Genomic DNA, 140,824 nt, shown 5'->3' with positions numbered 1-140,824 from the left:
TTTGGATTCTGGCTTGTTCCGTCGCAGTCATGTCAGGTCAGCGATGATGGCAAATCGTGATATACTGACCTTTACTGACAGCTTGTGACCAAATGACAACGGTACCATGTTAATACTGGGTGATTTTGTGGGTCTGCTTTGCATTCATTTAAGCGTTGCTTGTTCTTTCACAAGTTGAGATTTATGACCTCTGAGATAAGCCGTGTGTGATTTTTAAAGAGCCTCAAGTAATAGAAAGAGCTAGGTGGTCTCAGCAGAGTGTGTCATCCTCTGTCTGCAGCAGTTGAAAAGCTTAAGGCAGGGTGCGTTGAGTCGGGAGGGTAAGGAGTGTGAGGGTCAGGCTAAGACGATACTTGATCTCTGGAGTTCATTTATTAACCATCAACAGACAAGATTCATTCCCCAGTTCAGACCTGAAGTTCATCCCCCTCCCCTGCTCAAGCGGAAGCAGCCGTAGGTGGTATCTTGATCGGATGAGTCTGAAATCCTGACGTCCCCGTAATTTACCCTGTACACACCTGGGAGCTGCGGTTACTAAACACCAAAGATCTAGACAGCAGTCTAGCCTCGCACGTTCGACAAATATCCTGGGTTCCATAGACAACACTGGGGTCAAATGCCATACAAGTGAGGTATTTGGGGCTTGAAGTGCATGACTCTTTGAGACGACCTTTAATCGCCAAATTTGGAACATGGATGGGGAAATGAATATAGAATTCTTTTAATTAAATTCAATGGATTTAGAAATATTATTTCATTTGAGATACTTGGCACCATTTCAAGAAGCAGGAGTTGAAACATGTTACTCAAATAGTCAGGGAGATCTTGGTTTGGGTTTAAACTCTGGTCACCCCTTCACTTTGTACAGAATTTTTATTAAGTTGTTCTTAACGTAACTGCAACACATAAAGAAAAAGTTTTGCTTTGTGGCATTAAAGAACGTTCACAGTACTTTTCCCCCACTTATGTGCACAGCGCAGACACCACAAAAAAAATGCTGGGCGTATCCGTCGTATTTTAGCTTTTTCGTGTGCCGTACATATTTGTCACCTTAAACCAGATGAACCAGATGGAGTGAAATGGATGCGATAGTTGCAGCCTTTAACCGCCACAATCCAATTCTCCAGCTCTGCTGCTTGTCTCAACTAAAGCCGCAGTTTTCAGAGGTGATAACTTCAGCAAGGTGAAATCTTCTTTAATTGCTGCCAGTCTCCCGTTTCCTGCCCAAACCAGCTGCTCCCCGTGTGCCGACTGCGTGTTCACAATTACGGGAAGGTTTTGTTTCAAACGTGCCGAAATTAATAAAGCTTTTATTCATTCCTGAGGTGTCGGATGCTGCTGTAACACAAGCCACGCTGCATCCAGGCTGTGAGCAGACAGGCTCTGCAACGGTAAACCACAGGCGTCCGCTTTGATTCCCCCCTTCACTGTAGCTTAGAAACCGTATCCCTAAATTGAAGGACAGCAAAAGCGTACGTCTGGCCTCGTTTGCAGGTAATTAGCTGACTCTGCGCGGGTGTCAGGAATGCACAGCACCACACGGATCAGTCACCCTTCTATGAATATCATTTAAATTTCATTCTGTGTGGAGGAGGGGAGCAGAGCATTAGAATCTCTTGTGATCTGGAGGGCCCACCAAGCTCTTTTACCACGTTGAGACGGGCGTACTGAGCAAACGCACAAAAAGGAGCAGCCAGGCTCAGTCCCGCACAGGGTATTTTTCCCCACCTCCGATGCTTATCTGGCTTTTGATGTTGCGCTAATAAAAGGCCCATTGGTCCTCTACAATGACCTGGACAATGGACAAGAGCCAGCACACTGAACTCCGGCCGTCCATGCCATTAACAGATAGGCCCAGACAATTTGTGTTGTGCTGGAGATGAAAGAATAGGAAAGGTGGTGAGAGGGGAAAAAAAATCATAATTGAAAAATTGTCTACGGCCAAAATGAAAGAAAATAGAAACGTGTAAAAGGCATCATAATGTACTTTAATCCTCTGCTATAGCTGTGAAGTAAAAGAATAATACAAATCCTTTAAAATTATTCCTTTGAAATGGATCATGCTGAATGATATGACTATTTAAATCTTATTAAAGGAGCTGAGAACAATAAACCAGGAAAGGCAATTTGACAAAAGTGGCTAGTGGACAGATTTATTTAGGAGTAAATGGTCAATTTTAAGCTTGGGATTCTTCTCTTTCTGTGGTTCTGGAGTACCTGCTAGAGTCCAGGAACATTAATATCATGCAGATTCTGCATTTTCAACACACCAGTAGCAATGGGTCATCATTTTGAAAAGGGTTTTTGTAACATTTCGACATCTCTTCAGATTTTGTGTGGCAAAGACAGTATTAGTCGAAGTGAAGTGATGAATGAATTAGTGAATGAACAGCTTGTGATTCAAAAGGGCAGAGGTGAAGGCCATGAGTGTGTGAGGAGATCTAGACAGGCCAGAAGGACAGTGACCCCCTGACCCATAGGGTCACTGGTAGGACCCTCACCTTAACCTCTACCATGCCACTATATGCACCACCAGTCTGGTCAACACTGACACCTCCCACAGATTTCATGGTGCCTTTATCACTGCATGGCTTTGCCGATACGGCTTCCAACAGAAACAACACATATCGGGGCTGTCCGAATGAACATTTTAATTGCTGCCATTAACACAGCTGCATTTTGTTTACTTCCTGTGAAGGATCTGACCTATGACACAGACATAGATCCCTACATAGAGCTGGAGATGGACAGTGGAAAACAGTTTTAGGGCCGATGTGGCATCTTTTGCATGCACATATACATTTTTTATATTTTTAAGTGGAGAAGTGACTGCAGGGGTGTGTAAAAATGGGAACAACATGCACACAGGTTGTGTCCACAATGCACCTGCATCTGGATGTGTGCAGACAGTAAGAATTAGGTGCAAATAGATTAAAACACACACATTATTCACAGCCATTAGGCATAAATTTGTTTTAATTAAAAAGTCACTGCGCAAAGGTTTGGCAAAAGGATGCTCTTCCCAATGCATGGGACCCGCACCGAGAAATACACTGTCACATTCAGAAAGTAATTTGCATTCAATTTTATTTACTGTCAGCATTGTTACTCTTTCTTTTTCATAACTTTAAGTATGCATCATAGCAAACTTTAGAGAAACTTTAAGAATTGATTAAAATTAATTTACTGCAAAATGTGTGGTTTTAGTTTGAGAACTTTTTCATATAAATATAAACCAATTCCAATACAAACAAAATACCTTTTTGTGCCTTTGCTTCTGTGCCATCTGAGATAACTTCTCAACATTTGCTGCGCAGATCACGGTGAAGATGTACAAGCGAGGCGGACAAGGCTGGCTGGGTAAAGCCCTCAGCGGGAGTGCCACCATTCCCTCCAACACGCACGTGGTGTTCAGGATCAGCGGTGAGGACACCGATGCCAAGATCCCTGCCAACGCCATCCACACAATCACCCTCAGCATATGAGAAAGGCACAGGACGCTCACTGTACCCACATTCTGAGTTCTTAAATTTGTTCCAAAGCAATGCATTTTATGCCCTGAAATATACTGTACAATAACAATAGTTTAAGTATTTAGTTGTGTTTTTTTTATGTTTTTTTTATGTATTTATCAGGATGGGAGGGGGGTTCTTTAAATCAGTGTCTCTCAGGGTAGAGGTTATGCATGCAAAGTTACGACACGTATTCTGGCACTTGCGGTGATTTGCAGGGAACTGCAGAAGTTTTAACAGTTTAATTAGGAGACAATGAGCTTTATGTTAAACCTGTTTGCATTTGAGGTGAAATTAGCATTAGCTTCATACACCCTGTGTAATTAACTGCGTAATTGACTGCGCTGCCTCTCCTCGTCTGGCAATATTATATTTTTGCAAATTCATTGCACAGCACTCAGTGTGGAATTATTTTTTTTTTTTTTTTTACTGCTGCAATTATGCACTCAACCGGTCATTTAACTTGACACATTTTTAAACATAAAATCCATTTGCTGCACCGCTGTCAAGTTGGGGGCTGGCTGTCGCTTTAAAATCCCCATTCGCTTGTTGCAGGTCCGATTCCACTGTTGCATCTGTCCCCATACACGCACAGTGTTGTGGTAATGAATTAGCAACACTAATCTCCTATCGATGACCGTAGTGTCAGCCCCCCTGTTAAAGTAGCCGTTAATTGCTTTTTGTGTCACCACAGCCTGAAGTGTGGTGCCGATCTAAATCAGGAACGCCCCTGTGTTGTGGATAGAGTTGTGGGAAGGTGGCCTGTTTGTGTTCCCATTGACCGTTAAGAGACGAGTAACCAATGAAGCGGCTGCATACTCCCAGAAGCATCGTCGTTTTCATACAGGCCATATAACCTCCCACTTCCCACCAAGCAGACACTCGCAGGAGTCCATTAACAGCTGGCAATCCCATTTACGGTGTCTGGCACTGAGCTAAATTAAGTTACGCGCATCGAAAACATCAGTGCCTTGAGCAAGTTCAAGAAAAATGGCTTCTTTCTACACTATCCATCGCTCTGAATGGAATATCTGTACCTTTTAACTATATTTTGTATGAAAAAACTGCACTCACAGACAAATGTACTTTTACAGATTTGCACACAGAAGAGGTTTTGTTGCAACATAACCTGCATGTATACTGTCCTTGTATTCACTCAGTATAATAGGATGCCTCGAGGCGGCTGTAACTCAACCGTTTTTTATTGTCTTTCTTAAAGTGCAGCACAGCTCTGCTAAAAGCTGTTTTTTTTTTTTTTTTTTTGTTACAGAGATTACTCCTCAGCGATTACCTCGTTCCCAACCTCAAGGCTTCATGTTACTGTGACATTTGCCTTGTTGGTCAGGCCTTAAACTTTGGAATTATTATGAATGTGTATCAAATGTGTTTCTGTTTTGCAATGTTTTAGGTCAACGGCGCCGGTAGTTTGACCTGACTTACAGATGTACTGTACCAGATTTTCAGTTCAATGTGCTTACTGAAGGTTAACACATTTTGCGGTTTTCTTAAATAAAGTAATAAAAAAAATCTATTTCCAGTTAGTCACAGTTTTCTATGGAATTGCGGTTGCATTTTAACAATGTTTACGTGCATGTTTGCATTCGTATCCAAAATAAATTTTCATTCAACAATCGTGTGTTTGTTGTTTTTTTTTTTGTCCTTTTTTTCACCTGGATTTCCTGGAAGTTGCATGTAATAAAAAAATACATACATGCACTACACTACAAGCTATTAATGTGCTTTCATACATGTTTTTATTTTTTAAGTAGTCATTGAAGTAGTCATGGCCCAATTGTAGCGTTGAGCGTTAACGCATCTCTTCCATAATTTTGAGCCTTTGTCCTTCCTAGCTTTTTTTATTTTATTTTATTTAGCCATGCCTAGTCTGCAGTCAATCACCCAGTCAGTCATGCCATCGACGAATGCCACTGGGCAATGGTCGATTTCAGCTCCAGCCTTCATTAGCAGCTTAGCGGGCAAAATGGAGGCTGTCCGTCAGCATCTCTTGCTGGCCTCCTGAAGCCATGCATGATGTCTCAAGCATGACAAAGGGACAGGAGTGCAGGGATTGGTGGGTGTACAGATGACTGACCAGGGACACAAAAGCGGCTCTGTCCAGCAGGGTGGCGGCCAACAGGGGGGTGGGGACGGCCACGTGAAATCTAGCCGGAGATCAGAACAGAACACACCGCTAACACAAGGTAACAAGGTAACCTGAGCTGCTCTGGAATGCCACGGGAAGACAGATCAAGGTGGACTGTTGAAGGTAAATCCTTCAGGATATTGGGCCCATCAAATTAACGTTTCTTCTTCATTTTTGCAATTTTTTTCCCCCTCAACATCCTGTTACACCCTCTAATGGGCCTGTGCAGACAACGTTGAGCTGACAGATGATGACATGTACTTTCTTCATTGTTGAACCTGGATTCTTTAAACCAGTTTAATGATGTGCCACAGGTTAAAGATGAGCATTTTGGTTGTGCCGCTGTACCAGACAAAGCAAAGAATATCTGCTCAAACATCACAGCAACAGGTCCTAAGACTACTCAATTGAGAAAGTGTCCTCTGTCAGGGACATAACGTGACCCTAGGTGACTTGACCCTGACCTTTGGATGTGTAGATGACCACTCTCCATCAGCCCCTAGGGGCAGCTGAATAGGTGTTCATCTTTGACCTGGCTGATGTCAGGCACTTGAACCAAGAAAGCTAGGACAGAAGGGCGAAAGCCATGACACTGCCAACTCTCACTGCCATATGTGACACAGTGGCTTGACTGTCAGACCTTAGGCCATTGGTCACTCTGGCACACAATGGTCACCAACCTGGCCCAGCATATGTCACGCAGAATTATTGACATGGAGGGGTCATAGGACCTCAGCGCATCTGAAAATCACAAAATATCATATTTTGCCATCTACAAGTGTTTCGTTTTTTTTTCAAGTGTGCAAAATGTGTACACAGTTACGTTTTTCCTAATGCTCATCATTATCAAGAACAATCAGGAAAATGTGCTAATAAATTAAAGGCTTCCATCTAGTTGTATTTTCTGTTGGATTAAAACGTACACACATGACAACTTGTTGAACAGCTTTAGTGGAAAACAGAACTTTAGAGGAAAAATACACACACACAAACAGCACTTATGGTACTTCCACACTTACTGTGTGGACTTTTAACCACAGATTTCAAATAGGACTTTCTTTTAAACATATATTTCATATAGATTAAATGCAATTCATACAATAATGGGTCCTGTGGTAAAATATACTACTGTGTTTAAAATGTGAATTATTCAGATATGTACAAGCTTTCAGAATCTGTAAATAAGAGTGGAGACACCAGCCATATTCATCCAAAATGGATTTATTGAAAGGTTAAGGGCACTTTTGCTCGAAAAAGTAATGTATTATTACATATTTTTTTACACCCAAAGTGAATTATCTTTTGATGTATTTTCCTTGATAACAGAAGTGGTATTGTTGCAAAAATGTAATAATTTTCGGCCCTATTTCACAAGCTTTTACATGATCCTCCCCGCCACATCCATGGAGCCTGATGAAAGCCCCGCTTTTTTTACACGCGGCCAAAACTCTCTTCGAGATGACTGCCATTTCATTAAAAGGCAACAAAGCATTCTCTTTTTTGGATACAGATGCCAAATGAATACCTCTTACTCTTTCTCACCTCCACCTTTTTCCATTTTCTACCAGGAGTAATTGAATACGGGAGATGGCTTTGCTTGGTGCGAACCTTACCCAGGAATGATTAAAGGTACTTTTTTCCCTCCCCTCCCCTGTGGGAGAGGAGTGTTTACAAAAAGGACACAAAGAGTGAATCCGGTTAATGCTACATTAAAAAATAAGAGGGGACACAGGCAGGAGAACAAGAACCGGTACTTAGAGAATAGCCAGTACTCAAACCCCTATTAAAAGCATCAGACTTGTTAAATAAAAAAAAAAAATGGGAGGCAGGAAATCAGTCGGGCTTCAGAGTGAAAGCGGCCACTGTGGATCCCTTTGTGTCCCGCATCACCCGTCCCTCCACTCCTCCACCCACCAGGGCTATTGAGCAGGGATGCATTAGCAATCAGGGTGGGAAGGCGGGTGGGGCCTGACGTTTTTTTTTTTTTTTTTTTTTTTTTGCAAAGCTTATTTTGCGCCCCCCGTTGTTGAAGGTCCCCTTTCACAGTCTCATTCAGAGGCTACCTTTAAAACGACTCCCCCCTCACCCGCCCCTTCGTCCTTTTGTTCTTTTTTTTTTAAGGCGTTCGTCATTTTATTTCTGATCAGATGTATTCGCTGTGTAAGAGGTATTCATTTGGCAATGTGGTTATAAAACGATCCAGGCTTCCCAGCTCTCTTATGCCTCAGAGATCATCCACCTGTTAGAAATACAGCCCCCTCAAGCAAAAGCCATATTTCACACATATATTATCACGTATGCCTGAATCCATCAGCTCATTATTAGGTCTATAGATATAGAAACTAGTATCTGGCATCTAAATGTGAGCTAATTCTCAGCCGAAGTGTATTAATAATATGGATGATAATAATACATAATGGTGTCATTTTTACTCTTTAATCTGTTAATTAAATTAATATGTACATTTGGCCATTACTGGAACTGCTTGGATTTGTTCTTTCTGATTTCTTGGAGCCTTGGTGCCCAGACACTTGACTCTTGAGTTTTAGATCAGCTCATACAAGTTGGAGTGGTTGGAAGACCGCCCAAAGCAAGATTATACTCCTTTTGTCTTCATATTTGGGGTGAGGTCTGTGGGCTCTATTTTGGCAAACAAATGTGTGTGGGGGTTTTCCACCTTGCCTTACGCCAACGATTTTGCAAATTTATAGAGGCGTGTTGCTCATTTTCTCGCCATGCAGCCACATATTTAAAATAACAAATGATTTTGTGAGTGTTTTCCACTTATAGGAGTGCTGTTCTTTAAGGTATGGCCTGGGTTTTTTTGGCACTTTGTTGTTTTAAAGCAGTAAAAAAGGCAAATTTTACCAACGCAAACATGCCTTAAGTCAATGGCGAATTATTGTGCACTGTTTAACCAATGTGTATGTTGGACACAGCAGTGGAAGGAATTCTGTTCTCTCATATCTGTTCTGCTGCTTTGTTGCTGCTGAAAGTTAAAAGCTTTGCTTTTGGTATTATATCTTCTATGTTCTGTTTGACATCTCATAAAGTGGATATGGAAAGTATTCCGACCCCACTGAAATCTTTCACTCTTTGTTATATTGCAGCCATTGGCTAAAATCCTTTATATTAACTTTTTTCCTCATCAATGTACACACAGCACCCCAAATTGACAGAAAAACACAGAATTGTTGACATTTTTGCAGATTTTTTAGCAAAGAAAAACTGATATATCACATGGTCCTAAGTATTCAGACCCTTTGCTGTGACACTCATATATTTTTCCTAAGAGTACAGGACCTTAGGTGCAGGCAAAATGTTTTTGTAGCCTTGGTCAGATCTGTGCCTCGCCACAGTTCTGTCTTTGAGCTCTTCAGGCAGTTCCTTTGACCTCATGATTCTCATTTGCTCTGACAGCAGGGACAGTGGAGGCTTAAGGAAACGGCCCCGTAATCAGAAGGTTGCTGGTTCGAATCCTGATCCGCCAAGGTGCCACTGAGGTGCCACTGAGCAAAGCACCGTCCCCGCACACTGCTCCCCGGGTGCCTGTCATGGCTGCCTACTGCTCACTCAGGGTGGTGGTTAAAAGCAGAGGACTTTCATAATCCTCAAATGGAAGACATTTGGATGACCAGAACCCTTCCTAGAGATGACCATCCAGCCAAACTGAGCTAGAAGAGCCTTGGTGAGAGAGGTAAAGAAGAACAGAAAGATGTGGCTGAGCTCTAGAGATGCAGTCAGGAGATGGGAGAAAGTTGTAGAAAGTCAACCATCACTACAGCCATCCTCAGTGCAAGGCACATTAAAGCCCGCATGGTGTTTGCTAAAAACCACCCGAAGGACTCCAAGATGGTGAGAAATAATATTCTCGGGTCCGATTAAACCAACATTTTGACCTTAATTCTAAGCTGCAAGGGGGGAATCCAGGTATGAAAATGCTTCAACTAAATACTGAGCAAAGGGTCTGAATACTTGTGTTATTTCAGTTTTTCTTTGCTAATAAATCTGCCAAAATGTCCACAATTCTGTCTTTTTCTGTCAATATGGGGTGCTGTGTGTACATTAATGAGGAAAAAATGATTTTAGCAAATGGCTGCAATATAACAAATTTAAGGGGGTCTGAATACTTTCCATACCCACTGTATATGGGGCAGTGGTGGCCAAGCGGGCCCCGTAATCAGAAGGTTGCCGGTTCGGATCCCGATCCGCCAAGGTGCTACTGAGGTGCCACTGAGCAAAGCACGTCCCCACACACTGCTCCCCGGGCGCTTGTCATGGCTGCCCACTGCTCACTCAGGGTGATGGGTTAAATGCAGAGGACAAATTTCACTGTGTGCACCGTGTGCTGTTCACTTCACTTCATATCTTGTCTGTAGAGATGGTACTCAAGTATTGTGCTTGATACATTGCACTCTGTACATATGACAATGTTTTCAATTCTGTACATATTCATGTATATGATTTATTGCATGTTATGCCCAAATCATACCTTTGAATAATCACAAACCTTTTACAAAACCATAAAAGTTAACTCTGTTTTCAGCTTTGCCAAAGCTGCTTCTTTTTTTAATCAGTATGCCCATAAAGCATTGGACGTCCAGGCTTCTGAAACCACTTTATATTCTTCAGTTTCACATGTTATACTTGCAGACAGTTCAAAGATCAGGAAAAAATAAATGTGCTTCTGTACAAGGAAAGGTTCGATAATGTTTACAAATGGCCACAAGGGTTACAAGATAAGAATGACTAATTTGCTTTTATTGTTTGATCTCACGATTCTGTCATTTCAGATGGTCTTTTCAGGTCTTTAAGACATCTAAGAAAGGTATTAAGTGCAATAACCCTTGACTGCATAATTAGATGTAATAGTTTAATCTTCAAAAAGACTACATTCATTATTATAATTCAATTATGATGGCAGTTGTGCATTTCTGCAGCGATAGCCGTACCTGTGAATAAGGTACACTATATATAGCCCTGGAGAAAACAATGCACCTCGGCCCTTTCCCCTTTTGCGTGTGGGACTCAGACTGGTGGGATAATTGAGAAGCATGAGGTTATCAGTGCAGCGGTGAGGAGTCATTTTTGGGTGGTCTTTCGCACCTAGTTGTGGGCCAGACGACAGTTCCATCCCGTGCTTTGCGCCTCTGCAAAGGCCCCAATCCATCAATACTGTTTTTTTGGCATGCCAGGCCATTTGTGCATCATGATTTTTGCCACAAGCAGTGTACAAAAGCACAATTTTCCCTCTTGGGATTTTTGGCCCGCACGCAAGGTTTCATCACAGAGCTTTGCTTTGGGTGTCAGTTTATTGTTAGCGCCAAAAAGTCATGACGTGGGACCTTGTTTTGTTTTTGCCTAACTCATATAAGATAGTATGTTTAAAAGTTTTTTTTTTTTTTTTTTTTTTTGTGGGTAATGTTTGCGCTGCCCCTGACAGCCATTTGCAAGGTTAATGCTGTGGAAAACATCATCCATCTTTCCAACAGCTTCATTAAACGGGGCCACGCTGACCCACTCCACATAATGTTGTCAAAATGTGACACGCGTCAGATTATCGGGAGGTATGAAGATCAATATCGAAACAACAGTGGCAGCGCGGAACACTCCTGCCGAGCCTGCGGACAAACAAGCACGAGCTTCCCACTGCCGTCTATCACAAATCGGCTAATAAATGGACGAGCCCTGGGCACTGGCTATCAATAATAATAGAAATGTTGGAGCGGTGATGAATTAGGGCCGGGTTCTTATATAGGCCAGGGTCTTGATGCATGGCCATTTTAAATGAGCAGACGCTGGATAAACGCGCCAAGGCCCCAGATCCACATTAGTTAAACAGTCCTGGGCCTGGATCAATGGAACGACGCACACTTTTACAGTCTCACCAAATCACTTTTGCGGTCTGCGTGACCTCTAACAGCAAAGCAACGGATGAGATCAAGCACGGTCCATTGAATCCAGAAATGTTCATAATGACCAGGAAATATCTCTCCCACATGAAAAATTACCATTGATTTAAACCAGACTGAAATAAATGCAAAAATGTGACCATATGTAAACACATACATATGACAAGCCTATAGGCCCTTTTAGGTTATGGATAAAAGGGCCTTTCGTACCATAGGAACTATTTCCCAGTTCCTAGATCTATTGCCAGAAGTACCTCCTTTTGCGCCACAGGAGCAAGGAATGATCATAGTTCTGGGAACGGCTGTTTTGTGGGACTTATTTAGTTTTCACTTCTAAACTGTTAAGCTGGAGACTAACAGTGATGTGGTCATAACTGGTTTTAAAAAAGCAGTGTAAACGTACCGTGTTACCTGTTTACACACACTCCAAATGACGTCCCGAGGGGAAATTGCTTCTTTGTGGTGCTCCCCTGGTGGACAGTTCCTAAAACTGCTCAGTCTTAAATGTTGCTTGTAAATGCGCTAACAAGATATTCCTAGTTCTGTAGCCAAAGTCTATGTTCTGTAACGCCATGATATATTGTACAAAAGTCCAGGAGGACTTTTTTGTCTCGCTGTGTATTATGTATATGGATAGGATGACAATAAAGGTCTTACTTACTTGCCTGTTCAATATCACAACTAATGAAAATATGAGAGATGAAATATCAAGAGATGATGAAAAAGAAGATGTTATCCTAGTCATTTTCCCCAAGAGGAAAATCTCAGATGTTTATTTATTTCTTTGTTTTAAATTGGCTGCTGCAAATAGAGCTTTATCAAGCTTTCAGCTGTAAAGGTCCCTTCGTCCTGACCACCCCCCCAACTACTACCTCTGCGCCCCCTTCCCGCAAAACTCTTCCAATTGCCTTCTCGCGAGGAAAAAGGTGCTCCAACGCTGGCTTCAAAAGGACACAAGCCCATAATTCAGAGATGGAGGTGTATGGAGTGGCCCTGGCGCACTGTCGATAAAAGCCACCTTGTTCGCCAAACACCTCTTCTCCACCGCACAACAAGCCAGTTAGGCTAATAGCCTGGAACAAGAAAAAAAAGCATAATTGTGGGTAATCATTTGCAGAGAAAGAGCCGCTGATCATTACAGTAGGGCAGATTGTACTGTTCCTTGCTGAAAATCCCAGTTGCCGCAGAACCAAAAATGATGGAGATTATTTTTGCCAGCATAAAGTTTCTATTTTTGACTCAGTTCCTGTACCTACCGAAAAAAGCTCTTGCCTCTAAGGGAAGTTAATTTTAGTGTTCTTCTTGGTGCACAAAAGGTCCAGGAAAATCATGAAAGTCTTCAATTTCAAAACTCTTCAATTCCAACATATCTGATAAAAAGTCATTTGTTGTGATTCAGTGGTCAGCAAAACGGAACTGGAATGACATATGGATCCATAAAGAAACCGTATTGATAAGATGAAAATGAAGGTAAATGATGGTGATTATGATGTTTCTGTAGAAAATAAATGACCTCCTAACAATATCGAATCCATTTACAATGAAAATCTTTTTCCTAAACAGCCCTATTATATCCACCTCGAACCAAGGAATTTGACCAAATGAATCAATTTACAGCAAACGCAGCAACTTCATCCTGTCATTTTCAGAATGAAGGACTAGCAATGAGTGGGTGCATTGTTATTTCACCCTGTTGTAAGCACAGGATAAAACTGTACATGGCATGTATATGTACTACATGCCATCATCCACTTATTATTGATTTTTTTTTCCTTTTTTTTTCTAACACATGAATTTTTTTTCTGTCAAATTGTGGGAGATGGTAAAACTGCTTCATATTTTAGGCTCTTCAAAGCAGCAAAACATTTACGGTGATGACAGGATTTTACACTCTTAGACAATGAAGCCCATGTGCTGATTTGTCCTCTGCATTTAACCCATCACCCTTTTGTTGGCGCCTGGGCAGCGACTGTGTGGGGACAGTACCTTGTTCAAGGGGACCTTTGTGACATCTTGGTGGTTTGTGATAGCCACTAGCCCACCGCTGCCCCAATAGTAGTCATGAATCAGGAAATATGCTGTACATTCTTCTGCTAAAAAAAGTTGCTCCTACTATCCCTAGCCTCCATCAAGTATGTGTGTTGAAACTTTTAACTGGAGGTGCATGCTGCGTTAATTAACTTCAATTGGCCTGTTTCTCAGAATGGTGCTTTGAGATCATACAGTCATAAGCTAAATGTCCTGGCATTTTGTCTCTGTGCACTAATAACGTGCTTCACGTGCATTGTTTGCAGGTATGTATCTGTTTACATTTCTGCACTCCAGGCCAAGAGTGGCTTTTACAGTGACGCCATTGACACTGAATTAAGGCATTAATCGCTTGCTTTGGGTGGCTTTCTAAAGGGGATTTACCAATAACTGCTCATAATGCCTTTGGTAATGGATATGCAGGTTTGGTTTATTCTTGCCCGAAGCCTCAGAGCAGAAGCAACATGAGACTCAAAGATCTGGTGCATTAGTTCTGCTAAGCTAACCATGAAAACTAATTGCAGGAAGGACAAACTGCAACCCTTGCCCTGTGGTCATGAACCCATTGAACAACGCTGGGAGTTCCATAGTCGTGGACGGCTAACAAAAGACGTTCTGAAAGGCCTGCAATCCGATTACAGCTTAAAAGAGGATAACAAGTCAGCGTTTTACACTGTTTCTTGTGGTGACTGTCCCCTCACACTATGCGACATTAGAGGACAGTATATAGGGGACTGCCTGTCAATCTCAGGCTTGACATGAATTGCAGAACACAATGCGATAGTTTCCCATTGGAGTTGGTTTTCCCAAGCGCAGGAACTGCCTCCAGTTGTTCTCATGTACACGGTGGTCTCATGACGTGTGGCCTTCTCTGGCCCAAGCCACCTTCCCATCCCGAGGTTTCTGTCCTCACGATCCTCACTGCAAATATTTAATATGCACATTGGCTCCTCTTTACTTTTCCAAGGTTGGACATGGAAGAAAAGGGCTGGAAAGAAAAGTCATGTGATCTCTCTGACCCCAGTAAGGACCAGGTCATGAGAATTTGCACATCGGCTTGTCTTCCCGAGCTACCATACCTCTATTTCGTCTCTGTCCACTGGAATACTTCAGTGAGGACAAGGCCATTGACCATTACCTTCCTGCAGGCCTGACTCTAAATAGTGACCCTTGACCCCTTTCTCTCAAATTAGTCTGAATCTGAGAGGCAACTTCCTAATTGGTCAATTGATCACTGGTGTGTGTTTTGTAGCTCTGGCTTGGCCTTAACATATGTACCTGTCCCTCACAGCTAATAGACAGCTGGTTATCTCATCCTCTTTGAGTAACTCAAGATGTGTTCTCGACCCTTTCACCTGCACCAACACTTTCTGAAGAACTAAAAAAAAAAAAAAGGAGGCCAATTACTTTGGCCCTCTTTGATTTGGGTCACAATTTCAGGTTAGAGGAGCATTGAGGATATCCGCTCAGCATGTTCATATAACCTGAAAAAACTGCTGGAGTGCTTTATCCATTATGATCCGTATGTGGTAATATTCTTCAGTAACATCTTTTGGTGTCAGGTCAGACCTTTATTGAAAGTTTGAATAAGTGAACAACATTCTGAAGATTGGTCAGGGTGATATTTTGGCCATGCTATATAAGACTTGGTGCAGTGGATGTGTTTCTTGAATGTCACATTTACTAGTTTCTCAATCAGGCTCCTCAAATCAGAGTGCAAAAGACCAGTCTGCATGTTTGGTCATTTATATGGTATGAGCAGATTTGTGTGTATTTTTGTGTGTATTTAAAGGTATCTGTCAATTCCGCTTGTGCACACTTGAACATGTGACATATGTGACATCATCACAGTGACGATGTTGAATGTCGTCGGTCAATGCTATGAGCTTCTCCCATTTTTTAATAAAAGCATAACTCATTCTGTTCTTTTGTATAGATCCTGATATAACGGTAACATTACCGATATATCAGGTATGTCTGTTGTAGCTCTTTGAAAAATTGGGCCATGAATTCTAGAGCTGCTTCCTATTGTGCAGCATAGAGAGGGTTTGGAATTGTGTTTACTTAGCTGAAGACCCCCAAGCTGAAGACCCAGATGACCTCTGATCCTGTGCCCTGACTGAAGCTGGTGGCACGTGTCTGTGTGCTCTGGCCTAAGGGCTTCTGGCACATGCACCCGTCAAGGCGTCCCAACGTGTCTTAATCCTGAAAACCTTTATTTAAAAAAAAACAACATCCACAAAATATATCCCACAATGTTGTTTGTTCCATTTGTGGTTAAATTCTGAAATAGCGGTAAAATGAAAATTATATTGAGTAACTAGCGTTTAAAATCATATTTGAAAGGGCCAGTAAGTATTCCTCATCTTTCATGGCCATAGTAGGCACTCATAATCATTAACTAGAAGCGAAGCCCTCTGGGAAGTCCCACAGTGGAGCTCCCGGGTCCTGGCTCCCTGACCTGCTGTCACTTTCAGCCTGATTTATGTTCCCAGGTGTGGGTACATGGCGCAGCTCCTCCTTGCGGCCAGCCCCTGCGCTGAGATTGATGGCTGTGGGTGTTAAATACAGCACAGGGTAGTGGGGGGTTCATGGCCTCCAGCCCCTGCCACCTAATTACTTTCTAATGTAACTACAATTCTTGTGAAGAGATGTTGTCTCGCTGGTCAAATCCCTTTAAAAGCATCCAGAGGGCTGCGTCAGGTTGGAGAGGGGTGCTGTGGTCAGCCTCGGGCGGTGAGGCGAGGAGGCTTGGTTTTCTCCCATCCTGCTCCGGTGCACAGACCGCGGGACAGTGTGGCTCCAGCGCTTCCCTCCATGCCCTGCCCTGGACACTTGTCTCTGGGGTAGTGTCATTTCAACCCGTACAGCTCTTAACCACAGGTTATTGACTGCAATGTTAAAGGCTTCAAATAAGGCTTGCATTTCTTTTTGGCTTTACGGCACTATGGTAACAGCAGGAAAACGATACGCTTTGTGATGCATTCACTCAAACATGCTGGCTAAGTCCGAGCTTTGTGATGGCAGAATCATTTCTACTTTTATTAACCTAGGTCTTCTATGTCCTGGTCATTAGTAATCTATAAATTTCCTTTTTCACTTATTTAGTCCATTTAAAAAACACCAAATTGAGAATCCTGCCCAGACATTAATGTTGTAAATGACTATGGTAATAGGAAATATAAATGTAGAGAACCTTTATTAGGCAACCGTGTCGGTGCCAGTGGAATTCAGTGTTCACTAATGCAAGTCATTTTTAAGTTTGCTGATTTTTAAACCACCCCTCCACTAGATTCTACTAAAAAAACTATAAAACTGGCCTTCTTTACATTAGTTGAGTATCTGGTGCATCAGCAAATATGGATTCAACTAAATTATTATTTCCAAATTTGTACAATTTATTTCCCAAGAAAATTACTAAATGACACAATAGATTTGGAAAGTGTGTTCTGTATTCATTTCACATTACATTTTACAAGGCAGGATTTAGATGACAGTTTATGATGATGATTTTTAACAAATTATATTCTTGTTGTTTTTTTTTAATGCTGATGCTAATATGCACATGCTGATGCTAATAAGCCACATACCAGCTGTAAGGTTTAACCAGGGTGTCCCACATGACATGAATATATATATACACACACACCTATATATGCAGTCTCGGACTTTTGGGTGACAACATATATATATATATACATATATTATATGCAGTCAGAGGAAGGATTTAAATATTTATTGTTGAAGCCAAACAAGTTACTTTATTGTATTCTAAGAAACCTAATGCCAGAGTAATGTGTTGGTATTATTTTACAAAATTAGACCACAGAACCTTATATTTTATTATGGATGTTAATCTCATTATTTATCCTAATTGTCACATATTAGGGATTATGAAAGTGCAGAAGCCTGTGAAATCACCTTAAAGCCTGATCAGTCCTGAAATGGCAGCTGAAGAGCTGCTGTGGAGGGTGTGAGATGGTGCACTTCCTCCCCGAGGGGCATCAGAAGCCGACTGAAATGCCAGACTATCATTACCATTCTTACAGGTCGTATATTACTTTCAATCAGAGAAATCACAGATCCCTAATGAGCTGTCAGGCAATAGAGCTGGTGCCCCTCTCGCAGTGAGACAGATAGCTGAGGGGGGCGCACCCGGCAGAGACCGAAACCTGATCCTTTCCAGGAGCCCCGCCCCAGGGAGAGGAGCACTTGATCACCACAAAGAGCTATTAAACTCAGCCATCAAAAAGAGCTGGCTGTCATTCAAACAGCACTGTGTGTGTGTGTGTGTGTGTGTGTGTGTGTGTGTGTGTGTGTGTCTAGTTCATAGCTAAACCTGAATCACACACAACCTGATGCTAGCAAAGCAGCTTGGGAAAGAATAAACTGACCTTTTATTTGTCCAATAACTCAGCTCTAAAACCTGAAATTAATAGAACATTCTTTTTTACAATCTTTTTGTATAAAATTGGAGGTCACCTGTTCAATGTGTGAAACAAAATTGCTCCTTATTCTAATAAATTGGTGTAGCTGAATTGGTCTAATGTAGGTGAGCTCAGTTCTGTATGTTATAATGAACCATATTCTATGTATCATTTGTGCATGAAAGCATATTGACATGAAGCTAATGCATGGCCTGTTCAGGCTGAACATTCAGTGACTGGACCTCCACATATGCCAGTAATGGACATAAATAAGCTGGATATAAATAAGCTTTTATCACGGGCTATCAATATTTACTCATACATCATGTGATTTCCCCACTCTAGGTCGGATTATGTTGAGCGGTTTCATCAGTGCGATATAATATTAGAAACCACAGCGACCAGGCAACGTGTCCAGCTGAAGGTCATCTGTGCAGGGTGGTTAAATACAAGACCTTTTTGTGGTCGGGAGAGAAGTGCACGACAGCTAGCGGAAACACGTCCTGTCCCGTCATCTAACCCGGCCCGCTCCCTCAACCGTTTTTAATTGCCGTGTAATGGTTTCATGTAGTGCCAAGCTGTCTGCAACACTTCAGCCTGGGAAATACAAACCCTGGCCGCAGAACCACACTCAGTTGGCAGTGGCCCTGCGCTTAAAGGGGCATAAAATTCTGCAGTCTGCAAACTCACCAGCATTTCAGAATTACACGAATACATCAGAACACTGAGGACATTCACAGAAATATGCTGAATAATGGCCGAATCATTAAAACGACTATGAAGATGTGTGATTTTCAGAAATGCGCAAGTAGTGCGTGCTTGCAAATCTTTATTTCATACATCACTTTTAAAATGATTTGTATTTAGAATATGTACTGAGAAGAGCACCTTAAAGCAAATCATGCTGATGTGCCAGTGTTTTGGTTTGAACCAGTTTGTTCCTCCACAACTAGTTTGATGAAGTAGTTTTTACTTGTCCGACTTGCAGTGCGCGACACAGGATTAGTTTGAGCAATTGGCGCAGATGCATGATTGTTTTTACACAGAAAACAGTACCCTTTGCTGAAATATTCAAGACTGCCCAATCTGGCAACACTGAGTGAAATAGACATACAAGATAAATGGGTTCCTCAGTACCTGTTTTTGACAAGCAGTTTTTCCAGAAATATCGAATTCAAAACACCCAGTTTGGCAATTGATGTTTCTGGTTATATGTTTTGCTGGGTTTAAAACACAGACTTGGTATACATTTTACATTTAGAATTATGCCATTTTTCAAATGCCCTTATCGAGAGCAATTTACAATCATTAGTTACAGGGACAGTCCCCCTGGAGACATTCAGGGTTAAGTGACTTGCTCATGGACACAATGGTAGTTATTGGGAATTGAAACTGTAACTTTGTGGTCTTCTTCATAGGCGAGTGTCTTACTCACTAGGCTATAAGACTGTCACACCTATTAAAACTTAGTTAATAATTACAAATATGAATATAATTGTACAAATAGTACAATTAGTACAATAGTGTGTCTCTGCACATTCCTAAGACCGATAGGACGTTGCATCTCTGCAGAACGGCTTTATGTTGATAAAGCAAATAAATGACTTACTGTGTCACAGGGTAGGAAACTGGCAAATATTTGGAAGAAATGATTGTTCCATTCCTTTAAATACATGAGGATTATGAGCATAACCCTTCAGGTAGTGTATTTATTGTTAAAAACAGGTAAAAATGGCAGGCCGCAGTGCATTTTAGTCTGCTAGATTTGGTTTGTCCTACGTGTCCTCGTGTGTAATTAAATGGTTAGTGCATTCGATTTTTTCCTTCGCCTCGAACAGTCAGCGAAAAACCGCGGCAATCGCTGGCTTTTTCAGGCTATTGCCATTCACAGGGGCCTCGGGAAAAAAAAGACAAACCATTATGTGCGTGAACTGCTACAGAGCCCTGATGAATTACCAGGCCCGACGCAAGCAGAAGGGGGCAAGCCCAGCGCTGAAGAGCTCAGCCAAGGAACTCAATTTTCTAATTTGGTGGAGGCAAAGATGACAGGAAACAAGGCAATTTGCCGTGGTCTGCAGAACAGACCCCGGCCCGCTGAGCTGCCCAGGTTTATAAAGGGTAATTATCCTCAGAATGAATGCCATTTCATATTAAGCTGAAGTCACAACAAAACAAGAAAAACGAGGGCCTCATTAGGAGTAATCACGGGAATTAGTAGCATCGTTTAACCAAACGCACAAATAATTTCCAGGATATTGAAGAAGCAGCCAGCACTTCATCCGTGGCCATTAGAAAAAAGAAAAAAAAAAAACTCTTTAATAAAATAATTACAGTCTTTATCTTTTCTACTATAATTCTCAAGGGCCAAAGTGGGTTTCAGAGATGGGGAGAGATGTTCTGGGAAGCGGCCGATGTGCAATTGCTCCTGCGCTAATGCTCCGCTCGCACACATACAAAAGAAAATCCATCACTTTCGCACTTTAATGCCACAGTGCCGTTAAAAAGAGGCAATCTCATTACAGTCCATTAGCACACAGTTGTATTTTTTTTTATTAATTACTCAATTTCTAAACCCAAATAGAACAATGAGCGACGCATACATGGCAACACAAAAAAAGGAGGCAAATGTCTGTTCTCATTAAGGAGCTTTCATTGTTCGTGCATCCAACATGGACGAAACAGAGGACAGTGCTCGTTTATGCCATTGATGATAAAAAATAATCCATTGTTATTTTCTGTTCCGTTTGTCACCTTAGGTGTTTCCCTCTTTGTTCATTATTTGGAAAGCCCTTGGAATGACCCGTCTCTGTGAAATGTGCTTTATATTTACACAGTGAAATGGCAGCTTACACAGAGATGGCCGGTAGCCAAACCCTGGCATTAGACAGTGGTAACAGGTGGTTTATGTATGGAAATGGAAGAATCTTCACTTACCTTTTAATGCAAAAAACAAATGCATGGGAAAAATTATATACAGATGCATCAGGCCCAGTCATAACAATTTCTTGTTTTATTTTTTGGCACAAAATGAAGGGGAAATGACAGGCGAGTTAACACACTGTTTTGACCACTCTTTTCTGCAAATGTTCTGCATTGTTTTAAATATGCATTAAAATGTAACATTACTTCATTAACATTCTAGCTTTTACATACGGACAGATAAAGTTTTTTGTGAGTTGCAACCGATTGTTTTTGACTCGTGCACGGGCCTGTATCACACTTTTGGGGTGTTTTGGGAAGGGCCACGCAAAATGCCATAAATGGCTCTGGTGAACGATTTGTTTGTAATGGAGGCAAGATGTAGTGACTCACTACAAGATGCATTTACAAGGGCAAATATATCATATTCATGATACTCAATCCAAATTTGTCGATGCAAAATTAATGAAATCCTATTAAAATGTCTCATATCCATTAGACATAGTTTGCCTCTATTTCAGGCTATTGTCATAACCAGACCACATGACCTTCCACATTTAAAATTAAATGCAATGTTTGATCGTTCCTAAGTTGCGTTTAACCACCACATACCAGTCACATAAATCACATAATAATTTTCCTCACTTCTGATGACAGACAATATTTGGGAGTGGCGGTTGGCACACTAGTTGCTTTAATACTAATATCAAAGCTTTCACTCACAGCCTAGCTTTTCTGAGGCATATCAGTGCTGGTCATAGTGTAGGGCAAGTGGAACTCCGAGAAAGTGTGTGTGTCACTATAATGCTTTATTTAAATGTAATTTTTTTAAAAGGCCAACTACCTTTATTTCCTCAGTCATTGCAGAGCACCAACCAAAAACCATACAGAGGAAATTTCAGATTAAATGACAAACATTTATTTCTATTGTGACTGATGAACTGGGGACAAAAATAATACTGCAGTGCTCACTAATACATGCTGCAGATATGACACAGGCACCAGTAATTAAAAAGTTATTAAAACACACTAAATACAAATATTACATGGATCATGTATGGTCTTACAAAAATGGGTGCTGGATGGAACAGATATAAAAACACATCAAAACCACGACAGAGAACAGAACAGAACAGAACATAGGGCGATTAGTTCCAGTAAAAAGGGGAAAGATTTGGGTTAAACTGGATGCCAGCTGATATTCTGGGGGGGGGGGGGGGGGGGGGGTGAATGCTGCAGTCTGGATAATCATTCCCTGAAGGCACTTCACGTTCCTGGTGCATTTATGTTGACCTGTTAACCGTAAAAACACAACAATAACACTGAAAAACCGCAGAGAGCAACCGAACGTCCTCAATGGAGTCGCAGGCAACCGGCTCACAATTTATTTACTTTCCATGCAATACATCTTGAATGCAATAATCTCATTGACTTCAATTAAATGCCGACGACCAGCGGTTCACAGAAAACAGGCGCACAGGGGGCAGGACTTCTCCTTCCCCTAAATGGTCGACAGTGACGGAAAACAGAGAGACAAAGGAAAAGCTCCCCGTCTCAATTCAGCTACTTAATAAGCCAACGAAGGAGCTGCATCTGGAACGACATGGCGAGACGGAGGAGAAACCTCGTTACGGCCTTTCCGTGATTCGGTTAAAGGGCACAAACAGGTCCAGGGAGTTGCCTGTCTTTATGCTTTACAATTGTCTTTGCAAATGCAGGCTGAAGTCGCCTCACAGAAGAGTAGGGTCTTCATCCGGGATCAACCTGCATTCATTTCAATTCATCAATATTGACCAGTGGAGACTGGCAGACATCAAAATAGCTTAGTGGATCTGTGGGTTGCCAGGCCAAGGGGAGCCAAAGTTTTGGATTTTTACATATCGCGTGTTCGTTTTTTTTTTTTTTTTTTTTTTTGTGGTAGGAAAAGGAATAAGGTTAATGGTTGAAACACACACAAAAAAAATGTATTAAAATCACTTGTCCATCAACCAGGCAATATTGGAAAGTTCTCAAAAGGCAGATAAAGATCAGCAGTAGACTGCAGCTGCACACTTCACTTTCAATGGCACCTTTCAGACAGTCCCAGAGGGCACATTAAATGCGTAATTGTAAAAAGCGTGGGTACTTTTTAAACTGTGGGGTGCACTTTGTAAGGGTGGTATTAGCCTAGTGGGTAACACACTCACCTATGAACCAGAAGACCCAGGTTCAAATCCCACTTACTACCATTGTGTCCCTGAGCAAGACAATTAACCCTGAGTGTCTCCGGGGGGGACTGTCCCTGTAACTACTGATTGTAAGGCGCTCTGGATAAGGGAGTCTGATAAATGCCGTAAATGTAAAATGTAATGTAATTGTAGTTCTGTTTGTTATCTAACCAGTTGCCTACTAAAGGTCACTTATACTGACTACACTTCATATCATGACTAACTTGCCGTTCCCAAATAAACACAACACACCGTACGTTAGTAAAGTTTCATTTATTAACAGTGAGGTACACACTACTTCAGTTCCATTTTTAATCCGGAATTTCACCCAAACATGCATACACACCATTCACGTTTTCACCATGGCTTTTTTTGTCCAACGGTATAAAAGTTCCCTGTGGAAACACGCAACCTGGGAGAATGGTGACTTTATAGGCCAGCTTGGGATCGAGGAAAATGTGTGTGTGTGTGCGTCTGCAGTTTTCATTTTGTTAATGTTTTCTCTATGTGGGTGACAATATGTGTATTGATGGGGGGAATTATGAATATTTACATTTATATTGCTGGATTCATTCCTTCCACAATGGGCTCACCCAATGATTAGATGATGGTGGGGTATATTTAAAAGGTGAAGAATAGTAAGGAGAGCGGCTTCGAGGATTAAGGTCAGGTTAGGCGTGTCTCTGTAGCATTAGTGCAGCTTAATTATTTTAGTAAATATGTATATTTATTGATTCCTAATCGGCGGTTTTGTGGGGTTTTTTTGTTTGCATTTTGAGCACATTCCCTCACTGTAAATAAACCTGCACCGTGTTTTTACATTTTTTTCCCCCCATAACAACTGGAATTGGATTGCCTTACTTTGGTGGAAGCTCCAGTGAAGACTGTGCAGTTCTGTCCCTGCTTCACAGTACTCTAAGGGGAATTGTTTATTTGCAGGGGGTGGGGACAAGGACTCACTTAGGCTTAGTCTCCGCATCTGTGACCTGCCGGATGAAGATGGCGTCCTCGGGGTGCGAGATGTCACCCTGCTCCTGCATGTAGGAAGAGGCGATGGCCAGCAGGGTGCCGTCGTTGCTGAAGGCCAGAGAGGCAATGCTGGTGGGGTAGCGATGGAACTGGCACAGTCGCTTCTTGTTGAAGGGGTCCCAGATGTTCACAAAGCCGTCTGAGCCGCCTGTCAGCGCGAATGGACATCACATTTCACCTCGGCATGAACAGTGGCGTCTTTTCATAATAAGAGACAGGAAAACCTTATTTTACCTGTTGCGAATGTGTTGTGAATACTGTGGAAGGAGATGGCGTTGACTGGGTACACCTGCTCAATCCCGTTTTCTTTCAAGCGGTGGCATTTAAATGCATATTTCTTCTTCTGCACCTCCAGGCTGGGGTCCAGGTACTCGACAGCAACACGGCCCTCGATGGAGCTCAGAACGTAGCCCTGCAATACCACGAAAAAAAAAATAAAATAAAAAAAATAAAAAAAAAAAAGCTTTCTCTCAGCATTTTAGAGAATACTGGCCTCTAGTACAACTTAGTATAGAGTAGGGGTGTTGAAATTAATCGTATAATTGGTGCATCGCAATGTAGACGTGGACGATATTGCATCGATGCAGTGCAGAACACAATAGATTACATCCAAATGCCGTTGTTTGGTGGGTTTCGGGTGGAGGCCAAAAAAAATTCTGGTTTAAAAGTGCTGCCTGTGTAGTAGTAGTAGTAGTAGTAGTGACTGTGGCTGCCTGATCAGAGTACAGCGCCGCTCCCGGTAGGAGATTCACACCAGGCTGTGCAGCACCCGGCAGCCTTGTTCTCGCAACCAATGTACAGCTTTATTGTTATACAGTATCTGGCTTCAGACAGAGCAGGCAAATTCAAAAATGCAGTGATTTACAATACATTACATGCCTGTAAGAATCTGTCAATATTTCTTCAGTTTTCTACAAGTAGTATATTCGGTAATATATTAAGTATTGCCTGATTGTAATCAATTTTATAAAGGGCGCGACAAATTAATCGATATGGAAATATAGTTAAACCATGACATTAAATTACAGGTCGAACACACCAACACTGTTTTTAGAGCAGAAAACAAAAGGCAGGCAATGTTTACCATGCAATACTTAAATCATAAAAAAATCTCATTTTAGAACAGAAAAGTTTTTTGTTTTTTTTTTTTAGACCGATGCTATAACTGAAGAATTCCAATCTGTCATCATAGCACTGAAACAGCACTTTGAAGGGTTTTTAATGACTTTTTTTAAAGCTACTTATTTAGATGTGTCCACTGCCTTTGATACTGCTGGTCACTATTTTTTATTGTACAGATTGGAGCACATTGTTCAGCTAAAAGGTACGACCCTGTCGTAGTTTAAGTCTTATCGGTCAGAGTGTTCTTTTTCAGTTTCCATGGGGAACTATTCTTCCTCCTCAGCTTTCATGTCCTGTGGTGTACCTCAAGGATCTATTTTATTTTCATTATTCATGCTGGCCTTGACTTGGATTTTTAGGAAATTTCACTGCTATGCAAATGGAATCCAAATTAATTTTGCCATAAAACTGGATTGCCCTGTCTTCAGGAAGTGACAGGCTGGTTAATGCAGAACTTTCTCACTCTTAATGAGGATAAAACTGAAATAGTGATGTTTGGAAACTGCCCAACTCATGAGAAGCCAGTAGATACCCTTGGCCCCCTTTCTGCTCAACCAAAGCTAAAAATGTGGGTATTTTTTTTTTAGATCATGCTTTTATATCTGATAAGAAAATATCTTTGTTTTTACTTTTTTGCAAAAGCTTATTTTTAAGTAACGAACTAAGTAACTAACTTAGTTACTTAAATTATCTGCTTAAACAACAAAGGGCACTTAGATTTGAAGAGTCACATGCTTTTAGTGCAGCCCAGGTCTCGCTTAAAGCGCACTGGTGATCAGGCAACATCCGAAAATGCAGATTCACTAGAGACTTTTAAGACTCACTTAAAAACCAACTTATCTGATTTGGCTTTTAATTTGAGCTCTGCTTAGGCTCAATTGGGTTCAAGTGGAATATGCGGTCAGGGTCTTATCTGTGCCTACTTTTTCTTTTATTTATTTTTCAGTCTTTTACTGCATCTATATTGTGGGGGATTGTTTTTGCCTGTTCATTTAGAACCATTTTTTGGTCTTGTGTTTATTTTCTTAAAATTTTACCATATTGTAAAAGCACATTGATTAACTGTTCTTTATGCACAGTATCCTAAGTTATATAAAAGACAACTGAATCCACCCATTATTATTATCATCATGGGGTGTATTGTGATTATCATATACCAGGACATTCTGTCATTCTCATTCCTAATTGATAATGTAGTTTACTTTTTTTTTTAAATAAACATTTAGCATTTGAGATTGGTTTACCTGTTTGTTGGGGAAGGCACGAATACATCGTGTCTGGTATTTCAGACTAGACTCTCTCCTCTGCTGTACGTAACCCATGTTCCTCAGATCCCACACCAGCACCCTCCTACTCGCTGTGCCCACAATGAGCCGATCCCCTGCCACTGACAGCGTGTATACCTGTTAACAAAGCCCCAAGAGAGAAAGAAGAAAAGAAAAAAAAAAAAACAAAAAAAAAAAACACACACACACACACACACCATTCTTTAAATGGACCAAATGAATCCTAAATCTCCTCCAAAAGTGTGTAGCTGATATACCCTTTCAGGCTGACTGAAAGTGCCAGCATTGCATGGTGTCCGTGGGTCCCAAAGCCGAACTGATCTGTCCCAGCTTCCTGTCACCATCACATTGACCTCTGGGCAGTACTCAACACATCGAATTGGGGCGTCGTGTGTTCCAACAATGGTATCTCCAGGAAATAAAAAACCAAGACACATTAAAGTAACAGCAATGTTCTGAAATAGCATAAAATTAAACCATAAAAAATAAATACCTTGATCAGTATTCAAATCATGGGTTTTTAACTGTGTATCTAAACCACCACTCCAGGCATGTGTTGGGTCCTGCAACAGAAGAACAAAAATGCAGTCAGCAGAAGTCTGGCACTAGCAGTTGAACAAACATGAGGTCTGATTCCACTTACATAAAATGCACAATCCAGCACTGGTGCCGTGTGCTGGTACTTCATCCTCATGGAGTTACCGCTGACATCGTACAGGCGCACGGTGGAATCCCATGAAGACACCAGCAGGAACTGGGACGTGTTTGGACTGAACTTGACCGCAGAAATGCTGTCCTCTGGGCCCTGGTTCATCTTAAATTCATTGGAGCTCGTCATCTAGAACAACAAATAGACACAGAGTACCAACGATAATGAGCATGATCTAAGCAGAAAAAAAATTATACAGTATATGTTTACCAGGCGATGCATGCATTTCATTTAATAAAGTAGTAGTGATGATTAAGGGTTAGTTTCCCATTCATGGATTAAGCCTAGACCTAGACTGAAAGAGTTTCTGTCTAGTTGCAGGCCTCATCCATGTGTAAAAAATATATTAGTATATACTTTTAATAGTGTTTTGGACATTCGACACACTCAAACAATAGATTACTTGGAATGTGTTAATTTAACACTGGCATGTCTAATTTATGAAATATGCTGGATCAAATGATTATGATGTCAATACACTGAATACATTTTACTCAAATTTATATCACTGAGAGTACTTGTGAGTATATCACTGAGAATCTGTGTGTGTGTGTGTGTGTGTGTGTAATTTATACAGTACAGGCCTAAAGTTTGGACACACCTTCTCATTCAATGTCTTTTCTTTATTTTCATGACCAATTACATTGGTAGATTCTCACTGAAGGCATCAAAACTATGAATGAACACATGTGGAGTTATGTACTTAACAAAAAAGACGAAATAACTGAAAACATGTTTTATATTGTAGTTTCTTCAAAATAGCCACCCTATTCTCTGATCATTGCTTTGCACACTCTTTGCCTTCTCTCGATGAGCTTCAAGAGGTCGTCACCTGAAATGGTTTTCCCACAGTCTTGAAGGAGTTCCCAGAGGTGCTTGCCTTCACTCTGCGGTCCAGCTCACCCCAAACCATCTCCATTGGGTTCAGGTCCGGTGACTGTGGAGCCCAGGTCATCTACCGCAGCACTCAATCACTCTCCTTCTTGGTCAAATAGCCCTTACACAGCCTGGAGGTGTGTTCGGGGTCATTTACTGTTGAAAAATAAATGATTGTCCAACTAAACGCAAACCGGATGGGATGGCATGTCGCTGCAGGATGCTGTGGTAGCCATGCTGGTTCAGGGTGCCTTCAATTTTAAATAAATCCCCCAACAGTGTCACCAGCAAAACATCCCCACACTATCACACCTCCTCCTCCATACTTCACAGTGGGAACCAGGCATGTGGAATCCGTCTGTTCACCTTTTCTGTGTCTCACAAAGGCACCGCAGTTGGAACCAAAGATCTCAAATTTGGACTCATCAGACCAAAGCACAGGTTTCCACTGGTCTAATGTCCATTCCTTGTGTTTCTTGGCCCAAATAAACTCTTCTGCTTGTTTCCTCTCCTTAGCAGTAGTTTCCTGGAAGCTATTTGACCATGAAGGCCTGATTCATGCAGTCTCCTCTTAACAGTTGTTCTAGGGATGGTTGATGCTTGAACTCTGTGTGGCATTTATCTGGTCGGTCTCTGATCTGACCTGCTGATAATTTGCAAATTCTGATGCTGGTCACTCGGATCAACTTGTCTTCAAGTTTACTCTTGGTCTTCCTTTCCTGGGTCGGTCATCATGTGTCCCAGTTTCAATGTAGCGCATGATGGTTTTTGCGAGTTGGGGACACAATTAAAGTTTTGCAATTTTCCAGACTGATTTACTTTCATTTCTTAAAGTAATGAAGGCCACTCTTTTCTTTAGTTAGCTGATTGGTTATTGCCATGAATTAACCGTAGTCCAATAGGGTTGTCGGCTGTGTAGTAACCTGACCTCTGCCTAACACAACTGATGGTCCCAACCCCATTGATAAAGCAAGACTACTAATAACTAGAATATAAATCATGTTTTCAGTTATTTCACCTTTTTTGTTAAGTACATAACTCAGCATGTGTTCATTCATAGTTTTGATGCCTTCCGTGAGAATCTACCAATGTATATGGTCATGAAAATAAAGAAAATACATTGAATGAGAAGGTGTGTCCAAACTTTTGGCCTGTACTGTGTGTGTGTGTGTGTGTGTGTCGAACGATCATTATAAAAAATAGTGTTATTTTGCTAGCCAATGCACAAGCGATGCTAACGGTATTACTTCACTGTGTGCAACTCTCTTCACCAGCTAATGCTAAGCCAGCGAAATCAGACTCAGTAAATAAGCAAACAAATACACCCATAATGTCTTGAGCTAGTAAATTGCAGTAATTTCTGGGTATGTTGGCTGGTTATGATCGCGTCCTCCCGCCCAATTACGCAGGTTCGATTAGCCAGCTAGACAGCCTGTTAGCAACTAAGCATCTGACCGCGTAGGAGCACGTGTCAACAGATGTGTTAGGAGAAAGCGGTGCGGTAAAGATCTAGCGGGTTAACGTAGTTTTAACTTAGAGAAGAACGGTCTTAAGCACCCACCTTATATAGACAATTTGTTTAATCGCCCAGCGCTCTTTTCAGAACCAAAATGCCGCTACCAGTATCCGAATTTGCGAATCGGCGCTACTTCCGGGTGAGCCGTGCTGGTTGAACCACTTGATTGGTCCGTTTAAAGGTTGTCATCAGCCGCGGTCCTTTATTATTGGCTGAAGTTTTGTGGATTCGAATGCGCTTTTATACTTCCGTTTTCAGCACCGTGAATGGGCGAATGAGAGAATATATATCAATCATGATGAATAGCATTATTTATGAATCGACGTGTTATTTCGTGTTGTAATTCCCTCCAGAATGTTTCGCTGTTGACGCACTACATCGTTTTCTGAACGAATGCGGTTGCAGCGCATCGACCGTCAGGATTTAATACGTCAGAAGAGCACTGCGATGTAAAACAACTTTAAATGAACCTTTTGGTTTCAAGAAGTTAATCAGTAAATGTGATCGCATATGTATTTTATTTAAATCTTGTAATTTAATAAATCTTTATTAAACCAAAAGCGCGATCCTGTTTAAATCATTCACAGTAGATTAATAAATGGTGTGTAATATGGGGGCATGTTGGCACATAATTAAGATTATTAAACCATCACACGAGCTCTATGGTGGTTTCTTCAAATATGGTTTAATCTGGATGATTAAAAAAAAGTTTACTAGGCATTTTACAAAGTATACATAGAGCAATATATTGTGATATTTTACATGGTGATATTGTATTGATACAGGGACATCAAATATCAATGTTTCTATACACAAATCTAGCCCAAAAATCAGTTGTAATTTATGATGATTTGGCTACATGATTAATGTTATGTGATCCACACAGGCCGATCACTGCTCGGTTTTTACATTTTCAGTGAACCATAGAATGCTGCAATATGTACAGTATTTTGCCAATACACACCCCTACTGTTTACAGTAACATACAGTGAGAGTTACTGTATGGGGGGTTTAGAGAAAATCTTTGGATTTTTACTGTCAGATGCACTTCCCCACAGAATACACACATTTATACTGCAGATAAACATAATGGTCTGGGAATTAGAAATAAACAATATGAAAAAAGGCCATATAGAGAATCACTGATGCTGATTATCTCAATCATTACCATGCACTTGGTAGCTTGTTCTGCTAATTGTCTTATACAAGCTGTGATGTATGCTGCTGACGCTGACAGTATCTGGATAGAGAGAAAAACCAAAGTACAGGCACATTTTCCCAATTGGCGAAGAGTGTAGCGTGTTTTGAGAATAATATTAATGCAATCACAAAAAAGTATAAAAAGCTAAAGCAGGTTACACCAACAACACTGACATAAAACTCACAGCTCAATTTTGGTATTCATTGGAATGTATACAGTACATTCAGTATAAATAATCCTTATTCTTAGCAAAATGTGGCACTTGGCAAAAGAAGGATTGACTTGAGTCTAGGTCAGCTGCAGGCTGGAGGCAAAGCAGGCGTGCTCAGAGCTGCTCAGGTAGCACTTGACGTCGAACGTGGACTTGAACTGGAACACCTGGCTCCGGGAGAACACTGTGCGCATCTTCTTCTTGCCAGACGCGCTGAGTTTGTCCTCGGTGTTCTTGTGCCAGTCGCCTCAAAGGGGGGATGCCGGGATGAGTGCGCCACCAGGATAGAATCTCTGCACTAGGTGCGACCTCCTCTCCCATTCTTGCGGCCCTTTCGCGCGTTTCTTCGCATCTGGGAAGATATTTGACCACGAAGGCGTGATTCGCGCAGTCTCCTCTTAACAGTTGTTCTAGAGATGGGTCTGCTGTTAGAACTCTGTGTGGCATTTATCTGGTCTCTGATCTGACCTGCTGATAACTTGCGATTTCTGACGCTGGTGACTCGGATGAACTTGTCTTCAGAAGCAGAGGTTACTCTTGGTCTTCCTGTCCTGGGTCGGTCCTCAAGTGTGCCAGTTTCGTTGTAGCGCTTGATGGTTTTTGCGACTCCACTTGGGGACAGATTTAAAGTTTTTGCAATTTTCCGGACTGACTGACCTTCATTTTTTAAAGTAATGATGGCCACTCTTTTCTCTTTAGTTAACTGACTGGTTCTTGCCATAATATGAATTTTAACAGTTGTCCAATAGGGCTGTCGGGCACACCTGTGAAGTGAAAACCATTTCAGGTGACGACCTCTTTAAGCTCATCAAGAGAATGCCAAAAGTGTGCAAAGCAGTAATCAGAGCAAAGGGTGGCTATTTTGAAGAAACTATTTTCAGTTATTTCACCTTTTTTTGTTAAGTACATAACTACACGTGTTCATTTATAGTTTTGACGCCTTCAGTGAGAATCTACCAATATAAATGGTAATGAAAATAAAGAAAATACATTGAATGAGAAGGTGTGTCAAACTTTTGGCCTGTACTGTGTGTATGTATATAATTATGAAATATAATGTAAATATGTTCTTTATGTTAGTAGTTTACATATTTGGGGGAAAAATTCATGTAATATTTGTCCATTCTAAACACAACGATCATTATGAAAAATTAGTTTTTTTTATGACTAATAGTGTTATTATGCTAGCCAATGCACAAGCGATGCTAACGCTATTACTTCACTGTGTGCAACTCTTCACCAGCTAATGCTAAGCCAGCGAAATCAGACTCAGTAAATAAGCACACAAATACACCCATAATATCCTGAGCTAGTAAATTGCAGTAATTTCTGGGTATGTTGGCTGGTTATGATCGCGTCCACCCGCCCAATTACGCAGGTTCGATTAGCCAGCTAGACAGCCTGTTATCAACTAAGCATCTGACCGCGTAGGAGCACGTGTCAACAGATGTGTTAGGAGAAAGCGGTGCGGTAAAGATCTAGCGAGTTAACGTAGTTTTAACTTAGAGAAGAACGGTCTTAAACACCCACCTTATATAGACAATTTGTTTAATCACCCAGCGCTCTTTTCAGAACCACAATTCCGCTACCAGTATCCGAATTTGCGAATCGGCGCTACTTCCGGGTGAGCCGTGCTGGTTGAACAACTTGATTGGTCCGTTTAAAGGTTGTCATCAGCCGCGGTCCTTTATTATTGGCTGAAGTTTTGTGGATTCGAATGCGCTTTTATACTTCCGTTTTCAGCACCGTGAGTTGGCGAAGGAGAGAATATATATCAATTGAGATTAATAGCATTATTTATGAATCGACGTGTTATTTCGTGTTGTAATTCCCTCCAGAATGTTTCGCTGTTGACGCACTACATCGTTTTCTGAACGAATGCGGTTGCAGCGCATCGACCGTCAGGATTTAAAACGTCAGAAGAGCACTGCAGAAAAGGCTTTAAATGAACCTTTTTGGCTTCAAGGAGTTAATCAGTATGTGAAATGTGATCGCATATGTATTTTATTTAAATCTGCCAAACCAAAAGTGCGATCCTGTTTAAATCATTCGCAGTAGATTAATAAATGGTGTGTAATATGGGGGCATGATTATTAAACCATCACACGAGGTCTATGGTGGTTTCTTCAAATGCTTTTAAATCTGGGTGATGAAAAAAATGTTTAATAGGGATGTTAGAAAAAATGTTTACTAGGGATGTTAGAAAATATCCATAGAGCAATATATCGTGATATATTACATGGTGATATTGTATCGATAGAGGGACATCAAATACCGATGTTTCTGTACACAAATTTAGCCCAAAAATCAGTTGTGATTTACGTTGTTTTGGCTGAATTATTAATGTTATGTGATCCACACAGGCCGATCACAGCTCAGTTTTTACATTTTCAGTGAACCATAGAATATGTACAGTATCACAATATATCGTGAAATAATCATATTGCGACCCATGTGTCGTGATACATATCGTATCGTGAGCTCTTTGCCAATACACACCCCTACTGTTTACAGTAACATACAGTGGGAGTTACATTTCTTAATACTACTGATGTGCATACAGTCTCTTGGTTCAGTTCCACCAACACAAGGCCCATTCGCCTGAAGTAGGCTTACAGTTGAACCATTGATGAAAGAAGACTTGAGAGAAAAACGAAGAAAAGCCTGTTGCAAAGATAACAGAGATTGAAATAGAGAGAAATATTTTGGATTTTTACTGTCAGATGCACTTCCCCACAAAATACACACATTTATACTGCAGATAAACCCAATGCTCTGGGAATTGGAAATAAACAATATGAGAAAAAAATGCTGCTTATCTCATAATCATTATCATGCACTTGGTAGCCTGTTCTAATAATTCTCTTATACAAGCTGTGATGTATGCTGCTGACGCTGACAGTGTCTGGTTAAAGACATTTATTGACCAAACAAAAGGGATTGAAATGACCGAAAAACCAAAGTACAGGCAGATTTTCCCAATTGGGGAAGGGTGTAGCGAGTTTTGACAATAATATGAATGCAATCACAAAAAAGAATGAAAAGCCGAAGCGGGATACATCAACAACACTGACATACAATTTTGGTATTCATTGGAATGTATATAGTATATGCAGTATAAATAATCCTTATTCTTAGCAAAATGTGCCACTTGGCAAAAGAAGGACACATCAACGAAATCGTATAGTGTATATAGTTTATAGTGGTGGAACTATGGTATCATATGTATATATAATTTTTTTTTTAATTAAAAAGTTACTGTACAATTGGTGAAAGTTTGTACTACAATGAAAGAAACGGAATCATTTCCACACACAATATCAGCTCACCATCATAATATTTGCATCTGTCCTAGATAATGTGTTTGCTATTGTCATTTTAATTCATATTAATGTTTTTGCATACGTGTGTATCTCCCTCCTTTGAAAAATAACATAATAACATAAGTGACCAAAAAAAAAAAGTACATGCGCAGTAATATTATTATTACAAATGGTTTAGATGGTTGGGTGAAAGTCAATAGTCAATTTTGTTGTAGAGGTTGTATAAAGGAAGCCCGGGGATGCCGTTCCCGGGGTAGTAGAGCGGCGTGGGAAAGGCTATGGACCTGGGAACCGGAACCCGCAGCCGGGAGTTCTCGCGGAACACCAGCGGCATCCCGACCAGAGTCTGCGCCGACGCGTGCGCCACGTTGGCCGCCTCCAGCTCGGCGGACAGCTGCCGCTTCCACTTGTTCCGGCGGTTCTGGAACCACGTCTTGACCTGCGTCTCGGTCAGCTGCAGGCTGGAGGCCAGGCAGGCGCGCTCCGAGCTGCTCAGGTAGCGCTTGACGTCGAACGTGGACTCGAGCTGGAACACCTGGCTCCGGGAGAACACGGTGCGCGTCTTCTTCTTGCCCGACGCGCCGAGCTTGTCCTCGGTGTCCTTGTGGGGCGACGCCGGGACGCGCGCTCCGCCGGGATAGAAGCTCTGCGCCAGGTGCGACCTCCTCTCCAACTCCGGCGGCCCTTTCGCGCGTTTCTTCGCGCCTGGGAAACAGAATGGGAGACGATTCTCCAAGGTTACCGAGACGCACGGGGACGTAAACCTGTTTAACCTCCTTAACGACCTTTCCACCTTTAACTGGCGTCACGTGTACCCACATTCTCGAACCCTCCACCCCACCGCAAAAATAAAGAAGGTGGATGGCTTACTTTGGCACGTGAAGCCGCCGTGGTCTCCCGCCTCCGACCCTTCCTCGCCGCCGCTGCACTCCTCCGACGACACGGAGAGCGTGCGCTTCCTCCGCGCGCCGCCGGCGTCGTTGCGCGCGGCCCCGGTGGCGGTGCCCAGGATGGACTGGATGGTGAAGCTGGAAATCGGCACGGGCGCGCTCTTGCTGACGCCGTCGCCTTCCGCGCGACTCATCCTGGAGGCATTACCGGTCAAAACACCGGGCGCATGGTCCTCGCCTGCGCGCCCGCGCGCTCGGGATCGGGGGAGGGTAAGGGGGTGGGGGTGGCGACGGAGTTAGGACGAGAGCCGCGTTCCTTCACTGTCGACGCCGTGGGTCCGGACGCGCTTGGATCTACGAATCCCGAGTTATGGACTCGCGGCGGCGCCGCGCGTGCCTCCGGTTTTGCGTGGAAGGAGGGTTTGACTTGCGTGGTCCAATCACACGCGGGAAGCAAAACCCCGGACATTTTAAACGGCAGTGGGCACTGGGTGTGTGTGACTGTGTGTGTACATAAATATACATTTTAATAGAAAGACTACAATTTTAATAATAATATATAAATAATACTTCATAAATTGGTATAATATTCAAAACAATAACACGACGTGCAAAAAGCGGTAAGTTTTTCCATGGATACTTGAACCGACGTCCAGGTTTACGTGGACAGAACAGAATCCGTTATCCACATTAACTGGAAACGAAATATCATTTGGGCATGAGAGGAAATAGAAAATAAATCTCTCTTCTCTCTGTTTTCTCTCTGCCTCTCTTTTCTAATACATCCCACGTTCATCCCAGTCAGGTCTTTCATGGAATGGAACGGTTATCCCTGGTTATCGTGCCATTTGGGATAAATAAGACCGTCGGACAAATATGTTCAAATAAAACAACAAATCTGCTGTAATAATTAGAGAGGAAGGGGGGAGGGTGAAGCTATTTAACATTTTGCTGTTTTAAGAACGCACGAGATCTGTCCTCTGGCCCACGAAACAGACGAAGGTCGTGTGCGTGAACATCGACTTTCATTTTCACTCAGCTTAAGCAAATCGATGTTCTGCCATAATGTGTCTCCTAATGGCCTGAAATGGACTTGCGTTGATCAGTCAATAACGCGAGTGGCTGGCACGGAATTATTGTAATGATAATAATAACAATCATCCTCGTCATAATGCACGTTTTAAGGATGGAACTGTGTAGAATTCCAATGGAATGGGGATGACATGCAGTTACTGTAGGCTGATTATCACGAAATTATGCCCGGTGCACAATGACCCCCTGGCGCACAAGCAGCCACTCTAGTTCTCGTTTAGCTTTTTAATACCTTTTTTTTTACAATATATAATGAAACAAATTTAATGAACATATAAATTCCGCAAATAAAAGTACGTTCTGAATAATTTTTATTTTAAATTTCAGATTTGACTGATACGAGCATAAATGATTCAATATGAATAACTGGAAACACTACATTGTTAATACTTGTGTAATAATGTGTTTATAATGTATAATAAAATTGACGAGACTCCTATGCATCAGCTCTTAAATGATAAATGTCCATATCAGGTTTAAAATCGTATGCATGAAATCAATTAACAATGCATTATCTCACACTTTATGAAAGAATTTAAACTGTTGCCGACATGCATCTTATTCTTGGGGTTTAAAAATGATTTTCATTGCTGAGGATAAAAAAAAATTTGGAAAATGAGACAGACGAGTGAAGTACCTTTAAATGTTTTCTTTCACAATTTATTTCAGCAATACAATATCAAAATGTCTAACCATGTACAAAGAAGAAACCTGTTCATTTTAGTGGTCTGCACAAATATTTGCACACACAAAAAAAAGAGTAATTAATAACAAAATCAGCAGCATTGGTTCAAAGCAGGTCTATATATATTTAAGTTTATATATATGACGTGCGTAAGAAAATCGAAATATGAAACTATTATTTTCACTGATTGTCCTCAGACATTAACACGTAAAAAAAGAAGGGAAAACGAGCAGCGCATCCGACAATATTGCACATGAAAATTGTTAAATTATATACCCCTCCTTAAAAAAAAAAAAAAAAACAATATAAAAGTAAGGAAAATCTGCACGGAGCGTCTGTTTCTGTAAGCGCGTGCGCTTCAGTGTTTTACCAAAAATGAGAAGTAAAAACGACGTATTTTGAACGTATGGAAAAACGTAAAGGAAATAAATGTAGATTTCGTAATTTTTCAACAAATTAAAGATTTTTTTGTGTGACAGACAGAAGATGTCTAGTTTGTAACATATCTACACTTTTAATATAGACGCATGTTGCAAACCATGTTAGTTTCCGCCCCAACCAGCAGCCCAGACCCCCACACCGACCCCGGCACAGTGTTGCAGGTCACATTTCCTCTTAATTGCTGTACAAACCCAATTTGCAGAAGAAGCGCTTAACCGTTGTGGAATATAATCCGGATTATGTTGTCTGAAATGAGGAAACCCCATCAACAGTGTCCGAGACTAATACAGGTAATAATAACCGCGTTCAACAACAACAATGAAATTAAATAGTGATGTTTCCATAACGCTTCCCAATACAATCCCCAGTTCACCGCATTCCTGACAGAGCAAGAATATAACAGCTGTCATTCTGGACGTTTTTTTTAGCTCTTCGCACCAACATGAATAGAGTCTTTCGATAAAGTTTATCGATAAAGTTCGTTTTATCACGTTAGACCACCGTTGGAGATTTCACTTCCGGTTGTATTCCCGTCACAGTGCTGCACCTTCTTCAATGCTATCTATCTATCTATCTATCTATCTATCTATCTATCTATCTATCTATCTATCTATCTATCTATCTATCTATCTATCTATACGGAACTAAATCACTATATTATGAAGGATTTGTTATTTTGGCCAATTTGCGGCGAAAACTCGTCCAGTTAGTGTCCAGTGGAGCTCCGTCGACAGTATCGGTGCGTGTTATTGGTCGATGACGGTGAGGAACGACAGATTTTATTGGTCAGTCGTGTCCAGGGCGCGAAAAAAAAGAACGAGCAGAACGCGCAGCAGTTCTCGCGCGCAACGAACACGGCGCAAAGTGTTCGTTTTTGAACGAAAATGGCGTCGTTAGACCGGTCTTAAGAGGGGCACCGACGTGACTATGGGGTGGGAGTAGTAGACCGGGTGGGGAAAGGTCAGCAGGGCCTGGTTGGCGGCCACGCCGCCCTGCGCGCCGCCGCCAGCGTCCGCGCCGCCGGAGTTCTCGTGGTACAGGATGGGCACGCGCACGACGCGCTGCGCCGCCGCGGCCGCGTGGCTCAGGTTGGCCGCCTCCAGCTCGGCGGCGAGCTGCCGCTTCCACTTGTTCCGGCGGTTCTGGAACCAGATCTTGACCTGCGTCTCGGTCAGGTGCAGGGAGGCGGCCAGGCCGGCGCGCTCCGAGCTGCTCAGGTAGCGCTTGACGTCGAACGTGGACTCGAGCTGGAACACCTGGCTCCGGGAGAACACGGTGCGCGTCTTCTTCTTCCGGCACGGCCGCTTGTCCGGGCTGTCCGCGCCCTTTCTCCACTCGTCCTCCCGCCTGGGCTCGTCCAGGTCGCTCTCCTCCATGACGAGCTCGTCGTCGCCGCTTTTGTTGTCGTCGTCGTCTTTGGCATCCGGCTCGGATTTGAGCAGCAGCTCCGGGGAGTCTCTGTCGGTGACGGACGCTGGCGAGGAGTCGCGCGCCTTTTCTAGAACTACAGGTAAAAAAAAAAAAAAAAACTATTTACATTTATTGTAAAACGAATAAAAAATTCTAAATGGAGTTCAGAAACGTAGTTGAACTCGACTCGTAAACGAGTTGTAAATAGAATAAGTAATAAGCTCACCCCCGGTTCGGTGCGCGTACCCCGATGAGCTGAGCGCGTACGGGTACCACCAGGCGGACGCGCGCTCCAGGTACTGCGCAGGTAATCCGAATCTGTGCGCGGGGACGTCCAGCCGAGGCAAACTCAAGTCGGCCACCCTGGAGAGCGACAAGCTGCCCTCCGGACGCCCCTTGGCAGAGGCGACCAGCGCCCTGGGCTTGGCCGGCTTGTCGAAGTTCAGCAGGTTCTTGATGGAGAACGGGGACTCTTTGGCAGGCGCCGTCTCCGCCATCGCTAAGCACCGGCGTGCGGCACCATACAAACGAACGGAACCTTCCGCGGGACGTAGCGGTCCAGCCTCCAGGGAGCGCGGAGAGCGGGACGGGGGACCGGGGACGCTACGGGACGGGACGGGACGAGTGATCGATGCCGCCGCCTCGTGCCGGATTATAACCGCGATGAAATAAAAATGTCACCCGAGTTAAATGCGGCGGCGCGCGGCGATTGCGCAAACGGGGGCGAGTGAGATAGAGAGAGAGAGAGAGAAGTGGGCGTGGCGCCACGCCCCGCGTTTCGTCTGCCAATGGGCAGGAAGGCGTCGCGAGTCTCTGGTGTCGATGGCCAATTACTCGCCAGAACGAAATTGTCGCAATTAAGAGGCGCTCTTGGATCCGGTCGAGACACTTTCAATTAAAACAAATAAGACATTAATTCCAATGAAATTCACACGTGTTTTTTTAACCGCTAGAATTAGCCAGTGACGCCGACTTGTTTCGGTACACCGTATAGCTTACGCCGTGCCAGAGCAGAGGAAGACACGAGCCGTTCCACGTATTCATTTACAGCATTTATCAAACGCCCTTATCCTTACAATCAGTAGTTACAGGGACACAATGGCAGTAAGTGGGATTCGAACCCGGGTCTTCTGGTTCATAGGCGAGTGTGTTACCCACTAGGCTACTACCACACTATTCTGCATTCCCACTGAAAAGATGAAGAATTGCGCGTGCTGTCGCTGTCAACGTCATCTCAGGGATATTTTCTTTCTAGCTTTATTGCATTTCTCGTTCAATCGGGGGAGAACGCAGGTTAAAATTTGGCGAAAATGGGCGTTTTAAGAATTATCGATGCATAGTGCAACAGCAACCACTACGCGTACAAATCACGCCACCTAGTGTCTGGAAAACAAAAGGGCCCCAACAGGGACGTAAAAAAAAACGCGGAATAACAACAATTCACAGATGTGCAGCGATGGGACTTACATTTGTATATGACGAGGACTGTGTTATATGGTCAATCATTATATTATGAAACGAATCTCTGCCACAACAGAATGAAAGAAAGCAGGAGGGACTTGCCACTGTCATATTATTTATTTCCAAAGCATGTTATTGATTATTTTACCCTGAAGATGACAAATAGAGGGCCCCAAAAGACAGGGTCAGCAGGTTCCATTAAAGGCATGATAGCCTGCCTCTGGTTTGTTAAAAGGTCCAGTTTAGGTAGTTTATAGGCCTACATCCATCATGGGCTAATGATGGAGGATGATGAAAAATCTGACACCAGATAACAGCGGCCCTGTAGACGCTCGCGATCAGGCTTGTAAATTGCTTTTGAGCAAGAATGGATTTTGGGTGTACGCTTTGGATACGAGGCTCTCAAGGGTGATAGAAGTGGATTATAGGTCGACGTAACGTTATGCGATTGTACCAAATCGCGGCATTGAACAACACGGCATAGGGGATAAAAAAAACAAGAAGAAAAAATAATGTCAGGAGAGGGTGTGAAAACGACTGTGTTGCATGGCACTAACAGCCAGCCAGCTGCGGGATCATTTCGCGGCCCATTTGAAGGCGGTCGGGGTGTCATCCCACCTCGCTGCCCCCCGAGCCAGGTTTCATCAGCCTGTTTGCGTGATTGACGTTTGTCGCACCCGCAAGTCTTACTCTGCGGGCAGCGATTTCCTTTCCTCCTGTCTACTTGGAGGAAGTTACGATGGGGCTTCCCATTTATCCATGCAGAAACAAGCACGTTCAACAACGTGCCCTGTCTCAGTGGCCATTGTGGTCCTGCCCGGTGTTACGGGCAGGGCCCAACAGCCTGTTTTGTCACTGGCAGGGACAGGATATAGATATGGCCAACTTACAAATGGAAGAATGCGCAGGCGGCCGAGCCAGCCATCAATAAAGCAATTTCTAGTGTCATAACAGCTAGGCTTTTCTGGCATGGCTACCTCCTCTGAAAACTTTCTCCCGGCCACATTCCCGTTCGCTTTCCCTACCCTTCACATTCCACATAAATAATATTCCAGCTTGCAGGGAAACCTGGCTGGAATTGTGGAAGACAGATGAAGCCATAAACACGTATAATTGAGAATCAAAGGCCAATAAATTTTAAACTGCTCTCCATTTTGACTGGTGAGATGATGATCTATGTCCCCGGCACCAGAAGAAAATGGGAGAGATTTTGCCGAGATATTACAACAATACATTTTCTTAACGCACACCTTGATTAAGCTTCGATTTTTTTGCAAGAAGGGGAGGGGATTGCAGTCACTGCCTGCAGGAATATCTTGAAGCTGGCAGGGTTGGTGTGTGTGTGTGTGTGTGTGTTATCATGAAATGTTATCACGGTTGTGATGTTTTGAGATATTTTGACTGCCCAGGATACCAGGATACCAAGGAAATAATTTGATTCAAATGTGAGAATTCTCTACAGTTGGCAGATTTACTCTCTTATGTGCTGCTCTTCAGGGTACGAAATGCAAATATTGAAATTTCCTTTTCTGAAGAAAGAAATCACAATATAAAAATAGCATAATACATTTTTCTTGATAAGGTAAATATTTCTTAAAAATAATGCACAGAGGAAGTTGGGGACAGTGGTGGACTAGTGGGTAAGGGAATGTACCCGTAATCGGAAGGTTGGGTTCAAGTCCCGAACCCACAAGGTGCCGCTCAGCAAAGCTCCGTCCCCACACACTGCTCCCCGGGCGCCCACTGCTCACCAAGGGTGATGGTTAAAAGCAAAGGACACATTTCGTTGTGTGCACTGTGTGCTCTGTTTACTGTGTATCACAATGACAATCACTGTGTGTGTGTGTGTGTGTGTGTGTGTGTGTTACTCAGGCCATGGTCATGGAGCACAAGACATGCAAACATTATTGCAAATACTTGAGCCAGAATTGCCGCTTGTTTAACGCTCTCTCTTTCCCTCTACAAGGTGAAGAGTGTCATTACGTCCTGCAGATTATTATGCATCGTTTTTATTGTCACGGGTGAAGCCGGCCCTTGTGTGCGCAAGAATCACTTACACATCCTGTCAGGTAGGATTTGTTGTAGAATGTTACAATACCTGAATTGTTGGATTACTGCAATCAAATATGTTCTGTAAATGTAACAAAATGCTCATACATTTGTTATATGTAGAGTTTTATGAGGTCTAATATACATTTTAACATTTTTAAACTTCAGAAGTTTCAGAAATGCAACAACATTTCCTTTTCCAACACGGGTTGCATTTCCACTATGTGCAGCCTTGGGAAAAGAAAAGTAATGAATCCTTCTGTGATGAGGGAACACGGAGGAGGAGAAACTCGGGATTTGAAACTGAGAAGCAGTCTCTGAGGTGTCCCTATCTGTCAAAGCCGAACACCCTGTTCACGCCTGACGAATGTGAGGCTGCCAGACGTCAATACGGTGACATTAGTGTTCGTTGCCATGTTCAAACAATGACAAACAGGGGCTGTGGAGTCATTTCTCAAACGCTGGTTCTTTTTTTCTTTTCTTCGAGAGTATGAACGGTACATGTAAAGCATTGTCGGCATTAGAGTCTGGGCATTTTTGGTTCATTTCTTTTTATGAATTTGAAACAAAAGTTGACGTTTTGCTGGTGTAATAGCAGAAAAAAAAAACATTACATTCAGGATGAAAGAACCGCTGACTCGATTTGGGTTTGGGCCTCCACCCTCGTACGGAGGTAGTAATAACCTCAGACGCAGCACACAAGGTCTATTAGTGTCACCGGTCAAAGTTATTGATAATGTCGGCCAGGCTGCATGTGGTTTTGTGGCCAGGGTCCAAATGGCCCCATTCGTGGGAGGCTGGTCGATGCGGTCAGAGGTCAGCCCGCGCATTCCTTCCTCATGCAGGCCCTGGCATGCATCATTGCTGGGGTAACCCTGCTCGTTGGAGTGCTGGTGACTGTGCCAGGCTGGTGCTGCTATTAACCCGATTTGCCCTGAATTTCCTGTTTACATTCACACTTACTGTTTGGCTGTGCAACTTTCTATCCAAGTTTGCAGTTCAGTTTGCTTCATCGGTTATCGTTTGCGAGAAGTCTTTTTAAAAAATGGCGGCTTCAGCCACTGGGTTTATCAAGCATCAAATGTCATCAGTGCCACCATCATGTTTAGTCACACACTGAGCTTCTGTGAAAACGGTCAGTGCACTTGTTAGCCCCATTGCTGTATTTTTTCATAGTCTGTTTTCAATAGGTTACAATCTAGTGAGTGCCATGCAGGAATAAGGACTGGAATCTGAAATAAACAGTAGTTTGCATTTAATGGGCACTGGCTTCATAGATCCGCCACTGAAATTGGACCACAGTAGAGGAGAGCGTCCAGCAAATCACCTCAGATGGACACAAGATCCATGGATTTGTTCAGTCGCGTGAGTGAAACCCCTGGCACCAGGAATCTGTTCTTTAAAACCCGACAACAAGTGCCACAGAAGTACACACAATTTTACATACAGTCCTTCAAATCACCCCGTAATCTTCACTGTTTATTGGCCATGATCCCAATGTTGGTCTAGTACAAATAAATCAGAAAAGGTTCCACCAGTTGTTGGGATGATATAGTGGAGAAAACAAAGCTGAAACATCTTTTTTATGTTACAGTTTAACCGGGCAGTTATTAGAATACAGTTCATTAAAAGAGGATAATTCTGCTGGCATTTAAATCTGCTATGTGCATTCAAATATGGATGTGCATGACAGTCAATAAAGAATATGTTGATATTTTATTCATGATAATTGACAGATTAATCACTCAGATAACCAAATGATGGTTAATGGCTGTTTTATACCTGCATTTTCACAAATGTATTCTAAAAATGATTCTGAATACATGACTGACTATATTACACAATACATTATTGATTACACGTATGATAGTGTGTTCAGAATTCAGCCATCACAACATTCTCAAAGCATTTTGACCTTTAATGACTATTACTCGCACTGATTTCATGGGGACACAATTCTAAGGAAATTGCAAAATAGATGAAATAATCTCCAAAACCTGTTAGAAACAGGGAGTTAATGGGCGTCTTTGTGCACCCGCAATGTTTTGTAAACTGCAACAACCTGTGCATAAAAGTAACGAAGAGCTAACGTGACCACAAAGGAAACAACGGTCCGGAGCTCACAGCAGGTCCTTGCTTAAACACATTTTTCATCCCTCCACATTGTCCGCCGGCAGGAGGAAGCGTTTAAGTGTATGCATAAACCTCATTGGACAAATGGGATTTTGTGCAACACACAGCCGGCTGCAGCCTGTCCCCCCTTTGAGCGTGAAAGGGGGGGGGGCTCAAGGATAGCATGTGCTGTTTTGAACAGTTCTTGTTCTCATGCATAATTAGAGGGGGGGCTCATGGTCCTCCCAGTAAAGGACCAGGGAGGGTAGGGTTGGGCGGGGAGCGGGGGCCCAGTTTGCCAGTGTAAAGTGTGATCCAGATAATAGCATTTTCATCAAAGGCACCAATTACATTCATTAGGCGTGAGCTAGGAGATGGAGTGGCGGCGGGGTGAATGAAAAGCCCTAATCTGTTCGTTCTTTATTCTAATCTTCTGTTCTCCGCCTCGCTCTCTTTTCAGAAGCCTCACACGGATCTGGGGGCAGATATAGACCGGCGCTGGATGAATTATGCATCCCCAGTGCTCCTTCATTTCTCCTGAGTAATGATGTTTCGCTTACGGCCTGTGTTGCCAGGTCAGCAGGACAAAAACGCAGCTTAATGGACAATAAAACCAAGGCAAAAACTCAAACAGCCAACAGGACACTTTTGGAAGTTCACATTAATGTTTATTACCTAAAATGTTTACTCAATTTATTTACATAGAGAGACTAAGTCTGTGGACATTTTAGAAACTTCCTCATTTAGAATACAGGCGATTCTTATAATGTTATTTTAAACATATCGTGTCTTCATTTCTCACAAAGGAGTTGCAGGCAGAATTAGAACTACAGTGTTGCTGAATTAGCATATTTTCCACTTTGTTAGGATAGCCATTGAAACTGTCCTACTATTAATGTCTTAAATATAAAAATATTTAGAAAAAACAGGCAATTTACTGAAACATATTTCATAGATGTGATTCATATGATGTGATAATACAACATTGCAATGGGACTGGGTTTAAGACACCACTTTTCTGTAAACCTCTGGAATTAGAATTTTTCTATACAGATAAATGCATTTTTTTGCAGGAAAAGAAGTCAGATTGTAGGAATAGTTCAAAAGCAGCTCAAATTCACAGAAAAAAAAAGAGGTCTGGCAACCTCAGAGTGGAGACTGTTACTATAGTGATGCTTCCTAAGAAATTATATCACCTCACACTTAAGGGCAGAAAAAAGCATGTGAGGTTAGAAAGAACTCAGAATTTTTTTTCCTTGTGAAATGTAATTCCCACATTCCCTTTCAGATGGTAATAAATTTATGATTTTGTGTCTTGGGGGGGAGTGCAAACAAAACAGAAATCATCCAATTTAGCGCCGCAGACAGGCTGCTTAATTGGTCTTTGTTAACCCTGAATTAAGAGGAGAGGATCATTTTTTCGGAAGGAGACAGGTGCAGCTTTGCTTGGAGTGTGCAAATAGGCGGCCTGGTGTTGTCTGTGTGCCTAAAACATGCAGAGTGTCTGCTTCAAACACAGGCAAGCGATTTTTAACGGCGAGAAGACCAGTTTGAGTGCTAATCCCCTCCCTTTCATTATTTAAATTTTGTGCAATATGAGCCGAATGTGAAGAAAACAAAAGAAGGAGCACAAACAAATATGGCACATCTATGAGTGGAAACAGACTCTATAATTTTCTTAATTAAACCAAGACAAGCATGTCTAGTTTTACAAAATCCTTGGTCCCTGTAGTAGCCTGGTGTCAACTGATCCAGGCTGAGAACATATGTAGAAGGATAAAGGGCCCTTGATGTGTTTCGCAGCGCACGGAAAATCCAATTTATCTTCACCCACTGACAAATCGCTCTTCAGGGGGTAAATTATTTAAGACGAGTTCCCCTCAGTCTGAAACTTGAGCGTAATTAAATTGCAAAAAAATAACATTAGCACTGACAGGCCATTAGAAGGTGTTGTAATTGACTGCTCCTTTTCCGGCTTGGTTATGTTTTCCTGCATCTCTGTGCTTATTCACTAGATATTGTAATCTTAACTCCACCATCCGTATGGTGATACAAAGACACAATTCTGGCAGTGTATGGATCACACCCCCTTTTTTTTTTTTTTTTAGGCAGCACATGAGTCAGTAGATGTTTGCTAGTTTTATTTGTCATGACAAAGACAGAAATGGTTAGAACCATGTCGCTTAAATAAAGAACACTCAAAGGCGATCACTTGACACACTGTATCTAATGTCTAACAGGTCCACTCTAATGATTTAAGGCACTCTCTGATTCATTCATTAGAGATGGCCCTGGCGTGCCACCCCCTCCCCGCAATGATATGTTCATTCAAGCCTCTCCCAATCTCCATGAAATACATAAACGTTGTGCTAAAGGAAGTGTAACATTAATGTGCATGGACAGAAGAGACAATAGTTTTTTGTTTTTTTACAAAAAGCAGCCAAGTGTGCCAAATAGTGTTTTTGTGTAGGTCACTGCATGATTGCTACATCTACAGTAGTAACTATCAGACAGATAGGATGAACGCTAGTGGAACACTAAAGGCACTATTTTCAAAATGGAAGGAAGCACAATGCTCAGAATTTACACACCTAAATATATAAACACAGAAAAAGAAACACTGTCTTTAATGCTGCTAAAGTGTTGGTTTTTGTACTCCAGAATGAGTAAGTAGCATGCATGAGAGCTATCAATCATTGGAACTCCTCCCATTTAAACTCATTTTATAAATAAACCATTAAAGATCATGTTTCCTTCTCATTAACTACCAAGAGATTTATTTCTTGTTTTATTTATGTAAATCCTCTGAACGCATTTCAGCCTACACTAACAGAAAAATCCCACGCTTATTGAGTAGCGTTAGTTTGGAAATAGAGCTCTTGGCTTGAAGGGAAAAAGGTTTTAAAAGGAAAAATTCACAGCAGTGATTTGCTTAAATGAACAGGCAACAGCAGAGGGCACTACAGTAAAAATAATTTTCATACACAGACAACAGTAACAGATGGAGTCCAACACCCCTGACTTATCCGGATGGGTCTCAGTTGTCGTATTGTTTATCCAAGTGCTTGGCTATTGTGGATAGCTGGATATTTGTTGTTCCCTCATAGATGGTACCTGGTCAGGAAGCAGAGATATATTGTTACAAACAAAACACACAATGCTACTGCTTTAAGTAGCTACAATTCATCATTTGCATCAGCCTTGAATAATTTGCTAAAAAAGTTCCAATTTAAAAAAAAAATCATTGTGACATTAAGACTGTAATCGTACATGTCTATAGCTACATTCTTACAGAATCCCCAAATGGACGTTTCTGAACCCTGAAAAACGTCACCAGCTCCAGCAGTAACTAACACTCCGTCAAACCCTGTTAAAAATAAAAGCGCAACCCAATCCTCTGGGGCTGCAAGGAGCCTGCGGAGCCACCACTAATGAAAGGAAAAGTCGCATTCAGTCCAGGCCTCAGATCTGGGCCAGGCCCTCATTTAAATCCACCCTTCCTGAGCAGACAAGGTCAAGCTGCCAAACTTCAGAGGGATCGAGTGGCCAGCGACTCATCTGTATTTGAACCCCTGTGCCCTTGCGCATGTTAGCGTGTAGCCCCGACAGCTCACCTATTTTGCAGTCCCTGTAGAACTTCTCAATGGGATAGTCTTTGGTGAAGCCAACCCCTCCCATCCACTCAATGCATTTGGATGTTGCCAGTGTTGCAACCTGGAAACAAACAAAAAAAAGTTTCTGGTTTCGTATAAAATTTGCTTAATTGTTTTTTATACATGTAGCTTTGTTAACTAACCTTGAATCATCATCTTAGACTTAGTTACAACAACAACAACATTTATTTCTAATATAGCCCAAAATCACATACAGTATGTCTCAATGGGCTTTGACAGGCCCTACAGTTGACACCCCCCACTTGACCCTTCTGTACATGTACAGTTACCCTTTATACTCTCATGTGGAAAGCTAGTGTAGCTTTACGTAGTCTCTGTCCAATTTCATTTGCAGAGTAAGACTAACAAGAGCATTTTAGTCTCAGACAACAGATCAAAGTCATGCAAACTGTAGCGGCTCTTAATTAAAAATACACCCATCAATAACAAGACATGTAGATGAATGTAGTCTTTTTACACGAATTCCTGCAGGCATATTTTATCATTATAGCAGTCACATGGAAGGAAAAGCGCTGTGCTAAGCCTGGGGCTTGACAGCTAGTGTAAGTTTTCCTTGGGATTTAAATAAATAGATAAAACAAGAACATTTTTGCGCCTTGTCACGGATTAACAGGGGCGGGTTTAAATCATCCAGAATGTGCAAGTAGCCTCCTTGCTTATTTCGAACTCCTTTATAGTAAACCACAGTTTGTCTGAGAGCAGCCCCCCCACTCATCCATTAGATCCTTGTTACAAATTTGATTCACCAATCGAGAAAACCTGAGCGGGGTGACGTAACGTAATATCGCTGCATTATTTACCAGCCGATCAGCGGGCCTTGCACAAAATCCGAGGCCAATCCGAGTCTTGAGATAGCGAACGGATCCAGGGCAGACTGACTGGGCTCTGACAGAGGAGCTGGGTAGAAAACACCCAGCCTGGCCCTGCAATCAGTCTACTACCACAACCTGATGCACCTAATCAAGGGCTTGATGATTAATTGATCAAGTGCAGGGATAAAACTGTGAATCGAGAGACACTGGAGGTTTATGCAGTTTTAAAGAAACGGGTCCGATGAAGTGTTGACTACACGGGGGCGGGGGTAGTCTCAGAGAAACAAATCATAATAAAATTCCATTCACCTAACTTAGTGTATACACTCGCATAATAATTAACTGGGCGGACACCTGGCCAAAGCAGCATAAGATCAGGTGTTTTTAAGATTTAATTATCGAATAATCATTTGAAAATAATAAAATCACATAATGTGACCCATCAGCCAATTCCAATGAGAGGAGACTGCGGAACAAACCTCTGCTGCAAAATACTTGGCCATGCAGGCTTCTTTGATGAAGGGCCTTCCAGCTTCCTTCAGCCGGGCAGCGTTGTACGTCAGCAGCCGAGCCGCCTCCAGTTGTGTGGCAACATGGGAGATCTGATGCTGCATGCCCTGCAATCAGCCAATCAGGTCTTGTTTAACTGATTTAGATTAGAAGGGCAGTAAATGAAAGTAAAAAGCGGGATTTTTTTCTTGCACTTTGTATGGCACTATACGTGTATTAGTGCTTTTTTACATTTTCAGTGAACTTTAGAATATTGCAATATGTGCAGTATCACAATATACAGTACAGCCCAAAGGTTTGGACACACCTTCTCATTTAATGTGTTTTTTTATTTCGATGACCATTTATATTGGTAAATTCTCACTGAATACCTCCTGACCTGGCCTCCTCAGTCAACAGACCTGAACCCGGTTGAGATGGTTTGGGGTGAGCTGGACCACAGAGTGAAGGCAAAGGGGCCAACAAGTGCTAAACACCTCTGGGAACTCCTTCAGGACTGTTGGAAAACCATTTCAGGTGACGACCTCTTGAAGCTCATCGAGAGAATGCCAAGAGTGTGCAAAGCAGTAATCAGAGCAAAGGGTGGCTAGTTTGAAGAAACTAGAAAATAACACATTTTCAGTTATTTAACCTTTTTTGTTAAGTACATAACTCCACTTGTGTTCATTCATAATTTTGATGTCTTCACCAATGTAAATGGTCATGAAAATAAAGAAAACACATTGAATGAGAAGGTGTGTCCAGACTTTTGGCCTTTACTGTATAATGATATATTCATGATATATATATTGTGATACATATCGTATCCTGAGATCCTTGCCAATACACGCCCCTACATAAGACTATTACAAAGGATGGTGGGCGAGAAGAAAAATGTAGCATATATAATATTTACACACTCAATAGAAAACAGAGTTTACCTGGAAGTCAAATATGCGTTTGCCAAACTGTATCCTCTGTCTGGTGTAGGGCACTGTCTGATCGAAGCAGCCCTGAGCCAGTCCCAGCATCTGAAATCAAGGCTCTTGGGTTTAGTTTGAAGCATAACATCAAGTTTAAAAGTATGTAGCTCAGAGATCAGAGTTTTTATTTATTTATTTTTAAGATCCCCCTGATTGGGTTGGAAAAGTGTGTTTTAGAGTATTGGTTTAACTGGCCCTCTAGATGCTCAATTTTATTGTAACATAATTTTAAAACAATGTTTCATGCATAAACTTTACAATCAGAATTGGTCATTTAAACAGAAAAATATCTTTATACAACAAAATACAATACCAAGTAAAAAGCCATTAAAATAGTAATAATGATTTATATCAACAAATTAGGGGAAAATATTACAATGATTGTATATTACAATTATTGTTTATTTTAGATTCAATAATGAAATCAGCCAAGATAAGTCAAAAGTTGAATAACACAAAGTAAGTATAAATAAGCATATTGATCTTTTAAACGATAAATAGAGGACCTTTTGGAAACTACATCGCGGACAGTCATGTACCTGAGCAGCAATGCCAATCCTTCCCTCGTTCAGCATCCCGATGGCGTACTTGTACCCATGCCCCACCTTCCCCAAGATATTCTTTTCAGGAACCTGAGGGGGAAAAAAAGCTGAGCTGTCATTTGACACTGCAATACACAGAACATCATACAGTGCACACAACAAAATGTGTTCTATATGTTTAACCAATCACCCTTGGTAAGCATTGGGCAGACGGGGAGCAGCATGTGGGGACAGTACCTTGCTCAAGGTGGCCTCAGTGGCACCTTAGTGGTTGGGCATTCAAACCCGCGACACCTCACTTACGAGACCACTTCCTTAGCCGCTAGGGCACCACCGCCCGCCCATTATTTACACTAACAGGAAGTACCATGAGGGAGTTCCACACTCAAAATAGAGTTGAGGTGACCCACCTTCAGGTTATCGAAGTTCAGAGGACAGGTGGAGGAGGCTCTCAGGCCGAGCTTGTTCTCTTTTCGGCCAATATGGAGACCCTCTGTCTCTCGGTCCACTATGAAGCAGGTTATCCCTCTGTAGCCCTGCACATCAAAATTTGGGGATAGGAAATGGAAAAAAAGGAAATTAAAAGACGAAACAGGGAAATATGCACGAGTGTTAGCAATGACCGTAACAATACTAACAGCAGAGTGATCAGCGTTGGCCATCACCAGGAACACTCCAGCTTGCTCCGCGTTGCTGATCCACATTTTGGAACCGTTGATGATGTAATAGTCTTGGTGTTTGTCTGCACGGGTCTTCATGGCGAACGCATCACTCCCCGATTCAGCTTCTGATAGGCAGAAACTTCCCACCTAGTGTAAAGGATTTTTTTTTTTTTTATTACATTACATTTACAGCATTTATCAGACGCTCTTATCCAGAGCAACTTACAATCAGTAGTTACAGGGACAGTCCCCCTGGAGCAACTTAGGGTTAAGTGTCTTGCTCAGGGACACAATGGTAGTAAGTGGGATTTGAACCTGGGTCTTCTGGTTCACAGGCAAGTGTGTTACCCACTAGGCTACTACCACCCATTATTAATCTATCTGATCAAAATTAAATTGATAAATTCTAATCCTCTGTTATAAATTTACCACTACAGCTTTCAGTAGAGACACTTTCCTCCTTAGTGACTTAAGAGGCTAACAAGGACCACAGGGCTTTGGGGGAAAAGGAAAAGAAAAATGTTCTTGGGCTTGGAGCCCCACCTGCTGGCAACAGTGTGTCACTTCCACTGAGAAAACCTGTACTACTTTACATTACTTTACTTTACATTTACATTTACAGCATTTAGCAGACGCCCTTGTCCAGAGCGACTTACAATCAGTAGTTACAGGGACAGTCCCCCCCCCCCCAGAGCAATTTAGGGTTAAGTGTCTTGCTCAGGAACACAATGGTAGTAAGTGGGATTTGAACCTGGGTCTTCTGGTTCATAGGCGAGTGTGTTACCCACTAGGCTACTACCACCACTTTACTTTATTTAGCAGATGCTTTTATCCAAAGCGACTTACAAGAGGAAGACACCAGCAATTCTCGTTCGATTTTTATAGAATATTGAGTTTACAAACTAAGAGCCCTGATAAGGCTCAACTTGTCAATGAAGAGCATGCTCAGAGATTGTTAGGTGCTAGACGAAGAAAAATTATAATGTATTTATACATTTTTGTATTGTTTGTGCAATGTGTACGCATGTGCGTGTGTAAGTGTTAGATTTGTCTGTAATATTTTTTGAACAAGAGGGTTTTCACCTGCTTCTTAAAAGTGGTGATAGTCTCGGCTAGTCGTGTGGAGGAGGGCAGGTTGTTCCACCAGCCAGGGACAACAACGGAGAACAGAGATGATTGGAATCGGAGACCCCGTGAAGAAGGAATTTTTAGTCTCCTTTCATTTGCTGATCTGAGAGAGCGTGCAGGAGTGTAGCTAGGTAGTATTGTATTGATGTAGGAGGGCGCAGTTCCATTTACAGCCCTGTAGGCAAGCATGGATTTGAACTCAATGCGAGCAGCTACCGGGAGCCAGTGGAGGGAGGTAAGAAGAGGTGTAACATGGGTGTTTTTTGTACTACTAACAGTGAAAGTGTGAAGTGATTGTCACTTGTGATACACAGCAGCACAGCACACGATGCACACAGTGAAATTTGTCCTCTGCATTTAACCCATCACCCTGAGTTAGCAGTGAGCAGCCATGACAGGCGCCCGGGGAACAGTGTGTGGGCACGGTGGTTAGCTCAGTGGCACTTCAGTGGTACCTTGGCAGATCGGGATTAAAACTGGCAACCTTCTGATTATGGGGCCGATTCCTTAACCTCTAGGCCACCTCTGCCATGAGTAGCTAATCAGGACACTTCCCGATGGACTGGTCTGATGGGGAAGGCTCGAATTTAAAAGAGGAAAGCTCTGGAAACAGATATAGCTAAGGAAACCCCGTAATCGGAAGGATGCCGGTTCAAATCCCGACACACCAAGGTGCTGCTGTGCAAACCTGCTAAGATTTACCGTCCCCACACACTGCTCCCCGGGTGCCTCTCATTGCCTTTCTGGGTGATGGGTTAAATGCAGAGGACACACTTCATTGTGTGCACCGTGTGTTGTGCTTCACAATGGCAATCACTTTGCTTTCACTTTCAGAAAGCTTTGGAAAAAAAAGTGCTGAGAACTATGACCATTTTTATAATGTGATTTAGTGTCTGAAGCAGAGCCAGGAGTGATGATGAGCTTGCGTGTGTAAGCATTAGTGCTAATAAAACCACTTTCTATGGCCCGTTATAAATACACAAAGACCACAACTGAAAGAAAAGAGGATTAAAGAAATGTGTGTGATCGAAAGAGGGCTGACTACACAGATACTACAGCTCTTACACCGGGCCTTGTTATTCCACTAGGTAAAATTATGCAGGTGATCAACTAACCCCGGTCACCACCCAGTTCTGAAAGCCCTTGGAACTTTTACTATCCTATTAAAGTGACACGCTATTGAGCAGAAGACTGATATTTAGTGCATTCAAACTACTTATATTAGTTAAACACTAATTTTTCTGGCCAGTATCGATCTCACCGTATCAGTAGAGAGGCGGGTGAGGTACTTCTCCTTCTGTTCTTCTGTTCCAAGCTTTGTCACCAGGGTGTTGATCAGCGTGTTCTGAATGTCACACAGCACCGACACGGACGGATCCACCTTCGCCAGCTCCTCAATCACCAAAATGGAGGAGAAGAAAGAGGAGCCGGTGCCGCCGTACGCCGGGTCAATCTCAATCCCCATCAGCTGTAGCATTCATTCAACCGATCAATCAATCATACAACTTCTGGCAATATAATATTTTTGGTCACGCGTGTAAGGGTGACGGGACCATACCCCTTGTTCAAAGAGGCCACGGATCACTTCATCATCCATCTTGGAATTTTCATCCATTTTGGACACAAATGGTGCAATCCTTTCTTGGGCAAATTTCTTGACTGTTTCCGAGCGTTGACAACAGTGGATACACGAAGACAGACACGTGAAACCCTCTAACGTCCGGCCACCACAAATAAAGAAAAAGCGGTTCATCACACAAAACTCACCAGCATCCATCATCATGCCTTCCTCCTCAGAGAAGGTCTGCAGCGGCGGGAACGGCATCCCAAGGCCGGACGCCTGCTCTGCAGCCGCATCGCGTGCCGACTGCGACGCCGCGTTCCGCAGGCCCACCTGGCATACGCTCCAGGAGCGGGACAGCTGCCTGCCGACCTGCAGGCGGAAGCAGAGTTCAGAGAAGAGCTCACAGGCTTCGGTGTAAAAGGGGGGCGCGCCCGGCCCGATTTTATTCCACAGGGTCGGAACATGGAGAAAACAAAATGAAAAGATCTTGTTTTTGGTATTCTAGCAGACTGAACTATTGTTATGAAACATATCAAAAGAAAATATATAAGCTGTTGTTATTATAGGCACTTCGTGTGAGTTACTCAATCAGAATAGACAATATTGATTTTACAAACCAAACTGCCTCATGTTTAAACTATGTCATTAAATACTACACTTTGTGCAGCACGTATCTAACACACACACACACACACACACAAGCCGCTTCCAGTGATGCAGAAACACTTTCTTCTTAAATGGTTGCAATAATTCTTCAGAAGCGACCCAGAGAGGAGAGTCCCGCTCGGGCTGTTCTGCGTGTGTCTCCGTTACGTAACGCGTGAAGTAGGGGCGACACCGCGGGCTTTAAACGCGGCTTGCGGCCACGGGGGTGGGCAGCGACAGCAGCGACAGCCGCCGCAGAAGCAGCAGCAGCAGCACTCGGTCCTCGCTGCACGACCAGAACCGCCCGTTCAGGCTCACCTTCCCACCGATCCGCATCAAGGATGCGGCCATGGCTTCCTCGGCTGACGTAGGCAGCACGTGGTCCGCCGCGCGGAAACAGGACGGCGGAGCGGGGACGTGTCACTGGAAAGTCTGGCTTGACTCCATAGGACACAGATGTCCTGTTTCATGCTAAATTTAGTAGAAAGTTAATGTATTAACTAGTTTCAAGTTTGCTATGCAATGCAACATCACTAGTAGAATAAATGATTGAGTAAATGGACAAGTAGACAAGTAGAATGGCCAATCTGCTGTGGCGAGCCCAACAGGAGCATCCAAAGGAGGAAGAAGAAGGTGTTCAACTGGAATACAGGTCGGTATGTCATCACGGAAGGACCCATTTCTTGTGCCTTCACGGTCCACTGCAGGGTGCTTACACACACACACACACACACACACACACACACACACACACACACACACACACACACCATTCCTTCTAATCAGAGGCCAGACTCGAGCCTACAATGCTGGAGACGTGTGACCACAATGAATTCATGGACTGTTTGCATATTATTCCTAGTGACAGGAGTATTGTAATAATAAGAAGGGTTTTTACCAGGTACCTGTCATCCCACCATTGTCGCACACAATTAGTCTACAGTCAAGAGTTTTTGAAAATGACACAAATACTTTCACAAAGTTTGCTGCTTTAGTTTTGTTGGTTGTTTCTTTTGTGTATTTTACACGCATTATTACAAGTACAATTACAAGCATTTTATACATTTTAAAGTATTTTATTGACAATTACAACTTCCGGGCCAAATCGTGACTGATGGCCACCCATTCCTTCATAATCAGTGCTCGGAGATCGTCAGAATATTTGTTTGTCCGCCCGCCTCTTTGAGGATCAACCTCAAGTTCTCATTTGGATTGATGACGATTGGCTAAAACGTCCTTTCAACATGGCGACCACATTCAACTGGATTGACGCCTAGGCCCAATCCTGTGGACTATTTCTATGGTCCCACTCATAACAGGAAGAAGGGGAACTTCAGTCTTTTTTTTTTTTACTCCTCCGCCAAGAACACACTGTTTCGTCATTATATCGTTATATAGTACGTAAATAGTACGTTTACACTTAAACCCAACATTTACATTGAAGAACATGTTTTATGGGACGTGGACAATTACTTAGAATTCTTGTTGCTTTTGATGCAAAACGCTACGTTTTAAGACGCAGAGCAACAGTCTAAAGGCATTTCATTGCACGGGAACGTTGACGGACGCCGTGTCGCCGGTGGGAAGCATTTGAGCGCCGCGCCGCGTCCCCCCCACGGCGACACCACGGCGACACCACGCCAGCGATGTCGGTGGACGAGCGACGCGGCCACGCGTGGCGCCGCGGTTATTAAAGGTCGGCGGCGTTGCACTAATCGGTCGTTCGGATTGCCGATACCGTTCTGGGTGTTTATCGATACGTGGCAGGGCGCATCATGAGAAAAATGCTGCCCTTTAATTTGACGCGATGTAGCGCATGCGTCCTGTAGCATACGTTCATGCACGGCGCTGGCATGTTCGCCACACTAATATTGGATGATTAGTACCGAAGCAAACACACAATGCAATTTTGAGGGATGATTTGGTTTAAGGGAATGGCACCATTCAAACCTAATCGCTGGTTGTGTCCAGCCTCAGCAGCCGAATCTGCAGTCAGGAGGAATTTCGGCCCGCACTTCTTTGCAGAATCGATGGTGCGTTTTGGATCATAGTCCTGTCATGCAGAGCCCAAGGTGCGCCTCATCTTGCGGTCACCAACTGAGGCCGGAACGTTTTTCTGCAGGATTTCTCGGTAAAAAAATGAATGGGTTCGTCCAGGTCCTGAAGCAGCAAAGCAGCCCCAGACCTTTTACATTGACACCCCCATGCTCGATGTTCGTTTTCTGAAATGCATGTTTTTTAAAGCCTTAAAGTTTTTTAAATATGACGGGAACCTTTCCAAAAGCCTTGGGGATCATCAATGTGTTTTTTGACCAAAAAAAGCCAGGCCTGCAATTCTTTAGGTGTTCCTCTGGGTACATTTTTGTAGCTTTACAAAAACTGCTTTGTGGCCTTTTCAAGTTACTGTCAGTTACTTTATTACTCATCTGTTCCAGAATTTCTCTGCATCATGGCATGCCGTCTTCCTTTTTAGGAAGTTTAACCATCACCCTGAGTGAGTAGTGGGCAGCCATGACAGGCGCCCGGGGAGCAGTGTGTGGGGACGGTGCTTTGATCAGTGGCACCTCAGTAGCACCTTGGCAGATCGGGATTTGATCTGATTTTGGGGCCTTTTTTTTTTACCCGCTAGGCCACCACTGACCCAGGAAATCAGTCAGAAGTGGGATTTTCACACATCACACTTTGTGTGATTGTCGGCAGTAATAGAAATCTAACTCAGCTCTTCAAACAATGTGATAAACAGTTAATTCATGCATTTTGTTTTTACTTTGTCTATATTTGTTGAGGATTTAAATTTGTTTGAATATCTTAAACAATTAATTTTGATAAGTGGTGGCCTAGCGTGTAAGGAAATAGACATGGCTGCCCTCTGCTCAACAAGGGGGATGGTTAAAAGCAGTGTAACCGTGTCCTGTGCTTGCTGTGCATCATAATGACAATCTCTTCACTTTCACGAATATGCAAAAAAAAAAAAAAAAGCACTCGGGAAGGGGGCAAAAACGTTTTCAGTGGCATAGATTCATTCTTATGTTTTTCTAATAACTCCAGTGGTTCTGTTGTCTTGTGAGTTTCAGAAATAGCTCAGATATATCTTCTTATTTTCATATAAATGTATTGGGACAGGAGGTCGTCAAGGAGCCGAAGTTCATCAGGACTGCACTATGGGAGAGAAACATCCGGAGCCTCTGGACTTTGTGAAGGATTTCCAGGAATACCTCACACAGCAAACACAGCACGTGAACATGATCTCTGGGTCTGTGGGGGTTGAGAGAGACACCGCCGCTCACAGCCGTAAGAAAAAAACAGTTCCCAGTACCTTTGCAGTAGCTTATGGGAATTTTTATTTCCTGCACTAACAAGACTTTTTAATACATATCAACTAAAATTGTGCCACATTTTTAAGATAATATGTTTACGACTGTTGGCTTGGAAAAGATAAGTTTTTGGCACTAATACAATTGTTTTTTGTTATTGGCTGCCAACTGTGTTTAGTGTATTTAGCGCGTGTGCGTTATTGTGCGTCGGTGATGAGGATGTATGAGTATTTTCATGTGTGAGACCCGGCTTGTGCATCTAAGAACAGCTAGAAGTTATTCAGTTATTCATATCAGCAAATGTTGTCAGGGCAACCAAAGTGGGTACTTCATTTTTTTCCATTTAAGTCGAAAGATTATACATGGATTGTTTGTAGCATTTCTTTGTCCCTCATTTTTAACACTTTCTTTTTTTTTTTTTTTAACACTTAATTTTATGCATCTTAAATTGATTAGTGATCCAACCCAACTGGGATTAATTGCAATTATGACTGAAATGAGTATTCAAGTAACTCGAATGATTTGAATACACAAAATATTCAATATAAATTCTTTGACTCAAGGTTTAGTCCATCTATTATTGTATTGTATCCAGGCATTAATATGGTCTTGATTGATGATCATGAAAAAATTCAGCTCGATCTCAGTAACTTCTCAGGGAGGTTATGATAACTTCAAAAACCAATAGCTGTTATTAGTACAGTGGAGCATTTCACGAGTTGAATTTGAGCAAGCTGAATAATATTATTTGAATTTTGTTGCTTATTGGCATTGGAAATAATAGACTGAAATTATTTACAGAAACATTGTTTTTCTTTTGGTATTGAAACAGTGTTCAAAATCTGATTGAAATTTGATACAGTTGGAAATGGAACTGTTTAAATTGGATTGATACTTGAAATGCTCATTTATATATTCTTTTTACTATGTTGTACCTTTGTATAGCAGGGAGTACACCACTTTTTCTGTTTTTATTAAAATAAAACTAAGGACAAAAATTTCTTTTTTTTTCATATTTTTGTACATCATAAAATGTTTCACAGAAAGGTTAATTAAATGGACTTAGTTCTGGAGCCAATAAGCCAATCTTTAAACTTTGATCTAATTAATATTGTTGATGAAAGTGTTGAGTTTTGCTTGCTCAAGAGGCCTTTCATGTTCTGAAACACACTATTGATGTAGCTGTTTAAAGTGTATTCGAATACAAAAATATTCGTTAGTTGCAGCCCTAATTGCAATGATTGATCATAATACGAAGGTCTTGATGTATTGGTGCTGATTATCAGTAGCTTCTGTATTAGGTGGTCATGATACAGGAGTCATAATTCAATAACCATGTTGAAAATAACAGATTTCATTCCATTGCCAGAAAGCGAGCGGGATGGACAGGAGCAGCCTTCTGTGGAGTCGTCACTGGCCGACAGTGCAGCGATGCTGGTGGGAGGCTTTGAAAGGACATACGATGGCAAGCTGAAATGTCGCTACTGCAACTATGCTAGCAAAGGCACATCCCGCATCATCGAGCACATACGTATTCATACAGGTAGGAATTCGAACCTCAGCCATCTGTTACAATTATGGGTTAACAGAGATGGAGGTCCGCTTTTTAAACTTATTGTAATACTCCAGTCCTGCACAGCTTAGATCTTTTCATGTTCCACCACACCTCATTCAACCAAAGAACTGAGTGGTAATGGGTACAGAGGTTGAATCAGGTAAATGGAGGTACAAACAAAAATGTGCAGGACAAGTGCCCTCGGTGACCAGAACTGGTGACCCCTGAGAAATGGACAATGTGATATGAATTTTTGTTGTGTCTCACAAGTTTCATGGTAATGGGAGATTAGTTGCCAGTGCTTACACAGATTTTTGTGAAAGCAATGCAGCCAGACCCTATATGACCCCTTAGCTCAATTTTTAAAACCTACTTATCCAAAAACGTTTGGGTGACAAAGGGCGCTAAACATAAAGCAGCCATAGAGGGCGCTAAACCTGAGCTGTGGAAACAGTGTTGTGTCCCAGTTGATGTTTATATATTAAATCACATTTCATTTCATTTACAGCATTTATCAGACGCCCTTATCCAGAGCGACTTACAATCAGTAATTACAGGGACAGTCTCCCTGGAGCAACTTAGGGTTAAGTGTCTTGCTCAGGGACACAATGGTAGTAAGTGGGATTTGAACCCGGGTCTTCTGGTTCATAGACGAGTGTGTTACCCACTAGGCTACTACCACCCTATTATTGTGCAGTCAGGTCGTGACTTGTTATATGTTTTTGCTGTGTCATTGTTTGGACGGAGAAGGTGAGAAACCACACCGGTGCCATCTGTGTCCTTTTGCGTCTGCTTATGAACGCCACCTGGAGGCCCACATGCGCTCCCACACCGGGGAGAAGCCATACAAGTGTGAACTGTGCTCGTTCCGATGCAGCGACCGCAGCAACCTCTCCCACCACCGCCGCCGACGTCACAAGCTGCTGCCCATGAAGGCGGCCTGCTCCCCCATCTCCAAGAAGAAGATCCTCAGCGTGCTGCAAAAGAAATCCACTTCGCTGGCGTACGGCCGCCGTCTGTTGGTCAACTTCAGTCCCCCTTCTATGGTGGTCCAGAAGCCTGACTACCTGAGTGACTTTGCCCACGAGCTGCCCCACCTGCAGGCAGCAGAGGAGTATGAGAGTCTTGCCAAGATGGAGGGAGGACATGAACTGATGGCAGAGGAGATGAACCCACTGACCCACTTGTCAACCTTGGCTGGACAGCTGGCCAGTCTGCCTCCTGATTGTCCAGTCCCGTGCTCCCCTGATGACCTTTCTTGCCGGGATGAGAAACCCCTTTTCACCCCCCGGCCGCCTGCTGTTCCAGCTGCAGTTTCATCTGGCGACCTAGTCAACCTTCCGGCCTCACCGTCCAACTCTGAGCCACGGGCCTTTCGACACCAAACCTTCAGCCCAGTGCCAGGCGGGCCTGGACCCAGCAGCGAGCACAGCATCCGGACCAGCACCCCCAGCATCACCAACAGCCAACCCAGCACCCCGGTGCCCCAGCTGCTCCACAACTGCCCGCACTGCGACACCTACTTCGCGGACAACATCCTCTACACCATCCACATGGGCTGCCATGGCTACAAGAATCCTTTCCAGTGCAATATCTGTGGCTGCAAGTGCAGGGATAAGTACGATTTTGCATGCCATTTCGCACGAGGGCAGCACAAACAGTAACTTTCAAAGTAAAGTGTTTCATTTGGCTTGCAGTAATTGCTATTTTCATTTGCCTTTGAAGTTTTAGAAGCAGGAAACCCCTCAAGGTCATGTTGGTACAGTCTGAGACTGGAATTACCGGATGGAAGTCTGAGGATTTCCACAGTTGGAAGTAGACGACTTTGACAATGAATAAGCACAGAGAGGAATTAAACCAGCTTTTTAATACCCCTGTAAATACCTACCAGAAAACAATCAGACAAATTAACGTGTGCTAATTGGAATATGTACAACTCAAAATATTTAACTCAAAAAAAATGTAAAATTCATATATGCCTAATTTTTGTCATTGTCAAACACTGAAACATAGCACACGGTGACACAACGAAATGTGTCCTCTGCATTTAACCATCACCCTTAGTGAGCAGTGGGCAGCTGTGAAAGGCTGGAACAATCGAAAGGAACAGTGTGTGGCTCCTCTCGTGGCACCTCAATGCCACCTTTGGTTAAGTGTCCCATTCTCTACACAGTAGACCACCACTGCCCCTGAATTACACAGAGCGTGAAAATATTTTGTATTATGTTGACAACCATGGTTGATCATTTGAGACAACCATAGTGTCATATGATTGATAAGAAAAGCAAATATCTCTTAGTTTGTACAGTCAGTTCTGGTTTGGGGCTGAAGGGTTGAAGGTTCACCTAATTTTGTAAAATGTAATTACAAAAACAAATGATCTTTTTCTACCCTTATTCTGATTTTTGCAGATGCACTTGCAGAATCAGGCCGCTTTAGCATCTTACATTCAGTCTCATGGATCCAGCCATGGAAGTCCTAATGTAACAATTATGTTTTAGGGAATTTTAGCCCAGCACAGCTACTGTAGAGAGTAATGGAGAGGGTTGTATTGGTTGTGTATGATTTGCAGTTTGATAAATGAGTACTAGAACTCAAGAGTGAAGGGTGATTGATTGGTTAGGTGAATTAAGAATTCCCTCGGTTGCTCCCGTTAGGGGTTGCCACAGCGGATCAGATAGTCTGGCTGTCCACACAACTGCTTTGACAAAAGATGCACTCCCTGACGCAGCCCTCTCCATTTGCCCAGACTTGGCACCGGCACCAAGAAACACACTAACTAGGTTTAAGCATTCCTTGCAGCATTAACCAATATGACCATAATAAGGGAGCGTAATTAAAAAGTCTAAATGATCTTAATGATAGGCTTGAGCACTGGCTGATACTAGGGCTGAGCAGGAGATCAGTATTATCTTTTTTTTCAGTGGACCACAGTCACTATGTTTACATTAGCGACGTAAGAGGAAATCAAACTCCTCAAAATTAGACTGACACACCCAGATACATCTGTCAATACGTTAAGACGGACCTGAATTGTTGCTCTATAGAATGACCCCTCTAGTTTATTTTTTAAGTAAAAAAAATTATATCATCCCATCCTTACTCATATGGTTCTTTTTTCTTGTCTTTGTTTTATACTGTTGGTCTGCAGGGTCAGAAGATGCTGTTATCTTTACATTTACGTCATTTCTTACAGAAATTATGATTTACTGTAATGGAGCAGCTTCAGTTACTCCAGAGAAAATTATTATTTACACAGTTATCAGGTTGTGAAGACACAACATGGGACAGAATGTCAGTGACAAAACCTTATTCATTATCAAGTGAAGAGCTCAATATTGCTCTGTGGTGCTGTTTTCCTACTCATTTTATCTACTATGGATTTTGGACACTTAAAATAGAAAATTGGAGGCTGAGGTGCAATTCCTGTGGCCTTTATTTTCACTAATGATGTTCCACTGAATTCTGATTTCAGTATTTCTGTCAAAACATATGGAAATTTCACTGTGCTTTCAGTAGACATTTGGACATATTGTGGTTCTTACATTTTTTTTTACTGACAGTTTAGCTAAGATCCTGACATTCTCATTCTTATCTCAAACTTTTAAAGGTTTTTTAGATTTTGTATTTGATGCAACTTTAAGACTTTTTTTTTTTTACTGAGGAACCTTCCAGAAGGATTAATAAAGTTTCTACCTATCTACTATTTCAGTGCTCATGCAGTGAGCTCTCTGGTGGTATCTAAAGGATAAATATACACAATGTATTATTTAGAGCTTTATTCATGACAGGCAAGCTCCTGACATTTTTCTATATATTTGATTAACCCGTTTTTTATTTATACATTGTACAAAGGAAAAATATTACCTATACTTTCTCAACATTCTAAGTGTGTTATTCTAAAGTTACGAAGTAATCCTTCTTTTTCCTTTTGTATTATTATTAATGTAAGATTTTGGAATGAAATGACAGACTGTTTCCATTGTAAACAGAAACATAACTATTCTCTGAAAGCACCAATGGGCTCAGTGGGATCTGAGAAGAATGGGAGCTAAATGAAAGTATAAATTCTAAACAATTTATTTAACTGTTTGAATTTTTTTTAATTTCCAAAGTGTTGCACAGGGTATTTAATAAAGTTGCATAATGTAAAGATATGCAAAGCCTTTAATTGAACCAGTCACTTTGTCACCATGTAGAGTTTGTGTTGGGCTTGTTGAAGCATCACGGTCTGTTTTTCTGACCACAGGCCTGTTGCCGAGTGGGTATTTTTAGGCACCTGACCACTGCTCAACAATGACACCAACCAGCGTGAGCGCAGTGTGTCACTGCTGTGCTGAAAATCATTTCACACTTAAACCTCAGCTGGGTCTTCGCATCAGAAGCTGAGCACTGATGAATGGTGTGGTTTATAACATTTATGTAAGAGGTGGATATTCTGCACTTATTTAATGATCAATTATATTGTCATTATATAATGGATCAGCCAAAATGGAACCTAATGAACTGGTGGATGTGATGAGTTAAAATAGAAATTTCTGTGAAAACTGTGAAATTGCATATTCTTTTTTTTCTTCATGTAAGAATTTTGTATGATCTTACTGTAACAGCAACATTGCCTTAATATTCAATTGTAATAAAAAGGTTTACACACTACACAGAATTATACTATTTCATATTTTTAAGTTTTAAAATATTAGAAGATATATTGTGCTTAAATGTTTGTAAAATATTTGTAGTGTAAACATTGTATTTTGGTGGAAAATGAGCACCACCATAAAAATGCCTTTAATATTCTGTGACATTTTATTTTATGAACTATTATTTTGTTAAGCTTTATAGGTTTTTGGTTATTGCGTACAGAGCTTTTTTTCATGGTTATCGTTCAGTTTTCAATGTGGTTGCTGTTTAATGTGAGAAAAACTAGAACAATAATATTTATTATAATAATCTATATTTGGATGGTAACCATTAGATGTGCAGTATCACACTCAGAATTCAGAAGATGGGAGGTATGACTTTCATGAGGTGTCTGAGGTGACAATTTATTTGTCTGTTATGTAATAGTATGTAATACAATCATTTATAATAATAATAATAATAATAATAAAGCCTTGATAAAGCAAATGTACTGTGTCAAGTGGTCAAGTTTGGGAACTCGTACTTTGTGAACACCAGCAAGAAACATTGAAATGCATTCTTGAAATAAACATATATTTTTCATATCACTATTAATTGAAAAAATTAATCAAATCCTCATAAAAAAAATAAACAATTATACATATTAAATACATTTACAACCCCTAAACTGATTATACAACAAATAAATTCTGTTAACCACATGAAGAGTAAGTAAATAATCTTTTTTTTTTTTTTGCCCCCTTCATTGAGTTGTATTGTTCTTACAGTGCTTTGCCAGGATCTTTTGCTTGTTGTGATCAAAACAGGCAACAGCCCGGCCCACAACTCTCTCCATGTCTATGGGCTCGCCAGGGATTATGGGAAGGCCCTGTAGAAGGTTCTTTCTCAGGTCTTGCAGAAAACCGGTCTTGGACTCATTCAGGTCCTTAGCCAGCAACCTCAGGCTTTCTGATGAGAGCCCATGTACTGCAGGATGACAAAAAAATGTGTAGTAAACACCTTAAAATCACCTTAGTCAGGCAACATTTATCATTTCAGTTTTAGACAGCACTTAATCGTTCATGTGAGGATTTGTGTCATTTTGTCTTTTTTTTATGCCTCAAAATAGGCATGAAAATATGGTGTCATCTTACATTTGTGGTAACACCAGCATTTCCCAACCCTGGTCCTGGAGGAACGTCTGCCAAAGAGTCTTCATTCCAGCCCTACCTTAATTGGGCTTGGGTGTTACTTAATGGCCTAATAATGAGGGGGGAAGATTGTGAAGATATGTGGGTTGGAACAAAAACTTCCTGGCAGATCTTCCTCCAGGGAAATACTGGTCTAGACAAAAAAAAAAAAAAAAAAAAGCAATTCCAGTAGGTGGCATCAAATATAATATTTTGCAATATTATCATCTGGCCAATATGATAATTAAAATTACACTGTTAAAAGGCATGATTCGGAGATGGAAACCTACCTCTGCCTGCGCACATGGCTTCTGATACCAACCGCCGACTCGCCTGATCAGCCTGGTGCAGGACACTGTTGGCGCAATTTTGCCGGTCTGCCTCCTACAGCACAATCAAGATGAAGGAACATGAATACACAGCTTTACTAATAAATTGTTTAACATGGTCTGATTTTATAATCGTGGCAATCACAGACCCTTCATTCTTAATGCCTGGGTCCAGAGTCCCCTTATCAAACTGGGTACACTTTTTGTGTGATTCACGATTGTCTCTTTAGACCATTATGTCCACTCTTCTCACCATAGATAATATTAGAGTGCACAAGCCACCATCAGTCATCCATAATCTGGATCATTTGCATTATGGAACCCTATAAGCTATATCTTATTTGGTTTCCATAAACAGAATGTTGCAGAATGTTTGCATAACGACTCTTGTCCCATTTAATTAGCTACATAAGTAGCCCCATCACATATGGCTCACGGTCTCAAAAGATTCATTTCATAAAGTAAATAAAGTAAAGGATGCCACAGCAGCCTTGAACAGAACAAAATAACTTTGCTCGTCTAACAGAGAATACCCGCTGTTCGGAATCATCTTCGACTGGACTCAAAGGGTGGTCAAACGCAGACGACACCAATTCTGCCAGCTTCTGCCTAAAAGAAGAGCAAAGTATGAATTATAATTTCACGAAAAAAAAAAAAAACACTTTTTGGATCTCTCACTGTGGCTTACATGCCATGCTCAGTCAGATCCTCTGAGCTGCTCAGGATCAAGCTTCTCCTCTCCCAGGGATTTCTCTCAGGGTCGGGGGGCTCCAGGCGCTTTGTCATCTCCATGATCACCTCGTTGGGCAGCGGCTGCTCTCTGCTCTGGTTTCTGGACAAACAGAGTTGAGCGGGACAGTCGAGGTACACCTGACAGAATCCCAGACTGTCTGTAACAAATAAAAAAAAAATAAAAAAATGCAAAGCAACATTCCCTTATTCTTATAGACAGCCATTTCACAACCTAATTGCAGAAACGTTCACGCATCACGTACGCTTCCGTGCGAGCTGGTGCACTTCGTATCTCATGCTCTGGTAGTAGAAGTTGTCGTCCAGTAGGATGAGGAGAGGGGCCTGAGGCTCGGAGGAGGCAGTTTGAAGCCCCATCTGGGCCTGCTGCTCCTGGACAGCCTGGCAGAAGCGAGGCCGGACCTCCTGCACGCAGGGGCCGGAGTCAGGGGTCCGCTGAGGGTCCAGCAGGAACTGCTCCAGGCAGGACAGAACAGCTTGCCTGTAGTTTTTCCACCGAGTTTGCTGTATCACGGGACACAGGCAATAATTCCAAAGAAGGGAGAGTGTGAATAAATACTCCAATGTACAATATATTTAATTTAAATGATATTTTCAGAGCCAGGCTTAGGCCCAAACGTTCATTAAAGGCTTCTTATTACATACTAATAAAAAAAATATTGAGCTCTTGGCATGACTGCAAAAATACAAAAAGAAAAGGTAGATCTTTGTGCAAAATTCTTAGGCAGTAATGAAATTAATGAAAGGGTTTTCCCAACAGTAATTGTAACTTCATATAGGGAAGTATCTCCTACAAACCAAAGTCCACGTCATTGGTTAATACTGAATTAGGATAACAGAGTGACATTCTCTACACACATACGGTCATTATTTAACGACAACAATGACATTCTGCAGTAATTGGTTCAGGTAAATTGTATTTTATCAATGTGTGATGTAGGGGTTTTCGTTACTTTTTTACTTGCATCCTAGATAAACGGTGGTTTTGAATTGCACACCGCTGTACATGTGAACGCTTATGATGAATATACAGAATTGTACCGTCGGGGGGCGCTGTTGCTCCTTCCCAACAGACCCGACATCAAACGCCTGGTTCGGTATTAGGTCGTCGTAGGTGACGGTGAAAGCCCCCCAGCGGCGCCGCAGTGCGTGGGCGCACAGCGCATTCGCGACGGTGGATTTCCCTGCCGCTGGTAAACCGCAGAGGACACAGACGCACGCGTGTTGCGGGCGAGACATAAATCCACGGCCACCTTTTGAAACCGTGAGCGCCGAACTCCTGCTTCTTCTTCTTGTGGGTTACGTTCTTCTTCTCGGTCAGCCAGGTGAAGACGCGCAGCCTCGGTGTACAGCGCCACCGGCCGTTCCGGAGGTGGAAACAAATTCAGTTAAAAAGCTTTAAACATATATTTTTTTCGGAATATCACTTCATAGTTAAATAAAAAAGTTTGTTGTATGAATATTCCCAGATACGGCTTACAACATATTGTTTTAAAATAGAAACTGTGCTAAAAACGTACTCGCCACCTACTTACTGTACGGAAGGTGTACAGCCATCAATATAATAAAATAAATAAAAATGTAAAAACACAAAAATGTTAAATACCGTAACATGTTTCAACTATTGTGCATTTAAATTGTATTTTGTTTTGTTATCGTCCACACGTTCGTTTTTAAATTTTAAATGCATGTAAACGAAACAGCGGCCATTTATTCCGCTGGCTACCGGATGAGGGCGGCCAGGCTGCAGCCAATCAGAGCAAAGAGCGTTTAGGCGTGTGTTGATTAAAACATCGCGTCCATGCTGCGCTGTAGGGATGGTTTTTAATTGAGGTGTGCAGGCGGCTGCAATTTCAGACGAGGCAACAGAGGTAAAACAGAAGCTTTGTCACGACATTTTACGATTTATCGCGACGTGTTTGATGCGCGAGGTCCGACGTGTCAGTGCAGCGAATGACAGCGTCAAGGTGACTGGCTGCGTTACCGAGATTATTTATTATTTATCACGCCGCCATAAAGCTCACAAAGTAACGAGATGCTGTGTGAGTTATTTAATTTAAATTTTTATTTAATTTCTCATTTTGCCGAGTATTCCCGCAATGTGCATATCAGGCAGTGGACAGGGACGCACGACTAGCTTACCCTCCTGCACCAATCATGGTCCTCTCGTGTTAAAATGGATCAATTTGTTTTAGTAAAATTCTCATTTTAGTAGAAATGCTCATTTTAGACGACACGGGATTTTCACTTGGTGACCCGGCGTTCTGTTGTCGTCTGTGGTGCTTTGGTGTAATAAGGGTCCATCCGATGCTAACTTGTCACCTCAACCAAGACCCAAATGAGCATATTGTATGGAAAATAAATGGATCTGTGTGTCACTAATTTACCTCTCATTTCAAGAAACCTTTGTAAAAAAAAAAAAAAAGCGACTGTTTCGTTTTAAGTAATGAATGTAATCCACTTGGAAGTTTGTTCTTGTAATTTTATTCATGGTGGTGTGTATTTAATGTCTAGATCCTTTACTGCAGTTCCTTTCCACTTGTGGCATTTTGTGCACAAGCCAAACAACAAACTTAAAGCTGGAGTCTATAACAGCTCTTATGTACTCTGTTTCTGAGCATTTTCTTTTGTTGTCGTAATTATTAATTTGATAAAGCGGTGTGGTGGTGATTTCCCTGCTGCCATTTTTTGGCTGGTTTGTCTTGGTGGGGTCATGACCCTGGTATTCTTTCAGGAGACATACAGAGTTTAAAGAAAAGCCTAAATGTGTGTGAAATAGATGAACGCACTAGATATAAGCATCGGCCAGAGCTCGACAATGTGCTTCGTTTTTAAAAAAAGTCATGAGCTCTGCCTGGTTTACACTTTTTCATTGTTTAAGTTAGTCTTCAGCGAGTAAGAAGTAATTATACACCAACAAAGGTGTGCAGATCTGTTTCTTCTGGAAATCCTGAAGAGGTCACGCGATCACCCACACCCCATATGCTACATCAGTGAAACCAGGCCACTTCTCAAGTCCAGATGTGTGTTGTCGTCATTTCTTATGTTGGTGTACCTATGCAGGGCGCCAGTTTGTCAGCCCTCTTTCGTGCCTGTGCAGGTGGCGGCTCCCGCCATCCACACTGCGAGTGATGGAATCCGTTCAGGAGGGTCCCTGGAACAACCTCAGCTTGGGGAAGAAGGTGGCGTTGGCGATTGGCATCTCCGCGGGGGCGACTGTAGGGTACATCGTATACCGGCGCATCAGAAGCGGCGCCGCTGTGACGAAAGGTGGGAGGATTGGGACAACCTGGTTTATTTTAATAGTGTGTACTGTATTACTTTTCCTGTTGCCATCAGGTCTTTTTTTTTATTTTTTTAGTTTTTAGTTTTTCTTCATTAAACCAGAGTTTCTCAGTGTTTCTGGACACCAGTGTGTTCATAATTTTATTCATTTATATGAATGATTTTTATATATATTTTTTGGAACCAAGTCATCCACCTCGCTCTACAGTCAATGTCTCTGAAATGTCTGTGGCATTTCACTCATCTTAGTGGGTTAACTTCTCTACGCTGTTCCGATACAAAACACGGTGTACACCAGGAGAGTTTTCTGGATGGATGGGGCAGCAAGCTGTCTGCTTTGGGGTAGAGAAGTGAACCTGAAAAGCAAAGTGCAGACTGTCTGTTTCACAATAAAGTTAGGGTTTATAGGGGTGGTAATGGCCTAATGGGTAACACACTCACCTATGAACCAGAAGACCCAAGTTCAAATCACTTACTACCATTGTGTCCCTGAGCAAGACACTTAACCCTGAGTTGCTCCAGGGGGACTGTCCCTGTAACTACTCACTGTAAGTCGCTCTGGATAAGGGAGTCTGATAAATGCTGTAAATGTAAATGATAGAGTAATTTACTACATTGCACATGAAGCAAGCTGCGATTCGTCGAGTATATTTGATTTATCGTCCATCCCTATGGCACAGTATACTTGTTATCATGAAAGGGATCTGGATTTCTTTTTATTGTATAAAAAAAAAATTGGCAAAGTTGTTCAGCAGAAGTTTTATTGTGTTTGACATCACTTGGATTCTAGTGCTGTTTTTTTTGGTTCCTGTCTCACATTAGATATACTTTGCAATAGCACCATAGAATAAAATACAGTAGACTTTGTGATTTTACTGACCTATCTTGATTTTTGAAATGTATTTATTTTTAAAGCTTCATACCAGAAGACAGAAGAGATCAGAGTGTCTCTACCACTGGAGGCGTATCGCTCCATTTCCAGATGTCATGCCACTTTTCTTGACGTAGTGAGTTAGTAGTCTGGTCTGCCGTCCTTCTTTTCTCGCCCAACAAACTGTGAAGCTGTCCCGTTTCAGTGGCGTCCTTCCTTACCTCCCTATAACACATTTCCTTTTCCGTTCATTTGTCCAGGTGAATCAGAACTCTGGGGCTCAGGTGAATATCCTCCCTGACATAATGAACCAGACCACGGTCACGTTCCTGCTGCGGGGCTTTCCTGACCAGGTCACGGTGGCCAAATGCGCTCTGGACAAGTTGGTGTTTGACTGTGAGGTCATCAACGAGGTTGTAAAAGTGCCCAAGACTGCCTTTGGGCGAATTATAGGTAACTATCCCTGGGCTCAAATTTTAATGCAGACATATTTTTAGGTGCTCTAAAATCTGTACGTATGTTTCAGGTCGTGGAGGGGAGACCATCAAGTTAATCAGCCGGACCTCGGGAGCCCGAGTGAACTGTATGAAGGACCTGAGGAGCATCTTAGAGCAGAAAGGGAAAGTTTCCATCATAGGAACACGGCGAGAGGTGCAAACAGCAAAAGTGAGTAGTCACCACGATTACGTATTACCCAGATTAGGCTTATTCCTAGCAAGGCGTTACAACGGCAAGTCTCAAACTTGCAAGCGTCATTTATTTAATGTCAAAATAGGAAAGCAAAAAATCACAAAATGATCTGCAACTTGCAGTTTTGATGTTTTGTTGAAGACTAAAGTTTTACGGTGAAATCTACGGAATCATATTACCCAGTTACAATACCACTGAGTGCCTGAAGAGTGAGCGTTAGTGAGTCTGCTCACAGTCCCGCCTTAATAATTACGATAGCTATATACACTAGTTCTCGTGCTGAATAGTCGTGCCGTCTGTGGGAGCGAGTGCTTCAGTAGAGCGGCCATCTTGGGACGACATTGAATGGGACATCTAGTGTGTATATATCTATGAATAATTACTACATAAGTTTAATCCTGATTGTGAGAAATTACCCGGGTAAACATGTTCAAGGCACATTAGAGGAAATACTGCCCCTTGTCTGATTGACAAGAATCCATCTCCTGATTGCAAAAGAATAAGTACAATAAGAAGGGGGAAAATTTATATTTTGCATTGTCTCTTGAATTTGGGGCGTGATTCTATTATTAGTACAAACATAAACAAGTGGTCCCCAGTCAATGATATTATTTTACTTTACTTTACTTTTATCCAAAGCGACTTACAAGGAGAAGACACCAGCAATTCTCATTCGGTTTCCATAGATTGTGAGTTACAGAACTAAGAGCCCTGATAAGGCCTAACTTGTCAAGAAAAAGAACATGCTCAGGAATTAAAGTGCTAGACGATTTTACATTTTTTTGTGTGTGTGTGCGCATGTTCGACTCGTTTTAAATACTTTTTAAAAAAGTGAGCTTTCAAATGTTTCTTAAAGGTGGTGGTAGTCTCGGCTAGTCGAAAGCAGCAGGGCAAGTCGTTCCACCAGCCAGGGACAACAAAGGAGAATAGATTCGATTGACGGAGAATGATTTAGAGAACTATTTCTGCAAACTGCCGTTACTAGGAGATGATCATGGAGAAGGTGACTGAGGACCAAGTTGTGAGGAAGCGAATATTCCAGGCCTCCAGCCAGCGGCAGAAGCGAAAGCAGCTTGAGAATGGCGACGGATTGGGACCTTCCAGTTTGGACGGCCAGGCTGTTGAGATGCCCCTGCAGGTTGTTGAGGGCCCAGGCAATGGTAAGATCGATGATGTGGAACATCCAGAACCAAGTCTTGATGAGGTGGAGGAAAAGGAGGCAGCTTCACCCCCGTCAGAGTTCTCCACATTTGAAAGTAAGTATCCTTGCAATGTGGATATATTATTTTCCTATTAACTAGACATTTGCGTTTGAAGCACAATTATTATTTACATGTCAGAGAGAACAATTAAAAAGTGTGTTAATTATTTAATCGGCATGATTGTGGGATGTTTTCCATGTAACATTTTCATGGGTGCTGACTGCTGGGGAATGCATACAGGGAAAAGTACAGCTTTTTATTTATTTATTTGTTTGTTTCTTTGTTTTTCTTGCCCGCTTCCTTTTCCTTGCTTAATCAGTACCCAGTCCAGACCTGAGCTTCCAACCTGATGAGCACTTGGAGGTTTATGTCTCTGCTTCAGAGAACCCGGAGCATTTCTTTATCCAGATTTTAGGTGTGCGATCACTACAGCTTGACAAACTGACTGCAGAAATGAGCCGTTTCTATAGCAACAACACGTCACGGGTAGGTTGTAATATTGTGGTGTGGACATTGTGACACTTGTATGCATTCTGTTTTTTTTTTTTTTTTTTTTTCAGTTTTAAGTTGTCCTGTGGAATTTATAATTATTATTATTATTATTGTGTTTTTTTTTTTTTTTTTATAGGAGCACAGGGTCCTGACAATAGTGGTAGGAGACATTGTGGCAGCTCCATACCGTGAGTGTGAAACCTGGAACCGGGCTCGTGTGCTGGGCGTTCTCCCATCTGGTTTGGTGGATTTGTACTATGTTGACTTTGGAGATAATGGTGCATTTCCTCAAAGCAATTTACGGAGCATGAGGTTAATTTCCCTTTTGCATCATTTCTATTTAAACCTTTAAACATTCTATACTAACACGTGGTTAATTTTTTTGATTTAATAATTGTATTATTATTGTTGATTAACAATAATAGCATGTTATTTGACAATATTAGGTATTATGTTGTACTCAGAGACTATTTATTTATTCATTTGCATAATCTCACACAGGAGTGACTTCTTGAGTCTGCCTTTTCAGGCCATTGAGTGTAGCCTGGCTGGAATAAGTCCTGCAGGTAACATGAGTTTTTCTTAATTATTTTTTTTTGCCAGCTAGTGTTTTTCATGACAAAGAAAATATGCTGCATGATATGTGTTTTTGGGTGCAGGTAAATAGGCTTGATTGTAAAAGCCTTTGTTTCAATGCAGGCAACTCTTGGACTGAAGCAGCTTTGGATGACTTTGACCGGCTGACCTACTGTGCAGAATGGAAACCTCTGTTGGCCAAACTGTGCAGTTACTCTCATTCCGAAGACTCCTTTTGGCCCAGCATCAAACTCTTTGACAACAGCCAGGGCACGGTTAGTGTTGTCCTTGCTCAGTAGTCTGATCAAAAGCTACACAATTTCGCTTGTGTTCGGTGCTCGTTAAATTAAGCCGCTCTGCCGGTTTGGCTGCAGAACACGGACGTGGGTGAAGAAATGATCCGCCTTGGCCACGCAGTCCCTTGCAAAGACTATGGTGGCATTTTGCCTGATGACCCGTTATCACTGCAGAGGATGTTGGTAAGTTCCATGCAGAGTGGCCGTTTTCTGGGGTCTTTCAGTGGTGGTCTGATGGTTTGTCTCTTGTACAGGCTGATATGACCAGTGCTACCTCAGAGCTGAGCCTCTCCTGCATCAGCTTATCAGGTACGAATCATGTTTCATAATTATTGATTTAAACTAGACTTTTTACCTTGGACCATAGCTCCAGCTTTACATTTATATTTATGCCATTTTATCATATACCCTTATTCAGAGCAACTTTTAGTCAGTAGTTGCAGGGACAGTCCCCCTGGGGACACTTAGGGTTTAATGTCTTGCTCAGGGACACAATGGTAGTAAGTGGAGTTTGAACCTAAGACTTTGTGGTGTGGGTTTTACTTACTAGGCTACTACCGCCCTATTTTACTACTACACTGACATGCACATGCTATATTAAACACCAGCACCCACTGTGTCATAGTCACTAGCATGTGCCTTAGGTCAGCAAAGTTGTATCAATTTAATCAAGCGTTCCCGACCCTGTTACTGGAGCCGCTTGTTGTATAATAAATCTGAGAAACATCATAGTGGGTTGAAATGAAAACATTCAATCTAGGGGTCGTTCAGGAACAGGGTTAGGAACCAAACTTTGGTTTGTATTGGTCATAATTATAATCATGATACTTCAGCCCCCCAGAACCAATATCAAACATCATTAAACCAAAATTCCATAGCACTTTGATGACCTGTGTTCAGGTAGTGGGCCAGTGCTTAGTGAAGACTGGGCGTCCAATTGTTCATTGAGCTCTGTGGAAGTCCAGCGGGCCGATGTGGAGACCAGCCCATCCTGCATGTTTTCCCCGAGTTCCCTGCACCAGTCTACGCCTTCTCAAAACTTGACTGAGTTGATCAGACACACCATGGGGTCACCCCACCAATCCATCATTGAGCCACACGAAGTTCCTACAAGTTCAGCTATTTCCAGTAGCCCAAGTGCTTCATCACTGCACCTAAAACCTGCAGTTCTCAGCAACACCATCTCCACCTTCAGCACGTCTTCCTCCTGTGAGGAGGTTCTGAGCTCTGCTCTGGACTCCCTCAGCCTCACCAATGAGGTCTTCCTGGAAGGACTGGGTTGTGGTCACTCTTCATGCTACTCTTCTGAGGATCTCTCATCGGAGGATAAAAGCAGTTCTAGAGTCCATGCTGGATCGACAGAAGGAGAAAGCGATGTTGGAAGCAGCAGTGGAGGAATCCGGAGTGTCTGGTACTACCTGTCTTCGCAAGACGAACACTCCCAGTCCCTCAGTACCACGATTCCAATGTCCTCCTCTTGCTCAGGCTGCGATGAGACTGAAAACGGCAATGGAACTTCTTCAGCTTCAGTTCTTGACCTCAGTACAGATGACTCTGACTGCATAAAGGACATCCAAGGACCAGCAGCAGAACAACCCTCAGCAAGACTAAGAGGGTTTAAGGAAACTGGTCCTGTAATTGAGGTTGATTCCAGCAGCAGTAGTGACAGCAGTGACCTGATTTATCTCGGCCAAGAGTCCCACATGCCCTGTTCAGATGCCGACCTTCATGTAAATCCAGAACCAAAGCAGCTCCAGGTTGAGCCCAGCACCCCCGAAAGGCATCGCAATGCAAGAAAAGAAGAGACTAATCAGCTTCAGCAGGCTTACGCTGAGGGGGAAAATACACGATTCAGCAGTAGGCCATCACTGACGAAAGCAGCGTGCTTGATGGAACTTTCTGGATCCAGACAACCTCCAGCTTTACATAAACGCGCAACCAAAGAACTTAGAGGGCCGGATCCTGGTGTAAGCTTTCAAAAGAACGACCATGCTGTGGGATTTTCAGACTTGAGCAAGGCTACTGGAGAGAGGAACAGCATGAAGAGAACCCTTCATCCGATGAGCCCATCTCATCTCCTCTGTCAGATCCATGAAGGTAATGTGTAAAAAAAAAAAAAAAAAGAACACAGGTGTGTTGTACCACCTTTGTGTCAGGAAGAAGACAACTCACTTGGGTCACTCACTTGGTCAGATATGCTTGTGTTCACGGTCCACATTGGGAGGTGACTGGGGCATCATTAAACTGTAAGAAGTCAATAATTTAAGCTCCTTATAGCACTGCCAGTGATTTAATTACAAAAAAATATATATAATGTCCTGTTTTCTGTTCATCAGAAGCTGCCTCAACCTCAGAAAGTGTGGATGACGCCCTTGAAGATGAGCTGATCTAAATCCTACCCAAAGACTGGTGAGAATCGTGATTTTAATAAAGGCACATGTTTTCTCCAGTGTTTCTTCAGTATTGTTTAATCCCATACACATTCACAAAGATGAGTTTGCATTAGAGACCTATTTAGATCTAGATAATGTGAATATTGTAGAATAGAGTAGAAAAGTCTTTTTTTTTTTTTTTTACTTTCAAAGTAACTTTACTTTAGTTACAGTTACTTGAGTTGTGATATCTATTATTAGGCTTTAAAAAAACATATTTCATGGCATTGTGTGCCATCCGGACATCCAAGAGCAATTTCAACCTAATTGGATAAAATACTATTTAATTTGTGCATCCATCGTTGCACAGAACACATGACCCATTTTATTCTTTGATTCTCTTATTCTCTTTTTTTATTTTATTATTTTATGAATACATTTATTTCTTTTTAAATGTAATAATCATTGCCCCATTTCCCATGGAACTGTATGCAGATTTAAAAGTGTTTTAGGATTTTTGGACCACTAGAACCAGAATTTGTCTCTAACAAATTTCTTTCAAATGCATTGTTTTGTCAGATTTCCAGACAGGAAGTAACTGTACATTTGGACCGTCATGCCTTCGTGGACCTATTGACTGGGAGCCTTACTATTGTTCATCAGGCTTTGTTTTTGCTCATCTGCCTTTTTAATGGGGATTGCTGTTAAGTCTGTTCTTTTTTTTCCCCCACATTGTTCAGATATTTTGTATTCAGGTATTCAATTACATATCTCCTATTGCTGCAGGTCTAAGGTTATATTAGGGATTGTTCTTCTATGGCTTGTACATGGTATGTTCATTTGCATGGTTAACATGGGGCTCAAGCAATTTTGGGCAACTCTGCTGCTAAATTTAATTGATTTAGTTTTATAATTTAACATGCTCAGTTTAATAAAGTTATTGTTTATTGTGTTCTAAATGGCCAAACCAAACTTTCAATGTTCTCCCATGTTCAGCCCAAGTGCTTGTTTGCCTGAAGCACCAAGGAACTGCTGCCATTGACGTGGTTTACTGTTTGCAAAGTATTAAAACTGGTCGAATCAACTCACCATCCATTATTACTGTTTCTGTTTGTTAAATATGTTGTCTGTGTACTTTTGTTTCAGAATGTGAGATGGCACTTTGTCCAATGCCAGATATATATTGTGTTCAGAAATAAAATATTCAGAGTATATTCAAAGCTTTGATCGTAGTCTTGGGTTTTGTTACAAGAGTTTCCATCTGTTTTATTTTTTTCCAAGCACATATTGACCTAGCACTTTTGTATTCATTATGTTTTTAAGACATAGTTTGGAATTTACAAGTGTGGACAGATATCGAGAATAAGACAGTGGTTACCGTTATGTCTGTGTCCAGGTATACAGATAATGCTAACATTATGTAATTTTATTGTAAGACCCAATATTAAATATTATGTCCCATTTGGTCACCTTAACTAAAAAATAATGTTGCTGCTCTAACAGAGGCACAATACAGGTGATTGGAATTTGTTTGGGATAATAAAGGTTGACGTGATTTTGAATTAATTGTTCAGCATCTTAGAGTAACAAACGTTTTAGGAACATGGTTCAATGATAAAACAAGTATGATGTAGACATACATATTTTAAAAACATATGTTGCTCTTCTTCATTAAACCTGCACATAATCTGGTTCGTACAAGAAATATCTGCATAATGTGTAGGAGGGTGAAGTGACCCAACGAAATGTGTCCTCTGCTTTTAACCATCACCCTTAGTGAGCAGTGAGTGGAGATGGTGCCTTGCTCAGTGGCACCTTTGTGGCACCTTGGTGGATTCACACCGGCAACCTTCTGATATATCTTCTGATAGTCCAACCTTCTGATATATCTTCTGATAGTCCAACCTTCTGATATATCTTTTGGAAACCTGATTAAATTCATTTTTTTAAGTTTCCAGTTATGTTTAGAATTCAGAGTATCCGTCCACAGTATAGCAAACCGACCTTTGAGTAAATGAAATTCTGACAAAATAATCACTGGAGAAAATAACGAGTCTTAATTTCTGTTCAGTAGTTTTTTTTCGTCGGTGTTGTTGGTTCAAATTCAGTGTTACAACCAGCAGAACAGAGAATACTGAAACACGCTCAAGTTCTCCGAAAGGGTGAAAACACCAACTGGCCCCACTGTGTTCGCGAACGATCGCACGTCACGCGCTACGCTAATGACGTATACACGGCCGTCCAATGGCGTGACGGTGGGCCGCCCCGCGCATGCGCACCAGTACACTTCAGTTTTGTTGATACCTGTAGTTGATATTTTTTTGGATTTAAGAGCGCCGTACCTCCAAATCGCCCTATCCGGGTACCCAGAATCGCGCAACGAGACGATACGGACATATTTCTTTTTTGCATGAAGGGCTGATGGAAGACGCAGGGGACCTGGTGAGTGAAACTGGACGAGGTTCGGCTTCCTTGTTGCGGCCGATTGAGTCCCGTTTCCCCCTCTTTGTTATGGTTGTCACTTCCCAGCCTGGGGATTTCTCTGTTAACCTGTTGTTGTTAAAGCACTTCGACATCTCCTCCTTGCGACTAAGACAGTATTAATATCGCTTTATTCGTGTGATTCATACGGCTTGTTCGCATATTGTTTAGATCCCGCCGATACGGTGTGGGGGAAATCTAGAACTGTGGTAACTAGATCCGGGCCCGCATATGCTAGCTGCTAGCTCACAAATTGTTTCCTGAGTTAATTTGATCTCTTAAGACAATTAGTTTTGTTTGTTGTCCATGGACCTTGGCATTGAAACGCTGACCAATTTCCTACCTGTTGTGACGAAATCCGGAAGTGTTTTTTCTTTTCTTCCAACTACTTCATTTAGTATTAAAACATAGAACTAGTGTAGATAGAATGAGCCTTGCGGTAAAAATAATAATAATAATGGTGCGTTTTGAAATCGCGTTGCTAGACTGAGCATACTCCGCGTCCAGAGAGGAAGAGGCGAGACTCGTTTGGCATGTTCGACGGCTATGACAGCTGCAGCGAGGACTCCAGCAGTAGCACCAGCTCCGAGGACAGCGAGGATGAGGTGGCCACCATCCCCGCCAGCCTGCCCATCATCAAGAACAACGGCCAGGTCTACACCTACCCGGACGGCAAAGCCGGCATGGGTCAGTGCGACGCGCCCAGATTAAAACGCACCGCGCGTAGGCCAAAGCGTCAAGTCTCTGTCTTTCTCTGTCGTGTGTTTTTGTTCGATGAAGCTACGTGCGAAATGTGCGGCATGGTCGGCGTCCGGGATGCCTTCTACTCCAAGACCAAGCGCTTCTGCAGCGTGTCCTGTTCCAGAAGCTACTCTTCCAATTCGAAAAAGGCCAGCATACTGGCCAGACTTCAGGTAACTCTGTCTTTCTTTTCCCTTTTTATAACTCTTCGTTGTTGCGGTAGGCAATGATGTGCATTTCGTTTTCCTTCGTCACAGGGTAAACCACCAACAAAAAAGGCGAAAGTCTTACAGAAACAGCCGCTCATGGCTAAACTGGCAGCTTACGCACAGTACCAAGCAAGTCAACAGAACCAAGCTAAATCGAAATCCGGTATGAGCTCCTTTACTGCCGACTGGTGGACCTTTTCTTCACAGATTATTCCAGTCCGCTGGTAATATGTGTCGTAATATGGTCGCATTTGTTATTGTGTTGTGTTCCTATCAAATATCTACATCAGCGAATGATATGTCACATGTCGTTCTAGCAAGAGTGAACACGATTCACATTCATCGTTGCTAAAATAATTTGTTCAGTTTAGCATCTCACATGTTAAACAAGGCAGACGTCATCAAAATGCCCGGTCAGAACTTTGGATGTCGATGAGTGAATATCTGCATACATGTAGAGAGGAACGTGTGCTGTGTTCGTTAATCCGAGTCTTCATTCGTTGTTAGAAAACTTTATTTTATTGCAACAGAAAACAGTTGCACTGATTCAAGAAGCAATATGCATGTATTTTCTGCATATTTAGTAACATTGGATGTATTTTGCATGTGCTGATGAAGTCCCTCTGATTCCCTCTGTCCTCAGTGGTTCCAGTAGAAGGCTTCGACTGGGGCCGATACATCTGTAGCAATAACTCTGTTGGGGCTCCAGTCAGCTGTTTCAAACATGCAAGTACCGCCACTCCACGTCTGATGTATTCCTTATTCAGTCGACCAGTTCTGTGCTCGACATAGCAGTGGATGTGGTTTTTATGAATTATCAGTTGATTTAACCAGACGGCCCTTTCTGCAGGTCCCCATGGGCACATGCTGGGGTGACCTAGGTGAAGGGGTGAGAGTGGAGGTGCTCAACACCGACACAAGCCTGTCAGCTAAAGTCTACTGGATCGCTTCCATCGTCAGACTGGCAGGTGATGCATGTGATCCACCTCTTCAGCACTGTTCTTATGTTTAGTCACAGAGGCCTTTTTAGCTTCTAATATGGCTCACCTATAATGTTAGCTTCTAATGTGGCTCACATCTCCAGTTTAGATAAAATTGGTCTTTTTACAGTGTTGTAACATTTCCCACTAAACCCTTCAAAACAGTGGCTGCAAAATAATGGAGATTTGATCGATCTTTCGTAAGTGTTCACCATACCTTAACCCAATGACCATGACCAAACCACACAACCGAAAAACGATTTTATAATAAAAGAAACTTATATCTCACCTGTTTATGAAACGAATTAAAACCTTATAAATACCATTTATTATATCAATACATGATCAAATAACGAGTCAGCATTTTATGCAATATTAAATGAAATATATATTAATATGATATGACATTGATGTTAACATTATTGAATAATGTTTTTATGTGCTAGGATTTAAGGCCCTTCTCCGGTATGAGGGCTTTGACAACGACAGCAGCCGAGACTTCTGGTCTAACCTGTGCATCCCCGAGGTCCACCCGGTGGGATGGTGTGCTTCCAATGGAAAGCCCCTCGTCCCTCCCAAATGTAAACCACAATATCCAAGGCATTTTCCACTACCATATTGACTTTATTTTTTGTTGAATTAGAACGACTTTTGAATTCCTTTGTCTTCACAGCAATTCAGCATAAGTATTCAAACTGGAAAGCTTTTCTTGTGAAGAGGCTTACGGGTGCCAAAACACTTCCACCAGACTTTAGCACCAAGGTGTGTGTTCTGCTGTCATTTAATCACATCTTTAAAAAAAGAAGAAGATGTAAGCATCTTTTATGTGGCATGTCCTCCACTGTTTCTTTCTCTGCTCCAGCATCCTAGGGCTTAAGAACAGCGTGAACCTTCTGTCACGCCTCAGTTTACACCTGTCACTCGTACCCACAGGTTCATGAGAGCGTGCAGTACCCGTTTAAGAAGCTGATGCGGGTGGAGGTGGTGGATAAGACCCACCTGTGCCGGACACGGGTGGCCATCGTGGAGCAGGTGATCGGGGGCAGGCTGCGTCTAGTCTACGAGGAGAGCGAGGACGGCACGGACGACTTCTGGTGTCACATGTACAGCCCCCTCATCCACTCGATTGGCTGGTCGCGGAGCATTGGGCATCGGTTCAAAAGATCAGGTCTGTCCATGGAGTTTTGTTTACTTTATTTGTGCTTTTCTGTAACCTGTGAGGAACTTTTTAATATTTCTAATCTTTTTTTTTTTTTTTTTTTTTTTTTTCCCCTAGTAGATGTGTCAAAGAAAATCGAAGGTCAGATGGATGCTCCTCCCAATCTGTTTACGAAGGTAGATGTTTACGAAGGTTTCATTCCTTAAATTATTAAATACATGTTTCGTGTAGCTGTTGCTGAAATAATCTTGCCCTGCGTCAAAAGACCCGGTAAGCTCTTTAGTTAAGAACTTGGCACACAAGTATTACTATAGTATATATTATGACCAGAGTTCAAATTGCTCAGTGGGTACCACAAATTCTCTAGTACTTATTTAGAGACTGTTTGTAAAATTCTTGACCCTAGGGGCATCAACTTTGTGAAGAAAATAGGTTTTAAAGAAGAGAATATTGAAAGCCTATAGTTACTATTATAATGATTTCTGGCATGAGCATAAACCAGGGGTCACCAACCCTGGTCCTGGAGGGCACCAGTCCTGCACATGTTTATCACTGGTGATAACACAAAATACAAAAAATGTTCCGGACTGGTGCCCGCACACTAAGGACAGGAGTATGTATTTTAAGAACCTCTGTATATAATAATTCTAACCTATAACAAAAAAAAAACATTTTTAGGTCTCAGGGTAGGCAATAGCAATGAAATTGAGAGTTTAGAACCGTGTACTTTACCTATCATTTACCATATATTTTTACCCAGACTGCACTGATATAGCTATAGCATAAATGTGCTTGTTCTCATCTCCCAGGTGAAGGATGTTGACCAAAGTGGCGATTGGTTTAAGGATGGAATGAAGCTTGAGGCAATAGATCCTCTAAACCTCTCCGCTATATGTGTTGCTACTGTAAGAAAGGTGAGGTCCTTAGACACGGCCCACTCGTCCATGAAACAAATAGTCCTGTTTGAGAAGAATTGGCTGACGTGGTATTTTTCTGCTGTCCCCATGGCGGCGTTCAGGTCCTGGCTGATGGGTACCTTATGATTGGGATTGATGGCTCTGAGGCGGCGGACGGTTCAGACTGGTTCTGTTACCACTCCACCTCGCCCTCAATCTTCCCAGCAGGATTTTGTGAAATCAATGAAATTGAGCTCACTCCACCTAGAGGTCAGAATGAAATCTTTATTCTTTGGTTCTTTTAAAAAAAAAAAAAAAAAAAACTCTAGATACTGAAGATGAATCAATTTTTCAGGGTACACCAAGCTCCCGTTCAAATGGTTTGACTACCTCAGAGAAATGGGTGCAGCGGCCGTTCCTGTCAAGCTGTTTAACAAGGTGTGCCTTACTGTACATTTTCATTGTCTCATTAATGGTCATGTTTCTATATTGTCATATACACACACACACACACACACGCACACACAAACACATTATATGTTCAGTTGGGCACCTTTTACAGTTTGTTATATATAAACAAATATTGAAACATTTTTAAAAAGCCATAGAGCTCTGTTGTCATGAAGCTATATATTACATTCTGTTACAATTCTATCATGATAAAGTTGATTTTACTTTCCTCACAATATATGAATGACACAAATAGTGGTTTTCACAGTTGTGAAATGCAGTGAAAATGTTTTGGGGGAGGATTATGTTCATTTTCTTGGCAAAGAGGGACTTTGCAATTAATTTGATAACATTCTGGAGTATATGCAAATTGGCACAATAAAAGCAGCAAACTTAGTGAGTATGTGTGTTATTCTCAAAACTTTTGGCCATGAATGTATTTATTTTCTGCGAGCAGGATGTTCCCAACCACGGCTTCCGTCCTGGCATGAAGCTGGAAGCCGTCGACCTGATGGAGCCTCGGCTGGTGTGTGTTGCCACGGTGACCAGGATCATTCACCGATTGCTGCGCATCCACTTTGATGGCTGGGAGGATGAATATGACCAATGGGTTGACTGTGAGTCACCTGACCTCTACCCTGTGGGCTGGTGCCAACTTACAGGCTATCAGCTGCAACCACCAGCTGCTCAAAGTAAGTCAGGGTCATAACTCATTTTAAGGGTTTCAAATACAAAATTATAATTATTTTGAGCTTAGTCAAACATCATAACTTGGAACACAATAAGAATACACTTTTGGTCACTAATACATCCATTCAGATAGCAGATAAAGATGCATGTCAGTATCTTCCATTTCTGTGACTGTTCTGTGAACACAATCCCTTTCTCCCAACATTGCAGAAATCAATCTGCCTGTAAATTCAAGGTAATTCGTACTCCGGTATTACTGAAATACCATACCATCTTCTTCTGTAATAACTGGAAGTCCTGATTTTCTTTCTCTCGTTTTGCTCTAACCCTTAACAAAACAAATACAGTGATGTTATGTCTTTGAGACTAGTTTCCTGTTATCCTTATTTTATACATGTCAGTGAAAATATCAATTAAGTTTTTTTTTCAGTATTAGACAACACAGAATTTTTCTTGTTTGATTGTTATATATGGATTCTATAAAAAAATTATAAAGAAAAAACACCTACCACGGGGCAGTGGTGGTCCCCACCCCACACACTGCTCCACAGGTGCCTTTCATGGTTCCCCATTGCTCACTAAGGTGATTTAAATAAATGCACAGTGTGTGCTGTGTTTCACTTTACATTTGTGGCATTTATGAGGCGTCCTTTTCCAGAGCGACTTATGATCATTAGTTACAGGGACAGTCCCCCTGGAGACAGTCAGTGTTAAGTGTCTTGCTCAGGTGAGGTTTTGAACCTGGGTCTTTTGGTTCATAGGCAAGTGTTTTACGTAGGCTACTACCACCCTAATATGCCAAGGTAAGTACCGTTTGATGCTTTAAAGTCTTTATATAAAGTCAGTCTGAACTTTTTCTGTCTTGCCCAGCCACCAGAGAAATCCCACCAAATGTGACCAAGCAGAAGAAGAAGACACAGCCCTACAAAGGCCAGAAGAAAAGTAGGTTCCCTCCTTTCACAACCCCTCCTCCTCCTTCTGCTCATTTTCTAGGGTCTAGGGTGAAGTGTTCTCCTCTGGTTGGGGATTTTGACTTGTCTTTTGCCTTCGGGTGGGTTGCGGTTGTGACGTTTCAAAGGTGTTCATTCAGTGTGTTTCACTTTTGCAAACATATGCGTTGGTCTGAAACAGGCTGTTATACGTCAGTTTGGGGCTCTTAGTGCAGGAGGTGGGCTTGGGGCCTAATGAAGTTTTTACTAACACAAACTGGCTTGGGACTGGGGTGACCCTCCCATTGTTTCTACACCGAAAGTGTAAATTCAGCTCCTTTGCTGGCTGGAAGTTGCAAACCCCCATCCTCCAGCAGGGCTCGATAGCTCACCTCCGTCTGGCCTGGTGTCTAGAGAGGAAGATTCCAGTTGGCAGGCGGCCTGTCGGTTTGGGTGAGCCTCTGATGAGGAGGAGCTTCTCAGGCGATGATGAAGAACAGACCCCGTCCCTTTACCAGTCCGGTCCCACTGGGTCCCGTCAACCTCCCACCTCAGGTGTGGGGCTCGGCCGTGCTCTGAACTCAGGTAATCTGCAGCCCTCCCTCCGTCCAGGCGCCCCTGCAGTTCTGCTTTGAATGAGGTGGGGTGGGGCTCGGTTAAGGGACAGGTTCCTCCTCTCCACGGTTTGAAAAACCTTAGAAAATGCTAAGTTGTAAGCAAAAATTGGTTATAAAAGTGCATCTTAGATACCAAAGTGTGTAGTCACTGTGGTTTATGATTTAGTACTATTTGCAGTAACTGTTTTCAGTTTTAGCCAAAATGATCATTTAAGCTTTTTTTTTTTTTTTTTTTTTTTTTTTTTTTTTTTTTTTTTTTAATATTCTTTTCAAAAATTTGTGTGTTGTATGTGGATTTGGTCTTTCATTTTTCTACACGAGGTGATATGATCTTTATTCTGGCAGGAAGGACGGTGATTATATCACAACTGGCTCTGTTTTCAAAGGCACCAGATCTTATGGCTTATGTCTTAAATGCTGCACCATGTTGAAAGGCAAACATGTTCATGACATTGTGTCACAGAGTGCACAAACACATGCAGCGGGAGCAGAAACTTTTTATTACTTTGGAATTCTTTAACTCAGTGGGCACCCCAAGACTTACTTAGGATCTAATTTGCATGCAAGTACCATTGCACAAGGACCGTTACACTTTTGCACTTTGCCTGCCTGGAAAATGACTGATATGACTTTTGCTGATGTTTGAAAATGGCATAGAATTGTTATTGCACACATTATGATATATATTTTTTCCCTGTATGGACGATGCAGTTGGAGGACAGTTAGCGTTAGTGTTCAAATTTGAATGTTTCAGTCTGACATTGAAATACTGTGTGAGTGTTCTGGATTCCAGTTTTCTGTTTTTGACTTGCCACATATTCCATAAAGTTATTAACCATCCCATGAGAATAATTAACAAGGGCTGGGGAAGGAGAAAACCAGAGGAACATTCATGAGATGTGTCCGCTGAGTCCTTTTGTCTTACGTTTGTGGATAGTCATATGGTTTGCAGGAACCAGTGATGACGTTTGATATAGTTGATGGTCTATATATGATCAATGACGCTGTGAGTGTATGGCCTGGACCTGGACAGTGCTATTTTAACATGGCAATATTAGGCCTGGGGGATTTGCAATAACATTATTTACATATATAGAAAATGAATTTTTCAGTGACCTGCTGTCATCGATTTCAAAGTTTGAATTGGGCAAAAATAGATAATATATTACCTTGAAATTAAATCAGTAATATGACTTTATTCTATGGTTGTTATTCAGTTATGTCTCTTCATATACATATTCATGCTTGTTATGTGCTTTATAAACAAAATAGAATCATTTAATAATTTGTTATTTTGTATAATAAGGTATAACATATATATATATATATATACACATACACACACACACACACATACACACACGGTTTTTTTTTTTTCATGGATGCCATTTTGGTAGCTCATGCATAATGAGCTGTTAGCTTAGTTTTTCACCTACCTCATTCCTCTCTTCTCCCCCCTTCCAGAGGCATCCCTACAGCTGAAGGAGGAGGTGGACGAATTCACCTTCTCGCAAGGCCTGTCAGACCAGGAGAGCAACAGTTCCAACCGATTCTACATTAAACAGGAGCCCTGAGAGGAAAAAGCGTTGAAAGGGGCACGAAACAAATTGAGAGAACCGAAAGAACCATAGAGGAGGGGTCTCTAGACCCCGTTCCAACTCTAAACCTGTTTCTGGCAGCACTGGAAAACTGAGCAAATGCGAGACCTGGAGGAACAGGAATTTTTATTTTTTAAAACCAGGTCTTCCTTTTTCAGGTAAGACAAGCTGCAAGCGTGGACACATAAAACTGCAAGCGGAGCCTGTCAGTAACCAGAGAACTTTTCTCTTTTCACTTATTTTGTTTTGTAACAATTTGCCAGATGGACTTTTATTCAGTGTTCATTGTACTTGAAGTTTTCAGAGCTGGTTATTATTATGAGTTATCTTATTTTTGCTGTTGTGTGGGTGGAGGGTGTGTGCTTGCAAGTGCATCTGGAGAGACATATGGATATAAACAGCATAGTCATATATATATATATATATATATATATATACACATACATACATACATACATACATACATACATACATACATACATATAAAATATAATTACTTATAGCATATTTGTGAAAGTGGTTTAGAATCAAGTGGGGTCTGATTTGGTATAGTGATCATTAACCTTACTGGTATGAGATGCTCTAGAAAAAAAACTGTTAATAATTGCACTACAGGATTTCACATCTGCCTGGCCTGTGGCTAGAATCTCAGTCACGGCTTTAATGCATCAACCCGCATCACTTCCTGTCAGAGCCGGTTCATGCCAGAGGTGGGTTAAAGCCGCCACATTATGCAAAACATTCATTCTGTTTAGTCAAAGAGCCATAAATTGCAGACTCTGTGACTATTGAGCCTTGGAATAAATAATCGTAGCTCTGTGTCACTGTCGATCGCCAAGAAAAGAGAACACTACCTTACAGCCGAAACCCTACTAACTAAAGATCCCAAATGCGTTCCTCTCCCAACATTGTACTACCTCTAAATGCATGAGCTATGGAACACATTTAGAGGCATGGCCATCTTTGCGGTGAACCCCTCATGATACGATCACTTTGCAGAGTGCCACAGGCCCACAGGGCCCAATGCAACCTAATGCAAAAAAAAAAAAAAAAAAAAATGTAGCTTGTCATGCACTTACGACGAACCCACTGGCCACTATTTTTTAACTGACTCAAAGCACAGCATTATGCACTCAGTATGGCACTTGTCTGCTAGTGTAAGGTCAAAGATGTCCACTGGATTTACATATGTGTATAGATAAATCAAGAAAGAAACACAATATTTGCATTGACTGGTACGGATTTAAATCATCCACGTGTGAGCTCTCAATCATCGGGCTTTTCACGTTTTTTTTTTTTTTAACCTGTTTATACAAACACAATTAAAGATCATGTTCTATGGGAAAAAATAATTACACACGTTAAAAAATGGTAGCTAGTTTACATCTTTAAAGATCCTGATAACTACCAAGCAGTTCTTTCTTGTTTTATTTATTCATGAAAATTTTGACCAAGCCCCACGCTTTGCACATAGTGCTGTGCTTCGTACTAGTTAGAAAATATGCCCACTGTCTCGACACCAAACGCTTATCTCACACAGCACAGTTCCGATCTGATCGCAAACAAACAACAAAACAAAATATGCAATGATTTTTCCTATCTTTTTCTATTTTTTTCCATGGTTAATTCTGAAACTATCAGATATAAATATATAAATTATAGACAAGTCAGAGAATTATGCCTAAAGATATATAACAGAACTGGCAAGGTTTGGAGCTATATTATAACCTCTCAGACATGGAATGTTTATAGACATACAATATTTGAGAAATGCGTACGTTATAGTGCTACATAAATAGAGCCTCTATTAAAATTGTGTTGGGCGACCAATCACAGAGTAAACTATTATCTCTAGTCTATACCAGTAAGGTTCTATGTGAGTTCTCAGGAATTTGTCTGATTTTTATTATTTTTTTTTCTGTTTCACTTGGCTTCTTTTCGCTCTCTATTTTATGGCTCATTATTGTTCTAATGGTCAGTACCAGATTATTGTTTCTTGTTGGGATTTTTAGTACATTCTCTGTAGTGTTGTTGACTATTCTCGTTGATGTGAATTATTATTATTATTATTATTATTTTTTTTTTTTTTTTTCTTTTTCTGCAAAGTATTTGTGTTTTTCCTGATTCGTATATAAACCTAACCCCGTACTCAATCATTTAACTAAATTACCTCATTTTACTAAAACACGTTCTGTCATTTTCCTATATATTTTTCCCTGAAATAATGCTTTTTGTCATTCTATGGTAAAGTCATTTAAAAGTCTTAAAATAAGAGGGGGGTGGGGGGTCATAATGGAAGTCTATGGTCAGCGGGTTTTATGCTGTGTGTGTGTGTGTGTGTGTGTGTGTGTGTGTGTGTGTGCGCGCGTGTTCTTGTTGCCATACCTGTTCGTTTGTGATGTTATTAAGCTCTGGTGGCTATAGACTGGATTTGAGCTGATCTTGTGTATGTGGCATTTTTCTTGATGTGCAGTTTTCTTTTCAGGGTGAAGTACATGTCAGTGAGGGTGGGGCGGAAAGGGGATGGGGGGGTAAAGGAGGTCGATTTTGTGTGCGTGGACTGAAAAGCCGGGTCCGAATGAGTCAACATCATCTAGAATCTGAGCAATAACATAGTGTGCTTCTCACTGTCAAATTATTTTTCTTAAACATTTAAGTCACATTTGTTTAAAAAGAATAAAAAAAAAAAGAAAAAAAAAGACCAAATTTATTATGTAGTTTCCTGAATTTTGAAGACTGTTCAGAGGCAAATCTGCTGCTAATCTGCACTAAACAAAAATAATCAAGATGAATCCTGACGCACAACTTTACCTTTAACGAAAATCTCTTCTTGTGATGTGTGTGTGTGTGTGTGTGTGTGGTCAACCAGACTGATGCCTTATAACTGATCCTACGCTTTCTCAGCGGGAATACTTCAGTGTATTTAGCAACGACTGGATTCAAACAGGAGTTCTGTTCCAAAGCCCCTGACACAGGCCAGGCAAGAGTTGTGTGTGATTCGATTAATTTGGTTTTGGTTTACATTTTAGAGTTCGCTAACATTTACGTTACATATAGGAACTCACTAACGACAATATTTTACTCAGTGTGAGTTCACACTCAACTGGGACAATGTTCATGTTTGCGTTAACCACATTCAACCACCAACCAAAGTCTCTGTAGCCTGTACTTTGCCATATTCTACTGAAAATGAGGTTTTTACAGTTTTGTCAGAAAATGTTTCATTTGGACTGAAGGACTTTGGAACTGAATCTTGGCAGCTGTATCTTCTGGAATTCAAACCAATCAAAATGTCCAGCTCTGGCTTTGGGGTTGTGCTGTTTGAATCCAGCCCTAAATGGCTAATGTGTGCATGCTGCAAAATGAGGCCAGCACAGTTTCAGCTCTGTGATACTAACACGGGTCCCCCTCACCCCAGTCTCATCACTAATTCTATTATGGTGCTATGTCTATATTTGATATTTGATTAAAAAAAAAGTTTTTCTTTCATAGATGATTCAAGTTACAATCAAGGGGGTTTTCAGTTGTCTTTTGGATATGAGTGAAAAATAATTTTTAATATAGAAAATAAACCATAAATGTCCCCCTATGGTACACAGGGGTTTTTGAAATTTGGGGGTTTGTATATCTTTTTTCAAAGGTGTCTGTACACACTCTGTCCTTTTTAATTATTATGGTAATTTGTGCAGTGATTTAAGAGGTTTTTGATGGTCTTTTTGTATATAGTATAATAAGGGGAAATATTGTCTTCTTTTTTGTTAATTTGTTTACAAGTATTGCAAATTGTTTCCGCATGGCTGTGAAAAATATCTGTTGAATTTAAAAATGAAAACTTTTTACACTGAATTAAAGAATTCTTTAAAATGTTAAATTGTCTGATTTCTTGTGTAATTGTATAAATCATATTTAACAAATGTGGACAAACAAACCAGTATTCATAGCATTAAAAAAATGTTTATTGCATTTTTTTAATAAAATGCTTAGTCTTAATCATTTTGCCTTATCAGTCAGACATTTTGTAGCATCTGCTTTGCCATTACAAATATTTCATACATCAGTGTAATAATATATATTTAAACATCTCAGTGATAGACACATTTCCAGTGGTTTACATGTGGCAGGAATCCAATGTGGTCATCTGAGTTAATTACATTCAATTTTAAAACTATTCTACTGAATTCATATAAACCCAAAATAACAACAATATCTAAAATCTCAGTTTAATGACTAGTGCGTGAGCATTAATTGGGAGTGGTCACTGAACCATAAGTCGTACAGATGTTTGTTTCGGAATGTTAAAGATCTGCACAGACAGAAAAAAAAAACCATTGGGTCCCTTAAACCAGATTTCATAATTTATCCTTGAACCTGCCCTGTAACGTTACACATAACAGAATACAAATCTTCTAAGGCAAAAGTTGAGAATCTGATGAAATTTAAATTTACTGCACATGAAACTCTTCTAATAACAGAGACCTGAGTTTATGTATTAGAAAATACCTCAAAAAAGCTACAAAACATACATACATATAGGATGCAAAGCAGAAATGAAACATCTAGAACTTTCTACATTTATGTGTCCAGAAGCTGAACCTTTTCTCTGATTACTGGATTCCAGCCTTACATCCACCAATGAGCAATAAAAATCAGTTGACCATTTCTCAACAATACGATTCTTCTTTAGGGAACAACATGACTAAGCTCTGTAGTTTTAACTTCCTTTGGCAACCTATTTAACACTGTACAAAAATATGTTGCATTTCCATTGAATGAAAATTCATTTACAATAGGTTTGAAATCATGAAAATCATTCTATATATGATGGGATTGGTGTTTCAGTGAGTAAACGATGATGTGTGGACCGAGTGCAGGAAGTGGTAAATTCAGAGGTTACTGAAGAGCTCGTTCCTCTTACTCCACTCCATACTGGGCGCTCTCTTGTTGGAGCGTTTCTGATGGGCGCGTTCCTTGGCCTGCTGCAGGGACACGTTCAGGCCCAGGCCAGCATCTGGCACCAGTTCGTTTTCAACAGTCTTCTTCTGCAGTAATCGTAGCAACAACAAAAAAAAAAGCACAGTGGTCAATGAGCTGCATTTAAATTATTTTATTTCAAGCAACATGATAAATATCCATATAGAACTACACAGAAACAAGGTTTTACAATGAGCTTTTTCACAATAAGGTGAGGTACTCTGTGTGGTGAGGGGCTTTTGTACAGACCTCAGGGGGCGGTGTGCTGGATGAAGCAGTGTTGGACGAGCTGACTGAGGCGTTGGAGTGGGATGGGCTTACAGTCGCCTGGGATTTTGACTCAGGCTCGCGCTCCTGCTGGACCTCTGCGACCGTTACCGTTTTTCCATTTACCTGCAGAAAATAGCTTTTATGTGTTTTGCATGATTATGATCATATTGAACATTTGACAAAACTTGCAGGTTAGCAGGACAAAAAAATTTATCTTCTGAGAAAAAAAAATCCTATTCCTGAGGGTTCCACCCTCTCCTTGTAGTAATAAATAAATAAATAAATACATTCATTGTAGACTATGCAGACTATTCATATTTAGCTCCCCGTGCTCTTAGCAGGATATCGCCACCAGAGTGCAGATATGAGCAAACAGCATTCAAATCAGCTACATTCAAAGAGCAATCAATAATAATCCCTGATCATTGTTCACCAGAAAAGGAAGATGTAGAAGAAGACACAAACTTAAAAAACACAAACCCATGACACCATTTTGCATCCCTCATTTCAACGCAACATACACAAGCCATTGTGCAGGCTTTACCCAGAGGAGGGATATTTCAGGGTTGTCTGAAGCACATCCAGTGACAGCTTCAGTACACCAGCATAAAATAATCTGGCAATAAGACCCATTAGGCGTTTCTCATATCTCCAGGGAGGGCCAACCCAAACCCAAACCCCAGCAGGCTGATAACATCCTCACTTCAGTCAGGGTGTGAAGATCCAGGACCAGAGAACACATAAACCAGGGCTTTTCCAGGCCAGCCCAATAATGCTTTATCTGGGAAAAGGGCTCGCAGCCCTTTTCTTCAAGGCTTCTAAGAATGCCGCCAGAATGTCTTCCTTCCGGGTCTTCTTTAATTAGGACCATGTGACGTGATGTGAAAAAAAAGTGAAGTGATTGTCATTGTGAAACACTGCAGAACAGCACATGGTGACACAACAAAATGTGTCCTCAGTGGCACCTTGGCGGTTCGGGATTTGAGCCGGCAACCTTCTGATTATGGGGTCGCTTCCTTAAACGCTAGGCCACCACTCCCCCAACACAGTCCCCACCAGAAATTATCCAGTCAAGACTGCCACACATGGGGAACCTGCAGGGGCCAGCACAGCCGAGCCTCGCCCCGGGCGAACTGCCCCCAGACCACGGCATCTCCCCTGCCAGGTCAGTATTGAAGTAATCCATACAAATTAGCATATCAATTAAAAACATTTGGTTTTCTTCCTTTACTTCCTGTACGCTTGCTTGATTGGTCAATCAATCGCCTAGAACCATGATTTTTAAAATCTGAAATGCAGAACTTCTGCGTGCATTCCACTGAAAAAAACATTTTCCTTTTTAAATTGCTAGCAGATAACATTTTTGTTCTGTCATTACCAATTGCACTTAGCCACTGACCAGGATCATTTTTATCTCCAGGGCCCCCCATTTGAAGATAAGAATTTTTCAAACCCACCAATGGACAGGCTTTTTAAAGCCTTTGATTAGTTGAAATACTATTATTTCAATGAAAACAAAACAGGAGCAAATGTGTTGAACTGAATAATGACTAATGGAAATGCGATTGTAAAAGAAATTTGGGCACTTTTTTTCCTGTTTTTTTTTCTCTAATTGTTTAAATAAAGAGGATGCCTGATCTCACACGAGCGACCAGTCTCCACACTTACTATTAAAAAAATGTAACTGTAAAAAACACAGAGTGTTAGTATGATAAGGGACTGAGAGAACAGAGCCATTTTTCTTGAGTGCGTGTGAAGGCAGTACTGCTCATTTTGGAAAGTGCGCACATGTTTTAATATCCCCGCATGCTGACATGGCAGGTTAGGTAATAACCTGATGTGTGGGAGTTGGACATACGACTGGTGGGAAGACCTCTGGGGATGAACTTCGTTTACATTCCGACTCACATTCATCAATCACAGGTTCAGCCCCATCAGGCTTTCGTAAGAGGCTTAACGAATGAGGGTTTCATTAGGGCTTCCATGAAAACAGATGGTGCCTACCTCCTTATCAGAGGCTCCATTGGTCATGGGTTCAGGAAGAGGACCTGGAAGAGAGCAGTGAGAATCTAAACACATGGTAAAGTGATGATCCCTTGTGATATCATATGATACAGAATGCAGTTTATTGGTCATGACTGCAGGTTCAGGTTCTGTTCTTGCCTGTAAATTCCTGTCAGATTCTTTATAGGTTAAACATTAATCTGCTCGAGAGAAACATTTCAGAAAGGCAAAAAAAAGCAAATACTTGCACAAGCGTGTTATTCAGAAGCATTAAATTATAACCTGTGAACAGCTGAATGCAGATGACCCATCATCGACTCCAAGATATAACTATTGCTCCATCTCGTTTTAGTGGTCTAGCTGCTTCATTCTTTTCTGCTCGCTGTTGCCATGGCCATGGTTGTCATGACTGAGTGTTGGGAAGTTTGACTGGCATCATGACATGGCAGGACTCTCACAGGTTAATATTTAACCACAATTTACATAATCTCGGGAGAACGAGAGAGAGACTGTTGAGAAGAATTATTCCGTTGAGACATTATTCTTTCCTGCAGCCTGAAATGTCGCGTCACTGAGACCAAGTAGGTTCTGTGATCTGGAACGATCCCTAGAAAGCACGGGTGCATTGTTCTCTGTGCTCTCCGTGAGTTGCTTGTGTGTTTTGTGAACGCCTGCTTGGTTGTGGCCGTAGCGGCAAATTTCTATAGATCTATCAAGATAGACAAGTGGGAGAATTTTGTCACAGAACTTTAAATTTGTACATGTAAGCCTGCCACAAATCCCACACACACAAGCAGATTCACTTTGGACTCTTCTTAGGGTCCAACTGTAGTATGTGTTGTCTCATTATGAACAGATGATTCACATAAATGTACACATTAACCCTGGCGGCCGTTGGTGAAGATTTGCCTTTTTATTGGTCTGGGACGATATTTAATATTTAAACACATACTGCATTCCATTTGCCTCAAGTTAAAACTCTGAGGATTCATTTCCTGAGTTAATTTCTAGAAAATTGCCTTCATAATCTAAATTGCACCTTACTGTGTATGTATAATTTACTTGATGCAAACAAGTGAGACAGAAGTTCTGATAACAAGGGACCAGAGCTTCATCTATTTTTACATTCACATACACATCCTGTCATGCCATGGAGGGTTTTGGCAGGCGCAAACGCTCAACATCTTTGAAATAGGGTGAGATTTTTTTAATGAATAAAAGAACAGCATGAAAAAACAGGCTGGAAAAACTAAATAGAAAGGAACGTAGCACACACAGATCACGCATGAGACACAGGTTCATCTGTGAGTGACCAGGACCCTGCACATGCGAATGGGTGGCAGTTGGCAAGCCCAGTGGTACCCAAAGAATCACACATCCACAGACGTCATGGAATGTTGCATTAGCATGTCACCCTGAGGAACGTGTGCTCTTAACATAGTTGGTCACTATGTCTATGCAAAAATCTGACGATACATCATGATATATTGCGATAATATATACAAGTAGATTCTTACATTTTTAATCTAACTGCAGAAAACCTATAATAGTAATAGACACCACCATGCACACAGACTTAAGCAAATAATATATTTTAGGGTAAAGAAAGTTCATTGTGTAGAAATGTGAAACAGTCATTAAAGGATATTTTGGGATTGTGTTTTATTAATCAATTACCTGTGAGATGTTCCTCTGTAGGGAGAACCTGACAGCTCCTGAAAAAGGCGTCCGTGTCAGGGTCCACCACCAGCAGGCGTGTCTCGTCTCCGCCCGCCTTAATCGCCGCCACCACCTCTGAGTGTTGCATGCCCTGCACAGATGCTCCATTCACCTATACAGGGAGAGAGTTAAATAAATTACCCGACAATTTATGTAAGTGAACCAGAATTCTGGAGGAATTTGCCACATTAACACAAGCATGCCACAATTACCAAAGTAAAAGCAAAGGAAACCCTCTCTATCACTTTTCAAAGACTCCATTGTTCTTGCATTTGCCATTCAAGCAAGTATCTGCATTAGCAGTGGCGTGTGTAGGTACATGTTCCTCAGCGTTGGGGATGCCACCTGGGGGAGCAGTGCTGGGCTCACAGAGAGAACTCTAGGGAGAGGAATGTGAGTGGGAGAGGGCCGAGGCTGAGTGGGCATTTCTGGAATGCCCAATCACAGACTCCCATTCACTCCCATTCACTCTTATTTGGTCCCATTCTCTTGCCGCTTCTCAGGAATGAATAGGAAAACACCAAAACAAAGCTTTACTTATGTGGAAGAGCTTTGGCCTCGGTCCCCACCTTTAACATGGGATCCGGCTCTAAAGTTGTTTACATGGTCTTATTTCACCAATGTATTGGATACAGAATCCCAACATACCAAATATGCATGTTTTAATACTAAAATGAAGAAAGAAAAATATATTTGTATATACAGCATTTCGCAGAAAATACTTCAACTTAAGTATTTTCTAAGCTTTCTAAGATTTGAAGATCTTTAGTGATTCAGCTGTTCAGACATCTAGAAGAATTTCATTCCACCACCTAGGAGCCAAGACAGAGAAGAGTCTCGATGAATGCTTTCCAACTCCTTGAGAGCTGGTGATACCAGTCGAGTAGTGCTGGAGGATCTAATATTCAGGTGCAGAGCAAGTAGTGATGAGAGATCTGAGGCTAGGAGGGTGCTGAACCTTCCTTGGATTTGTAGGCAAGCAACAGTATTTTAAGCCTAATGCGGGCAGCTACAGGAAGCCAGAGGACGGAACATAATAATGTAGTGGTGAGGGAGCACTTGGAGAGTTTGAAAAAAGCCGTGGGGCAGCGTTCTGGATCAGCTGGAAAGGTTGTGTAGCACTTAGAGGAAGACCAGCCAGGAGTGAGTTACAGTCGTCTAGTTAGGAGAGGACCAGAGATTGAACAAGTCTGAATAGACCGTGTAGATAAAAATGGACGAAGGTATATAGAGTTCTGTAGTGATATTAATATAAATCTGGCTGCAAGCAATTCTTTTCACATAACAAAAATTGATTTACCTGAACAAACTATAAAACCTTTTTTCCCTGAATTCCCCCTGCCTGTGTCCAAGACAAGCAAACCCCAATTCATTCTCACATTCACGCATTAAAAGAATAAAGTGATTAATTACAAACTTTTCATTGCAAAAAATATACAGCAGTGGTAGGTTTTTGTTCTTATTGTCCTGGTGGAATTTTGTTCATTTAAACGTGGACCAAAATATGTTTTAAATCGTATTATACAAAGTTTTGATTATCCTATTAGGTGTGATATTGGTATTTTATAAATTGCATTTTTACAAATATAATTTTGGTAACCTCACAGCCTTAGCGCAGATGACACTGTGACACTGTGCAATCTCTAGCGCTTATAGTCAGTAATACGTTTACACAGGAGTGAGAGCCTTGCCTTCAGTTCTTTATTATTGTTAAAAAAAAATTAACAACTGCCTTTGGCTTTTTCCACATTACTGTAGATATAATAATTAATAATATATTATTTTGTTAATATATTAATGCATACAAACATGTGTGTTCTTTTTATTGACAGACATTATGGGGACCTAGTTTGTAAAAGAACCCTTATCCTACCCTTTTTCACACCTATCTATGACCATAAAGATAGAAATGTGCAAAGTGTGTCTTTGTTGCATGTGACTCTTCTGTACATTTGGTCCGGTGCGAGTGTGAGTCATGTCTTCACTGAAAGACAGTGCTGGAACACCCCAGTTTGAATTTGTGAAGAAGCCTCCGTTTTATTGTGGGTGTCTGGGTGGGAGGTTGAGTGTGCCAGGCGCCATACAATACTGTGCTTGTTTTAGTGAGTGTCATCAGGCATTTATCTGCCCCTTATCTGTCAGAGAGTGATTCTGCAGAATCACAGAGACATCCACCCAGTGAGCGAAGCCTCCTCCTCCGCCACAAAGATTACAAGCAGATGGCCAGTGATTGTGCAGTGAAACCCCAAAGCTGACATTTGAACGCGTGACAGGTCTGGGGTTTTGCTAGGCCATTAATTTTTTTTCATGGTCACAGGTTCAGCAAAGGTGCTACTGGAGTTTGACCTCATCAAACACAGAAGGGAAGTTCTGAACTGTGGAAAACATATAGAGTTTATTTAGAGTTTCATTCCTGGATAATGGTGGATACAGCAAAAGTCATTAAAAGCCCTTTCGCTATTAAATTTGCAAAAGTAAAAAAAAAAAAAAAATTACATATGCAGATAAAGTCATAGAAAGTCCAAGAGGTGTCATCATTTTATAGCCCATTTGTTAGCATGCTACACTGCCCAAACAAAATAATAATGTATCTAGGAACATCTACGTCTCTGTCGAAATAGGTTCTAATATACAGTAAGCTAAGACGAACTTGCTTTGTCAAATTAATCTATTTTCGTCTTAATTTTAATCTTAATTATTTTTAGTTCTCTTTATTCCTGCACACTGGATTTTGCTGTTCTGGAACATTCCTGTTCCCAGACTACCTCAGATCTTTGTCACATCTTGGTTCCAACTTACCCAGTGCCATAATGGATGTAGAATATAGCGAGTGTTCATTAATGCCACATCAAGTGTATCTTCAGGATCATTAAAATAAACAAAAGAATTACTGCTTGCTGTTATATGTATCCTGTAGAGGAGGAACTACATTCACATTCTCATTTATGGCATTTAGCAGACATCCTTATCCAGAATGACTTGACTTACAATCACTAGTTACAGGGACAGTCCCCCTGGAGCCACTCCGGCTTAAAGGTCCTCTATTATGGAAATTTCACTTTGTGAGTTTATTTAACATTATTACTAGTTCCCCTAGCCTGTCTATGGTTCTGTAGTGGCTAGAAATGGCTATACATGTAAAGCGTGCTTTGGCCATTCTGCTTCGTCGCCCAGAGGGCGGCAGCTCAGATAGTCGGATCTGGAATTTTGTCCCCTTATGTCGCCATAAGGGGAAAGGTTACCTCCCCTTTCTCATGATTTTTCCGACCCAGAGAATTTTCCACCCCTCCCCTAAAACATTATCTCTACTGACAGTCATGGCTTCCAAACGAGCAAAGCATTTCAATTGCTCAGTGACTGATGTGAAAATGAGCACAAAAAGTTCCGCCACGCAAGAAGCTGTAGAAACAAACACGACTTCCTGGTTGCGCCAAACATTGTGGTTGGTGACTGGTGTTGACGTAATTCCATGAAAGCCCGCTCATTTGTATAGGCTGCTCGACTCCTCGTCCTGCCTCTCTCGTCCTCAAGCTACACACACCAAAACTGGTTAAAAGTGGCTGTAATTCTGCACCAAGGCTGAATTTCAGAAAGAGACTACGTATACAGTATTAGGGGGACCACTAAGATCTGTATAGAAGCTAAAAAAAATAAAAATAATAGGGGACCTTTAAGTGTCTTTCTCAGGGACAATGGTTTTAATCTGTGACTTTGTGGTTTTCTGGTTCATGGGTGTGTGTCTTACCCTCTAGGCTACTACCAACCCAGCCCATCCTTGTTGAAATGATTTTAAGAAAAAAAATGGATTCACTTACATGATGCTTCTAAACACTACGTATAAAATAGGAGTCTAACAGGTCTAACAGCTCTCATGCACCCAACTTCATTCTGCACTATTTAAACTCTCTCAGTTCAATACATGTTCAATGGCCCGTGTTCATTTTGGGGTCCCCACCCCTTGTTTGGTAATAAATACTGTGGGTACTTGGGTCTTCATCTTCAACTAAGTGTGAGAGTCAGGCCAATGATCTCCATGATTTCCAATCCTTGCTGCCTTGTCTACCTTACAAAAATTTAATCAACTGTGCAAGAACCCCTCTTTCAATAATGCAACAAAGCAAGTTGAATCTGACTGGTACAATGATTGCTCAGGGGTTCTTGCCGTTCTTTTTATTTTTGGGTTCAGATCTAGTATTCAATGCCAGGGAGTTCTATAAATAAAGTTCCAGACATATTAAGTAGATTATTTACTCCAGGCTTCATTATTACACCAGGTCTCTCGTGGACGCAAGAAACAAAAGTGACATTATCCAGCGCCAATCACACCACACCAAGTTGGATTTATTTAGCTGCACTCCCTGGGTTAACAGTCTTCTCCCACACTGCTGTAATGAGCTTAGCACGCAAACCCTCTTTGGTAACACTTGAGTACAGCTAAGAAGAGCCTGGATTGCTGATTGGTAGATTCACACATTAAGTTTGATCAAAGGCTGGTAGGTCATAAAAATCCTTAGCAGACATGTTAGACCTGGAAAATATAATAATTACAAGCTCCAACTACATCAATGGTTAAACAAAGTTGTATGTTTTAGTGGGAAAACCCATTTTTTATTATATCCAAGTTGCCAGGTTTTGACAGACACATGGTGCAGGGCAAGAGAGCAGTAGATGGTCATGTAAAATTATGCTCTAAGTCTGCTTCATAAACAGATAGTCAGATACGTGAACATAATTGCTTATTTTTCAGCATGGTTAAATGGCTAGTCAATTAGTCAGTAAAAATTATATTTTGGGGGGCTCACAGTACTGACCCGTATGATCTTGTCTTGTGGACGCAGGCCTGACTTCTTGGCTGGTGAGTCCTCATCCACGGCTCTGATGTATTGGCCTGGTTTAGACTTCTCACTGTGCAGGTTGAAGCCATAACCTGTGGCTTCTTTCTTGATGTGACAGAGACGAGGCCTCAGCTCCCCCTTTGACTCCTATTGGGTAAATAAGATTAGAAAGAAAATATGTTAGCCTGTTTGTAGGTCTGCAGCTATTTTCCAGATTAAGTTATTGATTATTTTTTCAATTGCATAACATATTTAATTTAAAAACTGAAATTAAATGAATGATTAATAATGAAAGATTTTTAGAATCTTGGATGACAATGAGGCTTTCACAACAATACACCTCATATCTATTCTAATTTACATTTCATATGGAAGCTCATTCGGCGAGGAGAGGAGCATAATTTGTAATAAGCAACATTGAATAACCCAATTCTTCAGATCAGGCTATTTTACTGTTTTCCATTTACAAATTAATGCATTCTTTTAAGAACAATCACCAGTGGTTTTATCTTACCACATTGTCCCATTTAAACACCTCTACATCAGACAAAAGGAAAACTTCCCTTTTAAGATAGGGCAAATCATACAGAAGGTATTTGAAGGTATGCCAGTGGTTGGATAAAATTTGAAAAACAACAGTTTAAAAAAAAGCAACATGTTCACATCCCAATGAATAACTTATTATATGAGAGAAGGTAAACTGTGGTCCCTTGGGTTCCACATCAGCATTACTCACCTGTTTTGAGTTCATTCCTTTCAACACAGACATAACCCAGCGGTGCCTTGGCTGCACAATACCCAGATACAACAAAACAACCAAAATACGAGTCTAGAATATTGCTTGTGGAATAAGATTCACTCAGAAGAGTTTGTGCTGCCACCGAAAGAGAATTCTGTACTTCCGTTTTTTGCATGACATTAAAATATAGTTTTACAACGTGACAGGTTGTGCAAACAATAAGCCACGCCATGTAGAGATGGTGCTGATACTGCTGACAAGGAAACAAGGAAATTGAAGTTTATATTGAGATCAACATAAACATTAAAGTAGACTGTCTACAGGGAGTGCAGAATTATTAGGCAAATTAGTATTTTGTCCACATCATCCTCTTCATGCATGTTGTCTAACTCCAAGCTGTATAGGCTCAAAAGCCTACTACCAATTAAGCATATTAGGTGATGTGCATCTCTGTAATGAGAAGGGGTGTGGTCTAATGACATCAACACCCTATATCAGGTGTGCATAATTATTAGGCAACTTCCTTTCCTTTGGCAAAATGGGTCAAAAGAAGGACTTGACAGGCTCAGAAAAGTCAAAAATAGTGAGATATCTTGCAGAGGGATGCAGCACTCTTAAAATTGCAAAGCTTCTGAAGCGTGATCATCGAACAATCAAGCGTTTCATTCAAAATAGTCAACAGGGTCGCAAGAAGTGTGTGGAAAAACCAAGGCGCAAAATAACTGCCCATGAACTGAGAAAAGTCAAGCGTGCAGCTGCCAAGATGCCACTTGCCACCAGTTTGGCCATATTTCAGAGCTGCAACATCACTGGAGTGCCCAAAAGCACAAGGTGTGCAATACTCAGAGACAGGGCCAAGGTAAGAAAGGCTGAAAGACAACCACCACTGAACAAGACACACAAGCTGAAACGTCAAGACTGGGCCAAGAAATATCTCAAGACTGATTTTTCTAAGGTTTTATGGACTGATGATATTGAGAGTGAGTCTTGATGGGCCCGTGGCTGGATTGGTAAAGGGCAGAGAGCTCCAGTCCGACTCAGACGCCAGCAAGGTGGAGGTGGAGTACTGGTTTGGGCTGGTATCATCAAAGATGAGCTTGTGGGGCCTTTTCGGGTTGAGAATGGAGTCAAGCACAACTCCTAGTCCTACTGCCAGTTTCTGGAAGACACCTTCTTCAAGCAGTGGTACAGGAAGAAGTCTGCATCCTTCAAGAAAAACATGATTTTCATGCAGGACAATGCTCCATCACACACGTCCAAGTACTCCACAGCGTGGCTGGCAAGAAAGGGTATAAAAGAAGAAAAACTAATGACATGGCCTCCTTGTTCACCTGATCTGAACCCCATTGAGAACCTGTGGTCCATCAAATGTGAGATTTACAAGGAGGGAAAACAGTACACCTCTCTGAACAGTGTCTGGGAGGCTGTGGTTGCTGCTGCACGCAATGTTGATGGTGAACAGATCAAAACACTGACAGAATCCATGGATGGCAGGCTTTTGAGTGTCCTTGCAAAGAAAGGTGGCTATATTGGTCGCTGATTTGTTTTTGTTTTGTTTTTGAATGTCAGAAATGTATATTTGTGAATGTGGAGATGTTATATTGGTTTCACTGTTAAAAATAAATAATTGAAATGGGTATATATTTGTTTTTTGTTAAGTTGCCTAATTATTATGCACAGTAAGTCACCTGCTCACACAGATATCCCCCTAAAATAGTTCCAAAAACATTCAGCTTTGATATTAATGAGTTTTTTGGGTTCATTGAGAACATGGTTGTTGTTCAATAATAAAATTATTCCTCAAAAATACATCTTGCCTAATAATTCTGCACTCCCTGTATTGTTCATGTCTACAGCATGGTTCTGAATAAGAAAGAAAACCGATTTGCAGAATCACTGAAGGGCTGGTAGTAGCCTAGTGGGTTACACACTTGCCTATGAACCAGAAGACCACAAGTTCCAACGCAACTTACTACCATTGTGTCCCTGAGCAATACACTTAACCATAAGTTGCAAGAGGGGGACCCTGTAAATATTGATTAGAATACATCTGTTTATAATCTTTTGACACTAATGTGAAATTCACCAGAGTAAGACTTGTATGCCGCCATTTACCTCTCAGGGTTCTTTCAGTTAGAATAAATCCAAAAGAACATTCAGCTAACCCCTGCTCATAAATCTTCCTTAAAAACCCCCTGAAATGTAGCTCAGCAAAATTATGTACATGGCATCTTATTAAGTGAAAAACAACACAAGAATTATTACATAATTCACTGATATATGGTGAATGTCATGTATTAAAATTAAAACTCAATATTCATTTTTTTTGGAGGGAAAAAAAACTTGTGTCAAATTATGTTGTTCCCATCCAAGTCATTACAGCCTCCAGCTTCTAGTGGCCACTAGAATATTCCCTGTCTAAGCAACTGTGTCTTGTTTTGTGCCAGGGGTATGGATCTGTTCCTTGTTATCGAACATTGTATAAATGCCTCTGAAGGCAAGATTGTAGCTGTACCTGAAACCTGTGTGATGCTAAAACAGTTCTACAGTGTCTTAGTTTCCTGTGCTCAGTTTATTTCTACCTATATTTTGAGAGTCTTGATTACTTGTTAAAAGATGAGCACAGTTTAAATTGGACATTTGGTTTGAATCAGTAGAGTCTAACCGACTGCCCTTTGTTTGACATATTTAGAAGGGAATCTGGTCACTATGGTGCAGTAATGTGCAGTGTTACAATTTACATTAGGCATATTTGCGTGTTTTACCACAGACCTGGTTCATAGACAAGTGTATTACTATGTTTAGTTATTTTTAATTTGACCCTTTTTTCCTTAGATGGAAATACTCATTCAGCAATTTACAGATAAAACTCAAAATTCCTGCATTATGGTGATTATAGAAGACTGACCAATCAGAACATGCATGCTGAACACACATGTGGAATTTAATATTTCCAAAAAATCCCTAAATGTTGTAATGAGTGCTGTGCTGCACAGTGAAGTATATAAACTGAGATCCCTGTACATTAACACCCATTTGTAACATTCACAAGCCTCAGCTGATACCTCAAGAAAACACAGAACAATGTGCATTTGTCCATCTCACCCACACTAGTCCACTTTCCATGTTTTAAGAAGCACCCACAAGCTGTCACTGTAAATGAAAACACTGGGCAATGGGCTAAGCCAATCAGAATATTTTTTTCTTCTAGCAGGTCAAAACAGGCCCTCAGGTCACTCCTTTGAACTCCGTATGATGATCCATTTCAATATACAGTTTAATAATGATCAGGTTTTTTTTTTTTTTTTTGCCCTTGAATAAACGTCTACTTCATATAAACCAATTCATAGTGTACAGGTGTTGGGGCAAGAGTCATGTGATTTTCTGCAGGCAAGTCATGTGACTGTATCAGGTGAGAAAACCAAGGACAGCAAAGAGCAGCACAAGTGGTGCTGATTAGAGATGACTGATCCACCCGAGCCCATATGCTGCAGCTTAGCCCTACTTGTCAGGGAGAGGCTCAAGGTGGAGAGTACCCGTGTATTCATACAAGATCTCCCTGTGTCACGGTTCTGGCACTGGCGAAGACAGTCTGGACAACTTATACAAAAAGGGGGATTTATTACAACATATAACAAAACACGCTTGAAACAATGTACTGGACACACCATATATAATAACCCGACAAAGGCAAAAATATCCACTCAGGAATCTCGGGAAGATGTGGATCCAGAGTACCTCACCAGGTCCAACCATAACACCCTGATTGTGATCTTCCGGATGAGTAAGATGTTGGTGTGACTCATGAACTATGTAAGCATATTCAGGGATTAAAAGTACAAAATGAAAAACTGGGAAATTTTGGAATTAGTGAAATTGAAAACTGGATCATGGAGTGGAAAAAAAACAACCAGGAAGTGATGTACGTAATTTTAAAAATAACTTTTATTAACAATTATTCTACATTCAATTAATTAGATTTTAAGGCTCTGGAACCCAAAATGAAATGTACATATATTACTTCAGAATCAATGAGCAGATTCTGCCCATTCATTTAATTCTATAAACTGAATATTACCAGAAGATTTGTTTATAGGCCATTTGTTTCAGATAAAACTGTTACCAATAAATAAGATTTGTGGCATTAATAAATGCATAATATTCTGAAAAGACTATTAGTGACAGCATGCCAGGATCTCACTCTCTCAGCTCATCCAACTGAATTACGCAACATATTTCAACAGATATTACAATCTGGTGGGAGCAGTAAAATGCCATTAAAAATGGAGGCAGCTTTGATGATGCAACACCCAATAATGAGTCGCAATAACACACAGGCTGGTAACAGTTTACTGCCTTCCATATACAAAAACCACAAAAAATTATCTAGCATTCAATAAAGGCTCTGATAGTTTATTATCGCCCACTTATCAGTGACACTCATTATTACATCATTACTGATTGATAGGGCACTTCGCTGCTGATTTGCCTCATTTTCCATATAATAGTACCCACCAAAATGACAATTCAGAAACAGTGTAAACGTCAGAAAAATTAAATGGTATCAGTTTTTATTATTGTTATCACTGATTAGGAGTGTGTATCGCGATACAGAGGTGAAAACATACATTGCTCTTTTTAATCTAACTGTAGAAAAACGATAATAAGGGAACACCCCTGTTCCCTTAAAAGGTCAAAACAGGATTTTGCTCCTGAAATCAGTTTGAAGCGCAGTTATCAGCCAGATTTCGCATCATACACAGTAGACATCTGTAGAAAACAGATAACTGAGAATAGTTCAATGTATCCGTTAACCTGACATATTTTTGTTTCTACACCTTTAACGCATCAGAGAAATAGGAAAATATACAGTCAGTGCCCCATGGTCATGCCTGGTACTAGGGTATGTAGGGTTTCTTATACGGACCATTACCAGTGAAATCAGACCTGTTGTCAACCAAACTGATGTAAATTGCTTTAGTTATATGATCTGGAAAAGTGGTCGAGGCTGGCACGATTTGCATTGTGGCTGTGCTCCTCATGCTTGCTCGGGTGTTTTCTTTCTTTCTCGTGGAACCCAGCCATCAAGTGGACAGGGCCAAAGCTCTGTCAGCTCTGAACGCCTCAAAATGGCCACAGGAAACAGAACGCCCGATTATTCCAAGTCAGTAGAAGGGCCGAGGAGCACAGTAGGGCAACATCCCAGTGATTCAGAGCCCAGTCCTGGGGGATGCCATCTCAAGCTTTTAATCCTATTTAGCACCAGGAGAAGAGGAGTGCAATCCCAGGCGAGGAGACAGCCAGAGATGCACAAACAAAACCCAGCAGTCAGCCAGGGAGGATTTCACAAGTCCTATCTTTCTTCAGGGAGTGTTTGTTTATGCTGTACTACATACTTTTGCTGTATAACACCATGGCCTGAGCCTCTTTCCGCCACTCCTCACTAACAGTTTTAAAGATGCATTATAACAAGCTTTACTCTTAAGTATTATCATGATTTGATCACAGTTAATCCATTGCAAAAAAAAAATTAACTAATTGACAGCCTTATATATATATATATATATATATTTTTTTTTTTATTATTTATTTTTTTATTTTTTTATTTTTTTTTTTTTTTTTTTTTCTCACCTCAATGGTTTAAACTTCATGGGTCCTATTGAGCCTGAATGCTTCTTCCATATAGCTCTTTCTGTCTAAAAGCCTGAGCAGAGAGCAGACAGGTGCTGACGTGTCAGACAGAGACCGTCTTTGTTCACCTGAACCTTCCTGGTGGGGTCGAAAAGCCGGATGGTGAAGCAGAGATGGCGAGGAGCTGCTGCAAAGAGAGAGCTTTGCCCTCAGGCTACCGATGCTGATGAGCTTTGAAGTGGCACTTTATCTCTGGGACTAAAGCCATTCTATTTGGTTTTACAGCCAGGTTTTATTGTGTGGAATATACGAATTCTAAATCAAGACCCCTATTGGTGTCAAGAATTGTATTGTTTATGTTTAAGAAGATGTTCTATTTGAAGTTGTTTTGGAGACCACAAGGGGGTGATATAAAATGTACAGGTCTTGTATGCTAGGTAACCTTGATCACATGACAAATCATTTGCATGTTCAAAATCCGACAGAAATGTCTCATCCCATAATTAGGATAGGCCGCTGTTGGCACGATCAGTAAATATCTCAACAACTTAATAGATGGACATCATATAAAAATGAAGCTGTAGCTTCCTGTTTTAAACAAACCAAAAAAATGCATTCCACAGTTAACCTTTTTTCAACATTCAATATAATAGATAACGTTATAAATGGTTGCTTGGTTTTCTTTTACTAAAATCAGATTGCCTTTGTGGAATCCTAGAGAAACGAATAAACATAGCAAAGCCTCTCTTGTGTTTGAACATGTGTAATTGCATTGCACATGGTAAAGAACCATAAGTAAACACATAGAGCTCCTCTTAAAAATACATAATGGCAAGTAAACATTTGTCGTACGTTCTTAGCAGCAAAGGCCGGAATTCCAGATGAATGCTCACATGATACATTTACATCTATTTAAACATGCATACTTCTGTGCCCTTAAAAGTATTTTTCAAAGCAATAGAACCAATGATGTCAAATAGTGGAACGTTGCATTCAGTCTCCATCTAGACCTCTGGTCAACCACTGGTAAACACAAACACAAACCTATACACTGACACTGCCTCAATTGTCACTTATTTCTCTATTGTTCGGCTTGTGCCTCTGTGAAATAGTCGGTCTTCAATAAACTACAAAAAAAAAAAATGACAGAAGCCATGAAAGTTTTCTTTAAACTGAAATTAAAAATAATTATTAAATAAAGGATTTACAAAACTTTCCTTATTTGGTGAGATTTGGTGAATCTGATCATCTAATCAGTAGATCGTTATGCTGAAAGTGTGTTGGTCGACATCTCATGGCATCCATTAAAATAGAAAGGTAATTTTGTTTTGGAAGTGAAGACTCATTCAACTGTTTGCACACTATATTGTTAAGTTTGAAATACAAGCCAATTATGGGACTTAATGAGAACTGCATCTACTGATTCAGGACTTCAAACAAGACCTCTTGCTCTGTGAGTCTCAAAGGTCAATGCCTTTATGGCTCCATGAAATCGTCCCTGATGAAACTCGTAGAACTAGAAATGTTACATGGAAGAGGGATTTGATTGCATCATTGGCAAATGATTCAATTGTATTTTTTCCCCATTCTGTTCCAAGTTACTACAGGAACTCACAACACATGACAATAACTGCTAAAGTAACATGTCTGCTCAGGACAGACTCCATGTAAACCACAGAGACAATGCAATTGTCCGAGCCAAGCAGAATGAACTGCTCTGACAATGCAAAGGGGCGGGGCCAAAGGGGCTTGAGTCTAAGAGGCCAGTCGACTCGTATGTCCCAGCGAATCAACCAAAGACACTGAAACATAGGAGGGCAGAACAAATGAATACTTTTTTTATATTCTGCTAATAACCATCTAATTGCAAAAAAAATTCATGCTTCAACTCAATCTATCTACATTCTAATACAACAGTACACAGTAGAATGTCACTCTTTGTCTTAAATAAGACGCTGGCAACAAAGAAGCAAATAAGCTGTGTGTTTCGGTTGGGACTCTGCATCTTGTCTGAAGCTGCAATGCTGCATCACAGTCAGACAGGAAGCGGTTTCTGAACATCTGCTACCTCTGCAGTATCACATTGTGTGGTATGTCACCACTGTCCCCTGCTATACTTGACATGACATCTGTCAAAGTCCTTGTCGTGACCTGGTTAAAGATCAAAAAGCTTTTTCCAAAATCACCCATTTAAAATAATACTTTTTAAACAATTTAACAAAGACTTCATATCTTCTGTAGCAGAAACGCTCGACAGCTTGGGGTTTCAAGGTTGTAGGCAGCGTTCCTTCCTGCTTGGCCTTTTCTCTTGTTTCTAACTTTCTTCCTGCACCCTATTACAATGTAGCCCCACAACACAATACCCCAGGCTGCATATCTCCAAGGTAACAAACACACATACACAGAGTCAGATTCAAGGATTCTACTGGGGGGTCTTGGGTTCCACGACATTGGACAGAGCGAGTTTTAATGAACAACACCAGCTTCGAGAGCTGATTTAATTACGACTAAAACGTAACGATTGTGGTTATCCGAGGTTTTGGAAACTGAAAGTGCCTGAAACTGACATTCCAGACTGTCTCCTTGTGTCACATCACAATCTCAGAGAACAAAGACATTGCGTTCGTATGTTCTGTGATGAAAGGCCACGCACTAGCTGCACAGATTCTTTGCGCGATGAGATGAGAACAGATAAAACACGGAATGGCTTTATACCAGAAATGCTGAAGCTCTATGCAAAACCCTCCACATGCAGGTTACAGAAACTGCATCTGAACCCACAAACAAAAAAATCCATTCATAGCTCACGAATCTGTGCGTCTCAAACAACAGGCCACGCTATATATAGCGGCAAGCTGACAAACAAGACGGACAGGCTCAATCGTAAATGCACCGCAGGGACACGGTACAGGGGACCGGCAAAGTCCCATCGCGCCGTCAATTCTTGAGAAGGGAGCTGTCAGCTTATTACGTCAGGACCATTTTTTTTTAAACCCAATTAACTTTCATTTTTGACAACTGAATCCCAGGTTCAAATCCCACTTACTGCCATTGTGTTCCTGAGCAAGACACTTAACCCTGAGTGTCTCCAGGGGGACTGTCCCTGTAACTACTGATTGTAAGGCGCTCTGGACGATAAACGGCGTAAATTAAAATGTTCATGTCATATCGGTTAAATTCTGGAAAACGGTGCCAATTGTTTGTCAACCCGTAAGAATGGCAAGTGACAACGGTGTCATAAACACTTTAAATGTCCTGGAAAGCCGCTTTATCTTTAGCTCTTTAGCTGATCTTTCACACTATAAAAGCAGTAAATAAGAATCTTCCAAATATGGCCCGTAAAGTGTCTTTACAGTAGAAGTGCTTTTTTATGTGCTAATGGAGTTATTGTTATTATCGCCAAACCATTCCTATTCATAAAACATATTTAAAACGTAGCCCTGATTAACAGAAACCATTTTTTTGGCGAGTGGTGGTGGACTCACCTTGGAGCTGAGGCTCAGCCTCTGCAGGGACGGCTCCGCGTCCGCCTCCTCCCCGCCGGGGACCGGGATGCCGTCCGCCGCGTACTCCTTCCGGCACTTCAGCTGGCGTTTGGAGAGCAGCTCCGCGGTCGCGGCGTCCAGCACGACGAGCTCCAGGCGGCCCGTCGCCGCTTTTATCCGGGACACGACCTGCTGGTGGCTGAGGCCCTCCACGTCCTCCCCGTTGACGAACGCCAGCCTGTCGCCGGCCAGTAGCCCGGAGGCGGCCGCGGGGGAGTCGGGCTCCACCAGCCGGATGAACTGGCCCGGCTTGCTCTTCTCCCCGTGGAGGTGGAAGCCGTAGCCGTCGCTCCCCTTCTCCAAGGTGCACAGTCTGGGCCGGAGGTCGCCGGACATCGCTGCGAACTTATCCGATAAATAAATACTCCGTGTTGGGCACCCGCCCGCTCGACTGGGTACGAAGTTACGCCTCAGAAATAAAGAAGTCAAGTAACCAAGAGCTGAGGCGCTCTGCTCAGCTCGCAGCTCACAGACGTTATCGGTGAAGTTGAAGCAAGTTTCCCGCTGACAGTCGGACGCTCCACTTTCTCTGCGGAGGGGCGGGGTTTCTGTCAAGCTGACAGGCATTTGGACCAATCAGAGGGCAGTGTTTCTTCTGGACGCTGGCGACAGTGAGACGCTCATAAAAAACTAAAAGAATGGAAATGAACGTCATCCAGCTGTGGGTGAGTTTTTACGAAAATATTAAGTATTCCGTCGCGAATATAGATGGCAGGACATTTGCATAAATCTATGGGAAATCTAATATATATTTAGATATATTTATAATATATGGCATCAGGTGGTGAAGATAAAGTGTTAAATAATCGCCGATTGTACATAATTTCTCTCTAAATGCAAAGTTTGTCCGGTGTATATAGACTTTGCTGCTCTCTAGTGGTGTATTTTAAGTCAACCAAAACAAAACAAATCTGACATAAAAAAACAAACAAACAATTAACCTGCTGATTCATTTTATGAAACGAACATTAGTATGAGTGATGGGAATTCTGTCATGTGTTTAGCCCCAACTAAAATATTCAGTATAATTGTGCCAAACATCATTAACATTCAACCAGAACATAGTGCCAAACTAGTGTGTCAAATAACCAATTAATCCTTAAACAAGAATTATTTCTCATAAAAATCTTTCTGAATACAAAAAGGTTTATGGTCGAATGCAGAGATGCAGCACTACATGCGTGGAACCAACCAAAACACATTATTCCAATATTCAATTATCTTTTATAATTACTCATACAAATGTTTCAACACTTGATTTAGATCAATGGATCAAACAGATTGCTGGACCACAGGGACTCCCTGACCTTTTAATCCTTACGAAAATTGCAATCACTACTATCAATTAAACTGCATATCATTTAGCCTATTTTTTGACCTAGAGCAAGCTTGTTATTCAGTTCAACTAATGTTATAAATAATATGAACTTTAAAAACTTTAATAAGACAAAACCTATTTTCTACCTTTATTCTACCTTATGTATACATTATGCTTTATAATATAAATGGTTGTGCATGGCTCTGTTAAATAAATGAATAACGTATTTTATATTGTGATAAATAGTCTGTGAGGAAAAATATTATATGGGTTAAAAGTAGAGAAACTAGAAACTAGAGAAAAAAAAAGTCCAAAGATTGATTATATATGACAAATATATACACAAAGCATATATGACATTTGACATAATTTCAAATGATCTTATATAATGTCAAATCTAGAACAAGCTTGTGAACCCTAAAGAGGCTTTTCACCCTGCAGACAACATTGAAGGTGCAACGTGTAACTGTTTTTCTCCGTCAGATAGGGGGCAGAATTTCACCATTTATGGTATTCACCAGAGGCTGGGGTGCCTGCAACCGTATCATGAATGGAGTAACGCAACATCTGTAGACTCCTAATAAACACCAAAACAGTGATCAAAACAGTCATTAATTGGAGACCAGCCACAATATTACAATGGGTGCTTATCTGGCAAATGCACCATAGAAATCTGTACACATATACTCACCTTTACGTTTTCAGAAAGGTTTGATTTCTAAACTGTAACTTTTTTTACTTCATGTAAAACTGACAACGAAAGAGGGAAGATACAGCGGTGGCAGGATCGTTAGACAACGAAGCACAACAGAAAACAATGTGTTTCCAGGTCTGTTCATTGGCTACCTGTTAATAACTGGCCAGAATGTGATTCAGTTCATGCAGAAAAATAAATCATTTTTATTATCTGACAAAAGACCAGATCGTGTCCCTGTCACTTCCTGGACTACCTAACCTGAGGTAAAATTAGTGAAAAACAAATGTCTCTGCATGTCTCAAGCCTCCCACTTATTTTTAATATTATTATATTCATTATGCATGAAACCGGTCCAGATCTGAGGCAGGACTTAGCGCTGACGTGACGCTGCAATAAATCTCTATCACACCTCGAGGTACACAGTGGCATTGCAGGACTTCAGCAAAACGTCATTTTACCTATTAAAAAGTAAAGGTTTGCATACAGATGGGGTGTGCAGGCGCTGCATTGCATTGCATATGGCTTTGCACTTAGTTTACGGTCCACAGCGAACTCAGAGAGGTCTTCTGGACCCGAGCACTCGGTGTCCATCTTCAGCGCTCAGCTTTGTTTGCTGTCTCGTGATACATTTCCCTTTTTTGTCTGTCCTTACAAGAAGCTGCAGCAGCTCGACTCCTTCTTCTGAGTTTGTATGAACTCATGAATGTGAAACTTGGGTTCGTTCGGCAGCTGGGCAGCTCGGTGCTTCAGTTCCCTGGAAAAAAGATGCACTGAATCATTTCTGAAATGAGATATCATTTTTCAAAAGGAGAGTGGGTTTGTGCATACCCATGTAACACACTAACACTACTAGTTATTAATAGAGTCTCTGCGTTGGCTTGAAAACTGGCAGTGTTCTAAAGGTGATATAATAGGAGGCACAAATCTGAGATCGGAAATCAAAGATGACTTCCATGTTTTTACCAGTTGACAAGCGTTTGTAGTGCTTGTAGTTTAAAGTGAAAGTGAAGTGACTGCACTGCAGCACAGCACACACAACGAAACGTGTCCTCTGCTTTTAACCATCACCCCTGGTGATCTATAACATAGATAAGTTTAATCTCCCAAATTTTTTTGTCCTGACTGAGCTACAGGAAGCTCTTGGCCATCCATGCTGTTAAAAATGTCATTATAGGACATGGAGATATAAACCTGTGCATCATCAGCATAGCTATGGAAACGGATGTAGTGTTTCCTGATGACATCTCCAAGCAGCAGAATGACGATATTGCATAATCATGGAACTAAAATTGATCCTTGATGAAACAACATATTATTTTTTTTGATGAACGTTCAGTCTCTACCAGTAACCCAGCCACCGGGGATGCATGTGACAGTGTATTTGTAGGTGCCAGTCCCAAGCCTGGGGAAATGTGTGGTTTGTGCCAGGAAGGGCATCCGGCGTAAAACGTCTGCCAAATCTTGCAGCCAAATGGAGATGGCGACATTCACTCTCTATCAGTAAGATGTTCATTTATAGCCTCAGAATGAGAAAATATTACAATTTGACTGAAGTAGGTACATTTAGCTGGCCAATATGAATAAAAAACATTATCATATAAACTATCATATAAACAGACCCACCCAGGGAAGGGCACCAGTCCACTACATCGTTCTCTTAAGCAAAAGTTGAAATGTTTTGTGAAACTCACTTGGCCACAGCCTTAAAAACCAGATCAACATTCACTCCTGTCTTAGCGCTGGTCTCCATGAAAGGAACTCCGTACTCCTGAAAGCACCAGAACCGACACAATAAGCATCAGAACCACATTCCAGTCTTCTTCTTGACAAATGGTATTTCTGTACAACCAAAGCATATTTATTCATACTTTGTGGTCAGGGGTGTATATTGTGTGTATATTCAATCTTAAGACCAGGTAAATGATTATCACCATCAGGATACCTCTCATCAGAATATTACGTAATAATATGTCAGAAATCTCCCACATTTGTATGAGAAATATAATCAGTAAAATGCACACGTCACAGAGAGGATATATGCAATGTAGCTTGTGCAAAACTACCAATACATACATATGCACACATATATTTAAATTATTATTAACTGCCTTCAGCTTTTGCAGACTACATATGAATAAAGAAGAAAAAAAATTCTTCTCCACTGGATTTAAATTACTTTGTTCCTATAGTAAGAACAGATACAGTATGCGAACCCCTGCCCTAGTGATTGGGGACGAGGCAAGCAGCGCAGAATGGTGCTCACCCTCGCCAGACGTTCACCCTCGTCACGCCGAACCATCCTGCTGCTGATCATGTCCGACTGCAGATACAAATATCAGTCAGGCTGATTCCGCACACACACACATACAGGAATAAGATCACCAGATTTGTGTCATTAGCACCAATCACTAAAATGAAGTTTTTTTTATATAGGTCTTAGTAGTCCCCTAATTCTATATCTGAAGTCCTTTCCCAAAATGCAGCCGTTGTGTGAAAAGACACTTTTAACCAGTCCCACAATGAGTTTTCCCCAGGACGTGCCGTTTCGGTGTGTGTAGCTTTAAATGCTAATGAGGAGGAGAGAGGCGGGATGAGGAGGAGAGCGGCCTATAAAAGTGAGAGCGCATTCACGGAAATGACGTCATCATCACCATTCACCAATAACAATATTCACCAATAACAATGACAGGAAACTGTGTCACCATTTTTTCAGAAAAAAATGTAAGTAACCCACGGTTTCTTTAGAGTTTTGCGTGACGGAATAAAAAAAATACATTTGTGCTAATTTTTACATCCGATCACCGAGCAACTGCAATGCTTCACACATTTTTTAAGCTGTGACGGACGGTGGAGTTACTTTTGTTGGGAAATTCACTGGGTGGACAAAGTCTGAGAAAGGGGAGGTATATGAAAATTGAAGTATAAACAATGTCTTTATGCAAATGAAATGAAGAAACTATAATATAACCGTGTTATTGTGATTATTTGAATGGTGTTGACTGTATCCTGGAGCATATTTTTTGCTTTCCTGTAAACTGCAGTCCTGCCACTGACCTTGTTGCCTAGCAACATGATGACCACATCGTTCTGTGCGTACTCGTGGATCTCAGTCAGCCATGCCTTTTCAGAAAGAGGGTCACACATACATACATTAAGGATACATACATTATTGAACATTGATGAATGTTTTATTTATTAATTCTATTAGAGACACTGTACAGCTTTCTGATGTGTTTGAGTTTTGGAGCTCTCTTTAATCATCATTGATATGCTAAAACGTCCTGTCAGCACTAATGTATCCTAACAACACAATGGTGGTGCAATGGTGAATGAATTTAATGGTTACAGCATCTATAACTGTACACCCGTTGAATAGATGTATCTAATAAAGTGGTCCAGTGCAATAGGTTCAAGTGGCCAATGAGGGCTGGAAGAAAATTGTAAATTCTTTACCCGTGTGTTGTCAAAGGAAGATTTACTGGTGATATCATACAGTAAAAGCAGGGCTGTGAAAAAAAGAGAGAAGTCAGTCATCATTATGAATACTTTAACTTGGATTTCTTTAGGTCTAGTGTCATATCGGTCTTTACAGGACATTGAGTGTGTGGTGTACTGTGTGGATTAACAACACTAACAAGTAGTCCTCATTCTGAGCCACTTACCCTGAGCATCTCTGTAATACGCGTGGGTGACGCTGCGAAATCTCTCTTGTCCTGCTGTGTCCCAAATCTGAAATAGACAAAGAGACAAAGTAAAAAGTAATAAAAGTTAAGACACATAACGTTTTCAGTTTGAAATCAAGCTCTGCTGTTTGGTTGTAATAAAGCATACTGGTGTAGAGCACTGTTCTTGGTTTACATTGATTGTTTCAGTCCACAATAGACCAAAGATGCACATAAAACTGTGCAATACTGGCCTGAGGGTGGATTCATTGCAGTGATATCTGTGGTTGGAAGTATTCTATTGGCTAATTCAATATGTACATAAATGTGTAATGATGCTCCGTTGTTTTTAGCATATTACAAACCAACAATGTGAATTCAAATGGAATACTTTGACAAATACAGTTAAAATTGTGTGGCTTTTGTTTCACAGATGCAACTTATAATTTTTTCTTTACGAAAGACAAAATCCCCATATTCACAAATGAAACCAAAATGAAATGTCTATCAGAAGATTCTCCTTGGTGTTTGTGGCCAATTCCTCATGATCTAATAAAATATATTCCAATATATTTGAATAGGATCATAATGTATCCCCTCAGCACAACTGGAATATTTGATTATAGTATATTACTCTTATTCCTTAATCATTTTTTTTATTATTATTATTTAGAATTTGTACTACCATCTGTGCTACCATGGCAATGATGCACATGCAATAAAAAAAAAAAAGACCACCCGTTTGACAGCATTATAACAGACCCCCAGAAGTGGGTTCACAAATGAAATGTATTTGGCGTCACAATTTACAGAAATAATTTACAGAAATAAAATAAATATTGGAAAGGAGGAACAACCCACTAGCACTTTTTGATGATTTGAAACCCAGAAAATTGAGAAATATATAGCTATGCTCTAATCAGAACCAAATCTATAAAAATTGTATTAAACTAACTTTTACTTACCTGCAATTTGACGTTTATGTTGTCAACCGTTACCACCTTGTTCTGAGAGAAAATGGAAAAGTTTCAAGCGTTAGTGAAAAATAGTTACAGCACTTGGTCCAGTTTTCCATCTATGTTCAAAAAAGAGACAACCTAAAAAGCAAACCCTCATGCCATGTGTGAGTACGCCTGACTCTACAGTGAGAGGGAAGCTGCCCAGAAATAACCTTTGACCCCGATGCCCCCAAACCAACAGTCTGTGGTCACCAGATTTCTCCTTTGCTTATTTCGGCTGCCTCTTGCATAACACGCTGCCTTCAGCACTGATTTATGAGTCAGCGCCGTCACAGCAGCGCCCGTGGAATCCTGCATACTGGTTGCTGGGGCAACTGGCTTTGGATTGCGGTATCTCCGGTATCTCCTTCATCCGTGCATGCAGAGATAAATTTCAAATAAATACACCAACAAAAGGTCAGCTCCAGCTAGATCGGTTTTCTGAAGGCAGATCCCAAGATATGTATTTCAAGTTTTAATGTGTTCTACTCTATCAAGAATGTCAGAAACCACAAAGAACCAGCCCAAAAGACAGAAGAACATATTTTATCAGTTAGGGAGCACCTTTTTCACTGGCTGCAGGAAGACATTACTGGGAATAAATTTTGTGTGACCAAAGCATTAGGTCCCTTTGCGATCGATGCCTGAATAATAAGAAATAGCCCCAATAATTAAAGATAATTCAGCAGAATTTCATTTAAAAAAAGTATTAATCAGTATTTAATATGAGTGCCTCGAGAACATCATCAAGACTGTTCTATTATACTACATCTAATTTCAGCCCCATACTGGGTGTGTCCTCAAAATGCATCCAGTTTCCCAGGAAGGGCTCCAGCAGCCGCGACATAGAGTAAAAGGACTAAGCGGTTAAGTATAGTGAGTGATATTAACAAATACCAACTAATCTGAATATAGCACTGCAATATAACCAATGGTGACTTACTGTAAAGCCAATTCCTACTGTTGCGGAGAAGGATCCGGGGATGAACTTTCCCTGATCGAACTGCACCAGCAGTGAAGTCTTTCCCACACCACTGTCCCCAACCAAGATGGTCTGCAGGGTCAAAATATCAGTTACATTCATAAAATTGCTGCTGGCTGTTAAGCTACATCAGACCAATTTTCCGACATAGCAAAGCAAAATGTAAACAAAGGGTTGCGTTTATGTTAGGATGCAGAAAATTATTGTAACTCTGTAAAGAGGACTCACCATGTACAGTGGGAAAATAAGTATTTTTATCAGTAAGGGGATTTCTAAGTGTGCTATTGACAAAAAAATTCCACCAGATGTTGCCATCAAGCCAAATATTGAATTCATACAAAGAAATCAGAACATTTAAGTTGAGTCATAATAAATAAAGTGAAATGACACAGGGAATAAGTATTAAACACACTTTATCTGATACTTCGCAGAAAAGCCTTTGTTGGTGATTACAGCTTCTAGACGCCTCTTGTATGGAGAGACCAGTCATCTGCATTGCTCAGGAATGATTCTGGCCCATTCTTCCACACAAACATTTTTTAAATCTTGGGCCTCTTTTATGAACTTTGATCTTCAGTTCTCTCCATAGATTTTCTATAGGATTTAGGTCAGGTGATTGACTGGGCTATTCGAGCAACTTGATTTTCTTTCTTTGTTCTTTCATTGTTTCCTTGAACTTATGCTCTTTCCATTTCCGGATAATGATCCCCCACAGTGCTCGCAGGAACACTCAGCATTCTGGAAACGAACCTATAACCATTCCCATCAGAATGCCACTAAGAATGCCACTAAGAATGCTACTTAATTATGCAGGGTGTGCATAATAACAAAAAGATAAATTAATTATTTTGGAGCTGTCTTATATTCAGGTTTGGGACTTGCGAGGACTAGCAAAATGCCCCCACAGTTTCATGGTCTGTGCACATGTGTAGTTGTCCTGAATAAGATGTAAACACACACACGTGCACACACACACACACACAACCTGTAAAAGCTACAGTCACTAGGTTGAGCTGAATGTGCACATTTGGATTTTATATTGTCTAGCTGTAGTCTCCAAAAGTTATTATTCTAGGTTATAATATCAGAAGGCTAACTGAATGGATGGACCATATAAATACACAGTTTTGACTGTGTAACAACTTCAAATGATCTACAGGACAGGAAACTGAGAGGACATTTTTCTGGTCCCCACAAGGGAAAACACACACAGCCTTCTGCAAACCTTCCTGTATCAAAGAATAATTACTAAACACCTTCCACCCAGACCTTCTGGGAAGTGCTAGTGATGCGGTTGCCTTGGCAACAGCCACCCCAGCTACTGAGGAAATGTAAGGCTCCTCCCCCACACAGTGAAACTTAATTAAGTGGAATCTGTACAGATGCTCCGGAATCCTTCACGGACTATGGGAAATGGGATATTAATAGTGTATAATGGTTGCTGTTATGGCCTAATGGAGAGGGAAAACCTTACAATGGGGGGAAAAAAGACAAAAAAACAATACACCTGAAGGCCCAACAGGGACCCCAGATGACCCCCTCATGAAGTTTGCCATTTTGATTATGTAACAGGCCTATTCAATGATGTAATAAATTCACCCATGCATTCAGCATAAAAATGTCTTAATGCGGCTCAGGTTCTCAAAGCTTTTATACAATTACACATAATTATAAGTAATTCTCCGCTGTTCTGTACATGCTGATAAAGCCGCACTGTTTCAGCAATACTGGTTCTGCCTACGCAACTGTACGTATGGTAAACAGCTAAGGGCCTTTGGGCGTGTGTGTGCGAGGGAGAGCACAAGAGCGAGAGAAAATATAGGCACTGCTTTGCTCAGGGGGAAACTAACGTGACTAAAGCCCACCCTCCTCCCCCATCGCTACTGATGAGAAAATGTGGAACGACCACAACAAAATGGGCTTTTTAGCATCGTCTGTTGAAACAGTTGCATGTATGCAATTTCTTATTCATGTACTTTACACATCCCGATTTTGTACATCCTTAGTTATTTTTCAACTGTATTCTAGCTTTTTATTCTGTTGATATGCGTTCGTTTTTCTGTTGGGCTTTTCAAACACTTTGGCGTCCAACCAACCCAACCAAACTAATTCAAATAAGTCATGGATCAACGATCAACTGGCATTTAAGGTAATACTGAAAGTTTTCAGATCTTTGACGGTAACGATGGAGCGCTTTACCTTGTGCGTCAGGTCCTCGTTGTAGGCGGGTGGCGAGGCGGGAGGGGCTCCGAGCGGCTCCTCTGCGTCCGCGTCCATCGCGCTGCGTCCACGGGCGCCGCGGGAGTGAAGCGCGTCCTCGTCTCGCCGCTTCTCCATCGTTCCATTTCGCTCGCCAGCGTCATCTCTCTCTCTCTCTCTCTCTCTCTCTCTCTCCCTCTCTCTCCCTCTCTCTCTCGCAGCACCACGGACAGCGTCTATATTAGACCCAGGCGCCTGACGCACAATCTACATGGCTGCGGTAATAACCACAGCTCGATCTTGTAGGAGGAAGAGGGATAGAAAAAAAAAGGCCATTAAATTTATCAGAAATTACACTCGAAATTACACGAATTTCATGAGTCACGGTGTAGGGGGGCAGTAATTGTGTGACAGCTTTGTAGTGCACGAGTGATAAAACGTCTGCGAAGTGATGCATAAATCACAATGGGAACAAAAATAGAACAGAAAAGTAAAAGAAAACCTGCGCCAGTAGAGGTCGCCCCAGATCTTGTAAATCTGGCGCACCTCGGGGGTGCCAGATCTCGCAAATCTTGGAACAAAACAAAACATGTAACTATGGACTTAACAACAATAATTATTTCTACCAATACTACTACAAAATAAGGTGTATGCTTATATAAGCTAATATGAGATATTGATGAGAATTGGCATTTTTTTGACTCCAATGTTATTTTATTGAAAAATATAACGACTTGGCAACCCTGCACTCAACCCAAAGCCCATATCAGTTCTAGAGTTCATAGAGTCATAACTGAGCATGAGGTTCAGTTTGAAGGAGGCTGGTACAACTCTGGTTTTGTTCCACCCTGTTTGTCACTGTGACGTATGACGTCAGTGATGATAGCAGGTTCACCCTGGGCAGCTGCTTTATTTTGTCTCGGGCCAGAAGATTTTATTTGTGTTGTGCATACAAACTACATGAAACGTTTTCAAAAGAATATGAGCTGAGAAATATAGAAGACATGTCATCAGAGTTTTATGACAGTGTCATAATTGTCGTTGCTTCAGGTAAGTTTTCTCTCTTTAACTCCTTTGTTTTGAACCGTAATGGACACTGGCCATCAGGGATTATTCATTCACCTCGGTCACCTGCAAAGTTGCAAATGTCAACTCATTATCAGAAAGCCTTGAAAGAGTATTTTTTTTAAAGAAAGAGCAATTCTGTTCTTTGTACCACTGTTTCAGTGTCCACCGCGGTGTTTGCAGTGGGGATCATCATATTGCTCCTTTTACTGTATCGTACCGACCCACTGTGCTGCAAGTTCAGGACAGGTCTCTGCTGGGAGGAACCACAACAGAACCCTGTGAGTCATAAAGTAGAACCAACAAAAAGAAATGAAAGAAAATATTCTTATGTATTATGTGCTGTTGTATTTTCTATCATATAATGAAATTATATATGTGTGGCGATAGGCCTTTTCTTTAATGTTAGTTTAATGTTTGTTTAATGTTAGAAGCAGCTCAGAAAGCATTTAATTTTTTTTCCATTTGCATTTTTCCCACAATACACAAATGTGGCAGCTGGTTTGAAAAGCAAACACATTCTTGCCCTGTGATTTAGGATCCGGAGGTATTCTGTTTAATGGATGAACAATCTAGTTTCACGTCATGTCCATAATAAGACCATAAACTAATAACAGAACTGAACATGTGAGGTTTTATGGCAAATGGTCAATTTTGTTTTTCATGTCTTCAACTTATGACAATGGAGAAAAAGTATCCGGAACTGTCCATATTTTAACCTTTAATGTATCACGCAGCTATCCAACACAACATCAGACATGCCTTTGTTGCTTATTGATCCACAAGACTGTGAGTCAGATCAGTTGATGAGGACTTAATTCATCATTAAAAAGGCAGATGTGAAATTATCTATTGATCATGTGTACCTTTCTAAATTTTCCTAAATTTGACCTCAGAACCATGGTTGACTCACCCGAGACCACAGGTCTGATTCATTTGTTTTTTTTTATTTTGACAGCCTGGACAACTGTTCATCACAGGGCCACCAGACAGCTATCACCTTAACATCCCACCACAGCCCCACCTTCCTTCCTACGAGAGCGTGCGCAAGAAAGACAGAGAGCAGCAGATTCATGCCATGCCAACGAACCAGTTTGACCAAAGGCCCCACGTTCAGACAGAGGTGAGAACACAGTGTCTGACTGACAACAGGTGTCCTATACAAAATCTAAATATAAATCACATACAATATCTGGACACAGGTATTGTGACACCTGGCAACTACATCTAACCTTTATGACATCCCATATGTCCCTATGCATCAGTGTCTGTGGCTATTTATGACCATTCATTAAGACTTGTATCTACTAACTCTGTAATTGTTCTTAATGTGTAATGTGATTACAGAAAAACTGTTTATATCTAGTGATGTGCAACAAGACCTTGGGGTTGACTGTAAACTAATGAATGATCTCCTATAACCAAAACTCTACAGATGGAGAACAATATTGTATTGCTGCTCAGTCTCTTTCTCTTTGCACATTATGTCATTTATTAAATTAAAATAAGGCCATTTTGCAATGAATGGATTATGTTAATCAATATTCAATGTTTGATGTTTTGTTATTTTAACAAAATTTATTGCAACCTCAAAAACCGGAGGTCCCATTGATGTGAACAGGCGTTCAGGGGGGTGATTATCCGTAAAATCCATTTGGTTCAAGCACCAGACACATATTAGGTACATGTCGTATTCTAATCCAATCAGAGATCATGAAGGGCAGGGCCTGCCTCTGATTGCCTGTGGTCCAGATATTCCTGGACTTTTGAAAGTGCGCGTGCTGGCGAGTAGCCTGCACCCATCAGATGGACAGAGTGGATGTAGCCACGAATTAGAACTTTGACTGGGCCTTAAGAGTTAGACAAGTACAGCTTTTTAAAAACCCGAACACAACATTATTGTTGCAGTGGATGTCGGGCAACATGCTTTGTGTGTGTTATATGTCATTTGTCTTTTTTTAAGTCACCTGACTACTAAATTACTGCACGACCATGAGAAAAATGATAGGAATTAAACGCTGAAAAACCATCATCAATGCAGCAATAAATGTGGTGGCCCAGTGTCCCCTCTCCTTGTTGCCTTTCAGCGACAGGCAGCAGCGAACAGATCATCAGACCGAGATGATCATCAGCCCTTCAAATGTTCTTTTTTATTTAATTTATGTTTCAATGTAAGCTCAGTGAAGCACTTTAAGCATCAACACATTTTCATTAAGCTACTTTTCTTGTAGAATTGTGTTTCAAATATAGAACTTTGTTAACCAGATTGATAATCATTTACAAGATAAAATGTCCTATATGGACAGCGATTTAAAAAGAAAAAATAAAGTGAAGCTGTAAAACTATGATCTTAAACGTGATACTGTCAAAAATTTGGTGCCCCTAACTCTTGTGATAAGCACAAGTTATGAACACCAGTGCCAAAAGTTAGTGTGGACATTTTTGGAGTGTTTCTTTGGGAATTTCATGAACAGGCACCGTTGCTGGACAATAGGATGGACAATCTCCATTCCAGTTCATCTGAAAGTTGTTTGATGGGTGTGGGCCCGTCAAGTTCTACCCACTTACCATTTGAATGTAGCTGCTGCTGGGCCATAGAAACACATTCCCTGAAGCTCCTGGTGCAAAGTTCTAGCTGAACTCTAGATGGAGTATAAGTCTTCACTCCATCTTGGCTTTGCCAGCCTTGCAGCTCGAGTCTCTCTTCTCAGTTGGCAACACAGAGGGAGCATAGAGAGGCAATTCTCACACATAGCAACTGTTAGTTTGGGGATTTTTTAAATTTAACCTTAACACATTGTAGTGTGAACTAGGCATAACATAACAGCATCTTCTTTTATTAATGTTTGTGACGGCAGACTGCACGGCTGATTTTCTTTTTTGGAAAAAGGAGTATCCCATTTCTTGCAGATTTTTGTACCTTGTTAATGATTCGTCGATTTGTTACAACCCCTTACAGTCACCCCCTCCAAGCTACGAGGAGTCGGTCCGCTGCTCCGACGGCATCTCGATTGACAGCCCGCCAACTTTCCTTCCACACCCTGGTGACTTTTCAACCACCGAAAGACCCGCAGCAGCAGCCAGAGACGCACTGCTTTCTCACAGACTCTAAAACTACTGGCTCCGGTTTCAACAGAGAGCTGTTCAAACCTCAGACTCCTGAACTGTAACAAAGGGCCGCAATCAACCTGGAAGGCACAGTGGATGAAAGGTGATTATTAAAAGACCCTCAAGTAACATTGCGTCCAAGTTTCACTACAGGCACACGGCGTTGCACGTACCCTGTACATAGCTGAAGGAACAGTGCAACCTGAGCTGGCCTAGCCAGGATTATTCTTTAACTCGGTGATGCAGGCGGAAATAAAGGAAGCCTTTTTTTTTTTTTTACAGCTAAATACACGATTTCAAGCAGGCATGGCTAAAGTCCGAACATGGGGGGGCGAAAAAAGAAGAGCCCTGAGGGGGAGAGAACCAGTGAGGTGCAAGGGTCACCAAAACTAATACTGAGAAATATTTAAATTATGGCTGTTGTAATTGATATATTACTCACTGCAATCAATCTATAACTAATTAAGGCATTCAAATAAGCAAATAAAATGAAAACGCAGTTAAGGCAGCTGTGTTTTGAGCGACCTATGACACGGATGTGTAATTCATTCTAGACGAAGACAATCACTATAAGGAGGGAAGGCGCTTTAGAGCCGATTCACATTTACATTATTTCCAAATGTAACACATCATGTGACATGATGTTTACAGCATTTTGGGCTCATTATCTGAAGCTCTTATGTACTAAAAGTTTGTATTTAAATTGTATTTACTGTCAAATTCTGCGGGAAAAAACAATGAGCCTCTTTCACACACATAGTTAATTGTAAAATGTGTGATTTAATTGAAATAATTTACAGCATTCATTTAAATATTCATTTCACTGAAACAGTCATTTACACCTCTATGGTTGACTGATCCATTCCTATTTGAAGATCAATTAATCCATTGTTTAAACTCTATCTTATTTTGTACAGTGTTGTGTGTATATATTTACAGTCCCTGACAAAAGTTTTGTAAGGATTTGTTTTTTTATATTTTGTAGATAGAATATCTAGATATATTGAAATATGTATATATTGATTGATATATAGAATAGATATAGATATATGTATATTTTATAGACAGACTATTTCTATCTATTTTGTAGAAAGACCTACTATTAACCTGACTTTTAATTAATCAATCGGTGTTAGAAATAGCTCCTATAAAAAGCTAAACCCTACCAAATGATGTTTAATGCATTGAAATTAATTAGTTTCACAAAAAAAAGATTTATCATTTAATCAAGACTGAAAGATCAGATTTTGGCAAGACAAAAGTTTTGTCGCCTATACAGAAATTGAACAAATTTACTGCAAATACAAAAAATATGTCAGCAAAGTGGTGCTGACAGTGGTGCTGTGAGATCCAAATTGAATATCTTGTATGACTTCCATGAGCTTGAAGGACTGCATCCATGTGGTTTGGCAAGGATTCATACAGGAATTTTAATTTTAAGTAATCGGGAATACAAAAAAAGCAGTCTTGCATGCCTCCCAGAGTTTATCAATATTCTTTGGTTTCGTCTTCCATGCTTCCTCTTTCATCCTACCCCACACATGCTCAATGATGTTCATGTCTGGTGACTCGGCTGGCCAATCCTGGAGCATCTTCTTCGCCTTGAGAAACTTTGATGTGGAGACCTCTTTTATGGTTGGGAATATAAAAGGTAGTTAAGATTTCTTGCTATTTCAGACTATTGATGTTGCCTTCCACCCTGCAGATCTCTCGCACCCCCCCATACTGGATGTAACCCCAGACCATGATATTTCCGCCACCAAACTTCACTGTTTTCTGGATGAATCTCAGATCCATGCAGGTTCAGTAAGTCTCCTGCAATATTTGCAGTGACTGTGGTGTAGTTCAATTCATTTTGTCCCAATCAATTGTTTTCTTTGAAATTGGCATTTTTAATTTAGTTTAAAACTGAACTATACCAAACACTTCTCAGACGGTGCGTGTCTTCAGGCAGTTTTAATACCTTGTTATTAAAGTCCTCCCTTGAGGGGATGTAAAGACAACGGTTTTTATTAGGCTATAAACACACTTTTTTTATATTAACTTTTAAAATAGGGAAACTGAAACGACATAAGATTCTCAGACGTTTTTTTATTCCCCTCCTTCACAACACCACCCTCGATTCACACAAACATACCTGGGTATTGACACCCATATAAAACCCACTCATGTCCTTTTTATACACAGGGAGTGCAGAATTATTAGGCAAGTTGTATTTTTGAGGAATAATTTTATTATTGAACAACAACCATGTTCTCAATGAACCCAAAAAACGTATTAATATCAAAGCTGAATGTTTTTGTAAGTAGTTTTTAGTTTGTTTTTATTTTTAGCTATTTTAGGGGGATATCTGTGTGTGCAGGTGACTATTACTGTGCATAATTATTAGAAAGTTAAAAAACAAATATATACCCATTTCATTTACCAGTGAAACCAATATAACATCTCCACATTCACAAATATACATTTCTGACATTCAAAAAAAACAAAAAAAACAAATCAGCGACCAATATAGCCACCTTTCTTTGCAAGGACACTCAAAAGCCTGCCATCCATGGATTCTGTCAGTGTTTTGATCTGTTCACCATCAACATTGCGTGCAGCAGCAACCACAGCCTCCCAGACACTGTTCAGAGAGGTGTACTGTTTTTCCTCCTTGTAAATCTCACATTTGATGATGGACCACAGGTTCTCAATGGGGTTCAGATCAGGTGAACAAGGAGGCCACGTCATTAGTTTTTCTTCTTTTATACCCTTTCTTGCCAGCCACGCTGTGGAGTACTTGGACGTGTGTGATGGAGCATTGTCCTGCATGAAAATCATGTTTTTCTTGAAGGATGCAGACTTCTTCCTGTACCACTGCTTGAAGAAGGTGTCTTCCAGAAACTGGCAGTAGGACTAGGAGTTGTGCTTGACTCCATTCTCAACCCGAAAAGGCCCCACAAGCTCATCTTTGATGATACCAGCCCAAACCAGTACTCCACCTCCACCTTGCTGGCGTCTGAGTCGGACTGGAGCTCTCTGCCCTTTACCAATCCAGCCACGGGCCCATCCATCTGGCCCATCAAGACTCACTCTCATTTCATCAGTCCATAAAACCTTAGAAAAATCAGTCTTGAGATATTTCTTGGCCCAGTCTTGATGTTTCAGCTTGTGTGTCTTGTTCAGTGGTGGTCGTCTTTCAGCCTTTCTTACCTTGGCCATGTCTCTGAGTATTGCACACCTTGTGCTTTTGGGCACTCCAGTGATGTTGCAGCTCTGAAATATGGCCAAACTGGTGGCAAGTGGCATCTTGGCAGCTGCACGCTTGACTTTTCTCAGTTCATGGGCAGTTATTTTGCGCCTTGGTTTTTCCACACACTTCTTGCGACCCTGTTGACTATTTTGAATGAAACGCTTGATTGTTCGATGATCACGCTTCAGAAGCTTTGCAATTTTAAGAGTGCTGCATCCCTCTGCAAGATATCTCACTATTTTTAACTTTTCTGAGCCTGTCAAGTCCTTCTTTTGACCCATTTTGCCAAAGGAAAGGAAGTTGCCTAATAATTATGCACACCTGATATAGGGTGTTGATGTCATTAGACCACACCCCTTCTCATTACAGAGATGCACATCACCTAATATGCTTAATTGGTAGACAACATGCATGAAGAGGATGATGTGGACAAAATACTCATTTGCCTAATAAGTCTGCACTCCTTGTACATAATGTACAATAAAAAAATAAATAAAAACAAAACAATACACACACATGCACAGCACATGAAGGGATGAGGAGGTTAGATATATTGAGGGGGTGGGTGGGTCTGAGAACACATTGTTCTCAGAAATTTTTTTAATGCGGCTGTATAAGTCTCTTTTGCTGCACTCCCCAGCCCAGGTCCGGCTCTTCCGATGGAATTTTCGAAGGTCCTCTTTAAAGGTCTCATGACGCATGGGTCTATAATCCTGGGATTCACACGCATCCTGAGAGGTGCGGGGGGGATAAAAAGTTAATTCAAGTAACATATCTGAACTTTTACAGTGGGCTAGATTGAATTGTTATTTTATTGTAGTCTTATTCTAGCATCATTTGCATCATTTAAGTAATCAAATAGAGCTTGGCAATAAAATTAATTCACTAATGCAAAGAGAATAAAGGGACTTAGCAAATGAATGCTAATATACTGCTTAGAAAGAAACAAGTGGAACCCTACTTCTCCCACATAATAACATTAAAAAATAAACCATGAAGCAGATAAAACAAGGTGCATACAAACCTGGTGCAGTGGGAAAAACTCCTTGTAGCCCCCTTTCAAAATGTAGAGTTCTGGGTAGTAGAGGTTTGGGTATTCGTTCAGGGTTCTGTCCCTCTCGCGCACGTAACGGCACATCCTGGGACCACGTTCCGAGGAGAACTCGCAGTGGAACACCACCACCACACGCTTCCCATGACACGTTGGTCCGATAGGTGCCTTTAGCAGGAAGTCTTCAATTTGGTCCTCCTGATGCAGGTTCAGCGCCCCCTGAAACAAAAGCATGCCCTGTGAATGAGGCAGGCGTGAACTCTGGGAAAGCACATGCAGTGCAGTGGCAGCCAATTAAACACAGCTATAAAAAAGCACCCGAGTCCGGTGATTAATTAGAAGGGTCAACCGCTTACGTGAGGTTAATGGTCTTGCTCTGGGGCGAAAGCAGAGCAACCCGTTTTGAAATGTGTGAAGAAACGGACATGCAGTAAAAAAACAAAAAAACAAAACAAAAAAAAAACTTCTTACCTTAATGTCCCCCCCAGCAAACTCTCCATAAGATGGTCAAAACAGCCTTTCAACGCAGCAACCATCTGAAATAGTTAATTCCAGTAAATAAAGACTGCATGCAATAGTTGTGGGTCTTATATATACACACATTATTATAACCTCACCATCTCAGGAGTGATATATTTCAGATCTTGGTGTTTACCCTCCACTGTAGGCAGAGCAAAGGGCTGTAGAAACACACAAAACAGACATTACAAGAGGTCAATCCACCAGAAAACAACAAAGTAAGGTCACGCCCAGAATGTGTACGGGTGTTCGATAAACACATGAAAAACCAAGGGAATGTTCCTCACCTTGGTGAAGTCTCCACTGACATTGTTTGATTCACTGTCCAGCATCTGCTCAATCTCTGTTAGACAGAGTGGCTTTGATCTTTGAACCTGAGACAAGAAAATAAAGAAAAGATAAATGATAAATGAGTCCATTATGGGGAGGGATTGAGGATCTGTAGTTACAGAGTTATATATTACTTACAGTTTGGAAGGGTCTGACTTCATGCATCATTGGAATGTATGTATCAGCTAAGATCCTCCTCCTCTTTACTCTGACAGGTGTATTCTCATTTGGTGGTGCCACCCTTTTTAATTGAGACCATGCCTGTGGATTGGGCATTGAGGGAGAGCGGAAAAGCCCATGTGGTCGACAGTGAATCACAGGCTACAGTCCAGGACGACAAAGATGTAGAGTCAGAATCTACAGAGGATTCAAAAGAATCAAACAGTAAAGAATCAAAGCATGTCTCACCGATCCAGGATCTTCAGCTGGTTCATCAGTCACCAGCGGAGCAGTGAGAAGACTGGCCAATCGCACTGGAACATTGGAGTCACTCTGAAGAATTAAATGTCATTTTAAGGATTACACAGAACTGTTTTAGTATGAAACATTAGTACATTTATTTAGCTCATACAATCCCCTGGACAGACACACACACCTGTACGTTCTCTTTGTCTGCAATACTGAGAGCACGTGCACGACCAAAGATGCCACAGCGCTGAGGGTCTGGGTCTTTCCTCTTCAGAGTTGGACTCAACCTCATAAGCTGTACCTGCAACAAATATATCATATAAATTACACTTGACTAATAACTATCCTAACAGAAAACTATACAAAAGCTATAGAGCTGTATAAAATAATCATGGTTTGGTTGACAACCTACCGGTAGGGAATTAATCCTTCCGATGGGCATCTTATTGCAAGAATGAGGTGAGTGGGGTGAAACAGCACAAGCCTCACTGGTCTTTTGAAGGGCTCTTTCAAACCTGAAAAAAAAAACCAAAAAAAAAAAACAAAAAAAAAAACACATTACACAATGCTGTACACAATGGTGGCCCAACACGAAAAGTGTGCCAGACCACAAGCCATCGATGTATGAATATCCGCACCAGACCACCCCTCAAGATGGACTGGATGGGCTATAAAGCAGACCATCATAAAAAGTGTAACATGCATGATATGTACATCACCTCCACCATGCCCCCCCACCCATTACCGGACAGCCATGACTTTAATGAACCTGACTACATAAGAGATGTGGGGTGGGGGGGGCAGATTCCTTAAACTTACGTCAACTCCATATCATCTGGATCTGGGGAGTCGAGACCAACACCTAGAGAGGAACATAAAGAGCAAAATCAGCATTAAAAAAAAAAAACAATCTCATTTGAAATAAAAATTCAGACCCAGCCTGCCTGCACACGACAGACACATACCTGAATCAGATGAGGCATTAGAAGCAAATGAAGGGATCTTCACAAGCCGAGCTTTTTTCCGCTTGAGGGTTTCACATTGACTAAAAAGAGAAAAAGAAGCATTAACTATTATATGAAAAGCCAACACGATCAGATAGAAGACAACACGAGGATAGCGGCTAATAGCCTTTAGAAACTGTACCTTGAGAGATCTGCCAGGTTGTTCTTGTTTTTGGACAAATTATTGTCGGGGGACAGCACGTCCACGGGTCCAGCGGGGGAGAAGAACAGATTCCTCACACACGAGGAGCCCGTGGACACCAAATCCAGCAATCCGACTCTTCCGCCAGGCCTGTGGCGGAGGTGAGGGCTGTCCGGGCTGAAGTCGCAGCAGTGGGACAAATCCATGTCAAATCTGCCTTCTGAACGCAGTGTCTCAAGAAAATGAGATTACGACGCAATCGGCGGCAAATTCCTGTGAATTAGTTTAAGTCGCGCTGGCGACGAAAACCGACACGAAGTAAGCGCGCTATCGGTCCAGATTGCAAAGCAGTTGAAAATAAAACAAATTAACCAATGCTCCCAGAAGCGGCAAACCTCCTGACCAATAGCAGACACTGTTATTATCTTCTCAACCAATCACCACCGTGAGAAGAATGCAGAGGCGGAGGGGGTGACAGACAGAATCGACATCCAATCAGAAGCGGGCATATGACAGCTGGTGCGAGCCATTGTCCAATCAAAGCTGAGGGTTGGGTGCATAAAAATCCGCGTAAAAAACATTGACAGATTTTCCCGCGGAACGTTTCAAGCTGCGACTGGACCAACCCCGACGCAGGCCCATCAGCCAATAGTTTTAGTTGCGGAAACATTTCATTTAAACACGACACGCTGTCTTTCAAGATTCGCTATACATTACATTTAATTTCACAATGGCTAATTCAAACATTTAGGTTTTGCGCAGGATACAGTTAAAAGAAACGTTGTTTTAATATACATATAGGCAAATGATTTCTAATTTTTGATTCATGATAAAAAAAAAACCGAGGAATAAAAAATTATGTAGAAAATATTTTTTTTATGACCTACCAATATGTATCTGCATGCTAACCTGTGTGTGTGTCTTCTGTTTTTCAGAGTGTTGAGTACACGAGTATCATATTTTAAACAGAAAATGTGCCCAGCGTGTTTCACTGATCACAAACATCCTCCTCCTGGAGGATGTATGCAAGCATGTGTAAGGGCATTAAGCGATTGATCCACTCTTAGGAATGTCATAAATGTGTGTGCTATGAGTGTCTTGTGTCACGCTTTGTCATTGTTTGCAGCCCAGCCAGTTTGTAGGTTGTCAGTTTTTTCACAGTCCAGTTTGTGGTTAAAATATAGCACCTCTGTCTGTTAGCATGAGACAACCAAGACCACCAGTGTAAGAGTCTGTCCACATGATGGCTGTCACCTCTTAATAAAACGCAATACAGTTTTCCTTCCAAACAGCCCCCTTCGAATGTGTGAAAATGCATATCAGCTGATGCAAACCACCCAAGGATTAAAATACAGTTTAACTACAGGCCTCAACCAGTAAACTACCACTTTTACCCCAAGAATGTGTACATATACAAAGGATACCAAAGTATTATTTCATGTCCATACATATTTTGAGAGCTGCAAGTGATTCTTGTAAGTAGTTTGAACACTATGATTGGAAATCATTTATGTTAGTACTCAATAAAAGGTTTAGATATCTCCTGCTGAATGGAGGCTGGTAAGGCAGAACTGTTTTGAAGGTACAAGGGTTCCAGGGAGATCCTGAAACTATTTCCATTGTTGCTGAGAAACAAAGAAGGAAAACAATATGGTGTCAGTGGTATGTCTGAGGAACTGCCTAAAGCTACTCCCATCTTCTGAATAAGGATGGAAACTATGTCCTGGTCAATTAAGAGATCCCAGTAAATGTATGTATGGTATTAAAAATATCGGTTTGTATTGCTGCTTGGACAACATATCTGGGATCTGTGATGGGCTAAAAACCACTCCCCAGTCTGCAACATTGTCGTATCCCCATAGCTCACGAACCGTAAAGTTAATTTTGGAGGACTGTGTTGCACTGCTTGTCAGTGTTTTGAACAAGAAAAACCACATTGTATGATTCCTTGCCATTAAGTCATATAAGCAATGGTACATATAGGACATCTATTGGATTCTGTACATTTACCATACTGTCATGGCCAACACACCTTCAGCCCACCGGAGAGCGGTAGATCAGCCGGGAGACATCGACCCGGAAACGGAAATGAGAGCGGGCAGCGCTTTTGTTATGACATACTGTATGTTGAAATCTGTTCCTTTAAAAAATCTGGACACTCCTGCCAAAGACACTAAACATGGTGGTGATTTTCACTGCCGTTTCTGCTAATAATGGGACTAACCTTATCAACAGCAACATTCCCACTGATTATTATGACAAAAACAGTTGCCAGTGCAGGATTATAGTGTAACACTAATGTAGCGGATGGAAGCAATTTGGGGAAGTGCCTCACTAAATGCACTTGGCTTTCTCATAAGGCTGTGAAACGAATGACTTGGATTATGGCCATATGAGAGCCTCATAACTCCTATCACGGCAGACATGGTTCTGTGAGGCTGCTACACAGGTGAACTGATAGCACAGACTAAGAATGGTTGATTCTTTTATTATAACTAAAGATATATCAGATATTCAGTATACAATAACGCAATAAACTGTGTTATAGTGTAAACCTGATCCTGGAACTCAGTTTTTAACTTTACACTCACGCTGGTGGCAAAGTAATATTCATTAAAGGGCAATATTCACGCTGTCTTTATCTCGGCAAAGGAGAAGTGCTCACCAACAGAGATTTAGACAGATTTGTGAACAATATTTGAGATTAAAGAGTTTTATGTGTAGGTAGAAAACGTTTCAGGTCTTTGAGTTCAGCTCATGAAATATGGGAGCAAAAATATAAGTGCTGTGTTATATTATTGTTCAGTGTACAGTCCCTGACAAAAGTCGCTTATTTTTTTTGTAGAAACACCTACTATTAATCTGACTTGTTAATTAATCAATTGGTGTTAAAAATAGCTCATACGAAAAGCTAAAACCCTACCAATGATGTTTAATGCATTAAAATTAATTAGTTTCACTGAAAAAAAGATTTGTCATTTAATCGAGGCAGTAAGGTAAAATTTTGGCAAGACAAAAGTTTTGTTGCCTATACAGAAATTGAACAAATTTACTACAAATACAAAAATATGTCAGCAAATTAAGTAGTGAGGCTGTGAGATCCAAATGTAATATCTTGTATGACTTCCATAAGCTTGACTCCATTCATGTGGTTTGGCAAGGATTCATACAATTTAGGTTATGAGGGTATCAGGAATAGCAAAAAAAAAAAAAGCAGTCTTGCATGCCTTCCAGAGTTTATCAATATTCTTTGGTTTTGTCTTACATGCTTCCTCTTTCATCCTACCCCACACATGCTCAATGATGTTCATGTCTGGTGACTCGGCTGGCCAATCCTGGAGCAACTTGATCTTCTTCGCCTTGAGAAACTTTGATATGATAAGGAAGTATGTGATGGTGCACCATCCCGCTGCAGAATTTGACCTCTTTTATGGTTGGGAATATAAAAGGTAGTTAATATTTCTTGGTATTTCAGACTATTGATGTTGCCTTCCACCCTGCAGATCTCTCGCGCACCCCCATACTGGATGTAACCCCAGACCATGAATTTTCTGCCACCAAACTTCACTGTTTTCTGGGTGAATCTCAGATCCATGCGAGCTCCAGTAGGTCTCATGCAATATTTGCAGCAACTGTGGTGGAATTCAACAGAAGATTCATCTGAAAAACAAGACTTGTGCTTGACAAGGTCCAGACCCAGAAGCTGGCAGAGATGATCCACAGCCAGCTGAGAATGACTTAACCTGGTGACCCCTTAGGTGCCTATTGCACCGAATCCGGCATGAATACATTTCTAATCACCCAGAGCTTCCACTGGTTCAGAGTGGGTGATTAGAACCCTTCATATGTCAGACTGTGGGCAGCACAAGGCGTCATGCATTGTTTGACGATGTGTATGCTGCTTGTTTTTTGTTCTGTTTGTGTATTCTGTTTTCCGGCCACTGTGCCCGTGTTTTCTTTTCTTTTTTAATTAAAATACTACGGTTTACCCACTTTTACGGTCAGCATTACATACAGGACCACTTCTGCTTGTAGACACTAAGCCATAAACTTTCTCCATAACATGAGTGCATGTAATTCACTGACAGGATATAAAATGTGCAAAATAACCTTGTGCTGTTTTTTTTATATTTATACTTCATGAACGGTTCCTAAAAGTTACTCACGTAAGTGATATGTTTAGTAATATAAAACACATCATGTTCTTCTGATTAGTAAACGAAATGTTCTTCTATAGCATTAGTGTAATTACTTACACAACTGTGTGGTATGACTATGACTGATATGATTAACAGCCGCAATGTAACAGTTCATGCCTTGTCTTGAAAAAGCGTACGAATAAAATCTGTTCTTTTTACAGGAACTGACAAAATATTTAAAACCACTGAAAAAAAAAAAGTATTTGTGTGTTCCTCAAAACTTTTGCCCATGACTGTAGTACAGTTAGTATATGTAGTTCAGTTAATATCTTTTAATTATTTGCGGTTCGTTTTGACCGCAGCATTGATAACAGACGAGTCCGTTGTGAAAGGTTTGACAACATTTGACTTAGTGAAGGTGAAGTTATTGTCATTGTGAAACACTGCAGCACAGCATACGGTGACACGACGAAATGTTACCTCTGCTTTTAACCCATCAGCCTTGGTGAGCAGTGGGCAGCCATGACAGGAGCCCGGGGAGCCGTGTGTGGGGCACCTTGGCGGCTCGGGATTCGAACAGCCAACCTTCTGTGGTTCGTTTCCTTACCCGCAAGTGTAACTACATTTGTTAAAATATGAACAGATATACAGATATAAAGCTGGAATTCGTTTAATTTCGTCCGCGTCTTCAATAGACGAACGCGTCCGGACTCAAAATCAATTTATTCCTTTTAACCTAAACCTGCATGTTAATTTTAATGGTCAGCAAGCAAGTTTTCAATCGCGTAACAAACAAACATGACGCGCTGTCTCAAAGTTACTAAAGAACACAGTGCTCTATATCTGACCAATCACAGCAGTTATCGGAAGTGACGTAATCTAAACGGACCAATCACAGCGACCGCAACACTATAAAAGCATCTGCAGTTAGCGCTCGGGTCAAATTCAGTTTTAATTTCTGTCGAGTTCTGCACACATGGATATGCATTTGTACAATTGGACGCGGTCCATTACAGGTCAGCTATTCACAGTGATTCTTGCGAGAGCCGCGGATCTTCCGCCCACCATGTTTATGCCCCGCTATCTGCGTCCAGACTGGGATACATTGAATGAAATCAACCCGGACCGAATAGCCAAAGAAAAGGATGTCCGTAAAATGATTGATCATGTGGACATGATCACGTTCTGCAACCTCGAAACTGGGTGTTGCAGAAAATGCCATAGTCCATTAGACATTAGCATAACCAATTTCATCAAAATGGCCCAGTTCACCATGGAGTATCTGCTCCACATTTCAGACTCTGCGAGTAACACACTGGGGAAGACTGAGCAGGATCATGATCTCCAAAACGAATTCATCAAGACCTTCAGAGCTAAGACAATGGAGGAGCAGCATTTTATTGCTCTCCATCAAAAGAGGATCATAGAACTGAGGGCAGCGTTCAAGAAGAAAAAAGCCTCCAATGTTGTGAGAAGCACCCAAAAAGAGGCCTTGCTTGAAAAAGTGGAAACTCCTATTGAGGATAAACAGGAATCACCGGAGAACAACCACTACCAGATGACCAGCAGCTCAAACAAGAGAAGATTCAATGCAAGAAATGTCACCGGCACGCTCATTCTTCTGGCTGCTGGAGTTTATGGCATCAGAAAACTGAGCAGCTGTAACAGCCCTTATTTCTTTCTTAGCCCAATGCCACATAGATTAGGTTTTGGTGGGTTTTGACAGGCCCTCACGTAGACATCCATCGCACCTTTCTGCAAAGTCTTGTCCTAAAGACCTGTATTAACAAATATGATGTATGCTGCAGAAGTTCATGTGATGGCATGCTGGAACCAGCAGTGTGAGGTCCCCACAGTGTGTTTAGGAAACAAACTAGATCTCTAATTTTCTCTAAATGTTGATTTAGTTTTATATATGAATAAAAGCACATAACAAATATATATTATTCAATATGAATGTGTTTTTGCACCACATACAGCCATAGTCTATTGTACTAGTGTAAATAGTACTATACAAAAACACATCAAAATTCCAGGGCTTTGGATGCGGCGGATTATTTTCTCTTTAAATAGCACATTGAGCAATAACTACACTTCCTAAGTTCAATCGTACAGTTGGTTTATATAGGGTTAACGACCGAAGAGAACATTTCATAAAGCAGTAAAGAATGTGAGAATTTTCGCTGAAAGAGTAAAAAAAACAAAAAACAAATGAAGTAGAGAGCGACATTGTGGCCAAAAGAAGGTTACACATAAATAATATTTAATTTGACAGTCACTGTAGACTTTTCATACAGGTTTAGGAATACATGCCAGAATATATATAAAAAAAACAAAAAAACTACTACTTCTGGGATAAGATGTCAGGATCACACCATGTCCACCAGCTTGAAGCAGTTCTTCTGTTCGGTCGGGACAATGTTAATGAAAGTCTTAAACAGAACAGCACCTTTAGGCAACTTTGGGATCATGTCTGAAGCCTCACGACTGCGAGGTGAAGGAACGTAGACCTCTTTGGTGAACCTGACTATGCCGTCCTCGAGGGCGTATAGTGTGTTGTTTGTCCCGATGCCAACCTGCAAACATAAAAGCCTTATCAGTTGGTGTATATAAACACCATCATGATAAAGTGTTCAACATTCAGGGGGAAAATGAGGTGCAATTTAATATAAATTCATTTCTTACATGGGCTCCGGGATGCCACCGCATCACTCGCTGCGTTGCCAAAATGTTGCCAGCATGTGCAAAGTGTCCTGTAAAAATAAATGAATATTACATACATATTTTCATTCGTAAACCTTAGTACCTTCAAATATAGTTTGAGAGGTAGTGTTAAAAAAAAAACTCCTGCCCTGCCGCATTATTTTCCTGGCATCTGTTGTAACTAAAAGCTTATTGACTGCTTCACTACTTAAAAAAAAATTGTTAATATTAATTCTGTGTGTGTGCATGTATGCACACACCTCTATACAGAGGTATGTGTTTAATTCTCTTAAAGGAAAACACATGAAGGGCAACTCATCACGCATCTGTTTTGATCAATGTCTTGCTCACACACCAAATCTATTGCTATATATAACACACACACACACATAAAAGACCCAGATTCAAACCCCACCTACTACCATTGTGTCCCTTAGCAAGACACTTAACCCTGAGTGTCTCCAGGGGGACAGTCCCTGTCCTCTGTATAAGGGTGTCTGGCAAATGCCGTAAATATACTGCACCAGCTGCATTGACTCTGGGGCACTGGTGGCCTAGCCGGCAAGGAAGTGGACCTGTAATCAGACAGTCAAGGTGCCACTGATCAAAACACACTGCTGATGGGTTAAGTGCAGTGTATCACAATGACAATCACTTCACTTTCTTTCTCAATACTCGCCAAAATTTTGCACTTTTGCATTCACATACAAATTATTTAGCACGGGAATGCAAAACCATTTCTTAAAAAAAAAAAGAAACGGCAAGACGAGTTGGAAGTGTCTGTGCATGCATGTGTAAAGAGATATGAAATATTTACCAAAATTGTCCACCCTCCACATCCATTAAATATTTTTTGTCCCATTAAGATGACGACCACCTCCAACACGCAGGTTTATATTTACAACATTTATGCAGAGCGACTTACAATCAGTCGTGACTGGGACAGTCCCCCTGGAAACACTCAGGGTTAAGTGTCTTGCTCAGGGACACAATGGTAGTAGTAAGTGGGATTTGAACCTAGGTCTTCTGGTTCATAGGCTACTACCACCCGTAGGTTTAAAATCTCCTCAGTTAGGGTGCAGTACCGTCTAATAACTTGTAGCCGTATCGACGTCCAGGAGACTTCCCGCCCAAGTTCTTACTGCTGCCGCCGGACTTTTTGGACGCAAACCGGGAACACACCGCGAGCGGCGGGGGGCATGGGAGCAGCATCCCTGCAACAGAACACACATGGCCGGAAACCTCTCACGCTGCGCGAACAAGTGCCGCGACGATTAAACCGCAAAAGTTACCTGCTTTAGTCTGACGCGCCAAGGACGCCAGCGCCGCCATCTTGAGTCACGTGGGGCCGCCGGATATCGCGTCACTAAAGCGGCTTCCGCTTCCCGCCCCGGGAAATACAGATGCCTGAACAGGAGACTTTCTTGTTTTTTTTAAATGTATTTTAATTAAATAGAAAACCACTTTATTCGAATTCAAACTGGTTGAAAAAGAAATCAGCTACCGAGGAACAGACAAACAGATTCGTTTGTGAGTTGTGGCCGGAATAACTATACTGGATTGTCTCCTTCCCAGTGGGTTTTTGAAATATGGGAAGGGGTTAAATGTGTTCAATTTCCATTTATTCAATACACCAAGTGAGCGCGACTGTCGGTAAAACAATAGAAATTTGCCGTGCTTTTAAAAAAAGTTTTCTATTGGTAAATCTATTCGATTAGCTACCGTAACAAACGTAATATTTACAATGTGTGCAAAGAATGATCGATACAGCAATATATCGTGATGTGGTGTTGTATCGATTCGGAGACATCAAATATCGATATTTTTGTATACATAAATATGGTGCTGACTCAGTCCTCTACAAACACCACACCAGCCTTATTATACTGGACCGGGCACTTAAATATCTTCTTTTCAATCTTCCGCATTGTATCGTAAAGCTTTTTTTGTCTGTTAGTTCAGTGTGATAAAATGCTAAGATAATACAGTTAAATTCAGTTCCCAGTTTTGTTATTAATGTAATGCCGTACACCAAGATTGAACACAGCATCTTGTATTTCAGCTCAGTTTTTTACATTTTCAGTGAACTGTAGAATATCGAAAATATGCACAGTATCACAATATATTGTAATATAACCATATCATCATGACCCATGTATGGTAATATGTATCGTATTGGGAGATCCTTGGCAATACAC

The 140,824-nt window shown here is 41.3% G+C and overlaps 14 protein-coding genes and 1 pseudogene across 21 annotated transcripts in view; 5 read left to right on the top strand and 10 right to left on the bottom strand.

Annotated features, from left to right (window-relative positions):
• The window catches only part of LOC114784459 (uncharacterized), a 21,940-nt gene extending 16,976 nt beyond the window's left edge, over positions 1–4,964 (top strand). The window contains exons 7-8 of one of the 2 annotated variants that reach the window (XM_028969879.1): positions 3,318–3,423; positions 4,783–4,964. In XM_028969879.1, coding sequence (XP_028825712.1) covers positions 3,318–3,423; positions 4,783–4,838 — 162 coding nt within the window. In that variant the 3' untranslated portion in view covers positions 4,839–4,964. The other variant, XM_028969878.1, reaches the window with a different exon arrangement.
• An 18,442-nt stretch (positions 4,965–23,406) lies between these two features.
• bub3 (BUB3 mitotic checkpoint protein) lies at positions 23,407–32,689 on the bottom strand. Of its 2 annotated transcripts, none has more exons than XM_028967521.1 (7): positions 32,629–32,689; positions 27,229–27,423; positions 27,079–27,148; positions 26,843–26,994; positions 26,544–26,702; positions 24,412–24,589; positions 23,407–24,325 (listed from the first exon to the last, which is right to left on the bottom strand). In XM_028967521.1, the coding sequence occupies exons 2-7, from the start codon at positions 27,421–27,423 to the stop codon at positions 24,105–24,107; spliced, it is 975 nt and encodes a 324-aa protein (XP_028823354.1). In that variant the 5' UTR covers positions 32,629–32,689; the 3' UTR covers positions 23,407–24,104. The 2 variants fall into 2 exon arrangements, with proteins under 2 accessions (XP_028823354.1, XP_028823353.1); XM_028967520.1 differs by lacking the exon at positions 32,629–32,689 and adding an exon at positions 29,732–29,853.
• A 1,846-nt stretch (positions 32,690–34,535) lies between these two features.
• Positions 34,536–35,709, bottom strand: LOC114784588 (homeobox protein HMX2-like). Its single transcript, XM_028970081.1, has 2 exons — positions 35,292–35,709; positions 34,536–35,126 (listed from the first exon to the last, which is right to left on the bottom strand). The coding sequence occupies exons 1-2, from the start codon at positions 35,503–35,505 to the stop codon at positions 34,615–34,617; spliced, it is 726 nt and encodes a 241-aa protein (XP_028825914.1). The 5' UTR covers positions 35,506–35,709; the 3' UTR covers positions 34,536–34,614.
• Positions 35,710–37,370: 1,661 nt separating this feature from the next.
• Positions 37,371–39,586, bottom strand: hmx3b (H6 family homeobox 3b). The gene is made up of 2 exons (XM_028969924.1): positions 39,166–39,586; positions 37,371–39,033 (listed from the first exon to the last, which is right to left on the bottom strand). The coding sequence occupies exons 1-2, from the start codon at positions 39,434–39,436 to the stop codon at positions 38,423–38,425; spliced, it is 882 nt and encodes a 293-aa protein (XP_028825757.1). The 5' UTR covers positions 39,437–39,586; the 3' UTR covers positions 37,371–38,422.
• A 7,101-nt stretch (positions 39,587–46,687) lies between these two features.
• Positions 46,688–55,478, bottom strand: acadsb (acyl-CoA dehydrogenase short/branched chain). The gene is made up of 11 exons (XM_028961930.1): positions 55,379–55,478; positions 54,619–54,784; positions 54,410–54,510; positions 54,113–54,319; positions 51,700–51,870; positions 51,472–51,597; positions 51,059–51,151; positions 50,478–50,567; positions 49,527–49,664; positions 48,176–48,275; positions 46,688–47,675 (listed from the first exon to the last, which is right to left on the bottom strand). The coding sequence occupies exons 1-11, from the start codon at positions 55,409–55,411 to the stop codon at positions 47,599–47,601; spliced, it is 1,302 nt and encodes a 433-aa protein (XP_028817763.1). The 5' UTR covers positions 55,412–55,478; the 3' UTR covers positions 46,688–47,598.
• Positions 55,479–56,804: 1,326 nt separating this feature from the next.
• On the top strand, positions 56,805–65,056 carry LOC114769139 (zinc finger protein Pegasus-like). The gene is made up of 4 exons (XM_028961916.1): positions 56,805–57,191; positions 58,184–58,351; positions 59,744–59,917; positions 60,680–65,056. The coding sequence occupies exons 1-4, from the start codon at positions 57,119–57,121 to the stop codon at positions 61,591–61,593; spliced, it is 1,329 nt and encodes a 442-aa protein (XP_028817749.1). The 5' UTR covers positions 56,805–57,118; the 3' UTR covers positions 61,594–65,056.
• On the bottom strand, positions 64,954–69,124 carry pstk (phosphoseryl-tRNA kinase). Of its 2 annotated transcripts, XR_003743193.1 has the most exons (7): positions 67,860–69,124; positions 67,064–67,322; positions 66,757–66,958; positions 66,602–66,677; positions 66,030–66,123; positions 65,704–65,893; positions 65,395–65,536 (listed from the first exon to the last, which is right to left on the bottom strand). XR_003743193.1 is itself a non-coding variant. In XM_028961939.1 (6 exons), exons 1-6 carry the CDS (start codon positions 68,055–68,057, stop codon positions 65,313–65,315), a joined length of 1,053 nt encoding a protein of 350 aa, XP_028817772.1. In that variant the 5' UTR covers positions 68,058–69,121; the 3' UTR covers positions 64,954–65,312. The 2 variants fall into 2 exon arrangements, 1 of the variants encoding a protein (XP_028817772.1); XM_028961939.1 differs by lacking the exon at positions 65,704–65,893 and having other exon boundaries at positions 64,954–65,536; positions 67,860–69,121.
• Positions 68,549–77,822, top strand: tdrkh (tudor and KH domain containing). Of its 2 annotated transcripts, XM_028961895.1 has the most exons (14): positions 68,549–68,689; positions 69,919–70,088; positions 71,019–71,110; positions 71,235–71,427; positions 71,501–71,640; positions 72,650–72,920; positions 73,186–73,352; positions 73,495–73,670; positions 73,860–73,924; positions 74,058–74,209; positions 74,309–74,413; positions 74,485–74,539; positions 76,567–76,639; positions 77,182–77,822. In XM_028961895.1, the coding sequence occupies exons 2-13, from the start codon at positions 69,950–69,952 to the stop codon at positions 76,620–76,622; spliced, it is 1,611 nt and encodes a 536-aa protein (XP_028817728.1). In that variant the 5' UTR covers positions 68,549–68,689; positions 69,919–69,949; the 3' UTR covers positions 76,623–76,639; positions 77,182–77,822. The 2 variants fall into 2 exon arrangements, with proteins under 2 accessions (XP_028817728.1, XP_028817736.1); XM_028961903.1 differs by lacking the exons at positions 68,549–68,689; positions 71,019–71,110 and having other exon boundaries at positions 70,070–70,088.
• A 1,077-nt stretch (positions 77,823–78,899) lies between these two features.
• On the top strand, positions 78,900–91,223 carry mbtd1 (mbt domain containing 1). 4 transcript variants are annotated; one of them, XM_028970288.1, is made up of 17 exons: positions 78,900–79,044; positions 79,569–79,770; positions 79,864–79,997; positions 80,082–80,196; positions 80,677–80,759; positions 80,884–81,001; positions 81,460–81,594; positions 81,687–81,775; positions 81,947–82,181; positions 82,293–82,348; positions 82,982–83,086; positions 83,191–83,338; positions 83,424–83,506; positions 83,976–84,210; positions 85,079–85,150; positions 85,552–85,722; positions 87,219–91,223. In XM_028970288.1, the coding sequence occupies exons 1-17, from the start codon at positions 79,024–79,026 to the stop codon at positions 87,326–87,328; spliced, it is 2,112 nt and encodes a 703-aa protein (XP_028826121.1). In that variant the 5' UTR covers positions 78,900–79,023; the 3' UTR covers positions 87,329–91,223. The 4 variants fall into 4 exon arrangements, with proteins under 4 accessions (XP_028826121.1, XP_028826120.1, XP_028826124.1 ...); XM_028970287.1 differs by having other exon boundaries at positions 82,290–82,348; XM_028970291.1 differs by lacking the exon at positions 85,552–85,722 and having other exon boundaries at positions 87,219–88,410.
• Positions 91,224–91,290: 67 nt separating this feature from the next.
• nherf1a (NHERF family PDZ scaffold protein 1a) lies at positions 91,291–111,606 on the bottom strand. The gene is made up of 6 exons (XM_028969644.1): positions 111,007–111,606; positions 101,128–101,298; positions 96,275–96,428; positions 94,598–94,641; positions 92,573–92,716; positions 91,291–92,391 (listed from the first exon to the last, which is right to left on the bottom strand). Exons 1-6 carry the CDS (start codon positions 111,400–111,402, stop codon positions 92,236–92,238), a joined length of 1,065 nt encoding a protein of 354 aa, XP_028825477.1. The 5' UTR covers positions 111,403–111,606; the 3' UTR covers positions 91,291–92,235.
• LOC114784986 (uncharacterized) lies at positions 93,641–93,766 on the bottom strand (annotated as a pseudogene).
• Positions 111,607–112,270: 664 nt separating the features above from the next.
• Positions 112,271–121,232, bottom strand: LOC114784333 (ras-related protein Rab-37-like). The gene is made up of 9 exons (XM_028969645.1): positions 120,923–121,232; positions 118,685–118,795; positions 117,709–117,750; positions 116,744–116,810; positions 116,535–116,587; positions 116,136–116,201; positions 115,345–115,401; positions 114,773–114,849; positions 112,271–113,835 (listed from the first exon to the last, which is right to left on the bottom strand). Exons 1-9 carry the CDS (start codon positions 121,058–121,060, stop codon positions 113,730–113,732), a joined length of 717 nt encoding a protein of 238 aa, XP_028825478.1. The 5' UTR covers positions 121,061–121,232; the 3' UTR covers positions 112,271–113,729.
• A 6,029-nt stretch (positions 121,233–127,261) lies between these two features.
• Positions 127,262–132,260, bottom strand: LOC114768296 (M-phase inducer phosphatase 1-like). The gene is made up of 13 exons (XM_028960502.1): positions 131,785–132,260; positions 131,604–131,683; positions 131,458–131,500; positions 131,051–131,153; positions 130,826–130,939; positions 130,639–130,722; positions 130,369–130,551; positions 130,188–130,274; positions 129,999–130,061; positions 129,853–129,917; positions 129,355–129,640; positions 128,847–129,061; positions 127,262–127,268 (listed from the first exon to the last, which is right to left on the bottom strand). The coding sequence occupies exons 1-13, from the start codon at positions 131,988–131,990 to the stop codon at positions 127,262–127,264; spliced, it is 1,536 nt and encodes a 511-aa protein (XP_028816335.1). The 5' UTR covers positions 131,991–132,260.
• Positions 132,261–138,164: 5,904 nt separating this feature from the next.
• mrpl27 (mitochondrial ribosomal protein L27) lies at positions 138,165–139,975 on the bottom strand. Its single transcript, XM_028969521.1, has 4 exons — positions 139,919–139,975; positions 139,712–139,840; positions 138,609–138,676; positions 138,165–138,499 (listed from the first exon to the last, which is right to left on the bottom strand). Exons 1-4 carry the CDS (start codon positions 139,956–139,958, stop codon positions 138,293–138,295), a joined length of 444 nt encoding a protein of 147 aa, XP_028825354.1. The 5' UTR covers positions 139,959–139,975; the 3' UTR covers positions 138,165–138,292.
• A 43-nt stretch (positions 139,976–140,018) lies between these two features.
• The window catches only part of eme1 (essential meiotic structure-specific endonuclease 1), a 9,821-nt gene continuing 9,015 nt past the window's right edge, over positions 140,019–140,824 (top strand). The window contains exon 1 of the mRNA XM_028969522.1: positions 140,019–140,156. The gene's annotated coding sequence lies outside the window, so the exon portion shown is untranslated. The remainder of the gene's footprint in view (positions 140,157–140,824) is intronic.

The sequence above is a fragment of the Denticeps clupeoides genome, chromosome 2, assembly GCF_900700375.1.
Source record: "Denticeps clupeoides chromosome 2, fDenClu1.1, whole genome shotgun sequence".
Lineage (NCBI taxonomy): Eukaryota > Metazoa > Chordata > Actinopteri > Clupeiformes > Denticipitidae > Denticeps > Denticeps clupeoides.
The sequence above is the reverse complement of the archived record's forward strand: the minus strand, read 5'-3'. Positions and strand labels throughout refer to the sequence as shown.

Bases quoted from the DNA above. Each gene is read 5' to 3' on its own strand.
- bub3 (XM_028967521.1), bottom strand. From the start codon at position 27,423: ATGACGAGCTCCAATGAATTTAAGATGAACCAGGGCCCAGAGGACAGC. The intron at 27,149-27,228 runs GTAAGTGGAATC...CTTCTGTTGCAG, and splicing joins TGCTGGATTGTGCATTTTAT to GACCCAACACATGCCTGGAG. The intron at 26,703-26,842 runs GTATATCAGCTA...CTTTGTTAACAG, and splicing joins CTTTCAGTCAGCCTGAAAGG to GTATACACGCTGTCAGTGGC.
- mrpl27 (XM_028969521.1), bottom strand. From the start codon at position 139,958: ATGGCGGCGCTGGCGTCCTTGGCGCGTCAGACTAAAGCAG. The intron at 139,841-139,918 runs GTAACTTTTGCG...GTTCTGTTGCAG, and splicing joins GGCGCGTCAGACTAAAGCAG to GGATGCTGCTCCCATGCCCC. The intron at 138,500-138,608 runs GTAAGAAATGAA...TTATGTTTGCAG, and splicing joins GGTGGCATCCCGGAGCCCAT to GTTGGCATCGGGACAAACAA.
- LOC114784588 (XM_028970081.1), bottom strand. From the start codon at position 35,505: ATGAGTCGCGCGGAAGGCGACGGCGTCAGCAAGAGCGCGCCCGTGCCG. The intron at 35,127-35,291 runs GTAAGCCATCCA...TCTGTTTCCCAG, and splicing joins CGGCGGCTTCACGTGCCAAA to GCGCGAAGAAACGCGCGAAA.
- LOC114769139 (XM_028961916.1), top strand. From the start codon at position 57,119: ATGCAGAGCCCAAGGTGCGCCTCATCTTGCGGTCACCAACTGAGGCCG. The intron at 57,192-58,183 runs GTAAAAAAATGA...GTATTGGGACAG, and splicing joins TTTTTCTGCAGGATTTCTCG to GAGGTCGTCAAGGAGCCGAA. The intron at 58,352-59,743 runs GTAAGAAAAAAA...TTCCATTGCCAG, and splicing joins AGACACCGCCGCTCACAGCC to AAAGCGAGCGGGATGGACAG.
- acadsb (XM_028961930.1), bottom strand. From the start codon at position 55,411: ATGGCCGCATCCTTGATGCGGATCGGTGGGAAG. The intron at 51,598-51,699 runs GTTAGTATTGTT...TTTGATGTGCAG, and splicing joins CCAACGCTGATCACTCTGCT to GGCTACAGAGGGATAACCTG. The intron at 48,276-49,526 runs GTTTGTTCCGCA...GTTTGTTTCCAG, and splicing joins CCAAGTATTTTGCAGCAGAG to GTTGCAACACTGGCAACATC.
- mbtd1 (XM_028970287.1), top strand. From the start codon at position 79,024: ATGGAAGACGCAGGGGACCTG. The intron at 84,211-85,078 runs GTAAGTCAGGGT...TGTCTTGCCCAG, and splicing joins GCAACCACCAGCTGCTCAAA to CCACCAGAGAAATCCCACCA. The intron at 85,151-85,551 runs GTAGGTTCCCTC...CCTGGTGTCTAG, and splicing joins CTACAAAGGCCAGAAGAAAA to AGAGGAAGATTCCAGTTGGC.
- hmx3b (XM_028969924.1), bottom strand. From the start codon at position 39,436: ATGGCGGAGACGGCGCCTGCCAAAGAGTCCCCGTTCTCCATCAAGAAC. The intron at 39,034-39,165 runs GTGAGCTTATTA...TTTTACCTGTAG, and splicing joins GTACGCGCACCGAACCGGGG to TTCTAGAAAAGGCGCGCGAC.
- nherf1a (XM_028969644.1), bottom strand. From the start codon at position 111,402: ATGTCCGGCGACCTCCGGCCCAGACTGTGCACCTTGGAGAAGGGGAGC. The intron at 101,299-111,006 runs GTGAGTCCACCA...TTTACCCAATAG, and splicing joins GGCTGAGCCTCAGCTCCAAG to GAGTCAAAGGGGGAGCTGAG. The intron at 92,392-92,572 runs GTCTGTACAAAA...CGATTACTGCAG, and splicing joins CCAGCACACCGCCCCCTGAG to AAGAAGACTGTTGAAAACGA.
- tdrkh (XM_028961895.1), top strand. From the start codon at position 69,950: ATGGAATCCGTTCAGGAGGGTCCCTGGAACAACCTCAGCTTGGGGAAG. The intron at 73,353-73,494 runs GTAGGTTGTAAT...TTTTTTTTATAG, and splicing joins ATAGCAACAACACGTCACGG to GAGCACAGGGTCCTGACAAT. The intron at 73,925-74,057 runs GTAACATGAGTT...GTTTCAATGCAG, and splicing joins GGCTGGAATAAGTCCTGCAG to GCAACTCTTGGACTGAAGCA.
- LOC114768296 (XM_028960502.1), bottom strand. From the start codon at position 131,990: ATGGATTTGTCCCACTGCTGCGACTTCAGCCCGGACAGCCCTCACCTC. The intron at 131,154-131,457 runs GTAAGTTTAAGG...TTTTTTTTTCAG, and splicing joins CCAGATGATATGGAGTTGAC to GTTTGAAAGAGCCCTTCAAA. The intron at 130,275-130,368 runs GTAAGTAATATA...TTCTTGTCTCAG, and splicing joins AAGTCAGACCCTTCCAAACT to GTTCAAAGATCAAAGCCACT.
- pstk (XM_028961939.1), bottom strand. From the start codon at position 68,057: ATGTCTCGCCCGCAACACGCGTGCGTCTGTGTCCTCTGCGGTTTACCA. The intron at 66,959-67,063 runs GTACGTGATGCG...TATTTGTTACAG, and splicing joins GCACCAGCTCGCACGGAAGC to ACAGTCTGGGATTCTGTCAG. The intron at 66,678-66,756 runs GTAAGCCACAGT...CTCTTCTTTTAG, and splicing joins GATCTGACTGAGCATGGCAT to GCAGAAGCTGGCAGAATTGG.
- LOC114784333 (XM_028969645.1), bottom strand. From the start codon at position 121,060: ATGGAGAAGCGGCGAGACGAGGACGCGCTTCACTCCCGCGGCGCCCGT. The intron at 117,751-118,684 runs GTAAGTCACCAT...ATTTTCTCTCAG, and splicing joins CAGTAGGAATTGGCTTTACA to AACAAGGTGGTAACGGTTGA. The intron at 114,850-115,344 runs GTGAGCACCATT...TGGTGCTTTCAG, and splicing joins AGGGTGAACGTCTGGCGAGG to GAGTACGGAGTTCCTTTCAT.